At 52.7% G+C, this 104821-nt stretch overlaps 1 protein-coding gene across 2 annotated transcripts; it reads left to right on the forward strand.

Moving 5' to 3' along the window:
• The first annotated feature begins 27202 nt into the window (after positions 1-27202).
• PGBD5 (piggyBac transposable element derived 5) lies at positions 27203-99095 on the forward strand. 2 transcript variants are annotated; one of them, XM_053913286.2, is made up of 8 exons: positions 27203-27861; positions 75039-75466; positions 80666-80800; positions 89477-89657; positions 92481-92678; positions 97099-97204; positions 97900-98114; positions 98241-99095. In XM_053913286.2, the coding sequence occupies exons 1-7, from the start codon at positions 27525-27527 to the stop codon at positions 98093-98095; spliced, it is 1581 nt and encodes a 526-aa protein (XP_053769261.1). In that variant the 5' UTR covers positions 27203-27524; the 3' UTR covers positions 98096-98114; positions 98241-99095. The 2 variants fall into 2 exon arrangements, with proteins under 2 accessions (XP_053769261.1, XP_053769260.1); XM_053913285.2 differs by having other exon boundaries at positions 97900-99095.
• The last annotated feature ends 5726 nt before the right edge of the window (positions 99096-104821 follow it).

Genomic DNA, 104821 nt, shown 5'->3' on the forward strand with positions numbered 1-104821 from the left:
CCTGCATGAGACGGGGCCCCCAATGGGCTGTAGTTTTTAGTGTGAGGATGGACTTGAAATGAACCCAATGTGCAGAAGGTAAAGCAAGGACACTTGCCCGGCTAGGCCTGGTGCTTGGGAAGAGAAAAAACACTTCCCTGAGAATGCATAACGGTGCGGTCCCAGGTTGGTAGTACCTTCAGGCTACTGAGAAAGAAGCAAATGTAAACCCTCTTTGAATGAACTCAGCATTAGCCCAGGACTCAAAGAATTTCCAGACCTAATGGTCCAAGGAAATAAGCTCTTCATAGCACAAGTCACAGAACCCACAGGGAACCAGGAGCCATGTGAGAATCAGCAGAATCAACAGACAGAAGAAACGAATCCTCAGAAACACCCGACAACATGAGGTAGGAGCAATAGATCACGTACAAGGATGATGAAGATATTTTTTAAAAACAATTACAGTTAAGCAGCAATAAATAAAATGAAAACTCAGTGGATGGATTAACCAGCAGATAAGATATGGCTAAAAATAAATTTAGTGAACTTGGAGACAGGTCAGCAATGTCTTCCAGAGTGCAGCTTAGGGAGACAAAGAGAAACAACGTGAAAGAGGAGACAGGGAACAGACAGGCTACAGTAACAGAGTACAGTACGTCTTCACAAGGCATCACCGTGAGCTGCGGAGGAGAAGCCATGTTTTAAAAGACGATGGACGAAAACTTTTCCACAACTGTGGAAGGACACCGATTACAGATCCAAGGAACCTGGTGCATTCCGCAACGACAGCAGATGGAAGGCCTGTTCAAAAAGAAAAAAAATAGTAAGCAAAGAAATGGGTGAATATGTAGGTAAACCTAATATTCATTTGCAAAATTGTACAAATAGTATTTGATTGAGAGCTCAAAACAGGGCAATGTTAAAATTCTGGACAACGTAAAATGGAAGTTGGAAAGGTGTCGGTTAACATTAAAGATTTTGGAAGTCTTTGTATTGTGTAAGAGGAGGTTAGAGAGACTGTTTAATTTTAGTCTTTATAAGCTACTTAAATGTATCTGAAGATCTAGGGCAGCTGTCAGAGGACTAGAGATGACTCTAAAAGGTAGAAATGGTAAATGGCTATTTATTTCAGTACTATGTGTAACAGCAACAGACTAAAAACCACTGTATGCTAATCGGTCAGCGACAGGTTGACTAAGCTATGATACATCTTTGCAGTGACGTTCTCTAAAAAAGAAAGAAAATATAATTCTGGAAACCAAGTGGACAGGAAAAAACGAAATGAGGGGGTAGGAAACCATGAATCAGTCCAAAAGAAGGCAAAAAAGGAGGGGGAAATTTAAGCATCCTATAAAATTATAGCAATGAATCCAAATCCAGCGTAATGGTAACTGTAATAAATGTGAATAACAACCCTGCAGTTAGGAGGGGAGAGTGTGAGACTGAGCTGATAGAATCCGTGTACATGCCGATTACATGAGGTATACCTGAAACATGATTCTTAAATGGTTGAAAATTAATGAATGGAAAAATACGTCCCAGGTGAATATCAACCTCCCAAAGGCTGATAAATAAGCTCTAAAGAAAATAAATTTTGCTATGGGTTTACTAGAGATAAAGGTAATGATGGAAGTCCTTTTTACTTTGTTTTTGTTTAGATTTTATTTATTTATTTTTAGAGAGGGGGGAAGAGAGAGAGGGAAAGAAACATCAGTGTGTGATTGCCTCTCACCTGCCCCCTACTGGGGACCTGGCCCACAACCCAGGCATGTGCCCTGAGCGGGAATCGAACCAATGACCCTTTGGTTCGCAGGCCAGCACTCAATCCACTGAGCCACTGAGTCTTAATGGTTAAGAATGAATTTGTAAGAAATTATTGTAATATTTAACTTCAAAGTACCTAAATCAACAATTGACTTATCTGAAAGAAGAAATATAAATACTCATCTTGTAGTGGGAGATTTAAATAATCTCTTTGTAGGTGACTGCAGGTGACAAAATACATTGATAAATCAAGCAACTCAAATATTAGTAAGTACATAGATGATATCTATAGCATTGCAGGTTAGAATGAGAGAGAACACATCCTTTTCCAGCACAGGAGGAAATCTGTCCATCTTCTAAGGTATAAAGCCGCCTGCATCAGACTCACCAGGCTGCCATTATACTGGAAATGACCACAGAGCAGTTATGCTAGAGAATATTCACAACAGCAACAGCAAGAACATGGAGAAAATCACACATTTCAACGTTAAAAATAAACTTCGAAACTGCTCATTGGCCCCAGAAGAATTATAATGAGGATGGAAAAATATTTAGACCTAAAAGGAATAACAGTATTGCATATCAAACTTGCAGGCAGCCAAAACAGCAGTCTATTAGCTTAGGTATTAACCTTGGAAAAAATGAACGTGTGGAAGGTAATGAGGTAAGCATCCAATTTAACTTGAAGAACACAGTGGCATTAATCCGGAGACAAAGGATTGACAAAGCAGAAGGTAATAGTAAAGTTACTCACTCGCCGGGTCCTCACCCCCTGCTGTACAGCCTGGTCCCTAACAGGCCTGGGACCATTAGGGGTCTGTGGCCCCGGGGAGGGGGGCGGTGGAGGACCCTTGTGCTAGAACGAGCAGTAGGCAAGAAAAAGAAAACATAGAATACATTAAAGGAGAAGTAAAACTGTCATTATTTGCTGATGATGTGATTGTATAAGTAGAAAATTTCAAAGAAGCCACTGATAAGTTATTTTAATTAATAAGAGAATTTAACGAGATTGCTGTATAAAAATCAATACACAAAATTCCTCAGGGGAGGGGGATTTTACAAAACATAACAAAATATGCACTTACCCTTTGATGATGCGGTCCTGTGTCTATGGCTATGTCTCAAAGGTAACATAAAGAGAGGAAGTATGGGCGGGAGCATTCACGGAGGCCCTCTTTGTAGTGGTAAAAGAATGGAAATAACTCTTTTGTCCTCGAGCAAGAAGCCCGTGGTGGGGTTGAATGAACTGGCTGTGCCTGATATATCCGCAGTTAAAAAAGGAATGAGGCTCGCCTCTACGTCCTGCTGTGGAGTGTGTCTGCACTCTGCAAAAAGCAGGATGGAGTAGAAAGTGTGTGTTATGTCAACATTGGGTACATACGAATATACGGATGTGTCAGTTTATATAAAAGATAGAGCAAGAAGGGATAACTTCAAAAACTACAGTAGAACAGTTATCCCCAAGAAGGAAGGAAGAGGGTGAAAAAGAGGAAAGATAAAAGCTCCACCTCTTGGAATATCAGTGGCTTTGTAGAGTTACATTTAACAATATGTAGATGTTTTACATAGTTATGAAGCAAAATTACATGTTAATCCCTAAACATCAAAACCAAAATAAAACCAAATAACTGTATATGGGGTTGCCGGCATCACCCCCTAGAGAAAATTATTCTAATTAACTTTAAAACATAGTAATTTGATGATGCATTTCTAGGGAAATATATTCAAGAACTGTAAAATATGTAATCACATTGTTAGTAATAATATTTCTACTGGTATCCTGGAAGTAATATAGGCAGGAGGGGTGTGGAGAAGAAGCAAAGAAATAATTATGTCAATGTAGTGAGGAACTAAGATTTCAATGTCAAATATAAAATCAAAGAAGTTTATATACTCATAATTTACTTAATAGTTCATATTTTTAAAATGCGTATTTCTTAACTCTGTCTCCTGAAGAGCCTTGAACCAAGGGCAAACCCACTAGTACCAGATTAAGGACCTTAAATGTCGTTGCTTATTACCAGGAAGCAGGGCTTCTTGGAGAAAGGACTGAATCCAGGAAGTATATATACACGATGTGACCACACCGGACAGCAAGCTGCCAGATGGCTGGGTTGTATAAAGTGGACTCAGAAGCCTGTTGATGAGACACTCAGCACCCAAAGGTGGGGCAGATGGAGCATTACTAAAAATAGTAACAGCACATCACATATCTTTAAGTCCAGGAATTACTGATGATAAAAACAAACAAACATTAAAAAATCTCTTCATTGGTCACCTTTACGGGAACTAGGAAACTAACCCAATATTTTAAAAAATAATGACTAAATAAAAGGACTCACGAGTTTATATTATCTTTTTTTGTATGAACCGTTCCTCAAAGCAAACAAATAATTGATGAGGAAAAAAAAGGTCTATTTATTACTGCTTTAAAATGAAGGAATAATACAATTAGAATATCATGTGCTTTGGACAGAGCAATTTTAGGCTTATAGAAAGATTGACCAGAAAGTAGAGGGTCCCCATATAGTATCTCACTTACCGCGCCCCCCAACAGTTTCCCATATTATTAACATCTTGCCTTGGTGTGATACGTTGGTTACAACTGATGAGCTACTGTTAATACATTATTAACTAAAGTCCATCAGTTACATTAGGGAACTCTGCTTGTGTAGTACGTTCTATAGTTTTTGTGTGGACGTAAGGATCCAACTTATTGGGTAAATACAAAGGAGGCAATGGCTGGATCGTATGGTGAGCGTGTTTAGTTGTGTAAGAAACTGCCAAACCCTCTTCCAAAGTGGCCGCACCATTCCTAGCAGCAGCGAATGAAAGGTTGCGAGGTGGTCCACCGTCTGGACAGCATTTGGTGTTGGAGGTGTGGAGTGGTATCTCACTGTTGTTTTAATTCGCATTTTCCTAATGACGTGTAATACTGAGCATCATTTCAAAAGCTTATTTGCCACCAGGATATCTTCTTTGATGAAATGTCTGTTCAGATCCTTTGCTTATTTTTAGGTTTGGCTGTTTGCTGTCTTATTACTGAGTTGGTATGTTTTGGATGCTACTTCTTTTCAGATACGTGTTTTGTACATATTTTTCCCCACTCTGTAGCTTGCCTTCCATTTGCTTAACTATCTTTCACAGAGCAGGAGTTTTTAATTTTGACCAAGTACAATTTACCAATTTTTTCTTTCACTGGGCTTTTCATTTAAAAGCTACTGCGAAGCCCGAGGTCACCTAGATTTCACCCTGTTATCTTCTGTGAGTTCTGTAGTTCTGTGTCTGTGCTGAGTTAATTTTGTGGAGGTGTGAGATATCTGTTTAAATTCATTTATTTGCACAGACATATTCAGTTGCACCGGCACCGTTACTTAAAAAGATGATCCTTTCTCCATTGAATTATCTGTGTTCCTTTGTCAAAGATCAGTTGATGGTCCCTGTATAGGTCTATTTCTGTGCCCTTTTTTCTGTTCCGTTGGTCTATTCGTGTGTTCTTTTTCCAGTAGCACGCCATCTTGATTATTGTAGCTCAGAGTAAGTCTTGAAGTCATATAGCATCAGTCCTCCAACTTTGTTCAAATCGTGTCGGCTGTTCTAGGTCTCTGCTTTTCTTATAAACTTTACACTTTCAAATCAGCTTGTTGATATCCACAGAATAACTTGTTGGAATTTTGATTGAATTCAAATCTACAGGTCAATTTGAAAAAAAAAAAACCCAAAACCCTGACACCTTGACATGTGAGACTTCCTACCCACACTCATGGAATCTCTCTCCATTTATTTAGTTGTTTAATTTCTTTCATCGGAACTCTGTAGCTTTCCTCTTACATATCATGTACATATTTTGTTAGATTTATGCCTAGGTGGGTTTTGGGGTTTTTTTTTTTTTTTGGTGCTAAGGAAAGAAGATTTTTAAAAGTATTTAAAAAAAATAAAATTAGAAAGCTTGGCAATTACAGAGAAGCAAAAGAGAAACGCTCCAGCTGCAATTCAAGGCACAGCTCCAAATGCAAAACACTGAGAGAACATAATGTACTTCGCTAAGGACATAAGAAAACCCCAAAGTCTTCCTTAGTGAGTCAAAACGGAGAAGACAAGCTGAGATTCACGAGGAGAGCTCAAAACACAGGTCAAGGTGGAGGTGGCTTTCTGCAGAGCCGAGTGCACCTGGCCAGCAGGCCTTCCTCTGTCCCGCTCCCACCCCTACCCCCCCTCACCCCCTGCCCAGGACAACTAGGACAAGAGGTACCGTTTGCCAAATGCCGTTTATCACGTCCTAGTGCTGTGAAACTTCCCCTGGAGAGGAAACAGTCTTTAGGGGTGAGCTGAATCGCTCACAGAGATCAGATCCTGAAATCAGGAGTTTAAAGAAAACAAGGAAACAACTAGAACAAGCTGCTTGGGGGAGAAGTACACAGGAATCTGGGGGTGGGAAGAATGCTGAGAGCAGATCTAGGAGAGAGAGAGGGAGGGTAGCCAGAGGATGACCGAGCAGGAGGGTGTGGTCAGAAGGACTAGTTTCCGATGTGGAGTGTCCGATTGCCTGGCGTTTGGGGGCCATGGCAGGCCTTTTGGGTGCTTAGCACACAAATCGCTCACTTCCTCATCTTCCCAGCTCGTCAGTTATGTCTGCCGTACCTGACTGCTTCGTGTGAAATCAAGACTTGGGGTGGGAATCAAAGTAAGGGACTGAATTCCACGCCGGGGTCAGCACAGACCAGACAGGAAAGATCCAACCTCGGCCCTCTGACGGGTCCTGAGGAAGGAGCCAGCCACTGGCTGATGGGACCAGGACCATAGCAATTGCAGGGACTGTGCAGACGTCGTGAAGAAAATGTAGACGGTGACGATCAAATGCTGAACTCGGTCCCCTAAAAAACCAAAAAAGTCTCCTTTTAAAAACTGTTTCATTCTTCATGCCAAGCAATTTATGAGCATTATCTCCTTTGACCCTATAATTCTATAAGGTTAGGACTCTTACCATTATCTTCCCTTGCAGATAGGAAAATTAAGACCTAGAGCGGGTTAGAACCTGCCCAAGGGCACTCGGTAAGTGACCTAGCCAGGTTCTGAGGCCAGACTGCCTGACTGCAGAGCCCACAGCTCCCCCACAATGGTTTTCAGCCCCCCTAGTTTTTCATCCCCTGGCAAGAATGACTCAGAGCTAATGCAGAGGCCTTACGAGTCACTGAAACTCTTTTTGTGGAACCATCTCCCCTTCTGCAAAATCCAATGAGCTAACTTCTGGGTCTCAAAAGAAGAAAACCCAGCGTCTTTAAAAAACAAACAATAGCTCCTATTAATTGTGCATAAGCCAGATGTTTGATCCCCCTGCCTTGGAACTTCACTTTTCTCCCCAGTACTTACCCCCATGTGACAGTTTATATGTAACTTGTTTATCTGTCTATTGTGTTCTCATCCACAGCAGAGGTTCCTGTTCTACATTATTTACCGCCCGCTCCCCGTTACTCAGAATGGTATCCGGGAACGATGGTGCAGACAGCTATTTGCCAAGTGAGCCTTAATATTCGACCGAGAGCACACCAATTTGGAGACAGGTGGGTAGTTCTTTGCAAAGTGAAACAGGCATTGCCTCTGTGAGCCAGCAATTCCAATTCTAGGTATTTGCCTAAAAGAAGTGAAAACATATGTCTAAAAATAAATAAAAGAGTCCTGTACAAGAGTGTTTATAACAACCTTACTCCTAATAGCCCCAAACTGGAAACAACCCAAACGTCCATCAACAGGAACACAGACAAATAAATTACGGTGCGGCCCTTACGTGGAATAGTACTCAGCGATGAAAAGGAACAAAGTACAGCTGATACAAAAAGCAGTATACATGAATCTAGAAAGCTTATGTGTGTGAAAGAAGCCAGACACAAAAAGAGAGGCAATGGAATGCGTGAATTCACTTTATGTGACTTTGCAGATTCTACACGGCAAAGCGACTCTACGTTGACAGGACAGGGCAGTGCTTACCCGGGGTACACTGGCCTTGACCAGCGGTAGGCGGACGGAGTGGGGGCTTCCTTGGGCTATGGAAGTGTGCGCTCTGTCTAGTTTTGGGCGGCGGTTACAGAACTGTAAAACGAGTGCCAAAACTCATCAAGTGCATCACTTAAAATGTATATCTCGTGGCATATAGATTATTCCTCAATTCTGAAAAAAACTTGTTTTTTAAATATTAGCCAAAAAGATTCTGGAGAATTGTTTTTTTCTCTTGGGCGGCAGTAGTATCTAGTGAGACAGAATGCCATTTACCAGCTGGGAGGCCTCAGGTGCTAGGAGGAATGCTTGCCTGATAGAATTTTTGTCAGGATTTAGTGAGATAAGGAATATAATATGCTCAGCAACTTAGTATCTGGCGCAAAAGAGCGTTTCAGAAAATGCTAACTATCTGCATGGCTATGGAAAATAAAAGACAATTTTCCGTCCTGACTGCATTTATCCAGCGCATTCAAGGTCTGGGCGCTCTCTCCTGCCCACTGGCATTTTTCTGAGCAAGCCTCTGTTCTTTAGAAATTGAACAACTCACTCCATAAGACCACAAGTGCTTTTGACCTTGACACCAAGCAAAACTGGGTCAAACTGAATCAGTTTAGATAATGGCAAGGTTAAAGGTCACTTCTGAAGTCTGTTTCCTCAACTTCAAAGGTGTCTCTTTTGTTTTTTAAACAGTGGACGATAGAACTGCTCATTGACAAAAGCCTTTAACAGCTGTCACTTTCATTCTCAAAGTAAACGCCTACGGAGGGTTATGAATTTGGCTGGTGTGTCATTTTAGCACCATAGAAAATGAGGGCGATTGTTGGTTAATTTGCACTATTGGCCTGCCCAATGACATAGCTTTGAAGTTGGATCTGAGTTTGCTCCCTGGAGTGACTCTGTGGGATCATAAATCTTTGATGTGGCTCCTTTAACCCATTTCCCTGAAGTCAGGCTGGGAGAACAAGCCCCTTCTTCCTGCAGGGACTGCAAAGAGGCCGTGGAGCCCTAGAAGTCTGTGGGTGGCAGGCACGTGTGTGCCAGAAGTGGGGGGATCAGTGTCAATTTGGAATCTGATCACCCAGGCTGACCAGAAGCGTTCTAATAACTTGGCTTCGGAGGGCACGTGGTGACAGACACAGCTCCACCCTCAGAGATTCTGACCATCTATCTCTGCAAGTCCCTGCTCATCTCCCTGAGGGTGACCGTCCTCCTGGGACAGCTCGATGTCCCCTTTACTTTGGGTAGCCAGGCTGGGAGCAGACTGTGTGTTTCTGGGAACAACGAGAAGTAGCTAACATTAAACGTCACCCCTACCCTAGTTTTGATGGCTGGCGTCCCCTTCCACGTACATCAGCAGGCCCAGGAAACTTGGCCAGCTACATCCCCAGGGTCTGCCGCTACCTTTAGATCTGCCTTGTGGCCTGACTCGGTGGGATCTCATTGGAATTAAAGAACAGCAGTGTGGGACCCTGCTCCGTCTCCATCCCGTCAGCGCTACACGGAGGATTTTAAGTTTTCTCTTCTGTATAATGGGGGTAACAATACTGACCACACAGGGCTGTCCTGGGGCCTGGAGGAAGGAACGGACCTAGTTCCTGGCACACTGCCTCCAGAGTAAGTCCTCCATAAATGTAACTGTTGTTGTGAGCAACTATTTTTATAATAGCCTCCCACAACCAAACTCTCTCCTACCGAGGGTCCCCGTTAGTGCCTCGTCCAGGCTTCACTGTGTTGTTGGGTGTCTCAGTCACGTTGGTCCCCCCAGGGCATTGTGCCCCGACTCTTCCGAACCCATCATATCAGAGAATCTCACCTTTTCTCGGGTCTCATCTCCCTTCCAAAGAGATGAAAGAAGGGGGACCAATAAGATAGGATGCTTAGAGAATTCCTCTGAGATCCCGAAAAGGCCCGCTCCTGGGACTCAGTTATGGGAACTTACAGGTTAACATTAATAAAGTCTTTGGATGTCATCTGGCAGAAACAGTCCAAGGCAGCCCATGCAAGGTGTTTCATGCTTTTCCACTTTTGCAGATAGGTTTATTATTCCTTACACAGGATGAAAGCTATAGAATGATGACCTCTTATTGGGGAGGGTCCATGGAGATTGTCTGGCCTCCGGTGCCCAGACCGAGGTCCAGGGAAGACATGCAAGCGGAGGCTGGGACCTTCTGAAACGGTGCCTGACCGTTTACGTACATGCGTTTTTTTGGAGAGAGGTGCACTGCTCTCGTAGATTTGGTGTCCCAACCCCCCGATTTTACACCTGAAGAGGCAAAGGCCTGAAAGACAACAAGTCTGGCTTTTCCAAACTGATGTAAACCTGGCCCTGTCTGAAGGTCATTGTTAACAAGAGTCGTGGGACAGCTGCTTTGTTGTGTCGCTGTCCCTGTTCACCCCCCTTTCAGGCAGGCCTCTCAGAATCCAGGGGACTGGCCAGGAATTTCCACAGCCACCTTCCGCCCATACATCGCACCCTGCTTGGGAGCTGGGGTTGCCAGATTTACAAAGAACAACAGCAACAAACAAATCGGAAAACCACAACCACCACAGTATGCTTAGTCAAACTGAGCAGAAACAACAAATAGTTCTTCAGTGCATAAATAAATATACCCGTACCTGAAATCGACATTTCGCCAGGCAATTCTCTATGGAGATGACAAAGCCAATACGCCATGCTCTTGGTCCGTAGAACAGTTAATGAATGTTCTCATGTAATTGCTAACTAAGAATAGAGTCTTCCGGGAATGGAGACCGGGGCCTCCAACTTGGCCTAGAAGTCACGGGGAGCCCCAAGAGAAGCACATAAATCCATGGCCCAAGGGTTGAGCAGTAATTTTCTAGCTTATAGGGGCTCAGAAAAACCTCTCCAATCTGAGAAAAACTGAAACGAGGGGTCAGAATACAGTCTCCTCTGGACCCAGAGGCAGTAAGCGGTGCAGTGAGGGTCCCCTGTCCTGTGAAGGTCACAGTATCTAAGCAGCTGGCAGTGGTCACCCAGGATACGAGGCTGCTCTGGGCCCGGGACACCTCACAGGGAATTAGAAGTGACTCTTCCAAGTAAACATCTGTAATTACTAAATTATTTGTTTCTCAATAATAATAATTACCAAAATAAAGTCAATCTGCATAGAGTTTGCAAATTCAATTAGTATCGAATATAAAATTATAGGAGATGAAAAATTTATAAGTCATTAGAAGCTCAAGGTCACCAGACTACAAAATAATTTCACTCAACACCTCGCTTTCACGGGGACATTGCCACGCTAATTTCATTGCTTCTTTGGCCCAATTTCTTGTTTTCTGCAGAAATCATTGTTAGATTTGACTACCTTTCTTATGACATTTTAGGTCTGAAGTCTTTAAAAATAAGTAATGTTACCATGAAAGCAAGACGGTGAGTGTAATTATTTTATAGTCTGGTAACCTTGACTTTCTAATTATTGTATATTCAATAACTCTATTCAATTGTCCCGATTGGGGCTCATGATGGGAAGCATGTAGCTGCTGGCCTGTTGGTGTCTTTTTTGAAATTTTTTTTTAGTGAGGGGAAGGGAGGGAGAGAGGGAGAGAAACATCAATGTGTGTTTGCCTCTTGCATGCCCCCCACTGGGGATAGGGGACCTGGCCCGCAACCCAGGCATATGCCCCAGACTGGGAATCGAACCAGCAACCCTTTGGTTTACAGGTTGGCACTCAATCCACTGAGCCACACCAGCCAAGGCGGCCTCTTGGTCTCTTAAGTGGGGTCTGAGGAAGCAACGGTAGACTGTATCTATGCAGATGTCCTGAAATGGACGCTTATGTTGTGCTGATGTGAGGGGATATTCTCATTTGTAAGAAATACATACTGCAGTATTCAGGAGTGATGATCATCCAGATTGTGAATGAACTCTCAAAGGGTTTAGGAAAAAATTTCCTCATTAGCTGAGTTTTTGATTGTTTCAAAATAAAAATTAATATTGTACAGAAGAAGGAATGTAGAAGATCCCAGAGTAGGTTTTAACGATCTTTCTTTAATCTACTGTGTTTTCTATACGTGTTTGCGGCATAGGTGTATTCCCAACTTGTTATTTTTTTTACTAGATTCAATCTTTATGTTTGGTAGTGTTTTAACTTAGAATTTGTAAAATTTTAATGTAATGTTGCCAACAAAATGTCCATATCATGAATTAGTGGACCATTTTGTAGTAATTTATAACTCAGTTCTATGTAATACTTTGTGGCTCTTTAATGATAAATTAGTATTAGGTATTAAAATGATTTGTGTTACAATGAATGTACTTGTAGATTTAAACTGGAAATTCGAAATACCATTGTTTTTAGCAAACAGATCTGACAAGATAGAAGCAACAAATCAGCTTCAAGAGACATGAGAGAGAGACATTAGTGGGTTGGCTCTAATATGCACCCTGAGCGGGGGACCAGGCCTGCAACCCAGGCATGTGCCCTGACTTGGAATCGAACTGGCGACCCTTTCGTTTTGTGGGACAATGCGTGACCACTGGTCCGGGATCAATGGTGTATTGGAAATTAGGCAAAAAAGGTCTTTATCCAACGCACTTTTACTCCATAATTGATGCAGAAGAATACACGGACTTCTCCCACTTAACCTGAGGTGATCCATTCTTGAATCTCAGATGTTCTCAACAACAGAGAGTAGTCTTTCCCCTGTTATTTTCAGTGGGAAAGTGTATTATACATCATATGTCAACAGAAAGTCCCTAACCAACTTACTAAGACATTTACAACGGAGTGAACAGCCCATGTGTAAGTAGCAAACTCACAAAGGGATATAAAATGCTTAAAACGTTGCTTCCTGCTCACCCAGCAATTAATATGCTGTTAAGCAACCCTTGTTCTGTATTCCACAACACGTAGGGTTTTCATATTGCATTGACAATATAACACAGCAAATAACACAGCAATAAATGGATCTAGCGGAGAAAATGCAGACAGACGTTTTCAATAAATTAAGGCAATTTTCTGCAATTACACTCAGTGAAAGAGGTAGACACGTGGAGCTGACAAAACTTGAGATTCTGCTGCTGTAGACGCTTCTGGCTCCTGATGAATCTTCAGAGGCGGTGGGTGAAACCCCCGGGTGGAAGGGCTGCCTGGGTGAGCTCTGCTTAGGCTCTTGGTGTTTACCTGTGTCATTTCCTTTGTAGGATGCTATGGGACTGTTTTTAAAAGCAAGCCTTTCTTCCCAGGCCATGTGGTTCAGTTGGTTGGAGCATTGTCCCATACACCAAAGGTTAAGGGTTCGATCCCCGGTCAGGGCTCATACCTAGGTTATGGATTTGATCCCTGGTCCCCCAGTCGGGGCATATTCAACTGATGGGTGTTTCCCTCTCACATTGATGGTTCTCTTTCTCTCCTTAAAATCAATAAACATATCCTTGAGTCAGAATTTTAAAAAAAAGTAAGACTTCCTATGCTGTGGCTCACGTTAAGAAAAGGACAGCGCTGCTTACGTGTTTTTAAATGAGGGATGTGATCTGATGTTCTCCCGTCTTCACCATAGTCTCGCTCCAGTTCAGTGGTCCATGATCCCACCACAGGGACTTTTGGGGGCTCCCAGCACTTTGTTCCTTACCCCTTCCAAGCCAGCTGCCTCTGCAAGAGTCACCGCTCGACCTGCGGAGCCTCGCAACCAGCCCCGCGTTGCAGGGTTAATTTCATTTCTTCCACAAGCACGCATTGGTTGCAGGAAAACCCTATGTTGTGCCTTGTCAATGATAGCGGAGGTTGTATTGCGGCCTGGATCGGGTTTGGGAGCGGTTTCCCTATGAACACTGGCAAAGTCTTTGTATTGGGAAATACCTATATCTTAGAGATGTTGGGCCCTATTGCAAAACCAGTACATAGGGAGTGATAGGGACTGATGCTGCTGAGAGAGGCATATTATTCTCATGTTTTAGAACATTGTTTTAACATGCCCTGGCTGGGGGGCTCAGTTGATTGGAACGGCGGCCTGCACACCAAAAGTCTGTGAGTTCAATCCCCAGTTGGGGTGTGTACGGGAGGCAACTGATAGAGGTCTCTCTCTCTCTCTTTCTCTGAGCCTCTCCTTTCCCCTCTCTCTAAAATCATTAAACATAGACTTAGGTGAGAGTTTAAAAAAAAAAGAAAGAAAATTGTTATAAGATACTGATTTCAATAAAAAAGACATTTTATGCCAACTACCTAACATTGTCATAATAAGCAACAAATCGTCCATCCTTGGAGTCAACAAATTAATAATATATACATTTCTAATTTTGAAAATAATAAAGACGGCTGTAATGTTAAGGGCATCGCGTTGGCAGTGGGGATGTGCAACCTGAACCTGGCAGCTGGCAGTCCAATTTGCTCGTCCGCGCACCTGCCCCCCATCAGCAGAGCGCCTTGCAGGTGAGATGCCGACAGGATGGCAGGAGGGTGACTTGGGAGCCCCTCCCTACCTTTTTCAGGTGTCCAGACATCCACCTAACCTACCACATCAACTCATTGCCAGGCTTACAGCAGAGAAGGGCATTTTCTCCTCCTCTCCGCAGGAGCACCGGAGCGCGGGAGCACAGCTACCTAGACGTCCTGTTGCTGCCCCACTCCCGTGCTCGGTCCAGGCCTCCTGCAAGGCTCTCCTCTCCACCGAGGGGCGGGGGCCGGGCGGGGGTTGCTGGGTCACATTCTCAACCTCAGCCAGTTTTTTTTGCCAGTTTTGGTTCCGGACATCTGTTTGTTTTTCTCTCTACCGGAAGCCCTCTGTATGACCAACAGCTCTCGAAAATGCATCTTGTTGTCCTAAGCTGGGATTCTGCAACCTCCCAGTGAAGGCAAGTCATGTGGTTGTCCCTAAGGGCTGGTTTATTGGCTTTGTTTTGTTAACCTGGAAGGAGCCCGCAAACATCTACTTTGATTTTTTGGAGCTCTAATGGCTAAGAGCATTTTGTGAAGGTATTGATTGAAGTGAAATCTGATGTTGAAGTTCTGGGCTGGCGAGTCTGGGGGGAGAGGTCTGGGCTGAGAGGTTGAGAGGTCTGGTGGTGGGTGGGGGGCACTGCAGCTTCAGACCCCGGCTACTGCTGGGGTCGCAGACCAGGAACTGACTGGCTCTGTCTTCGAAAACCGTGCTAATGTTTTCCCCCACGAACCATCTCCATTTTCCCACTTTGCAAATTAACCCTGGGAGTTAATGGTTAGAAATCAGAGTGCCGTATCTATCTTTCCAAAGACAATATTAGAGGTTTTATTTCTATTTGATTTTCAGGTCATCTTCTTAAATGTTTTTTTGAATGTCATTTATAATGAACATAACACCGTATTTTGCCATGAATATTGAGCACCTACGTTTTGGGGCCCAAACTTTCAGGAAAAGAATCTTTCTTTTGTTTTAATTTTTAATTCAATGTCTTATTTATTTATATTTAGATACTTATTTTTTGTATTGTAAAGGAATTTTAGCATTTATTTTTGAACATATTATGGTACAAGAAATTTTGTGTGACAAATAATTACAAAACACAAGAGCAGCTACCAGCTGTTTCAGGCACTACCCATGTATAATGTGCACCTTTATTTTTCCCTCAAAAATTTGGGCAAAACAAGTGCACATGATACATGGCAAAATATGGTAATTTAGTGCAGGGGACAGGTCTATATTTATAAATAATATGCATGCAGAAACACACATGCTCACATGGTGATATGTTCTCGAAACTATTTTTTCTTTGGACAGAGAAGTACAAATGACAAATGTTTGAGGTCACTCTTCCAAGGGCCCGGCTATTTCCCCAGGTCCCATTTCCCTCTGTCCCTTCTGTGAGCATCAGCTCCCTTTACCCCGCATCTGCTCCCTGAAATGCGCCCTACACAGTGGATCCCATCCCTACCCCAGGCCATTGCTGCAGGCCGCGCTGGGGTTACCTTAGGGGGAGAGGGGGGCTCGTGTAGCCCATGTTTGCAAACTCGGGCTCTGGAATCAAAGTGGATGTAGACACCAGCTGGCCTCTCAGTAGCGATGTGGGCTTGGGAGAGTCACGTGACTCCATAGCAAGACTTAGTGGTCGTCTGTAACGTGGGGATAAAAATAGTGCGACCCTCAGTGGGCTGCAGTGTGGATCGTGAGATAAGGAGGCTCCAGTGCTCAGCAGTACCTGGCACACAGTAGGTCCTCTAAAAATAGAGGTGTTCTGTTGATATTATAGTATTATTAATCATAAAAACAAAACTCATACTTTGAGATGACTTTAAAGCCAAGTCTCCTTGCCTGGATATCCAAGGTTAGCCTGTTTTAGAATGAAATCTGCTTTACTGCGAAGAATGATTCAGCCACCTGCCAGTGGGTTTCTTCTGAATCCTTTCTGAGCTTTTTAGAATCCTTCCTGGAGGAAAGTTTTCAAGTAAGACAAGGTAGAGAAATACCCTCTTTCCGAGGAACGTGGGGAAATGGTTAATTGCGCCAATGAATAGTGCTTTGGACACAGAAGGCGCTCAGTGAAACCTGCTACAGACTGTTTTCTCCCCAAATTTTTATGTTGAAACCTCATGCCCAGGGTGACCGTTTGAGGAAGGGGAGCCTGTGGCAGGTGTTAGATCGTGAGGGTGGAGCCCTCGTGAATGGGATTAGTGCCCTTACAAGAGACCCCAGAGGACTCCTTTGCCCCTTCAGCCAGGTGAGGATGAAGGTGGGCAGCTGTGACCCAGGAAGCAGGCTGACAAACAGACACGGTGTCTCCCAGGCCCCCGATCTGAGATTTCTCAGCTTCCAAACTGTGGGAAATAGATGCTTGTTGTTTACGCCACACGCAGCCTATGGTATTTCTCACACAGCAGCCTGAGCTGCCTATGACAAAGCTTGTCTGTCAAATCTAAAAATCACATACATGGTAATAATAATAAAAAAGGCATATTGGGCCCCATGACAAGTAATTAACATCATCTCCCCTCTATGAAGAGCTTCATTAAGTTTGGACAACTGAGGAGAGTTGATTAAAAACAAACACCAGCAAGATGTCTAAATGTTCAATTCCTCCTCCTTTTGATGTTTTTCTAGAACAAAAGGAGAGCCCTAGGCAGGTTTTTGGATGGCCCAGTTCCAAATTAGGAAGCCTTGGGGTTTGTTTTGACGGTGATGTGTGGAATGATGTACAGGCTCTGCTTGCTCCTTCCAAAGGAGGCTTTACTGTCAGGCTGCAAATACATCTCAGTCCATCGAGAGAGAGGCAGCTGCCAAAGGTGCACAAAAGTGTAATCTGGGTGATTTGAGTTTTCTTAAATGTGTCTACATTTGTTTCAAATTTAGTTTTGCCTGTTGTTATGGGCTCAGTTGTGTACCCCTGGAACCCAGACGTTGAAGTCCTGCCCCCAGTGCTTGAGAATGTGACTGAGTTTGGAGACAGGGCCTTTAAAAAGATCAAGTAAAGTGGAGTCATCAGCGTGGCCCTAATCCCATATGACCGGTGTCCTTACGAGAAAAGGAGATTAGGACACAGACGTCGCAGGCTGAAGGACATCCGCGGGCACGCACAGGGAGAAGACGCCATCTGTGAGCCAAGGAGAGAGGCCTCGGTCGGAACCACCCCTGCCGACACCTTGACCTTGGACTCAGGCTCCAGACTGTGAGAAATGAATGTCTGCTGTCTAAGCCAGCAGTCTGTGTACTTCGTTATGCAGCCCCCACAGACATGTGTGCCTGTGTTTCAGAAATGGGCTCTTTCAACTGGAGATCTTCCCTAGGTTTCGTTTCGGTCTGAGGGGCTTGTGTGATGCTCCTGTGTCAAGGCAGAAGGTTCATGACATTTGCCACCGGGACACTATGGATGACATTCTACACAGTTGTTCCTGGGGCCGGCAACGTAATTCGCAGGGCCAGTGCAAAATGAAAATATGGGGCCCTTTGTTCAAAAAGCATGAAAAAAGCATTGTTAAAGGTACTCAACTCGAAAGCGCCTAGGGTCTCTCTCTTGATTTGTCATGGACGGTGTTTTTTATTTGCTGTTTAATGTCATTCTTTGTAAAAAAAAAAAAAACAAACAAACTTTTAAGTTTAATTATTAGCACGAATTTTACTATTCGTCTCTTGTGTTGTGCAATGCTAGTTTAAACTAATATGTGCATGCACTCACCAAAATCAGACAGTTCGTATTGCACTGCTTGTATTTGCACACGTATTTGGTTCTCACCGGAACAGTGGCCGCCCTGCACAAAGCTAGCTCAACTGTTTTTATTCTACTTGTTGATACATACATATTCTACCAACCCTCTAACGTGCGGCTTACTGATTAACAAGGACTAGCTCAAAGGGTTGCCCCTCTCTTCCCGTCTCCTTCTACATCACTGTTTTCAGCATACGTGGTTTGCTAACCCAGGGAGGTAACAATAGTGTAAAAGGGTGTGGCAGGGTTCTCGGTTGTTCACAAAAGACCATCGCCCTCTCTTTGTGTTCAAGGCAGGTTCTGGTTTGCAGGGAAAATGTGCTCTCATTCACTTCATCCCAGATGTAAAATGCTTCCCTTGAGTCTTGCTGAATCCCACACGCAGTGTGTCCACTTTAACGCTGTGCTCACCAGGCAGAGTGAACGCTGTATAACAAGAGGAGGCCAGGAGTGGTGCCCGTGCATGTGGGACTGTCCCCTCTGCTCAGGCACACGCTCCACTATCCCATCCACTTCCCTCCCAAAACACAAGTTCAAAAATAAAATTGCTCCGAACTTGCAGACAGTGACAGCAGAGCATTACCTTTAGCAATGGGACCTTCTGAGGGCGGGGCCTCGAGGGGGTGGGGCCTTCGGGGGTGGGACCCCTGAGCACCTGCAAAGGTTGCCACCTTGAAGCCCATGTTGCCTGTCCCTCCGTTCTCTCTCTCCGAGGACCTTCATGCTTTGGAGACTAGTGTCAAAACTGAAGGAATACGTCCACTTGCTTTAGGGCAGGAATGGAATGGTGTTTCTTCCACATTGATTGGGGTTTTTTTTCTTTTTTTTTCAACCCCTTTCTAATCCCAAGCTTTCCCTATAATTCAGTACAAGGCTGGCCTTTCCATTGGGTTGGACGGTTTGCTGAGTCTCTGCAAACACTCACTGCTCAGGAGGTGGGTGCTGCATCTTGACATAAAAACAAGTCTGTGTCAACTCTATTTACATGTTATATTTACATCTATACCTTCATCTCTATGTTTACATGTAGAAATAAAATTGAAGTATTATTTGAAATAGGATTTGCATGCAAGAGGCTTCCCTTGGCTCCATGACAACAATTAGACATTCCCTTAATTAACAGTCACAACATTCACAAAAGAGGATCAATGATGCCCCATTACTCACCTAAGGTCGTATACCCAGTTTGTGACCTCGTGCCTGAGGCTAGTGGCCCAAATGTGGGGATGGGCTGAATCTCTTCGCCAGGGAGACAAAACCGGAAGTTGGAAGAATGAGAATTCTTGACTGGCCTCTCTTCTTGGTCCAAACAAAGGGGTCTAGAAAGAGTCCTGTAGCTCGCAGGAGGAGGCAGCCAGTTGGACGTGGCTGGGCAAGGCTCTGGGAGAAGGAAGCAATGCCCAAGCTGTGGAGGGCCGTGGGCACTCCCGGGAAACCCTTGGTCTGCTGTGGGCACTGGCTTCTCCTTTCTACCAACGTGTCGTCTCCCTCCCGCTGACACCTTCCTGCCCCCTGGCCACTCTTCCTCTTATGATGACGTTCTCGGAAAGGGCCTGATAAATCACATTCAAACTGCAGAATTATAGCAAACGGGGTAACATGCGGACCCATCCCGGGAGCTTCTGATTATTAGGAGGGGCCAAGTAATCTTCGAGAACCTACGACACGACTGGAAGGGTAACAGAGGGCTGGTGCTCATTATTGGTCCAGAAATATTTCGGGGCATCCCTCTCGGCAGCCCCTCATCATTCTTCCTTGTCTCCAAGTGAATGCTCTTTAGGTGTTCTGAAAGAAATACGGATGACCGTGTGGACTGCGTGCAACCCCAGCTTAACTCCTCTGCACTTCACAGCGCCGATGGTCTGAAGGATGGACACTTCACTGTGCAGGGGAAAATGCTGAAGGAGGACATGCGAGGTGGCGCTTCCACCCTGGAAATCCATAGTGACAGCCAGTAGTCACCCCTCAGCACAGCCACTGTGGTGTAGGCATTGCTGATTGTCCCTCAGTGGGAGCGGTGTGCGGAGAGGGTGACAGTGGAAAAACTACAGGTGTCTGCCTTTCAGAGTTCAGCCTGGGGCAAGACTGCCTGGGTTCTAATTCTAAGCGTCCATTTTAGCACCCACATAATGAGGATAATGGGAATGCTGAGCTCACAGTGTTTGCTGGGAGGAGCCGATCAGATTCTCCAGGTAGACCATTTAGCACAGTTCCTGGAATCGGGAGGGCATCCATAAAAGGTGATTACCATTTTTATTGACCTTCATGTTAGCCTTCTAGAAAGAACCAAATGGTATCTCGGAAAAATATCCGCTACTTGGAATGTGATGGAGAAGCAATATCTGGGCTGACCTAGTTAGAATAAAGTGAAAAATCCTTTTTGTTTCAACCTTGTGGAAGTGTTTCAAACCTGTTGGCTCTTCTGCTTTGAAAATTTAGGAGAAATGTCAGAGGCCAGCGTTTTGCTGATTGAGTGGCTCATTGTAACTAGGCCATTATTGATCCCGACGTGAGTGCTTATTTAAAAAAAATACTGCAGGTGGCGATAGAGGGGTGGTCGGGGGTTACGGTGAATTTGATGGGAGTCCCAACAAGAGTGTTTCCTTTCGTGACTCTCTCCTCTTTCTACCGCACTGAGAGTGCAGATGACACTCTACTCAGGTGACTGACTGTTCAAATGTGCTACTTGGGTTGTTGTCACTGTAAGAAACCTGAGGGACAGGTGTGGCTTGTACAGTGAATCTATAACAACGTATCAGTTGAATAATCTAGATAGAATTGGACCCAGGAACTCGAATGTATACTTTAAGTTATGTCAGAGCCAGCTGCAAGTTTGTAAGTTTAGGGACGCTGAAAAAGTCTCCTCTTTAGCAGGCAGCCCCTCTCCCTGTTTCTCAGAATACCTGAGTTTCTACCACTGAGCAATTCATTATTTTGTGTTAAATGCCTGCAGTTCTTCCTTTAAAGGAGAGTGAACGTTAGGTATGGTCCTCACATTGGATCCCTTTTTTTTTGTTGGAGAACCAGTGGATTGGGGGTTGGGTGTGCTAAGGGGGTAGGGAAAGGACACAAGACGGACGTACACAGTTGTGGGTCAGGCCTGGAATCAGCCTTGACCCCATAAACAATCCCATTTCCTTAGAAAGTTAAAAGCTAAGTTCCAATATGGTTTTTTTCCCCTCATTCTAAATGTATCAAAATGTTCACTCGTTGGAAAAAAAAATTGATTTCAAACCCTGGGAATAACAGGTAGGTTGCAACACTAATCAGAGTTGTTTGTGCCGCTTTGCAGGGTTCCAGTTGCACCAAATTATTTCATGGAGATACTGATTATCTAAACTACTCAGATGAGAAAAAAAATTCTGAGATAAGAAGCCATTTACTTACTTCCTTATAGTGTCTCTTAATCCTTTACTCAGATTCTTGTCTGCTTCCTTAGCTGGCATAGAATCCTGGTCCATCACTGTAATCACTCTCCTCCCCCTTCATACACACCTGGCAAAATCCCCTTCCGGTAAACTTCATCCCTCTGTGGACTCCGCATCTGCCCCGGGCAGTGAACATAGTTGGAGGAAAGCACGACCCAGCTGGCAGGTTTCACATTAAGTGCTTGACCGTGAACCCAAATGTTTCTTCAGTTGGCTCAGTCCCTCCCTCCTAGAGAACTGTTTTGACTCTTTCACACTCTTTATTGAACCACCTGATAGCCTTTAAAACACACCCATGCCCAGGCCCCACCCCAAAGACAGTCTGATTTAACTTGAGTGAAACAGGGTCTGCATAGGAGTCTAGTTCTGAAATTCTCCAGGTGATTCTGACCTAACAGCCGGGATGAGAACTGAACTTCAGATGCAGCGGATGGTCTCTCTGGCGATTTCACTGAGAAAGATGAACGAATGAGGAAAGAAAACCCAGAGGCTCCCCGTGAGCCCACTGAATGGGGCCTCCCCCACTTCTGAGCGGGAGAGCTGTGCATTGCAGACCCTCTGCTGTGCATTGCAGACCATCCGGGCAACCAAGGCCCTTGTTTTAGTAATGTTCCCTCTCCCCAGCGTCTCTCCTGTATCCTTCTACTGCATGTTTCCCACAACCGTTCAACTATCTCCCGATGTTAAGACATCCCTTGCCCATCCCCCAAACCAGATCAAGCATCTACCTCCCTTTTCTTTCCTCCCTTTGCAGCAAAAACTCCTCAAAATTCATCTTTACTCAATACCCTCGGTTCTTCTCCATTCTCTGAAATCCACTCCAATCAGTTTCACCCCCCCCCCACACCCCACACCCCCCCGCCAACAGGCTAATGCTCAGCCCTCATCTCAGCCCTCACCTTTGACACAGCTACTGCCTCCTTTACATGCTTCCTCAGCCTCTACAACTCTACTTTGTCTCCGTCCTCCAACTTTCTCAGTCTCCTTGGGTGGTTTCTTCCCATTTTCCTGACCCCTAAAAATAAGAGCGTGCTCCAGGGCTGGTCATCAGACCTCCCCCATCTATATTCAATCCCTGGACGATTTCATCCAATATCTACCATCTGCCTGCTGAGGAGTCCAACGATTTTAACTCAGTCCAGCCCCGGTCCTTGAACTCTAGATCCTTCTCTTCAGCTGCCTGCTTTCCAGACCCACCTGGATGTGTTAAGGCCATGTTCAACATCAAGCATTTGTTCTTCCCCTCTGACCCCACTGCACTTGCAGTAGCCTGAGCAAAAACCTGTGGGGTCATTCTTGACTCCTCTCTTCCTCTCACGACTCACATTTAATCCTTCAGTAAAATATATTCTGACTCTGGCTAGTTCTTGTCACCTTCATCACTACCACTCTGGCCCCCACACCCTCCTCTGTGGCCCGGACCACTGCCGTCGGATTCTAACTCATCTTCTGGATTCCACCTGTGCTCTTCTCTGGTCTATTTTCCACTCAGCAGCTCAACTGATCCACTTAAAGTATAAGCCAGATCTTGTTACTTCTCTGCTCTAAGCTGTCCAGTGGCTCGCCATTTCACTCAGAATAAAAGCCAGTCTTACAAGATTTAACACTCAGCTTTTTCTTGGATTACATCTCTTACCACTTCACTCAGCTCTCTCAGCCTCGGCGACACCAGCTCCGTGGTGGCTGAGCAGGCCCTTTTGTCCTGCTCCTGAATGCACTCAGCTTAACCCATTCCAGGAGCTGCCCAAATGTCTTCTCATCATGGTGCCCTCCCCCCACCGTGAGCACACACACACACACACACACACACACGCCCGTAATCTCTGACCTCTACTTTTACCCCTCTTCAGTAACTGACATATTACACTTACTTGATTGTTTATCTTTTCTCTCCTCTCTACTTGAAGGTAAGTGCTACAAAAATAGGATCTTTTTTTCCTGATGTATTCTCATTGCTGAGGAGAGAGCTTGGCACATAATAGGTGCTCAATACCTATTTGTTGAATTAATGAATACATGAATGAATGAGTGAATGAATGAGTCAGTCAATCAATGGAAATGTCAAAGCATCTCAATCCCAGCCAAAGGGATTTTTTCCCAAGAGTTTCTCTATTTCTTCTCTCTCTGCCTTTCTGGGTTGGCTCCCAGATAAATTCATCAGATAACAGCATTTTGAGCAAGGTGGATCCTTAGGTCCCTATGTCAGATATGATCCCAAATGCCACACTGTGCCCTGTACGTTTGCCTCCAACCTCCTTTCCCACATGTTGGCCACGATTCAGTAACTATGACTCCTTCTTCTCCCCTCCCCTTCATTTCCAGGAATGTCTCCTTGGCTCTAGCCCCCATCTTTTGGGTGATGGAGGCAACGTGGGGAGAATCAGCAGCTGCTTGCCTCTACCTCTGCCTCCTCCATCCATGGTGACCCATCAACATGTGGACTTCCCCAGCCTGACCTGGCCCTTGCACTCCAGGGCTGGCCAGGTCTACCTGTGCTACCTTAGGACGTTTGTTCCCTGCAGCAGCTTGGCCGTTTGCAAAAGCAAAGATTATAAAACTAGAGACAGGAAGAAATATACCTTGTTTTGTTGATTCTAAGATGCTCCTGCCTGCTTCCCCCCCTGCCCCCCAATTTTACATCTCCAACATCAGGAATTGTCTTACTGTTAGTGTTGAGCTGGCAGAAGTCCCCGAAGAGGTTACTATACCCTGGGCCCGTGCCAGCGTGGTTACTTTACCATTCCTAGGGCATGCTTGGTCGTCTTCACCCTTCGGCACTCCAGGCCATAGGCCTTTGAAGACCATTTGAAGAAGGAAATAAACCTGGTCATTGTATAGAAATCTTGGGTAAGGGAAAAAGAAGCAAAACCCACCAACATCAAGCCATGCAGAATGGAGGGGCAGCAACTTGGATGGCCTCTGAGCACTTTTATAAGAAATGTGGCATGATGGAGGCGCTGGTGGCTCAGAAGAACATATTGTGGGCAAAACCTCGGCATCCAAAACTCTCTGTTAGAAAGTACAAAAGGCCCCGGGCAGGGGGCTCTGGTAGTTGGAGCATCATCCCCAGACACCAAAAGATGTCCTGTTGGATCCCTGGAAGCAACCAATCGATGTTTCTCTCTCCCTTTCTCCCTCTCTCTCTCTCCCTCTCTCTCTCTCCCCCCTCTTCTCTCTCTCTAAAATCAATAAGCATATCCTTTGGTGAGGATTTTTTTTTTAAAGTGCATAAGAATAGTGAGATTCTGAATGATGTTTTAGGAAGACATTACCAATTATTTCTAACTTATATTTTTATTTTTATGTATGCTTTAGAGTAATACATGACACAAATCTGTCTACATAATTATCAAAGAGCTTTTGTAAGAAATTTAAATTAAAATTATTAGTGAAAAGAAAACATTGTATCATAAAGTTTAAACGGTAGTATTTTTCTTTCTTTTGATACACAAAACAATGGTGGGCCATAGCATGAGAGGGGGCCCAGGAAAAATGAACTGTGACTCTCTTAGCCTCAGTTACATTAAAGCAGAAACCCCTGGTTTAACAAAACCTAAGGAATCTACAATACAAATGGATTGCTTTTTTACTACCTGGAGCTCTTTGGGAAGACTATAAACAAAAATCTCAATGTTAATCTTAACTTATTCAATCATATTACCAAGTCATATTACTTGGAAGATGTTTTCAAATGACTCAAAATTAAAAGATGTCCGTGTAATATTGGTTCTATAATTACCCTCGCAGATAATGCTACTTATAAAAGTTAATGATGTAGAATCATACTGGTAACAAGTAGGAGGTTGCCAGGCAGATGGAAAGTTTTCAGCTTTGTTTTCTCTGTTTTCCCTTTCTCCTTCCACAATGAGAGGCAGCCACCTGTCTGCTGGAATATTTTTGGTTGGAATATTTTTACTTTTCTTGGTTGGAAACACTTGCTTAAACAAAGTAACATGTAAAAGACTGGATTCTAAGCTACAGTAATCATCTAAATTTTATATGACAAGCTTTGGAGTATCCATTTGATTTCTCAGTCTGTTTCTTTTGTGACCATATAATCCTCTTTCCAATGTTGCATGCAGTGTGAGCTACAAAGGGCCCCACATTATACAAATGTAAATTAGGGACAAAGGAAGATTGTGTCCACTCTTGCAACTGTTATTGCTCTGGTTTGTGCTTCCTATAGGTAGCAAAGCAATCCCTTGTTTTAAAAACACACACTCACTTTAGCTACTGACTTTTCAATTGGCTACTTGGAGAAGAGAAGAAGGAATTATTTCTCCTAAATTCTATCTCTTCTGGATCATTCAATTATTTTTAATAGATGTAACACGAAATCTTACAAGAGTCTCACATAATTCCTAATTGCAGAATTTGTACTTGAACTATGGAGTCTTATTTTGCTCCTTACACCTTCAATCTATGCTTTGTGGTTAATCTGAGGACCTGTATGTACCCTCTTCAAAATCTGTGGCTGATGAACACAGCATGTGTGTGTGTGTGTGTGTGTGTGTGTGTGTGGCGGAAAGCAGTTTTTTTTTCTATGCGTGTGTGGCATAATTTTTTCAAGAGAGCTGAAATGCTTTGCAAACAGTTTCTCATCTAGCAGCCAATCCATATAGTGAGCAATGTTAAGTGAATCCCTTCCTTTTTATGTATTGTCTTTCAGTGATTATCATGAACTCATGCCTGGACAGTGACCCTAGTTTGGTGGGAAGGAGACCCAGGGGTTGGGGAGGAGAGGCGAAGAGCAGAAGCTGCCCGCCTGACCGTAGAATCCAAATGACTTCCGTGGCAGAAGGGTCTCAATGCCTCCATCCTTTATGAACGTCTAGAAATAGCAACATGCCTTTCTGTTTTGTGTGTTTCTTTAGTAGTACCCAGTAGAATTTGTAAGCCCTTCACATCTCTGTGGATCTACTTCAGAGCGACAGTGACTTTATGGTCCAATTTCCATCCATGTGACAAATTGTACTATTTGTGGGAGGGAGAGGAGAGCAAGAGGACAAGACAGACTGATCACACGTACTGCCATCAACAGGAGGACCGCCACACAGTCCTGACCAAGGAACGGGTGGAGGGAACCTTTTGGTTTTGTTGTTTGTCAGAGCGCTGACGCCTGAGAGATTGTTCTGTATTTTAGTAGAGGAGTTTGTTAAATATATGGCCGTAGGAGATGTCGAAATAGTGCTGTTAAGAGTAATCTGCATTTTGTAGGTAATACATATTTTTAGTTTAAAAGATGTCAAATGGCAAAGACAATGAGGAATGACTATTTGCCTGACTCCAGACGCTGCCACCCTAGAATTACAAGGGTATTGAAGCGAGACTGAGTTAAGCATCTGGCCCCAGAAATGGACCGGCCAGGCGGGGGCTCATTAGAGCCCTGTGTTTATAGGAGCACGCTGCGCAGCTGGCTGAGACCTCCGGGAGGCGGCCGCAGCAGCCGCGGGGCCCCCGCCTACCTGGAGCGTTTCGGCAGCGGTGGGTTCAGAACCACTGGGGAGGACAGCTCCCCGGGTTCCACCTGGCGCAGGGCGCGCACTGCGGAGGGGACCCTGAGCGCGGAGGGTCAGAGCAGGCCCGCGGGTTCGGGCGGCAGAAAGAACTCGCTGAGTCCTCTACACACCCGCCCTAAGGGGCAGCACCGGGCTTGCGGATGGTCGTCCCGGGCGACAAGTCCCTGCAGGCGAGGGGACTGGCCAGAGCAGCCGCAGCCCTCCCCCTCCCGCCCGCACTGCCGCTCGCCCCGCCCCGCCCGGGTGAGGAGGGTGGGGCGCCCCGGCTCAGAGCCCGCCCACCCCGCCCGGCCTGGCTCCCCATTGGCCCGAGGGCTGGAGGTGCGAGGGGGCGGGGCCCGCCCCTGGCATCTCGCGCCTCGGAAGGTCGGCAGGCGAGCGCTGGGTGCCGCGGGCAGGGCGTGGGGACGCGGCGGGCGCGGGGGAGACGCAGCGGCAGCAGGATCCGCGGCGCCGGGTCCCAGTCGCAAACCCTGCCTCCCGCCGCGGCCAGCAGCCGGCGGCGCGCGAGCTCTGAGGGCGCTTCCCCGGGCGAGAGGCCCGAGGCGGCCAAGACGGCGGGCCGGCCGGGCGCGGGGCGGCGGGCGCTGTGCTGCGGGCTGCGCTGGTGGGGGGCCGCGGGCCGCGGCGCGGGCCCGGGGCCCGGCGCGTGCGGCTGGGAGGCGCTGTGGGGGACCGGCGCGCGGGCGGCGGCCGGGGCCATGGCCGAGGGCGGCGGGGGCGCGCGGAGGAGGGCCCCGGCGCTGCTCGAGGCGGCCCGCGCGCGGTACGAGAGCCTGCACATCTCGGACGACGTGTTCGGCGAGTCGGGCCCAGACAGCGGCGGGAACCCCTTCTACAGCACTTCGGCCGCCTCGCGCTCCTCCTCCGCCGCCTCCTCGGACGACGAGCACGAGCGCCCCGGGCCCCCGCGGGCCCCGGGTGCCCCGCCGCCGCCCTGTGACCCCGCGGCGCAGGAGCTGGAGGAGGACGAGACAGGCGCCGGCTGGAGCGCCGCGCTGCGGGACCGCCCGCCCCCGCGCTTCGAGGACACCGGCGGTAAGGCGCGGCTCGTGGGGCGGGTGGCAACCGGTACCCCGGCCGAGGAAGGCGTGACTGCTGGGGCGGGAGAATACCAGATGCTCCTTGGGCCGCCTTGGTCGAAGGCAGCTAGCTGTGCGTTTCAGGAAACACATGAGGCTGCGGGAGCGGGGATTTAAAGTGCGAGAATCAGTCTGACTGCGTGAGGTGGCGGGGGCGGGGGGGGGGGGCTGCAACTTCCTCGTGGGTGGAGGGGATGAGGCAGAGGCCGGGGCCAGCATTTTGTAATGGCCAGGACGCGTGGGTGGCGAGCTTCCAGCACTTGCTACGAGTGTCCCCGTGTCCTACAGCAGAGGCGAGTCACACCTGTGGGCTTGCACCTCAGGGGTGAGTTAGTAGAGTAGGCTGGCCTAGTTGAGGGGATTCTGAGTATCCGACATGGCTTGGGGTGGGGGCAGTCATTTTGTAGTGATTGCTCCGGGCAAGGCCTGCCCAGGTGCCAGGGGTCGGGCAGGTAGCTGTTGGAGCGAGGCCCAGCAGCATCTGAACGAGCACCCACCCATCGTGTCTTCAGCAGGTTTTAGTTTTCTCCAGTTAATCTGAGAAACTTTTGCTGTCCATGCCATTTAGGATCTCTTGCTAAGCACAGGAGAGAGAGAAAGGCCCAGTTCAGCAGCGTTAAGGTGAACGCTCTTGCAGCGGAAGGCGCTGTCTCGGGTGCTCTGCCCACCACATTGGCCACAGACTGGCGCCTGGTACCCGGAGAAGGCCGCAGGGGTGCTGGCAGAGAGGTGACTTCTTGAGGGTCTTTTTACTGCCTGCTTTTGCAGGAGTTGAGCTTTTAAATATCACTACTTACCCAGCAGAGGCCCAGCAGCCTCTGCCCTCTCTGAGAGGTGGAGACCAGCCCTTTCCAGCTGGCCTCTGATGCTTCCGTTCCTAGCTCTGTGACCTGCTGTGGCAGGCCCTGACTCTGCACACCGTTGTCGTGGGTGGAAGTGTGTGCAGCCCGTGTTGTTGAGGGCCAGGGAGTGGCCACACGGAGCACGATGAGGCTGACGTGATGTGGCTCTTCTGTGGCGCTCCTTGACTATTGTTCAGTCAGACAGGAATCCAGCATGCGGGAGGCAGGCCCAAGGGACCCTTGGCTGGTGCTGGCCTTGGATGTGGGCATGAGGCTGCAGCCTGCTGGTAGGCCGGGAGGGTAGGCTGGACTCTCTCAGCAGGGAGTGGTCTGCAAACCTCGGGCAGGCAGGCTGCCGTGTAGATGTGCTGAGCTGCATCTGAGCTCATAAAGTCCACCTTAGCTGGGCAGTGCCTGGGGGTGGCTAAATGTAAAAGCGTGCTCTCATTTGGGCTTTAGCTGAGTTTTGGAATTTTCAAAGTCACTCTGCATACTGATTTTCCAACCCCTACATTTTTTATAATGTCACTAGGTCTTCCAGTCCTGGATAGCTGTTTTCTGTATTGGCTCTTTCAGAATTGCAGAACCCTGGCCCTGCAGACACGATGCTAGGAGTGTCTGGGATCCAGCTTTTGATCTTGGAATACTTGAGATGTGTGTGCACCTGGGCAAGAACACAGCAAGTCTCTCTGTATCTCGGGGGGAAGTAGTGGCATTGTGTTAGGTTACGTCCAGTTAGGAAGAAGATTGATGAGTGCGCTGGTGTGAGAGGATGAACACACTAGAATACATTTTAAGCAATATTGTATTTCCTAGTAACCTATAAAGGGGAGAAATTCTGCAACGGAGCAATGTAATCCGGCCACTGCAGCACTTAAATGGACACAAAGAGCAGTATTAGGTGTCATTTGGCATTAGGTTCAAGTTCTGCTTCCTTCAGGTGTCCACAGAATCCACGCCCGAACCTGAGATCACAGCCAGGCACTTGAAGCGAAGGCATGAGTGGTTACCTGATGGTGGTTGTACCCAATTTTGTTTTCCTGTCGTGTGTGGGAGTTTACTTTTAAAATCCAGCTCTAGTGAAGAATTTCTTTTCCTCCATGTACTAACACCCTTGTCCCTAAGGAAAATTTGGGGTGGGGGTGGGGGTGGAGGGATGAGGTCGATGGCTTATTAAGCATAAATTCAGATGCTCTGAAACAACGCAGTATGATTGATGGGGGCTGAAAATAGATACAGAAATACATGGCCGCTCAGAGAAAATCCTCGTGCCTGGTGGTGTGGAGAGAGATGGATGTTTTTATGAAGAGGCGGTGAGCTGCTGCTCCCTGGCTGCTCTGAGAGCAAAGGGGTTCAGCCTGTTAGGTTTATCAAAGTGCAGTGTCTACGACTCTGGAGGAGTGCGCGCCCCCTTTCAAGGAAGGCAGGCTGGCTCTCTCTTCCATCTTTGTCCCCCACTTTGTTAACAGATCTCCCTGGGCTGGTAGAGTAGGGTGGGGAGCGAGAAGAGGGTGGCGTTTTGATCTGTAATCAACCTTCCTACTAGAAAATTGGTAACAGAAATCGATGTTGCTGATAGAATCAGATGAGGAAAGCAAAGGATTCTGGTCTATGGAACAGGCTTCCTGCCTGCCTTCTGTTCTACATACATGTGTACATGTATGTGCCACTGTGTCTTATGTGTGACTGCATTGCTTGTGTTGGTTTGCGCCAAGTAGGGTTTCTTCAATCAGAAAGAGGTTGTGACTGCTGTTTGGCAGCTCTCTGATGACCTAGAACCTTTTTTGGAGAATCCCTGGGCATGAGGAAGGGGTAGGCACTGGGTAAACGGGGTGCCTTTGATCTGCATTCAGAAAGGGGTGGGAGACATTTGGTGCCCAGCTGAGAGGAGGAGGGGAAGGAAGAGGTAAGCGTCTCTGTGGTTAAGGTGGAGACTCCTTACTGCTCTCCAGGCTGTTCCAGCCTTCCAAGACTCTTCCTTTTTTTTTTTTTTTTTTTTTTTTTGTTTGCTTTTCAGTGTACTGAGCTTCCTGGATTAAGGCTCTCCAGAAGTGCAGCCAACAATTATGGGTGGAGGGGGTCCTCTCCCTCACCCTTCTCTCTCCTTCCCCAGGTTCTGGCTCTGCTTTGCGGTGTGGGGTCCCTAGGGATGATTTAAATACAAAGACTGTGCCTGAAGGGCTGGCTGACAGGCTTTTAACCCTGTATAGATGGAGGGTCAGCCTGGGAGCTGGAGCTGCTTAATGGGAGCTCAGGGCCTGACCCTCTTCCCACCAGACTTTGCAGCGAATCCCCTAAAGTAACCCCCACAAGCTGTCCGCCTCTCTGCCCACTCTGCAAATAACCAAGACAGTGTGCAAGCACATTCTTTGAAAACTGCATGAGATTCAGGCCTGGCTGCTTTCTGGGCTCCTGCCCTTTTGGTTTTTATTTTTTTTATTTTTTTTTTATTCTGAGCAGTCTTGTGATTTGTTCTCTCTGAGGAGGCAGAGGAACAGGCAGACGCACAGATGCTCGGGGCTGCTGTCTGTTCTGCATCCCGGTGCTCTGTCGCGCGGGCTGGGATCTGAGCTGTTTGCTCTTTCTATTAGAGGTTCGACTTCACAGGGGTTTCGTTCCCCGTGTTCCCTGTCAGCAGCCCTCTGTAATCATTCAGTGAGGGGGTATGACCTTGAGAAGCTGGAGAGGAATACATGGCTTTGAAAATTAACACCGTTAAATGTTTTATCTTTAGAGTTCTTGTTGGTTCATTTGGCTTAAAGTCTTTTTGACTAACAAGCAAGAAGAGAAAAATCTTTCTCTTAAAACGAGAAGTCACCGAGACCCTCTACAGCACTGGGATTTCTGAGCAGAGCCACCTGGACCCCCATCTGGGGTGTAAGGTGTGTCTTGCCTTAGCTCTGCGGCTCCAGGAACTTGAATCTTAAATCTTGGTCGCTACAAGACCAATCTCACGGAGTGCTCCACAGTAATCAAGCACGCGCCAGGCCACAGAGCCAAAGGGAGCTTCCTGGGGGAGATGTTTGCTCCCCCCCCCTCCCCAGGAGTCTGCTCATGTGGGAGGGGAAACCTGAGCTCCCGGGGAGGGTAAGGACCCCAGCTGGAGTCTGCACCAGGCTTTCCCAGCCCTCCGTGGTCGGGAAGTTGTCTCCACTTTATGGAGAACAGCAGGTGGGTCTTTTCAGGTGGAGTCTGGAGCTGATGAGATGACTGGGGTAACGGTCACCATCCCCCTAGTCAGACTGGATTATTCAGGAAAGGTGCCCCCCTCACCCACCCCATGCTTTTATAACACCTAGAACTTTTCACTCAAAACTATTTTCCCACTCAAAAATACCCATTTTCATATTTCTGCATGGACTTACTTTTAGCTTTTTTGGGGGAACGTGATGTCTAGTTCTGTGAGGTCAAACCACATGTGGGTTTGTGTAACCTGCCCCGCCAACAGGATGTGGAACAGCAGACAGAATTCGGCCCAGCTCCTGACCGACTCCCTGCTACGCTGAGCTGGGTCACTGGGCTGGGGCCTGACCGACTCCCTGCTACATACACTGAGCTGGGTCACTGGGCTGGGGCCTGACCGACTCCCTGCTACATACACTGAGCTGGGTCGCTGGGCGGGGAGGCTCGAGCTTTTCTGCAGGGGCAGGGCTTTGAATACCCCAGCATCCTGGGCGTCGCGTGAGGTCTCCTGCTCAGGTTTAAAGTCTAAAACTCACCTTATTGTATATATTTTCCTCTTATTAACATATGATATGTGTTTGTTTTCCAAAAACGCAGAAAGTAAAATGATAAAATGTTAAGAATTCCCGTAATCTCCCGTGACCCAGAGGTGATCACAGAGGTTAACATACTGAGTTCACCCTTCCTGTAGCTTAGATTACATATTGGTGGGTGGCCTGTTTTTTAATTCTAATTAATACATTGTAAACATTTTCCACTTAAATGTTAACATGTCATTTCAATGAATCCATAGTACTGTACAGCTCCCTTCGGGTGGATGTGGAGTTTATAGCCCCGCCCCCATTTATTCACATATTTATTTATGTTTATTTTGCGACGGTAAGTGTTCTTGAAGCTTAAGTTTACGTGCACATCCTTAACATAGTCCTTAGCATACAATGATCAAAACAGAACTGAATTAAGGAGTTTGCCCGTGTTAAGGTTGTTGACACGAGCTGGGAAGTAGCCTTCCGGAAACGCCCCTACGTACACCCCGCTGGCAGCAGCGTCCCTGCTGGTGAGGCAGCAGGCCGAATGCAGGGTTCCCGCTGGTAGGGTGTCACCGGACAGCGTGCCGTGCAGTGTGACTCTCCGACAGCGCCCGCGTCTCAGTGCACAGCACACGGCTGTGACACCGCCCAGATCCAGTGCCTGTGGGTGCCCCGTGGCCCCTTCCCGGCCACCGCCTCCCGCCTACAGGGGAACTCCTGCCTGGATTGCGGTCACCTGGTCCTTTTATTCCTCGTCACATCTGCATGATTCATTCACGTCATTGCACGTAGCAGTCTTTATTTTTATTTTTTTATTTATTAATATCATTATTTTGTAATCCTCACCCAAGGACATGATCACTGATTTGGAGAGAGAGGGAGGGAGAGAGAAAGAGACAAAGGTCAATGTGAGAGAGAAACATCACTTGGTTGCCTCCAGCATCTGCCCTGACAGTAAGGAGTGGGTCCCTACCAAACCCACTCCTTAGGTATGTGCCCTGACCGGGAATCGAACCTGCAACCCTTTGGTGTACAGGATGATGCTCAAAACAACTGAGCCTCCTGGCCAGGGCTATTTTCCTATTGCTGTGCAAAGACTCCACTATCCTATCATTGGACTTTTGGATTGTTTCCAGATTGGGGCTGTTATGAATAAAGCTGCTACATACATCCTTGCGTGTTTCTGATGGACACACATATCATTTCTCTTGGGCACATGCCTAGGACATGACTGCCGGGTCATGATGCATGGTCCAGCCCGGGTACCGGTATGCACTGAGTAAGCCTTTGCTGCAGGCCTGCCTTGCACATTGCAGTATGTTGCCTTGTACTCCTGGCCTCTGCCCACTGAATGCCGGGAGCACCCTTCCTGTGGCTGTGGCAGTACCCCCCCTCCAGGCCTTGCTCCTCCCATGTAGATACCCGCCAGCAACGTGGGATGTGCCCGGTATTGTCAGCAAGCATGTGGAACCCTGCTGGGATAAAAGGATAAGTAAGACATGTCCCCTGGGGTCCAGCCGCAGAGACAAAGTGATGGGAAAGAGAGATGGCTGCCTGGTGGATGCCATGATCAAGGGAAACACGGATTTAGATGGGCTTCTGGAGGGGCGTCCCCTAACCCAGCCACGCCGGGGAAGAGCCTCTGGCAGAGGTGGCCCCTAAAATGCGTGTGAAGGACAAATAAGAACTAGACGAGGAAGGAAAAGGGCACCTCCAACCAGGGAGCAACCTGGGCAAGGCCTGGAGGGGGAGGGGAGGTTTGCCACCTCGGCCTGTGGGCAGCCCCTCCCGCCCCTACACTGAGCGTCCTTATCTGAGGCCTTCTTAATGCAGATGTCTTGAAATTTGACATCTGTCATTGTCACCATTGCAACTAACTGCAGCTGGGACGGGAACTCCAAGTTCAGGCCTGGAATTAACCTAGCAGATGCTCGAGCCCAGGGGGAGGGGAATTTGGCAGGCTGAGAAGTAAGTGCTTCCAGAGGGTGGAATCCACGGAGAAGCGCAGGGGTCTTTCCTTTGAGGAGGGAAGAGGGGAAGTGACAACCACAGGTAATGCGTCCAGGCCTTTAGTGGCCAAAGGAAGTGCGTGCAGTACTGCCTGGGGGAGGCTGTTGCACCGGAAGAATAATAGAATACCGGAAATACCCGAAAACGTGAAGGGGGGCTCTGCCTGCACTGGCACGCGAATACAAAGAGCCTCTTCCCCCTTGCTTGTGAGTTCCAGGAAAAATTATTACAGGAGCGTAAATATCTGGCCACATTTAGGTATGTGTTTAATAAATCACTTTATTAATAAGTTTAAAACCATAAATACGTCCACCTCTTGTAATGTGCCATTGCTACCCACTTAACATGCTGGCATCACCGCGTGGCTATGGAACCTTCATCCACTCGGATTCCCAGCCTCCAGCCTCGTCGGCTCTCCCACCCCCGCCCGCCCCACCCTGTCTCTCTAACCATTTGCTGTGGGAGAGCATCTTTTTACAAATAAAAGCTCATCCACCAACTTCTCTGCTTAAAACCTTTCGATGGCTCCCAATTCAAGTCAAAGGGAATTCCGGGGTCGTTCTCGAGGCCTCCAAGGCCCACAGGTCACCCCAGCTTTCCTCTCCAGTGTCACCTCTGCTCACCTGTGCTACTGTCAACACTCTTTTAGCCACATGATCGACCTCAGAGCCTTTGTGCCTGTTCAGCCCTCACCTGCAATGTTCCCGATGCTCGAATGGGTACCTTTGCTCTTTGTTCTGGTCTTAGTTCAAATGTCACTGTCTCCAAGAATCTAAAACCACCAACTTCCCTCCGGTCCCTTTGTGCAAGTGTACCCGCTAACTCATTTCTCAGGTGGGCTGAGACCTTGGGCGCCTTGGTGAGTGCTCGAGCTTTGTTGAAGGAGTGAATGAACAGAGCAATAGGCGGACACAGGGGTAGATGTCAGGGATGGGATTTGGCACTCCTGAAGAAACGTTTGCAAGGAGCCGAGCCTTTCTAACATCCAGAATAATGGGAGAGTGGGTGGTGTGTCTCATAAGGGAGTGAATTCCTTACCAGGAAGGCACTGGGCACTTCGGGGTGTGTTTCACGGGGATTTGTGCCCTGGGTAGCAGACTGTGTTTGTTGGCCTCGGGGAAACTCTCCAACCCTTGGGCTTCTGCAACCTGCCTGCTTGCTAATAGCTAGAGACCCCAAGACAGGGGTCTATTAGGAATTTGCAGGGGAGCCAGCTCCTTGTACCCTTTGTTTAACAACAAATATATATATGCACATATATCACATGCTATGTGCCCGATAGTTTTCTAAGAACTTTCTATCCTATACAATCCTCATAACAACCTTACAAGGTAAGTACTATTATTATCCCTATTATAAAAAAATTTTTTATCCTCACCCAAGGACATTTTTTCATTGCTCTGGGGGAAAGGGAGGGAGGGAGAAAGGCAGACAGACAGACAGACAGACATCGATGTGAGAGAGAAATGTTGATTGGTTTCCTTCTCATATGCACCCCAACCGGGGTACACACCCCGACTGGGAATCAAACCCGCAGCCTGGGTATGTGCCCCGGCCAGGAATCGAATGATGCTCCAACCAGCTGAGCCACGCCAGCCAGGGCCGTTATCCCTGTTTTTACCATGAGGAACACAGTCATCCAGGGGTTAAGTGACGTGGAGTAGACTGGTCCCCTGATTAGGGGACCAGGAAGCATCTATCACACTTACAGCGTGAGTGTGGGACATGGTATATTCTGGTCGGATCACCTGATAATATGTCTCATGCCAGAGGCTCCAGTGTTGTTCTCCAAATCCATTCACTGCTGCCTGTCACTGCAGCGGTGGCTGCATGACCTTTCCTGGCCCCCTTGCAGGAGATGGAGCCGCTGCCTGGGTTCTGGGCAGTAAAAAGTGAACAGGAGTGTGGAGCCCTCTCCCAGCCCTGGCCCTGGGGCGGGCAGCTCTGAGCCACAGGTGGAGGAGGTGTTAGGGCCACCAGATGAAAGGACCTTGTGCCCGAATCACTGTTAGGAGCAAAGCCACTCGTGAGTCAGGCCTGTTTGTCGTGGACTAAATTTACGTGGGCAAGAAGTGAACTTCACTCCTGTTGTCGCCTGTCTGGCGGGAGGTTGTCAGGCACCGGCACCGGCCCTGAAGCAAAGAGGGAGGAGAGGTGGCTGGGGAAGCAAACTCCAATCACTGGGCCATTTGCTGACTCACAGGCAAGGATTCACGAGGGGAAGTGACGGCAAAGAGCCTGGAGAATAGGATAAATAATTTGCCCCTAACTTGGGAAGTGAGGTAACGCAGGTAAGCCGCGGCACAGGATGGCAGTTTGATTGCACAGGGATGTTTGGAAGCTATAGGTGTTCAAAGGGGCAGCGGTTAGTCTGTGGCTGGGGAGTGGGTGGGCCCAGCTGCGCGCTTGCACGGAGCGCCTGCGCAGGTGGCCTGTGGCGCTGTCCCCTGTGTGGTGAGCACGTTCCTTCCTGGAGCTGTGAACTCCACTCAGCTCCAACAACACTCGGAAGGTGTGTGGGGAAGCACAGGGCCGGTGCCCCATCACAGGGAGCTGCAGCCTTTCCTTTAAATGGCTTTTTCCCCGCGTTGCCAAAGTGGCCATGAAGCATATTGTGCTATTTAGGATGTTTTTAAGCTTTTTAGCAATAAGGAACCCTGGAGAGGAGAACGCAGGATACATATAAACCAATGGAAATCAGGTGGCTCTCTGAATCTTCAGTGGGAGGCCCCCAAGTACCCCTTGGCCTCCCCCACCCTCCCCTGCTGCTCTCAGGGGCACCCCATGAACCTGCCACACTCCCATCTGTCAGGGGCCTTCAGCTGGGACCCAGGTCAGAAGGGAGAGAGACCCACAGACACGTGACAGACCTCAGTGGGAATCCGTCACCACCCTCGCCTGTGTTTGGTCCCACCCTCTCTCAGAAGGTGATGAGGAAACCTGTGGTTGAGTGCAGTCCCGATGTTCCAGGGCCTCCAGACAGCTTCCATGGTGGAAGCAATTAAAAATGGAATCAGCGTAGAAGTAAGCAGAGCTAGAGCAGACCAGCTTTCTCGGGTTTAGGAAACGGACTTACGCAGAGAGTATATGGGATCAGGGTAAAGCATGATTTTCTTAGAAACCGTGAACAGGTAGACTCTTTGGGAGGCTGGTGAGCGAGCATCTTGCTGCTTTGAGTGCCTTCTGCATTGGGGGACGGCGGAGAGTCGGCCACCTCTTCAGGGAGTTTTCCTGGGAGCCTGGAGAGGGGCCCCTGGGGGCTCTGCTCAGGTGGGCATGTGGACAGCTCTGCCCGAGAGCTGACCTGAAGCCCCTGCCCTAAGTCCCGTTTCCCTGCAGGGGCACAACTCAGGTCTCCACACTTAGAGCTCCGTGCCCCACGCTCACACCCGTGACTGGGAAAGCCAAAGGAGTCCTGCTTTCTTGGTAATTTTGTTTACAGGCGTTAATATCAGACATGGTTTTTAACTCCTCCTTTTACCCTTTTCTTGTTGGAGCGCTCCTCCCCTCTGCCTTTGCCCCTGCCTCTGTCCCTGTAATCCACACTGACCACGTGGCGCTCGTACACAAGCAGACACACGCACGTATAGGGGGTTTGGTCCTCTGTAACAAATAAAGGCTTGCTTACGTGCCTTTCTGTCACGCTCCATTCATTCACTCATCCTTCACGGAGAACATCCTTCGATTCCTATCTCGCTTCATCTTTGTAAGGAAGGGCTGCTGAACTTTTGTCAAAGGCCTCTACTTTTATCAAAATGCTTTCGTTGCGATGGCCTCCTAGTTTTTTTCCCATTTAATCTAGGGCCGAAGTAAATATTATTGGTTTCCTGGTATTGTGCTCCCCTTCAGCCCGGACTCACTCCAGGAGTGTGTCTCCCTACGTATCTGTGGTCCACGGCCCGCTCTTGTTGTTTGCTAACATCCATTCAGACTTTCTGTAACTGAGCCATCGTAACCGGATTGGTTAATAGTTTCTCCCGTCATCTCATCTCTCACGTTTGGGTATGAAATTTATGCTTGGTTTCCTAAAATGAATCGGCTTATTATTTTTAAATCACCGTCGCCATTTAACAGTAGAATTACGGGTTAGATACAACTCCGCTCTGAACTTGGCCGGTTGTGGTACTTTTTCTGAACGTTCCGTTTCTCGACTCATTTGGATGATTTAAGTTTCCTAGGAAATCGTCTAACTCTTCTAGGATTTCAAATTTGTTAACAGAAAATTCCATCCGCGGTTTAAGAACGATTCTTTTGTTGGCTTTTATTTCTCTGCTTTCAATCCTAGTCTTCTGTCTTCATTCTCTCTCCCTTAACCCTCCTTTCCCCTCTTCCATCCTGCCCCCAACTTCTGTCTTATCCTTAATTGGGCGTGTGAAGTGTTGTTCTATTTTATTAGTTTCTTTTGATTTATTGAGCTGTCTTTTTCTAATTGGTTAAGTTGAATACAACATTTCTGTTTATTTAGAAAAAAATCTTTTAACAGTGAAGGCATCTGATACTCAAGTATCCTCAGAGTATAACTACTAGCACATTATACAGTTTGGTATGAAATGTTCTCTTTTCCATTGCTTTCAAGATTTCCTCCAATCCCCCTTTTGGTTTCCTCTTTGATCTAGGAGTATATCTTCATTTCTAAATGGTTAAGATTTTTTGCTTACCTGACTATTTAATTCTAATTTTATGGATTGTAATCAAATTAAATCTTTAATTTGAAAGGTTTGCAAAGGTTTTCATTGTTGCCAAATGTGGAATTAATTTTTATAATTGTGGCTTAGGTGTAAGCCACACCTAAGGTAGGTGTAAGGGAAAATGTATGCTTTATAGTTGGAGGGGGTAAGGATGTCCATCTCTCCATCTTCTGAGTCTTTATTTTCTCTCTCTCCCCCTAGTAGACATTCACATTTGAAGAGCTGCATTTTTACCACGTTCTTGCCTTTTTAAGAATGCTTAGCTGCTGTGTTGTTGGGTGCGCACTTTTATATCTCCCCCCAAACTGTGCTTACGGTAGTGTCCTTTTCCATCTCGCTGACAACCTTTAACCCTAAATCCAGCTTGTCTTCTATTAATTCTGTCTCTGCTTTCTCTGACACACCTCAATAGGCACTTTAATTTAGTTGGGGAAATCAATATGTATAAAGTAATGACACACAGGCATGGTTTTATTCCTTCCTTCTTACTTTATTTGGCTTTTGGACTTTCTCTTCCCTCCGTTTTGATGTTTTGATCTAATTGTTCTTTCTTTTTCTACTTGGTAGATATGGAAGTTCTTTCCGTTTTAGGGGTGCCAGCTTTGTTTAGACGTGATTCGCGTGCTATCCAATCCACCCGTTTCATGCGTGCGATGTGGTGGCTTTTAGTACATTCACAGTTAGTGCAGTCATCTGCCAAATCAATTGTAGGAGTTTTCATCACCCCGAAAAGAAACCTTTAGCCGCCATCCCTAGCCCGAGGCAACCACTGGTCTAATCTTTGTCTCCGTTGATTGGCCTATTCTGAGAACTTCATATAGATGACATCATGTAATACGTGGTCCTTGGTGACTGGCTTCTTTCAGTCTGCGTACATTTTTAAGGTTCGTCCCTGTGGTTGTATGTGTCAAAACTTCCATTCCTTTTTAAGGCTGAATAGTATTCCGTTACGTTGATACAACACTTTTTTGCTTATGTCTGGAAGCGGGCGGCCTTTGTGGCCTCTCCTTCCTCTCTGTCCTCTTGTCCCTGGATGTAGCCTGTGAGTCTGACATCTCGTCCTTCGTGTTTCCCATCTCTTCGTGCTCTGCTCTCTGTGTACTCGTTTCTTGGGCTTGGCCTTCTACGTCGGTGGTTCGAGGATCACATGGGACCACTTCACCTTCTCTTTGAAGAGCTATGTAGTTAGGAAATCATATATTTTAGTTACAGGGAATCTTTTTTCTTTTTCCTTGTGTGTGTTGCAACTAAATCTCTTTGAATGCCATTATTAATTTTAATTAAAATTCAAGCGCTGCCTGCATCTTCCAGTAACTGTGTCTTCCCGGGCATGTGTTCTGTTTCTTCTGACCCGTCTTCGCCGTGAGACCCTTGAAGGGGGTTAGCTTGCTTTGCAGGCCCCCGGGGCCCAAGGGGCTGCCTGGCCTGTGTGTGGGGAAAAGGCAGCCCTTCTCGTGTCCGCAGCTGACACCGCGTCATCTCAGGCCAGTGCTGGGGCCACTCCCACATCCTCTAGTGTCTTCAGGCCTCCTGGTCCTGGGCTCCTGGGCCAGTCCCTCCAGCTTGAGGCAGAAAAGCCCGTGGCCTCTGCCATAACCCATAGTGTGTGCACCCAACCACCACCGGGGGTTCTTTGTGCAGAGTGGGGACAGAAATGGGGGGAAGGGCAGTATCGGGGTCACACCATCTTCTTTCAGAGAGAAACGTAAAAGACTTTATCTCAGGGAAAAGAATAAAGATTTAGTGGGCAGACTTTACTAAAATTATTTTATGTCACACATAGATAAGTGTTGTCACCCCATTATACAGCAGAAACAGACTTGGGGAGGCGAAGTGATCTGGCCAGTCAGAAATTGCGGTGGCACCCCAGGTGGACCAGCCGCCCCGCCGGCGTGCCTTCTCAGCTCCCGTGTCTCTTTCTGAGAGGGGAGGCCAGAGCAGTGAGCACTTGGATGCCGGCTGATCTTGCTCTGCGTCCTTACAATCCCAAAGCTGTGGGTGCTTCGGGGAAAATGTGGAGGGGTGGTTTACTCTTCCCGTGGGACTGATGGTCAGAGAGAGCATTCTCAAACTTTCTAACAAAGACTTGGGCTGGTTATTGCGTGGATGAAGGCAGGAAGCCGTGAAGGGCAGACACCCCTCTGAAGATTCAGTGACCGTGTAAACAGTTGCTTGAAGCTGCCATTGTCAGGGGGTTAACGTGCACTCTGCTAGGCTAAATATTACCTAATTGGGACGTGCTGGTACTAAAATGCTGCTATTGCTACCATAAGAGGCTTTTCGTTTTGGTCTTTCAGGATAGCTTAAAATTGTTCTGACCTATTTCCTCCTCTTTCAACCTGGAGCTTAAAAGGCCAGATCCTCAGAGCCAGAGGGTGGCCACGATTTCCAGGTCTGGTCTCTGCGGGGTCCCCTGACCTTCCGCCAGCCCGTGCATCAGCTTGTTGGGCACTGGGTCCAAGGGGGTCTGGGCAGTTTCGGATGCCATGTTGGGTGAAGTGTGAGAGTGTAAAGCGCGTGGACTTTTGAGTCAAACATCCCGAGTCTGCTTTGATACCAGCCGCATCCTTGAATTCGCAGGCCTCCCAGCCTCTGCAGTTCCCTCGGCAAAGAAACTTACCCTGAGTCTCAATTTTCTAATCTGTAACGTGACTTACTCATGCCTCACAGCCTCAGTGGGAGGGGTCACACGCGTGTAAAGAATCCGTAATGTCTAACCGTTAGTAAACCCACTGTAAATGCTATTCCCTTTCCCTCCTCCCTGTCTGCCCCCCGACTCTCCCTGGACCTCCCCTAAGGGCAAAGAGGGGAGGTGCTGGGCCCCACGGACGGTTTGTACAGGGCTTGTCAGCGAGCGCGCCCCCGGCTCACCGCTGCCTTTGGGCCGATCACTTGTGAATGCATGTGGATGTCGGTGTCGTTTGGGATCAATGCATGTGGCACGCGTTGCTCATGAGAAGTTTGCTTGTAGAATAAGCTTAGTAATGTTTGGTATGGTCATTTCTACTCTCCAGGAAAGACTGGGAAAATCTGAGAATGCAACGGGTTTGGCTGGTCCCTCCCTTCCACCGGCCATCACTGCCAGTAGGGGCTCCAGTGGCTGGTCCTGCCCCCCGCCAGTGCCAGGCAGTCTGGGAGCCCTTGGTGTCCCGCTCCAGCCCCTGCTCGTCACGTTTCTGTCCACGTCGCCCCTCCCATTTTGTTTGGGGTCGTTCAGTGTTAGTGCCACTTGCTGCCTGGGCACCACCGGATGTGTGGGGTGGGTGGGTGGGAAGGTGAAGCCTTGCACGCAGGACCAGGGCACAGATGAGCCCACCCACAGGGCGGAGGTCAAATGCCACTGACTAGAGGGCAAGAGATGTGGCCAGAGGCCCGAGGCCTCCGGTTTGGGAGGCACCAGGCAGCAGCAGCCCTAGGTTAGGAGGTGAGGAGGTGGGCAACCTGATTACTTTCCAAACCAAATGTGTTCTCAGTGTCGCTTTAACGCTCTGGAAGTCAGAGGGGAGTGACAATGTCATACAAAGTTTTTTTCCCTCTGGGACTGGCTGCCACCTCACCTGCAGCAGAATACCTGCTGCTGGAGCCTCGGGCTCATCGATCTTGACCCCTGGGGAGCCCCAGCCCGACTGTGGCAGGGACTGCAGCGAGCACCTCAGCCCCTCTCTGCCCTTTGAACTCGGCACGGGACCAGGGTTTCTCCAGGTTTTCTCTAAGTGCTCCTCAGTGCCCTTTCCTGTCCACCTTTCTCTGTTGCCCTGAGCAATGGGCAGTGGGTCCTGAGGTCCTCCATGGGACAGGTCAGGAGTGCCCTGTGAGAGGAGCCCTTTCGGTGGCCCTTCCCGAGCAGTCGTTGAGCTGTCCCTGCAGGACAGGACCGTTATGCGTGCTCACACACCGCACTGGCTGTGAGTGTGCCCGTGTCGAGTGTGCCTGGTCGGCGCCCAGCATGAACCAAACAGACCCGATCCTGCATTAGTGTCCACCCCAGGGGGAGGACAGACAGACAGCTGGTTAGAAAAGAAGCGTTAGGGAGACACAGTGGACAGGATTAGGGGGTTTGGGAGTGGTGGGACAGGGGAAGGGAGTCAGCTATAGAATTAAGTGGGACAGACAAGACAGGCCCCATTGAGAAGAGAGATCTGAGCCCCGGCTTATGGGAGGGGAGGAGTTGGCCAAGTGGCCATCTGGGAGGCGGATAGCCTTCTGCTCAGGTAGGGAATGGCCAGGGTGGGCCCAGGTGGGAGTGCGCCTGGGGAGCCTGTGCCAGCGGGCGCAAGTGACGGGCAGGGGGAAGGAGGTCAGGAGGTCCTGGGGGCAGGTGGATCATAGAGGGACTTAGAGGCCATCGCAAGGGTGTGGCTTTTACTCTGAGTGCAGCGGGGAGTCTGGGGAGTGTTTTTGGCCAAGCGTCACGGGGCCCAGTGTGACTTCTAAAGCGAGACTCTGGGCACTGGGTTGAGCACAGACCGCAGGAGGGTCTGGCCCTGCCATGATCCAACAAGCGGGGGAGGATGGAGGCCGGGAGGTGTTTGGTTCCGGGGATGTCTTGAAATTAGCACCAGCCACGTGCCCGAGGGCCTGAATGATTCAACTGTGGACCTGAGGGTTGGAGGTCCTGAGTAACGACGACAGAAGAAATACGGTCCTTTTGCCGAAAGTTTGATTTGACGTTTAAAGGGATCTTCCTGACACCCTTCCGTCATCTTACCCTCTGACTGCCGCAGATTATCACTGATCACCATCATTGCCAGCGATGGTGGCGGCAGCACTGGGAACAGCTAAATGAGGACCAGGCTGGAAGGCCTGGTGCATGTTGCCCATTAGGGCTGAGTCCCTAGGCACCAAGGGGTGGGCGTCTCCCAATAGGATGAGCATGCCACGCCCCTGGTCCAGTGTGAGGGGCTCTGTCAGAGGGGCCGGGTGAGGGGTTAGCTCCTCTCCCCAGGGTCCCCAGGCAGGACTTCCTGTTCTCCGAGTAGTTGGCTCTCTGAGAAGATGCCAAGTGGGTGTCAGCAAGGCTGGCAGGCCTGTTCTTTCCGAGTACAGTTGTCAGAACATAGGGCGTCAGTTCAGTTGGAATGTCAGATAAACAGTATTTTAGTGTGAATTTACCCCCAACATCGCACGGGGCAAAAATGAAAGAATTATTTGTCGTTTGTCTGAAATTCAGTCAAATGCGGCGGCCTGGGTTTTCAGTTGCTCACCCTGGCTACCCTCTCCCGCTGCGTTCCTGCCGATGGACGAGCAGCACCTGAGACTTAGCCTACGCCTTAGTAACCTGTCGGGGTTGCCAAGTAACAGGACTCGATTGTGAAAGAGCTGGGTAATTTCGTGGAAAGGGTTTTGCCGAGGTCCTGGGTCATCCTTCTCTCTTTGTCAGAGCGGAGAGTCAGGGCCGAGCTCTAACTGAGCACCCTCTGCACCCTGCCCTCCCTCTTCGGTTTCCCCCAGGTGGGTTGCTCCATGGGACCAACTGCAAGCCGATTGCTGCGTTTTAAGTCCTACTGGCTAAAGCAGTGCAGGCCCCAAGGGGAGAGGTTGCTAATGACTGAGGCTCAAGGTCTTGGAAACCCAGGACTGGGAGCTGCGGGGTGGAGTCGGGGCAGGAGCGCAGAGGCCTGGGGCTGGCTCTGCCCTCTAAGGCCTTACAGCCTGCCTGCTGGGGGGACCTCTAGATGCTCTGCTTCCGAGCATCTACTCTGCTAGATAATCACCTCCCATTTGTTATGGGCTAGTGTGTTCCCCCAAAATTCGTCTGTTGAAGTCCTAGTACCTTTCAATGTGACTGTGTTTGGAGATGAGGTCTTTAAAGAGGCGAGTTAACGTGAGGTTATGATGTTGGGTCCTGATCCAACATGACTGGTGTCCTTATAATAATAGGTCAGGACACAGATAGATACCGAAGGATGGCTATGTGAGGACACGGGAAGAAGACAGCCATCCACAAGGCAAGGAGAGTGTCGCACGAGAAACCACCCCTGCCCACACCTTGACCTTGGATGTCCAGCCTCCAGAACGGAGGGGCAGTCACTTCCTGTCATTAAGTCCCCCAGTCTGTGCTGCTGTGTTGCCACAGCTCCAGCAGACCGACGGACCATCCTACCAGAGAGAGACCGAGGAGCAAGCAAGGCAGGGAGGCGGGACTCCCGGGCTGAGATGAGGTGGCCCCAGCTGTGTGTGCCACTCAGCCCTTTGCCAGCTGGGCCTGTGCCCAGCCTGCGGGTGTTCTTGGGACCAGATGCACCCTTTCAGGTGTGAAGGTCACCCATGGGAGGCGGAGGACCTTTTCCCTGGTGTGCAGCCCCTGGCCTGGGAAGGGCTCTTGGGCAGTGACTGTTGCTGACCAGAGCTGCCTGGGGCCTGCGCTGGAGATGCTGCCAGCCCCACGCTGTCATGTGCTCCCAGCTTCAGAGCTGGGTCCTTCCCAGCAGCGTTAAGCTCTGCAGAAGGCAAGTCCCATAGGAAAACGTCATCCGCGCAGAAGCTGTGAGACCATTGATCTTCCTGAGGAGGTCTAACTTCTTTACATGTGTGACACACCTGCAGAAGAACACACAGTCCTAAGTCACAGCCCAATGCATTTGTACACGTGTGTGCACACTCACATTTCCTGGAGGAGGTTTTGAAACACTGTGTTATTCTAGAGCTATTTTTCTGGCAATGACATCTTTAGGAATTTAAAATTATTTTTATGTCATCGTTCTTAGCAATGAATTTGATAAATATTCTTAAATCCCTTGTGTGGCTTGGTTTAGTTAGCCATTAAAGATTTGTCTTCCTTCCTAGAATTGTCGCCTCCCAGCCCTGGCTGAGCAGCTCATTCGGTTAGAGCGTCATCCTGAAACGCCGAGGCTGCATGAGGCGTTCGATCCCCGGTCAGGGCACATGCAAGCAGCAGCCAATGAATGTGTAAATAGGTGGAACAACACTTCGATGTATGTCTCTCTCTCCAAGATTAAAAAATAAGTTACCTCCAAAACCACCTGGGCCCCAGGGAGATGCCTCCTCTTTTCTGCGCTCTAGGCCCAGCCCATAGTGGACGCTGGGATTGGGCTGCAGCCTCTGGGAGCAGAGACGTGTTGCCCTAAAGTGGGGACTTGCAGACGGGTTGATTTGAGGGAGTAAGAGCAAAACTGGATTGCAGAGGATTGGTTTTGTTATGCTTTGGTACTTCCAGTTATAAAATTTTTACTTTTTCCTTCTGAATGCTATTGGCCATTTTTGCCCTAGATTCCCGGATTCCCTGAGAGAAGGCAGCTGGTGAGGCCAGCGAGGCCCGGGGGCAGCTCTCAGCGCAGCAGTGAAGCTCGAAGCCTGGGCTTCCTGCCCTCCCCGATTCCTCAGCTGGGGCGATGACAGGGGACCTCATCTGCAGTGGCCAGGCCGAAGGTGCTGTGTGAGTGTGCAGGTGTGTGTGTGTGAGCACCTGGTGGCCTGTCCCGGAGTGCAGAGGGCTCCCCCTCTGGAACCGCTGAGCCGCCAGGCCGTCTCTCGCCCTGTCCCTTGCTGCTGCTGCTGCTGCAGACCCTGACTAACCCCTGTGGGATCTGGTGCCTTGTCCCCAGGCCTCCTGTCTGCCTGGCCATGGGGCTCACATCATGGGGGGTTCCCATGGATCAGAGCCCAAGCAGGAGTGTGGTCAAGGGACACACGCTGGAGCCATCAGGCCCTGGGGACACACAGGTCACTTGGACACGTGGGCTGTGTGGGCCCAGGCAGAGCTGAGGACTGCAGGGGCCATGGAGCAAAGGCTCGGTGGTAGGCAATCCAGACGCTACTCTGCCGAAGGGCAGGTTTTCAAGGAGCTCTGAGAAGAGGATGGACCGGGGATGAAAGGGTGGAGCAGACCCGGAGCTCTGAAGGCTCCGGGCCGCCAGGGGCTCCATGCCCTCTAGGCTCCGGTGAGTGCGAGAGAAAATGACAAAGCCCTTTGTAACTGAACTTTGGAGGGGAAAGAGCTGCCTGGAATTAAACCTTTTGAAGCTTTAATTTAAAACGGGTTCAGCCCTGGCGGGTGTGGTTCAGTGGCTTGAGTGCCAACCTGCAAACTGAAAGGTTGCCGGTTCAATTCCCAGTCAGGACACATGCCTGGGTTGCAGGCCAGGCCCCCAGTTGGGGGTGTGTGAGAGGCAACCCATCAGGTGTCTCACACACCGATGCTTCTCTCCCTCTCTTTCTCCTTCCCTTCCCCACTCTCTAAAAATAAATAAATGAAAATCTTTTTAAAAAATACAAAATAAATAAGACGGGCTCAGATGGAGCTGTTCTCAAAGCCTTTTGCCTTCTCAGTGGGCTCTGGGCTCCAAAGTCACCCCAGCCAGAGGGCCCGGCTGGGTGGCGGCAGGCCACAGGCACCCTGAAACCCTGGAGGGCTTCCACGTGGGGCTGGTCTCCCAGTGACTCCTGGCCCTGCTATACCTGTCAGCCCAGCCCCATACAGAATAGGCACCAGGAGGCACTGCAGCCAATAGGAGCTGGTGCCCAAGACCAAGGCCAAGGTTCATTTCTCCTTTCTGTCGAGACTGTTTCCGTCTTGCTGTAGTTAGCAGGTGCCACAGCTGCGGGCTTCTCAGGAGGCCTTCAGCCCTTTGACAGGAGGTCCGTGTAGGACCGTAAGTGGCGACTGCCTTCTGTCTGCTCGAGCTTTCTCATTCAAGGGCGCGTGAGGGGAGGCGGGACGCAGACGCAGAGACTGTGTCTGATGCTGATGGGATGTGGCCCCTCTTGTGCTGAAGCCATCTGTCGGCTGGCCCCACCTAGAGACCCCACGCAGAGGGGAGCACGGCCGATTTGGGTACATCCAGGGGAAGGGGAGCTTTTAGTCATGCGCAGGCTGGGAATGGGTGTCCAGCGTTCGCCATATTAAAGGTGGAGGGATCCACCTCGTTGTACAGACAAGGGAGTGGAGGCTCAGGGGCGTTAAGCTTCCAGAGCAAAGCTGGGGCTGAGTCCGCAGCTCCTGCAGGGCCAGCGTGTGGGTGTGCCCACACTGCCCAGAGGCCACCCAGGCTAGCAAGAAGGGGGTCCCGTTGCTTACTCTGGGGCTTCCCAAGTGTCAGCTTGCAAACCACTGTTGGTCCATGGTGAAAAGAGGAAAACTAAGGACCCTGGGATGACAGCCTCATAAAGCTACATGTGTCCTGAGATCCTCTCCGCTCGACTTCTTTTTATGTTAAAATGAATAAATTGGGGCTGAGGGTTTGTGTGTGTGGGAGGGTATGACAAAATAAACTTTGGAACTCTACGAGTTCCTTTTTCTTTTTAAAATTGTTATTTATGTTTCCTGGCTGGGTGGCTCAGCTGGTTGGAGCATCGTCCTGCACACCAAAAGGCTGTGGGTTCAATCCCCCATCATGGCACATACCTAGGTTGCCGGTTCGATCCCCAGTTGGGGCACATACGGGAGGCAATAGATCAATATTTCTCTCTCTCTAAAAAATTAATAAGCATGTCCTTGGGTGAAGATTTTTTAAAAATTGTTATTGGTGTGTGGAATTGAAAAGCCTGTGAACATGGAAACTTTTAGCAACCCCCTTCCTTCTGTCGATCAAGAAAGGTTCTCACTGGGCCCAGACTCTGGAGCGTGCTCACCCACTAGCTCCTGCTGGCCTAGCTCCTCCTGGTCCCAATTCGCGGGGGCCGCACTGCAGCCTGGGGAGGGCCGGCTGTTCTTCTGGGATCAGCACTGGGGAAGCTCAGTCACACACTTTGAAAAAATTCAAAGGAAGGAAGATTTTCATTTGGGTTTGAGATCTTGCTAGTGAAGCTTCACAGTCCCGGTAAGCATCCATCCGGCCTTTTCCTGTAAAAAGTTCGTTTCATCTTCTCCTTTTTAACCACATCATTAATCGAGCAGAGGCCCAGCAGGACACCTGCGTCTGGCTGCCTGTGTCCCCCTCCTCTGGGGCAGGCCAGGCCTCCGCTGAGCAAGGAAGAAAGGCGTGTGCCTTACAGCTTCGTTTTTGTCTCCCGGTATAAGGGAGATGCGCTTGGGGCCTCTGAGTAACTGTGAGGCCCATGTTATTTACTGCCTATTCGACATGGTGAGGGCGAGGTTTATTTCTGTTGGAAATAGCACATTCTCTCAGCTGCACTAAGAATACTGCAGGAGCTGTGTTGTACGGATGACCAAGTGCCATTCTTTGTCCCCAGTGCTTCAGTCTGGTGCTGAGCGCTGCCCCAGTATAAGGAGCAGAAGCACGCTCAGTGTGGCCGCTCGGCGCTGACGGGGAGGTCAGGGACCCGACCTTACCTTCCTGTCTTGGCGTGTTACACTTTCGCTGATACCGGTGTCGCACACGAGCGGCACCTTAGGAGCGTACGTCTTTGTGTGACGCGCAAAGTTCTCTGTCTGTAAAACCTCTGTAACGTTCCCCCTGGCGAAGGAGAGAGTAGACATTTTTCTCCAGGGGAGAAAATGAGGGGGCGAAATTGGAAAATTGCTGAACTGCAGTACCACGAGCAGTTTCTGCATCCTTCCTAAGTGTTTGGATAACTGAATCAGAGAGTGAGTCAGCACCCTGCCTGGGACCCCCGCGGGGAGCTGTTGCGATTAGCCCCATGTGCTCTGTCCCACCCAGATGTCTGCTGTCAGTGACCATGACAGGCTGGCCGCCCCACCCCACCCCCATGCACTCAGACAAGCTCTGCCCCTGGCTTTCCTGGTGGCTGAGACCAGTCAGTGTGGAACGGAGGCGGAGAAGTTGGCACCGAGCCCCCGCTAACACCGCTCTCAGTGACGCTGAGCCACGGGGCAGCTGGGCTCCTGGGGTGCGCAGGAGGGGTGTCTAGAGTTTGAACCGCTTCCCCCCTCTGACTGAGACCCCCAGCCTTGGACTTGGTTTGCCTTTGCTCTTGCCAATGCCCACCAGAAAGACAGGCAGGGACACACCTTTGTCAAAGAAACGCTGCAGGGAGAGAGAGCACACCGGACTATGGACACTTGGTCAGAGCGGCTGGGCCAAGCTCGGTGCAGGGGCTGGTTCTGTGCCGGCTGATGCTGAAGAGGGTTTGAGGAAGCGGAGGCTGGCCCTGGACTGGGGGAAGTCCGGGTAGCAGAGTGTCTCGGTCGTTGTCACCTAGAAGGTAGGTAGAGGGTGGGCGTGGCGCTGGATTGGCAGTGTAACACAGCAGTGGCCACTCCGGATGGAGGGAGCGAGGGGTGCTTGTTTATTCTTCTCCCTGTGTGTCCCGCCACGTCGGGGAGCAGCCTTGTGCGAAGACCCTTTCAGCGGGTTTGTGTTCAGTTGGGAATATCCCAGCCTGCTGTCAGCCGCTACCTGTGGGCATGGGCCTTGCTTTCTCACCTTCCCACCTCCTCCGACCCTCGTTATAAAAGGGGGTGGTGCCAGCCCTGGCTGGGTAGCTCAGTTGGTTAGATTGTCCTCCCAATTCACTAAGAGTGTGGGTTTGATCCCTGGTCAGGGCACATATGAGAATCAACCAATGAATGTGTAAACAAGTGGAACAACAAATTGATGTCAGTCTGTCTGTCTCTCTCTCTCCACAGCTCCCCTCTTTAGAATCAATCAATCAATAAAATGGGGGTGGTGCCTTCCCTGCCCTGGGCTCAGACAGTGTGGGGAGGATGCCCAGCTAGAGGGCCAGGCCCACTCAGCCTCAGCTCCCTGCAGCTGCAGCCCAGGCCTCAGGCCAGTGTCCCCCAGCCTCCCCAGGGCAGTGGGGCGGGGGTGGGCGTAGGAGAGGGCTGGGCGCAGCAAGGGCCAGGCCGCCTCACACCTGCCTTTTCCAGTCTCGGGCCCCAGAGGCCCCTCTTTCCCACTTGCTGACCTGACTCAACCGAAGCCCACGGCGGGGGCAGCTCCTCTTCGCTTTTCCCTTGTGGGGCGATGGCAGTCGGCATGAGAGGTGGCCTCGGCAGCCCACGTATTGTGTTTAAATGAGAGTCAGTGGTTTGGGGTGTTGTAAATGACTGATTTTCAAGGGCCTTTTCTCGACTGTGTGTCAGATTCCTGAAGCACCGACGGAGGGTCTGGTGACCACTGGGGACACAGTTGTACGTGATTTTGTTCTGTCTGTGGCGTGGCCTTCTCCCATCTCATAGATCTCCCCGGACTGTCTGTCACCCCCCGGCGAAGCCCCTGGAAATCGTCCCACCTGAAATTGGGTTATTGGGAGTTAGTCATCTCAGTTCCCAAACCCGAGTCCCTCCTCTTCTGAATAAAATTGGGAAAATATTTCGTCAATCTTTCATCATTTTTAGGCTTCTGAGTAGAAGTGATTTATGGGGAAGAAGACCCCTGCTCCCGAATCTGCAGCCTGGCAACTCCAGGTGCCCTGGCCACCACCGGGCGCGGGTTAGAAGTGTGGCCTAGGTGCCACCCGCAGCCCTGAGCAGCAGCAGAGCTGGGCCCAGAGGGTGCGTGCCGCTCAGGCAGGGGCTCTTCACATGTGTGTGCGTTCAGCGCGGCGCATGGGTCTGGGGCGCAGGAGCAGTGTGGGGAGGAGGCGCTCGCGGTGCCACTTGACGATAGGAGAGCGCACTTAGTAAACTGATGGAGAGGCCCACCAGCCATTCCGCTTGCAGCCGGGGGGGGGGGGGGGAGGGGGAACAGCCCTGTGACATGGGGGGTGGGTGGGGGTTGCATAGGGTTGTCTCGGCGGGGCCCAGCCTCTTACAGGTGAGACATGTCTTCTCCCTCCTCCTCTCTCCTGACTAAAGCTTCTCTTGGCACTTCAGAAAGCTCTGGTAGAGTTAGTAAGCCAGCCCAGTGGTTAATGCTTATGATTTGTGTGTCTTCCTGAGCATTGGAAGTGCTTTAATTTGGGGGCAGACACCAGGGTCTTGCACCAAAGGAGTGAAATCCTGATGATGAGATTTCATGGATTTCCACTAGTGGGGCGCTCCCCGTAGTGGAGGGAAGAGCTGTGAGTGCCAGGCCCGCAGTTGACCAACTGGACTGAACAGCCACACTGGGGATGGCCAGGTGGTCCAGGTACACGCGTCTCAGGGAGTTGGTTCCTTCACTCCCTGTCTCAAGGGTGACAGGGTGACAGGGTGACCAGTTCTCCAGGGGTTCACAAGACTAAGGGGTTTCTGGGGACCTGGGACTTTCGGTGCTAGCGCTAGGACCTTCCTGAGCAAGCTGGTGCACCTGGTCACCCAAGGGTGAGAGGAGATGTGTCTGTAAGGAAAGCAGGTGCAAGGTGTTCCGTTTTCTTCACTGCAAGGGTGCCAGCCCTCCACTTAGATTGGAGGTGGGTGGGAGCCATCTGGCCGATTGCTCTGTGCCACCTCTCTGTCTCTTGAGAGCCTCGATGCCTGGGTTGACAATAACAGGGAGACAGCCCCTGGCACCAGCAGGTCCCTGGAGCCGGAGCTCTGTGGGGTTTCAGAGCCTCGCCGCCCAGAGCTGGGCAGACGCGCAGCCTCGGGCTGTCAGCTGGCTTCCCAGACCACACGTGTTCCAGTGGGAGCACGCTGTGTCCTGTGCCCTTGGGCAGAGAAGGCTGCATGGCTGCCAGGGTGGGCGGCGAAGGGAGCGGAGCCCAGGGGTGTGGGAAGCCAAGGTGAGGAGGGCAGATCAGGCTCAGTCCCCTGGGACATCACAGAGAACTTGGCCAACAGCAGCGTAACTGTCTATTCCAAGTGAAAATACCTTTGTGTCTAGTCAAGCAGCTGGAAAGCTTCTTGACTCTAGTTGGTTTGCTGTAGGGGCAGAGAAATTCCTGATTTCTTTGGGGAAAGCTTTTAGGGGAGTAGAAATGACAGTGGAATAAGTACTGGAGCCTGTATTTCAACCATTTATATTCAGTTTAAGGTTCTTACTGAATAAACATCATGTTAATAAAAACAGGAAACCAAAGCGGTAGAGAGATGGAATCTGTGCTGGTATTTTTTAACATTTTGACCTTGGAAGTTTGGAGTATGTTTCACAAATGGGGAGGGTTTGGGGAGGGAGAGGACTTCAAGGGGTGTGTGTTTTGGAAGCTTGGTCAGGTGGATATAGCACAATGCAGTGAGACTGTGTGCAGGGTCTCTGGGGGGAGAAGGACCCAGGTTCAAATCCTGTCTCTGGCCCATAGGACGGGGCCCTTGGGCCAAGTCTCAACCCTCCTCGTGGTGCTCCCCATCTGCCGCACGCCCACCGTGTGCGGGGCGCTCTGCTAGAAAATTGCCATCTGTGCCCTCAATTCAGCTTCCCGAGTCTGGGAGGTAGTTTCATTTTCCTCCCTTTACAAATAAAGACATGGACACTGGGTAGAAGTTACCCATCCAGGTCACACGGCTGGTAAGGGCAGAGCAAGCCTCGCAGGGCTGCTGGATTCTCACTTAATGCCAGGCTGCCTCTTCACCTCAGTTTGCTCACCTGTAAAATGGGCATTCTTTTGTGATTCTAGGATATTGTGTTTTCCTGTTCTTGACACAGTTCTCTGTGGCCTGAGGGACTTAGCTAATTGTTAGTCCCCTCTCCCTCCCTTCCCCCTTAAGTGCTTCCCCATTGCTCTAAAAGCTGCTTCCAGAAATACCGGCCTTGCCCATGGACTTGCTTGGGGTCCTGGGTACTCACTCTCTCCTGAGCTGCAGTGAGGACTCTGGTTAAAGGACCATCCTGGTAAATATGTTTTTTTAATCACTCAACTCAGTGTTGCTCTTTGCGAAGATGACAGTTAAAATTGCTGCCTTTTATTTTGCCTGTCAGCCTAGCATTCCGAATGAAAGAGGCTTTCCTTTCTTTTTTCTTAAATCACTGTCTCCTACACACAGGACGGCACTGGGGCCTGGGGCGTGGGCCCCCGTCGCTCACTCTGCCCTCTCGGTTGCTGAGTCACAGCGTCTTCTGGCCGTGGGGCCTTGACTTGGAATTGAGAGACAGATGCTGGATAATTACAAGGTTTCCTTCCTACAGCAGGGGATTGGCGAGTAATTGCCTTGGTTTTTTAGGGGAGCATTTAAGCAGTGTTTGAACGAGCTAGACCTACAGCTTTTATGTGCCAGGAAATATGAAATGAATTTTAAAATGCCGCCCTTCTTGATGCAAAAGGGATTTTGGAGAAGGCAGCTGAGCTGAGGCTGTGTCGAAGTGACAGCAGGATGAGAAAGGCCAGAGCATTGTCCAGGCCGTCTCGATGGGCACCGTGTGTGGTGGGTGTGCCCATCACAGCCGGTGTCTGCCACCCCAGCCTTTAGAGTGCAAGGGGATGACCTTATTCTTTGTGGGAATGTGAGAAAGCACAAATCAGCAGAAAGAAAAATACATAAAATTGCCACCACTCTGAGCGTTTTGCTGACTAACTTTCCAGATACCTGGAGTACGTGTGTCTGTGAGTGTGTGTGCGTGTTTAATTGAAAGATGACCATATGCTGGTTTTTGTAACCTGACTTCTCCCCAGTGCCACATCACGTAGTAATGTGACTGTACACGTATGTCCCTGCTACTCACGGTGTGGTCCCTGGGGTGCAGCAGCAGCACCCCAGAGCTTGTTGGAAATGCATGTTCTCAGGCCCGGGGCTCAACATTTTTTCACGAGATTCCCAGTGATTTTTTTTGCCTACTTGAGCGTTGAAGGAATGCCGAACTGCCTCGTTTTAAATGGCTGCCCAACATTCCATTTTAGCAATGTGTTATAGTTCAGGTAACCGGTCTCTTATTACCTGAATACGTGGGTTTTATACAAATTTTCACTTCTGTAATCAGACTGTGATGAGCATCCTTATACCAAATGTCCTCGTCTCCCTGTCTGTCTGTCTGGGTTGTGTGCATGGAAGGGGTGCCCCCTGGAGACCACTGCTGAAAGTCGCTCCCATCAGAAGTGAGTGCCTGTGGCCCTTGCCCATTCCGGCAGATACCCCTTTTCAGCGTTTGATGGTTGGATGAAAGCAAACGGCACCTCATCATTAGCGGTTAATCTGATCGTGTGGTTACACATGACCTTGTTTCCTGAGTGGCCTTTGGTTTGATTGTGTCAGCTGCTCAGGGTTTTTGTTGGTTTTTCCTCTGCAGTGGCTGTCATTTTTCTCCCGATTTAGTAAGGACTCCTTATGCATGTAGGTTAATTATCTCTTTGAAATGTATTGCAAATATAGTCCGTGGTGTTTGGTCCATTGGTTTCCGTTCCGAGGGCAGAAGGGATTTGGGGACAGGAAGTCTAACTCGGGGGACTATGTTCAGCCTAACTCCAGAGCCTTTCCTTGTTAAACCAGCATAAACTTCATTGCCGGTGAAGGAATTCCAGGGTTCCGGCTGCACAGCTAACCCTAAGCCAGGATGTTCTGTTCCTGCTCCCTGAGGGGCTCCGAAGAACCTTGGCGAACTTTGGAAAGAAGCTTTTCTCCTATTTTTTTTTTTTGATGCTGGAATTTTTAGAACGTGGAATTGGAAGAACTTTTAATTTTTTAACTACACATATAGCACTACCTAGCAGACAGGTAGTAATAATCTGTGTGCCTTTAAAGTATGCATTTATATACAAATTTAAAATTTCTGAGACATGGGCCCCCCAAAATGCACGTTAAAGATGTTCGTGTTCCGAAATGACCTTACTTGTAACCTCATTTCCAGGATTCATTATGTCTGAGCCAACAATAAATTAGCCTTGCGCAAAGCCCCGTTCTCTCTTGACCCTGATTCGGTAGCTTATTACGGAGCCAGAGCGGTTTAGATTCAGAATTAGAAGAGACGACACAACAGGCAGAATGCAGCATGGCCCCGAATGGCCCGTGGACTCTGGGGAAGAACCTCTCACTTCCCTGCGCCTCAGGAGACGTGACTGGGCCACTGTGTGTGCACCTGGCCTCCAGACAGCCGGGCCAGGTGCTCGCTGGGCCCCGGTCAGGCGGCTGAAGCAGGGGCTGGGGGGAGAAAGAGGCTCACCTTCTTCTTGGCAGGAAAGGAGCCAGTGCCGGGTCTGCCCCCGGCAGTATTTTCCGTCTGTTTGGGGACACTGACAGGCTGTGAGGGAACTAGGCTTCCAGCGCCTTCTTGAGCAACCAGAGGGTAATTCTGCCCCGAAACACGCAGGGCTGCCACCGAGCATTACCCTGTGACAGCTGAGGGCTCGCCAGGAAGAGTTGGGCAGGACCGAAGCTGGCACTGTTGAAGTCAGTACAGTAGCCGCGGAGGAAAGCTAAAATCTGCATGGGAAAGATACAGAGTGCCAGAGAGGCAAGAGAAAGATAGCTTTTTAAAGAGGAGGACAGTGAGAAAAGTCTCAGGAAAAAGGTCTCAGTGAGCTAGATTTGCAAGCTCTGTAGGGTAGGAGAAGGGCATGGCCTGGACTTGCAGGGAAAGTGGGTCGTAGAGGAGAGGTGGGAAATGAGGTGGTCCAGTGGGTGGTGGATGTGGGGTTCTGGGGAGTGGGGGGCTCTGGGGGGCGCTGGGTTTGAAGGGTGGCTGGGATGTGGATCAGCGCAGGAGGGCCCCCTGCTCATGCCGCCGGCATTCGCCAGGTTACAGTCGGGGCGCTCCAGCGCAGAGCGGAGCGTGCCTGAGGCTCGACACCCTCTGCGCAGTGCTTTACCGCAGGCTCCGTCTGGCCAGCGGGCAGTGTGCTCGGGCAGTGCTGGGCCAGCCCCGGCGGCCAGGGGCCTGGACTTTGATCCAGCTGCGGGTACACAGTCCGTCCACTGTGGCTGGGGTCCAGCACCTGTGTACCGCCCACTGCGGTGGCCGTCCAGGAAGGTGGCCGTGCCCTCACCAGCACCGGGAGAGGTGGCGGGGATTAGGGTCGCTGCAGGATTCAGGCCGGGCAGCACACCCGTCCCGGGGGACTCCCAGAGGGGCGGCCGGGGGCATCTGCCCGAGAACCTGGTGTGCTGTGAGCACTGAGAAGCAGGATTGTCCTGTGGCTGACCGTAGTCACAGCCTAACGGGTGGGGGCAGGTCAAGAAAGGACACGCTCTGGTCTTGGAGACAGAAAACCTGGCGTTCACTTAGCCCTGTGCAGGCAGGGGTGATCCTGGGGCTCTTTCTGACTTGTCCCACTTCCTGCCTCGGTTGCTTTGACCCAGCTCTCCCTTGGGTGCTCCTACCTTTATTGCACTTGAGCTCTTGCTTCCTCTTAACAGCTGACCCTCCTGCACAGCAGAGGTCGTGCCCCAGGATCTGGGGCGTGGATGTGGGTGCTGAGCGGCATTTCTTACAGAATTGTCCCGAGCAGCCCTCCAGCCCTCCCCCATGCCGGGCGTGGGCAGCATATCACCTCTCCTTTCTCCTTTCTGCTGGTGCATGGATTCTGGGCAGCAGGAGTGAGGGGATCTTACACGTGCTGCCCTGGAGGGGAGAGAGCGGGGGGAGCCAGGTGGAATTCTGCAAGGAGGGTGGGTGATGCGTGTCCTCCATGAATGACCAGCCTTCGGGGGTGGGGGCTCCCCGAGGGGCACTGTGGGATACAGGCCTGGCCCCGGTGTGCCCAGCCCTTGGGGGCTCTGAGGTCCCAGCACAGGGAGGCGGAGCTCCTGGCCTCTGCCAGTGTCGCCGATTTGGCATCTGAATTCGGAACTGGCAGCAGGGTTAATTTCTCTCTGTAATTAAGTGAAGGAAAATGGCATGAAAGTAATGCTTGTCTCTGCCGCATGGCATGTTCCCGCTGGGGCTTTGTTTTCTGCTGCGAGTACAAGGGAGGACCATTTGGTTCAGTGAACCTGGGGAGACACGCACACCCGCCTGTGTGGTGCTGGCCTCCTATGTGCCCCGGGACCAGCGCTCCCTGGGCTCTGGGTCCGCAACATAAACGGTACGTGCCCTTGCCCTGCGGGACCGTCCAGTCCACACAGCAGATGAACTCGAAATCAATAATTACAATCAAGTGTAATGGGTAGTAATTAAGAACTGAGGTGTGCGAGCCAGACTTCCAGGGTTCAAGTCCAGCCACTTGGGCAAGTCACTGAATCTCTGGCTTCTGCTGGGGACAATATAAGATCTTACAGGGCAGGGTGAAGATCAAATGAGCCTGGAGGGCGCCTGGCACTATTGAGGACACGCTGTGCAACTGCCTTTTTATCACGAGAGGAGGGAGGGGCTGGCAGAGGGCGGAGGGGCTGAGTCGCGGTGCTGAGTGGCTGGCTGGGCTGGGCGTGGAAGGATCAGGAGGAGCAGGGGCAGGCTGGGAGGTGAGCTGCGTGGGAGCCGGGAGGCCTGAAATCCGTGCATGTAGAACGCAAGCAGTTAGTGCGGTGAGCCCCTGGGACAATAGGTCCGTGAAGCGGACTCGGGAGGCCCGGCTCCCCAGCTGGTGGAACAGTCCTGCAGAGCCTTCTAGATGAAGACTTTGACCTTTACGCCCTAGGCAGTGGGGCGCCAGGGGGCATCTGAGCTGGCCTGTGGCATGGTGGGGGTTGTGTTATTAAAAATTAACGCTGGTCATGGGGAAGGTGGAGGTGGGAGACTGGTTAACAGGCCGTGAGCCTGGGCCTGTGGCACCTGGCGGGCTGGGCAGACAGGACTTAGAGGGAGCCATTCAGGATGTCCGCTGAAGGGCCTGCTGACAGATCAGATGCAGAGGCTGGGGGAGAAGCAGGGGTTGAAAGGAGGGCTCCAGGGTGTGCCTCGAGGGACAGAGTGAATGGGGGGGGGTTGCCATTCACTAACAGGGAGACCAGGGAGAGGCGCACCCTGCCCTGGAGGTGGACGTGAGCTGGGGCGGGAGTCAGAAGTCCTGGAGCGGAGCCCCGGCTGGTGGTGAGGCGCCGTGTGAGTGCCCTCAGGGCCCCGCTGGCCCTGGGGAGGCTTCACATCCGGTGCACTGCATCCCCGAGGAACCTCAGACAGCGGCTCTCTCTAGGTGAACTCTTGGCGGCGTTCTTTCCTATGAAGACAGACGAGATCGGCACTGTTCTCACCGTTACTGGGGAGATGGAAGGAGCAAGGGTCTGTGAGTGGGCTCCTCCTTCCCATGGTATCACGGTGTTTGCTTGGCTCTGGGGACCTGTCAGCCATGGCGAGATCTGATGGGCCTTGGTGAGATCTGATGGGCCGAGGAGGAAGCCTCTGCGCTCGGGGTCTGCGAGGTCTGCGCAGAGCACACAGGGAGTGGGTGGGTGTTCCAAATGGAGGCGAAGGGAGAGGAAGCCCCTTCACACGGAGAACCACACACCCCAGGAGGGACCCCAGCTCCGCTAACTCCAGGCCATTCCCAGTGCCGTTGCTTCCCAACTCAGGCACGTCTGGGGCATGCGGGTGAGCGCATATGAACCAGCCACGAGGCTCCGGGGGTGTTTTTAATGCACAAAGAAAGGGACGGCAGGGATGACCACAGCGATGGGGCGACAGTGTCTTAGTTCCTCAGCGTCAGCTTGACGGCAGACTTTAGTAACGAAAGATCCGCCAGATGGCCCTGTTACTGGAACCCCTGCCAAGGAGCCAATGTGACTCCTCACTGCAGTGTTAGGCCCTGACTCTACAGAGGGGCGACGGGACACGGGAGCAGCAGCCTTGCACACCGGTCCCCGCGTGGTGGTTTGAAGTCATAACCAGAGAGGGAGGTGCGTGAATGTGTCCCCAGGTCACTGCTGTCACTCTCGACTCCTAAACTGAAAGTGTGCTTGGTGGTTGTCTGTAAACCTGTGATGTGTTCTCTTGCTGAGTATCCTCTGCTACCTGAACTTGGACTTGGGAAGAGGAGCCAGAAAGCGATCTCAGTGAGGAGTCTACATTTTTATCATTAGTCTACAAACGCGTCTTCTCTCCTCTGCAGTTGCCGAGTCAAGGCCGGGGTGCATCCTGATTCGGCCTTGCCGGTCTTTAGGAAAGAGCCTTAAGTCTCGTTGCCATGCCTGCGTGGAGAGGCACGCGCCCAGCGGCAGCCTTGCCGACGGCCCTGAGAACGCTAGCTGGTGCTATTTCCACGTTCGGTGTGCACCGGACACTGTGCTGTGCTGTCTGCGCAGCATTTCATGTTACTCTCACGACTGCTCCTTGAAGTCGGCACGCCCCTCACCCCGTTTTACAGATGGGGACGCTAGGCTTCGGGGGGTTCTGCACCTCGCCCACCAGCTGTTTGACAGGTCAGGTCTGCGTGCCGAGGCAGCGGTGCCCTCCTCGGGCATGGCACCCTCGCAGACTGTGCGGTCCTGTGGGCCATTCCCACTCGCGTCTCTGGGTGGCGGCATCACCACTAGTTTCTCCTTACCCTGTGCCAGTTTTTCTCACGGGTTACCGTTTCTTTTTTGTATCACTGCTGCACCGCGGTCGGTCACCACTTGCCTCTGATTCTGCATGCCCAGCCGCACATGGCGCCAGAATCCAGCCCAAGTCGTCTGCAGGACGCTTGTCCCTCTTTCATTGACAGAAATTACCATTCCCCCATCTCAAGGAGTTTGCTTCAAGGGGACCGAAACCCAGCACCGTGCCGTGTGTGTGTAGGGTCTCAGCCCCGTGTGTCCTTTTGGGGAGGCAGGGGCCGGCCCTGGCCCTGCGGACTGACCTCACAGCAGAGGCAGGGCAGCTCTCGGCCTCGCTGCTCACGCGAGCTCCCCTGGACCCGGGCTCTTCCTGCAGGAGCCGGCCCCCTTACGTCTGGTTGTAATGTGGCTGCAGTTTACCGAGCGCCTGGTCTGTGCCAGGCATCTGTGAGTGCCTGTGAGTGGGAGAGGTTGGCCTCTCTTACCGGAGCAGGAGCCACAAACCCAGGGCCTGCATCTCGGCTGTGGACAGCAACTGTGTTTTCTGAAGGGCCAGAAAGAACCATGGATGGTCTGCAGTCTCGCCACTCATGCATGGTGGAGCCGGACTGGAGCCTGTCCTCTCCATCTGCCGTCCCCTCCTTTCTGCTCTGCCCCCAGGGTCTGAGCACCCACCTCCGGTGCCCATCTAGCCAGCGGGGGGAGTACGAGGTCCTGGCCCTACAGTGTGGGTTTAAAGTGACCCTGGGGTTTGAATGAGCATTCTGAGCGAGGGTGACATGAACAGACTACTAAATGATGCAAGTGGCAGCCCCAGGAGCAGCTCTGCAGAGGGCAAAGGCTATCCAAGGGGACAGCAGGGTCCAGTTTGTCCGCTTGCAAATGGGGCTGCAGGTTAGTGTGGTCGTTGTATTTTCGGCAGCTGTCCCTGACCTCACGGTGTGGGAGTCCTAGAGCGGGCGTGGAGCAGGTGAGGCGGCCGAGTCCCAACTGGCTCCAGGCACGGTGGGCGGCGGGGAGCACGTCCAGGGCGGGTGGGCAGTCTCTTCTCCCTGCAGTGCGCTCACAGAATCCCATAGCGTCTGCCCTCCGAAGTGCGCCTTTGGAGCTGTGCCCACAGAGAAGGGAAGGGGTCTGTGTGTTCCAGCTTGGATGTCATGGCGCTGTGCCCACACTCTGCTCTCTGTTGGTTCCGCGTCCAACACAGAGACTGTGGGATGACAATGAGAATGATGTACCAGCAAGCGCATGAGCACTGACCCGCAGTTCCTGAGCGCATCCTGATTGGTCCCGGCTCCCGTAACCCTCACAGCAGCTCCGAGGGGCAGGGAGCCTGGGGCACACTGAGGAAGCCTGTGGCCCAGGGTCACAGAGCGAACAAGAGGCAGGTTCCCACCCAGGCCGGTGGTGCCAGAATCGGCTTCTCACACACTACTTCCGTGGGAGGATTTTTTTTTTTTTTTAAATCTCATGCAGAAGTGCCCATGACAGCTCCTGGGAGAGGGAAGAGAGAAACTCCTTGCTGTCTGCCCACGTCCTCCTGGACATTTTGCTATTTCATTCTTAGGTTCTTCCATGCATTAAAAAAGAGAGAGGCAAGCACTGATGAGCTGTCTTCGAAAACTCCGTCTGGCCTTCCACTCATTTTTCTTACATCTAAGGGATTGGGAGGATGGACAGTTACTTTCCTTGGTGCGTCAAGGTATCCAGTATGGAAATTTCAGGCTGCCAACCTGATTCTGGGTTTGGCACCAACTCACAGCTGATGGGAAGGGGGAGCTCCCCGCATCCTTGACATTTAGCTGCCCCTCCCCGACTCATTCCTGCACTCCCCCCGCCCCCAGCGGGCTCTTGCCTGCATCTTGGCAGCATCTGCTCTGGGCTGCTTTTCCTTCCCCAGGAATATTTATAACCCATGGAAAGAACAAACAAGTATTTGATACCATATTAACATTTATGGGGTTCTTTTATTTTTCTCCAATCTCATTAAAAATTCATCCCCTGAGGTCTGGGCTGTTCTCAGTGCCCTAAGTTTGGGCCTTTGGGCTTGTCTGGTCTTACTCCTCCTTAGAAACTTAGGTCGGGGGAGGGGCAAGTCCCGAAGAAGACAGCAAGGCTTGAAGCCTTTGGAAATCTCTCCAGACAGCTGCCCCTCACCCCCCAGGGGGGAGGCAGCAGGCTCTCTGGGCAAGGGGGCTGCAGGAAGAGGGCCCAGGACACAAGCACACTCCTGTCCTGCGTTCCCCTAATGGGCTCCGTGTCCTCCAGTTTAAAGAGGAGAGCTGGGTGCCTGAGGCAGATTGGCCACGATGCATGATACACAGAACACCAAGGCTAGACAGGACTCTCGACTACTGGTTCCTAATCCCTCTCTGGGTTCTTCAAATGGAAGAGGCACTTGACCTTAAAGGAAGGTTAGAAGAACCTCAGGACTTCAAGTTCACTGTTCTTTAAAATCCCACGTGCTGTCCTTTTCCCATTTCTAAGGCCTATGTATTTAATTATATCCCTTATTTCCAGAAATCACATTCAGAAAAGCGTAAAGAAAATGGTAGAAAGCACTTACGATCCTCCCGCTTACAGACGACCTTGCCAAACCTTGGCCTTCTCTCTGAGTCTTGAGTCATTTTGAGTTCACAGGCACACTTCGAAAATTTTAGCTTTGGACCATACTGTTCCTACTGCTTTTGTAATCTTTAAAGACGTTCTCGTGACAGTTTTCTTATACTCTGAAATATTCCTCCAGAACCTTCCTTGTTAATGTACGGAGAATTCCGTGTCGTGGACGTTTCCTGTTTGGGGACATTTAGTTTATTTGTACCGTTTTTCTATTACAAAACACACACATCTCTGAGTGTTTCCTTAGAATAACTTCAGAGCTCATAAACACTTCTTTTTTCATCCTCACCCCCTCCGGGATATATTTACTGATTTTAGAGAGAGAGAAAGCGGGGAGGAGGAGAGAGAGAGCAACATCAGTCAGTTGCCTCCCATGTTCCCTGACTGGGGATCAAACCTGCAACCCAGGTGTGTGCCCTGGCTGGGAATTGAACCCGCAGCCTTTTGCTGTATGGATGATGCTCCAACCAGCTGAGCCACCCGGCCAGGGCATATGAATACTTTGTTAGGACACATTGGGGAGAAACGGTATGTTCCTGTTTTGCCCTTCCCCACCAGGCACAGCAGACATGTGGCCCCTTGCACCCTGGCCACCTTTGCTCACAGAACCCTGCCCTGCCCTTCTCCTGGCCTCAGGGCTGCAGACTTCTCCTCAACCTGTGTGCTGACAGCTACTACCTGTTAGAATTGACACAAGAGCCAAGACCTATTTGCCATCTGGGGATCAAGGATCGGCACCCATTCTGAAGTGGTGTTCTAGGTCCTGTTTTATTCATTCTCAGAAAAATGAGTGTGTTGTGTGTGGGGGGGGGAGGTGGCACCAGCACAGGTTGGTTTTGGAAACACCCTGAGTGATGTTTCTGTAGGCATCTGAGCAAGACCAAAATCTACAAAGCTCAGCCCCACTCCCTGTCATCCTCTGTACCCAGCAGCCCCTCCGTTCCCACTCTGCCGCTGCAGCGATTTAGAAGGTGGAAGCCTTGGGTGTTCGCCGAAGCCGTCATTAAAGTGAAAACTCCCCAGGGAAGGGCCTGCTGCAGGCAGCAGCCCCTGGTACTTCCGTTCTCCATCAACATCCTGCCTGTGCCGCCGAGTTTGACTAACAGGTGGCAGACAGAGAGTGGACCACAGAGAAAGGCTGGGCCAGCAGGAGGGCCAAAGCCACCCGCTCCAGGGCCCTGAAACAGCCTTGTCGGCCCTGTGATTGACCACGGAGCTCTGGAAGGGACTCGTGTATCATGTCAGGCAATCGACTTTCCTCCAGCAAAGGAGTCCCCTGGCCACGATGGGGGTGAGTGGCAAGTAACTCCGTCTCCACCACCGTTTATCCGGCGGAGGCCACTGCAGAGAACGTCTCTTCTGAGGCAGATGTGTGATAATTGGGGTTTGTGTGGGAGCATAACAGCCTTTCCTTCTGCATCCACTGACGGGGAGGGTTTTGGTTGCAGAGGTGCATTCTGTGTTGTTAGCATTGTGGGGGGTAGGGTACTCTCCAGGAGCCAGTTCCTTACCCCATAAGAGAGTGCTGGTGGGACCGCGGTGGGGAAGGTGTTTGGGGAAGCTTTGCATTTGCTGGATGTGGTTCATAGCGTCTGCGTCTCCTATGGCTTTCACCTTTGATTATTCACTCCAGGTGTTTTGGTCTTTATGCATGAAGATAAAGAGTGGTTGTGTGTGGCTTTGCAATGGACCTTTCTAGCCCGGGGTCACCTTTAACAGGAAGGGACTCTAGAAAAAGCCAGTAGCTGTGGAACTGCTGTCTAAACGTGGTCACAGCCCAATTTCACCTGGGTAATTCAATTTGTCAGAAGGTGAGCGCCGGGCTGCCGAGCACTCCGCGTTTGCAATCGTGAACCCCTTCAGCGTGCTCTTTCCCGGCCTTACAGCATCGGTGATGCAGTTGCCTCGGCGCCACCGTGGGCAGCTCTCCGAGTGCTGCCTACCTGACCCACTTGCTGTCACTGACTCTCTGATGAGACCCGTGGTTGGGCAGGGCTGCCTCAGAGTGGGAGGAACCTTTCACTCGTACTCCCCTCCCCCTCCCCACTCAGCCTCAGCATCCCCAGGGCTCAGGTAGGCGGCTCAGCTTTGACTGATGCTTCGAGCTCTGCCCTGGGCGACCTGCTTCCATCCTCGGCACATGGATGCACAGTGCATGGGAAGGAGGCAACTTGGGTTCCCGCGCAGGTGCGGACCTTGAATGGTTGGTCCTAGCTCTGTGCCCGTTTCCTCGTGCGCCAAACTTTCCTTAGACATCAGGTGTCAACGTGTGTAAACTCTAGTGGAGCTCCGGGCACATCAGATCTAGATTAAGGTGAGTGTCCCCTCCTGTCACTGGACACCTCGTGGAATTACAGAAGGGACAGCCTGACGTGAGCAGATCTACTAGGTACCAAACAACTCGCTCTGGGTTTCTGCTCAGTTCTTTGAAGCTGTGGGCAGGGACCTGGAGGTGGTCACCTTCGTGCCTTCAGTCCTTCGAGAGTAGGTGTCACGTAAACACCCCTGGTTAGTCAGAGCCCAGGTCCCTGCTGGCTGTCCCTGCTGCCAGAAGCCGGCTCCCGGGATGGGCTCAGCAGCCTGCCTGCGCCTCCCGCCCTGGGCTGGCCCCACCCAAGGGTGTCTCATCCTGTAGACGCCTACGTTTTTGTGAGACGCCCATCCTGCAGCTGCAAAATGTATCAGGCTTAGCAAAAAAGGGCACTGCCACGAGGCGGGCCATCAGAATGGCCTGTGGTGTCACCACAAACTGCCCGGGAGAGGCACGCAGACCGCAGTCAGCCAGCCAGAAGTCCCAGTGACCGGAGGGCTGGACGGCTGAAACCCACCTCCCTTCTGAAGCGAGCAGGGGCCCTGACTGGGACGGGCTCTGTGAGTGCCCAGCCCCAAACGCAGAGGGAAAGGGGGTCCTGAGGACTCCCCGGGAAAGGCGCCTGCTCCGTGTAAAGTAAATGCAGTAAGTCCCCGCACTGTGGGGCTCACCTTCCAGCTGACGCTCGGGCCCGGTGCACAGAGGGGCAGCTGTGCAGGGCGCCCGTGAGTGGGGGCTCCTGGCCCTCTCTGCCCCGTTTCCACAGAGGCGGCCATCGGCGTGGACCACGTGTGTTGGGGCTGTGAGGTCGTTTTACCGGCAGCAGTTGAACTGGGAGAATCTTCCAGTAAGATGGGCTGCCGTGTGGTGGTGAGGGGCGTGGACTCCACCTGGGGCCCTGGGGGTGCCTCTGGTGCCACCCTTACTAGTTGTGTGCCATCGGGCAAGTCCCATAGCCTCCCTGTGACTCAGTTTCCCCATTGGCTCGGTGGGGAAAACAATAGAGCAGATCTCTCAGAGCTGTCATCAGACAAGTGAATCGGCTAGTTATTGCTAAAGCCAACAGAACACAAGCCTACATGTAAAAACATAAGCACTATCTATGTGCCTGCGAATAAAATAAACATGCTCCGTTTATAGTTACCAACGGATAAAATATTCCCCTTGGCAACACCTGGCGCAGGTGGGCTCTGGCCACGTGACCCTGAGAAAGGAAAGGCAACCAGGAAGAGGCGGGCAGTGGGAGCCTGGAGGCTGGAGTCCCCCCCCCCCCCCCCCCGCCCCTGCCCTAACTGTGGACCTTCTCTAGTTCTTGTTTCCTATTTGGAAAAAGGGGCTGAGGCTGCCGTTTGTCCTGGAGGCCACAGAGTGGCAGTGGGGCACGGGTCCACCTCCCTGCCCACAGCACCCTGAATGCAGGGGCATGCGGGGCTTTGGCCACCAGTGTGGCTCGGTCGGGCCCCCTCGTGCCCCTCTGCAGCTCTGTCCCCACTGGGCCCGCTGCTTCTGCAGAGGCCCCTGGCTGACATCCCCTCGCCTTTCATTTTAAGACGAGGGAGCTGCCCGTTTTATCTCGCTGTGGGCACATGGAGCCAGGTACTTTTCCTCTCTTCCCGTCATGCTGGCCTCTGATTCTCGACCCCCGCTACCCTGTCTTCTCTTCCTTCCTCTCTGGGCTGCCCTCTCCCGTCAGCGTGTGGGTGCTGGGTACCCAGGGGGCCAGCAGGGCGGCACTGGTCTCCAGGGATTAGCACCTCCAGCCTGCCTTCGGTTTTTCTGAGCTGGCTGTGCTGAGATGGGGCCAGGTGCCATCTGTCTGTCCATGGGCTGCCACGGATGTCCCAGGGGGAGGTGAGAGGGGACAAGGACCCCCCAGCCCCTCCCCTCGTGCTCTCCCTACTCCCTCCCGCCGCAGCAATGCTGCAGTGCACACGGCTCCCAGCTCCCGGCACGTGGACACCCAGAGCAAACCCAGAGGGCCTGGCGGCAGAAGGGGAGGAGCGCGGCATGCGGGGTCACAGGCCTGGGCTGTGGGCTGTGTCACTTCAGCAGGTAACTGGCAGGCCTGCCAAAGGACGTGGTGGATGGCACCAGGGATTCTAAACCGGGCGAGTGTGTGTGTGTTTGGGGGGGGGGGGGGTCTGCCTAAGACGATCAGCTGGGGAGGGCAGCCACCGTGTTCTAACAGGTCCTTCTAGGGAGGGAGTCAGGCACCGTTAACCCCCCTTCCCCCCCAGCACACTCGTGGACAAGACAGAGCCAGCTGCCACGCTGGGACTGCAGGGCGAGCAGAGGACGATTTCACGGTTTCCTTTGACATCATATTCATCGCGGGCCTAACGAGGTCACGTCGACACGTGCCTCTGCTGCTGTCTGCCGCCTGGGCTCAGGCTGCGGTGTGACTTCTGCCTTCTCTTTGGGTTGGAAGGAGCCAGACCCTTATCCTTCAGGGCCGCACGCGGCCCTCTGGCTTCTCCGCGGACTCTCGTCCTCTCAGGCCTGTGGCCAAGGCCCTCCAGAGGTCAAGAGGGACCCTGTGTCACTGCCTTTGGTTTGCATGCTTCGCTGGGTTCCCGGTGTTCCCTATGTGCTAAGACAGGATTGCAAAAATGGCACCGTTCCCAGGCCCAGCCCCGTCTGTGTGTCCACAGCTGGGCGTTTATTCTGGTTTGCAGGTACGCACGGAGGGCTAAGTCCAGGGTCATGAGGAGTGGGAGGCCTGGGCAGAGTGGGTCCCACCAAGCCTCACCGTTCCAGGCACACCGCACCGTGTGGTCCTGCCTGGGCCGCAGGCCCCTAGAGGGGTCCGAGCTCCAGACCCAGCCCGGCCTGTCCGACCTGTCCTCTGCCTTCTCCTCTGTCTCACCATTTTCTTTGGAGCACCTCAGTGCTTTGGACCTTCTCACTCACTCATTCATTCACTCACTCACTCATTCACTCACTCATTCATTCACTCACTCACTCATTCAATCACTCTCACTCACTTATCCACTCACTTATTCACTCACTCACTCATTCACTCACTCACTCACTCATTCAATCACTCACTCACTCATTTATTCAACTTCTGTTGACTCTGTTCTAAGCAGAAGATATAACAAGGAGCAAAAGAGACAAATCCCTGCCCTAGGGGACCTTACTGCACCCTCCGGTAACCTCTCTTCAGGGGATCACCAGAAACGACAGAGCCCCCACCGACTCCCTCTGGAATTACCCAAGACTGCCCTGGTGCCCCTCGGTAGCCGGGAGCCTGGTCCCTGCTCCCCCGAGCCCTACCGTCCTCACTAGCTCTCCCAGCAGGGTCCTTCTGCCTCAGCACACCTTTCCTTCTAAGTATTTGGTCAAGACAAAAACAACTTCCAAGCTCATGTATATTTAAATAGTTAGCTTGCAGCTTTTTTCCTGTCTCCCCAAAGCCTTCTCTCCTCCCTCCAATGCCTTCCGCTCAGCCTCCGCCTCACACCGCCCTCAGGGCCAGACCTCCATCACAGGAGGGTCAGAAGCGGTGGCGGAGCCAGACAGTGCCCAGGTGTGCATGCAGCCTGGCCAAGGGCAGCCACTGTCCAGCTTCATGCACCAGCTCTGCGACCTTGGGCTTGTTCTCCATGAGCCTGCGCTCCCACAGCGGTGAAGTGAGCATCCCCGTCCCTCTTCCGTTGGCTGTGGCAAGAGTGAAATCTAGCCACGTAAATGCTCATGGTCACGCTTGATGCAGAGAAGACCCTCCACTGGGCACGTCAGTCTTCTGTTCGGTCAAGTGCATCCTTGGAACACCCTTCTGGAAGGCCAGGATGACCACACACCCTTTTCATTGCTCAGATTCCCCACAAATGGCCCCTTTCTCTGTTACCTTTCTTGGAGGAAGCACTAGGGTGTCCTGGGGAACTTGCCAGGGCCGGCAGCAAGTTGAGGACATCCCAAGGAGCCGGAGGAAGAACCAGTATCCCAGGAGGTCCGGCATGGGCCTGACGTGTTGGGGGAAGAACTCCAGGGGTGTGGTTGGAGCGCTGGCGGGCAAGTGGGAAAAGCAGTGACACTGAGGAGGAAGTCAGCAAATTTCCTGGGTGGCCCAAACACTCTGGTCCCTGCGCCTGAAGCAGACCTGCTGAGGTGGGCAAGCCTCAGACAGCTGCTCAGGGCTTCTCACTACGCACCCCACCCCCATCACGTCCCACCAGAGTGGGGAATCATGTCTGCTGTCCTTCCTCTACCCACGTGGAGGCTTCAAAAACACAGCTTCTTGGGAAAAATAGGCACAATGTCAAAATGAAACAAGAACTGCGGTCGTGAGGGCTGCTGTTTTGATAACAGCCGTCTGGTAAGTCAGCTCCAGGAAGTGGGGGACAGAGCCTGGGAGGAGGGGTAGGCGGACATGGTGGGGCGTGTGACTAGGTCATTACTGGGCACCCACCCGAGCTCAGGCACTGGGCATCGGCCCATGCGGTCCTCACCCCAACTCTGTGAATTTCATACTATCACCTCCTATTGATCAGCGGGGAGACTGCCGTTCACAGGGTGCTACAGACCGAATGTTTCTATCCCCCTCTCCCCCAAAATCATATGCTGAAACCTAAGTCCCAGAGATGGTGTTAGCAGGTGGGGCCTCTGGGAAGCCCAGGTCAGGAGGGCGGAGCCCTCGTTTTGGGATGTGTGTCTTAGAAAGAAGACCCCGGAGATCGCCCCCCATCCCCTGCAATGTGGGAACGCAGTGAGAAGACAGCCATCTGTGAACGAGGAAGCAGCCTTCACCACTCCCAAATCTGCCTGTACCTTCATCTGGGACCCCTGGGCCCCGGCGCTGGGAGAAATGCGTGTCTGCTGTTTAAGCCGCCAGCCAGTGCTGTGCTGTTAGAGCAGGCCGCACGGGCCCAGCAGGACAGAGAGCGTTAGTCACTCGCTCCATGTTGCCGCCACATGACTCATGGAGCCGGAACCCATCCAGGGCCTCACTGTGGCTGGACAGCAAGTATTTCGGAGTCATAATCTGAGGCTCTGAGTTTTATATAATTGTTTACATTCCTCAGAGTACTCACATTGTTGTCTGATCGCTGCGTCAGTCTTGGAAGGGAGACGAGGCAAGTTACCAGTGGAAAGCAGACCCAGAAAAATGGAAGCTTTGCAGAGGTCCGTTTATACAATAAAAGGACCAGGGAAGGGGCCAGCTCTCGCCCACCCCCAACCCCAGGTGCAGGAGCCGTCGTCCCCTGTGTCCACTGGGGGAACGTTCCAAGACCCCCAGTGGATGCCTGAGAACACGGGAGGTACTGTGCCCGGGGTGTGGTGCTGTTTTCCTACTCTTGCTGGCTCCGCGTGGGTGCGTCCGCACTCCCAGTATCACTGGTCATGCCCTTTGGGGCAACGGTGAAGTGAAGTAACGGTGGACACAAGCACAGCCGTGCGGCCATAAGCCTGAAACCAAGATGGCTCCCGCGTGATTGACAGACAGGGAGCGCCTGCACCGTGGATGCGATGGACAAAGGGCTAGCTCCCGACCCGGGTGGGACAGAGCAGGGTGGTGGGACGTTGCACCGGGCTCCTCAGAACAGCGCACAGTTTGAAACTCATGAATTGTTTATATCTGGAGTTTTCCATGTAGTATTTCAGACCCCAGAAAGTGGAACTGCGTAAGGGGAGGTGCCGTAACTGTTACTCCACCTCTCATCCTTGACAGACACCTCTCCTGGTCTGTTTTAGCGGAGTGCTCAGGAACAGTGAGACCTTCAGTTTGGGTGGGAAAGTGTCTGAGTGGACGAGGCTGGTCCGGGGTGCAGGGGCGAGTGTTTTTAAAGGTGACTGCCTTTGCAACTTTTGTTGTGTGTGTCACCCCTTCATGTACACCAGCCTTTGTCATGTGACATCTAGGCGCGGTGACAGATTTCACGTCTGTATCAGCCAACAAATCACTCTGTGGTCCTCGTTTCCTGTAAACAACGTCAACTCAGGGCCTGATCCAAAATTATTGGATTGCCAACGACTGTGTTGCATTAGCTTGAGGAAGACCACACACGTGCACACGCGTGCACACACGTGCACACGCGCGCACGGAGTTTACCCTGACGCATTCCTAAGAAGCAAGCCCTGCAGCCGCTGCTGCACTGTGTAGCTGACACTATGCTCGGGATCCCTGGCCGGCTTTCTGCATACTTCCTAAGTGCTCCAGAGAGAGGCTGTGTTGGAAGGTACCATTTAGAGCAGCGGTCCCCAACCCTTTTTGGCACCGGGGACCGGTTCTGCGGAAGACAATTTTTCCACCGGGTGGCAGCGGGGGACGAGGCAGAACTCAGGCAGTAATGCCAGCGAAGCCCGCTCCTCACCTCCTGCCGTGTGGCCTGGTTCCTCACAGGCCGCGGACCTGTGCCAAGTGGGGGCCCCAGATTTTGAGAACTAACCGTAGTCTGGACCCAGTTTTGGTATGTTACCTGATGGGCAACCTTGACGCCGCCCGCAGCTGCCCAGTGAGATGGTGTGAGTTGTCCCAGCCGACCACACAGATGACCACACGGCTGGGCCCGAGGGGTGTTGGGAGCACAACCAGGACTCGCCCTCGGCTCCTTGACCGGCTGCAGATGGAGTCGGTTACCAGCCGCTTAGCTGGAGGGGAGAGGTTAAACGAGGAAAACATGATTGGAGCTCTTCGGTGGCCGAGGGGCTGATTCTACAACTGAGAGCGGGACCCCAGGTGTTTGTCCCGCAGATGTGCTTGTTCTGCACATCGGCCCCTGGAAGAAGGAAGAAAAGCATGTGGGAGAAATGATTAGTTTAGTGGAAGGCACAGGCCAGCTGCAGCTGGCACAGAGAATAATGGTTCAGCCATTTTCCTTATCACCCTTTTGTGGAACGTAATTTTTGATGCCTCAAATGCGAGGAATATTTTTGTGGTGATGCAGGACATTCCTTTTACATATTTAGACCTATTTGATTTAGCCTGAAGATAAGGTATTTCATAATTTTAAACCTTTAATTCAAAATATTAAATGGTTCACAGCTCTGTCACAAAACTGCTGATGATTTGGACCAAAAAATGCCAATGTAGGCTCAAAATGCCGTTTTCATCTCAAAAGGAATGTCTCCATCTCTAACAGGTGGACTTCGGGGAGCACACAAAGCCACCCTATTCTTCCCAGAAGGGTGGCAGTCGGGGTCCATACCACATGTGGGTGCCCCTGCCTCCGGGCCTATGGTCGTGAAGCGGGTGGGGTGGAAGGGGCGGCTCTCGCAGGAGCTGACACCCAAGTGGGCCGCAGGACAGGCTGTCTCCAGTGTGCCACCACCTGTGTGTGAGGTCCCCTCCCTCTGTGGAGACCCTTCCTTCTATGTGGTAGGAGAGGCTGCAGGGCCTGCCCAGGGTCACACAGCCAGCCGCTGTGTGCAGGGGGGAACAGAAGCATAGACGAGAGAAAGGGCCAAGAGGCGGTCCCAGGGAGTTGCCACCAGCTCAGAAAGGGAAGGGTGGAGGAAACTGGACAAAAGAAGATCCAGACCCCGCTCACCCAAGCCTGGGTGCGGTGGTCTGGGAGGTGCCCTCCTCCATGGCCCACCCATTCTTCAAGTGGTCTGAATTCACTGGCAGTCCCCACCCCAGCACTCAGCATGCCCACCCTGCTTGGCTTTGCAGACGCCCTTCCCTCGCATCTCCCCCTTCGAAACACAACTTCCGCTCTTCTGGTCACTGCTGGAAAGGGGGTGTGTTTCCTAGCTTGGGGCGGGGGATCTTTGGCGAGATCTGAACACTATCCAACCACTCTCCACGCCACCCTGGGCCTGGGGGAGTGGGTGGCCCTTTCCTCCCCTTCCATGACGCGCCCCCCCCCCCCCATGGTATGGCTGATGTTTGTAAATCAAAACTAGACAGATAACGGGGAGCCAGGTACTTTCCCTCTTTCTTCATTAAGCAGTTGGCCAGGCCAGAGTTTGATGGGGGAATTCATTTTGAAATGGCCTGGGAGGCAAAATTACTTTGAAAATAACTTTTGGAAGAGAAAATTTCATTCTGCTCCCTCAGTACAACGTAGCAACCGAGATGCTGGTTTTCTTCCTCTTGGGGAGCTACCCCTGAGTAACTTATGGCTTCGCCCACCTGAGGCTGCCAGGCTTTGCTGAAACGAAATGACTTTCACGAAGGGTGGGTGTGGAGTTTCAGGCTGTCCTTGCTTGCGGGGTGCCTCTCTTCCTGCCAGGGACACTGAGACCAGCTGGTGCCGGCGGTGCCAGGGCAGCCTGGTGCCCTTCCCAACAATGACTGATGGAAGAGAACACGATGATGACTTCTCTCTCTGGGCCTCAGTTTCTTGTTCTGCAAAATGGGGGCGATCAGAGCATCTGACACCCACAGCCCAGCTGTCTGTGGGCTTCTGTAACGTCTCAGGAAAAGTTCCCAGGTTCCATGTACCTGCCCAGGACCGGCACTCTGCTGGCTGCACCCACGTGTCCCCCATTCATGCTGCCCCACACACAGCCTTGCGAAGCAGGTGATACAGTGCCGGTTTTACAGTAGAGACAGGAAGAACTTGTCTAAGACTGCAGTTAGCTAGAAGTGAATCGAGGCTTTCCACTCTCCAAATCCGTGTCTGGATCTAAAACCTTGGTGTCTTGTATGCATTGTTGGTCTTTTACATTTTTGAAAAAATTTTCAATCACAGTTGACCTTTAATATTCTATTAGCGCCAGGGGCATGGCATAGTGGTCAGACATTTATATACCTACAGAGCCTCCCCGGAAGTCTAGTACCCACCTGGCACCGTACACAGTTATTACAGTATTATTGACTATGTCCCCTGTGCTGAGCTTTACCTCCCTGGTTGTCCGTCTTCATTTTGCTGCGGGAAGCTGGATTTTCCGAGGCTGCCTCTACCAGTAGCAGAGGGAGGCCGGGGGAAGCGGACTTCTGAAGAACGTGCCCAGCTTTTAGTGGACATCACTGCACAGCTGCAGTAGAAGCCAAGCTTGTCTCCCACAGGTCTCTGCATGCTGCCAGCCGGCTTAAGTCACTCCGTGGCATAAAAAGCCATAGCTCTTAAGACTATATTTATGGCCCTGGCCAGGTAGCTCAGTTGGTTGGAGCATCATCCCAATTCACCAAGGTTGCGGGGTTAATTCCCAGTCAGGGCACGTACAAGGATCAATGAATGAATGCATGCCTGAGTGGAACAACAATCGGTGATTGTCTCTCTCTCCCTTCCTCCCTCTCTCTAAAATTGGCTTTGTAGAAAGGACTATATAAATGAATGTAAATATATATATATACACACAAATGTTGTTAATGTGTGTGTATACATATATATCTGTGCGTGTTTCTAAAGACTGCCCCTGCATTAGTTAAAGATTGTGAGGTTTTTACTGCATTGACGCAATTGTCTAAACTGGTCCCTTTGGGTTTCTTCGCTAACAGATTCAAAGTTACCACGCGCAGAATGCCTGATAAAGACCGCAGTCTCACCTGGATGGAACGTTTTTGGCCCCAAGTGGTGGGAGAATTCTTATTTACAGTTACCTCCACTCACAAGAAAACAAATGCAGGGGCCACGGCCAGGTTCCTTTTTAAGAATTCCATAGGCTTTGTGTCTCTAATAGGCCCTCTCCCCGACTACACACTGTTCCTTACTCTTTGGGTCAGCTTTTCTGAATGGGCCAGATTTGTAAGAAAAGGGTGTGTGCAGAATGAAGAGGGGCCCCGGGTGGTGTGTGAGGACCCAGGGGACTGGGAACTGGGGAGCAGGGGAGCTTCGGGGTGGGGTGTATGAGCCCCCCGCCCCGCCAAGGGTGTCGGGAATGGCGGAAAGTGGGCAGAGAGGCAGCGATGGGAGCGCGTCCCCATCCTGGATGGAGTGTGACTTTATAGCAATAAGCACTTGGCCTGTCTTTGTTTCAGGCCCCACCCGAAAGATGCCCCCCAGCGCCAGCGCCATGGACTTCTTCCAGCTCTTCGTCCCCGACAACGCCCTCAAGAACATGGTGGTGCAGACGAACATGTATGCCAAGAAGTTCCAGGAGCGCTTCGGCAGCGACGGCGCCTGGACGGAGGTGACGCTGGCAGAGATGAAGGCCTTCCTGGGCTACATGATCTCCACCAGCATCTCCCACTGCGAGTCGGTCCTCAGCATCTGGAGCGGAGGCTTCTACAGCAACAGGAGCCTCGCGCTCGTCATGAGCCAGGCCCGCTTCGAGAAGATCCTCAAGTACTTCCACGTGGTGGCCTTCCGCTCCAGCCAGACCACGCACGGCCTCTACAAGGTCCAGCCCTTCCTCGACTCCCTGCAGAGCGGCTTTGACTCGGCCTTCAGGCCATCCCAAACCCAGGTGAGGCTGGCGCCAGGAGAGGCCTGCAGAGGTCCCCTGCAGCATCCTTGCCTGGCCTGGTGGCAACAGAAGGCAGGATGGAGGGGTGATCTTGAGCATCCTCCCTTCCCTGCCTCGACTCTGAGGTCATTTCAAGGTTATCCCTGCTATTCTCCCATCCCACTGACCCCTCTAACTCAAGGGAAATTGTACCACAGACAAGTCCAAGTTCAGTGTTTTGCTCTGAGATGCCCTTCCCCTCCTCTTTTCTCCCCATCCTTCCTCTGCTTTAATGACATTTTCATTCCAACTTATGTTTGCTCAAGCTAATGGGAGTTTCCTTGTCCTGTTCTCCGAGTCTGTGCTCGTCCTGTGGTGGTGGGAAGGGCAGGAGGCCTTCTAGGTGGCGAACGGCATGAGCCTGGGGTTGCAGCCGTTCTCAGCAGCCAGGAGTTGCCGCTGCTCTGGGGTCCATGTGGCCCACGCGGCGGGCGTGCGAGCCCAGGGGGGAGGTCTGATGGAGCCCCACGCCTAACCGTTGTGGCCCCAACACCTCCCTGCTTCCCTAACCAGTTCTAGAAGTCTCCGCTTGGTCTCTGCTGAGTCCCTGGTGCCGACCTGTGACGTGCCTTTGGCTGTGGTGGCAGGTGACAGTTCCAGAATTGTCCTCCTCGTTGCTCTCTGAGTCTCATACACTGAGGAGGCGGCTCATTGCTACAGGCTCTGCAACTGAAACTTCAGGAATTTCTCGGCCTGTGTGACCTCCTTTCCCTTTGACCTGTTCTATGTAGAGGCAACAATTTACTTCAGTCTTATTTCTGCGTTCGGCCACCCATCGCTCTGCCTTCTCTTCCGGTGCCTATTCTTTAAGGGCCTTCCCAACCTCATGTTCTCTTTGATTTTCTCTTGGAGCTCCTTTCCCCAACTCCGTACCTTGCCCGTAGGTGAAAACCGCAGGGGTTTGGTGGGGAAGATCCGCCCAGTCCAGGTCTACGGGAGCCGTGAATGGTCCCTGCGTGTCCTCTGCTGTTCTGTGAACCTGTTGGGCTCACAGTCCTTTCCAGGCGTTTGCGACGCTCTGACACCTGGGAGACTCCCCTCCTCTCTCTGCCTGTGCAGACACACCCGGTCTCGGCTCAGGGTAAGGTCCATCCCCACGTTCCTGTTCTCCTGACCGCCACCCACCCCCTTCATTTACAGCCAAACATCATTTTGGCTTGTCTCCTAATTGTGTCGCTTGCCTTCCCACCTGGAGGTGGGGGCTTTTGGGGTTGCAAGCCCACCCTTGTAACGGGCCCCACAGGGCCCAGGGCAGATGGCCCATTATTGTTTGTTTCCCAGAGTATTCAGTTGATTGAACGTGAATCAAACCAGAGACCTATTGGCTGGATGAAGGGAAAAAAAATCCAGTATTCTGGCCACGTTTGGGGTCAGACACCCGTGGGCTCCTCGAAGAGCTGCCGGAGAAGGCTGTGGGCTCGCTGTGCCTCCGAGTCTCTTAAGAATGAAACAACTAGCCATTTGGGTGACCGATGCTTTGCAGCCTGGAGATGAGGTGGCTCGGCTCCAAGGCGAGGGAGGACTCGCCCTCACGGACTCATGTTCACTGTGCCCGCTGTGTGCCAGCCGCCTGTGATCTGTGCCTTGGGAGACCTAAATCCCCAGCCACTGCCCCATCTGTGTGTCCCCAGCACTCGGGGGGAGCTCTCAGGGACACTAGCAAAGTCTGAGAATTGTGCGCTCTCCCCCGCCTACCCCCAGGCCGGGTGCCCTGAGGGGCCCGGCAGCCGTCCTAAGCCCCGGGAGGGGTGCCTGCCTGCGGGCAGGTGTCTTAGGAGGCAGCGCAGTCCCCTCCATGGTACACTCAGACAGGAGACCGGCAGTGTGCTGGGGGAGGGGTGACAGGGAGACCCTGGTCACTTTCTTCTGGCTGCGAACCTCTTTGCCTCCAGCTGCTGAGGCTCCGTGTGGGGCGGGGCTCCCTGGCCACATCAGTTGGTCGTTTCCTCCTTGTCTTTTTTTTCCCACTTTATACTTAGCTTTTACCTTTGTGTCTGTAAAGTTATGTTTTCTCTTTGCTGCCACTTCCCACCCCATGCCCTGCTGTCGGCCAGGGTCCCTCAGGAAACAGTGATCTAGAAAGAAGACGGGAGAGGGTCGGAGGTGGGCAGGGGTGTGGGCAGGGGTGTGGCCAGAGCCCAGGGTGTGACCAGGGTGGTGGAACAGCCCCGGCCACCGGGAAGGGGCAGTGACGGCCACAGCCTGGGGACAGGCCAGAGGACGTGGGCAGGGTGGGAATGGCTCTCCCGTCTCTCGCTCATGCCTCCCACTGAGCCACGCAGACACAGGGTGCACTTTGTAAGAGGTTGGCCTCCAGGCCACAGCACGGGGTAGGAAGGGAGAGAAGTGGGTCCGTCTGGTGGCAAATAAACACCCAGCACACCCCGCCCTCCTGACAGGTGGGAATGGGAGGCATAGGGAAAGTCAAGGTGACCGAGTCCCGTTGTCAGATGGAATTTCCTCTTCTTCCTTCCTCCCCTGGGCCAGCAGAGTGGCTGCAGGGGCTTTTCCCTTCCGCCTCCAGTGCCTTGGTTTCTGCGTTTATTCTCCTCCAAGACAAGGAGGAGGGGTCCTCTTCTGATGCTGGAGAAGCTGGGTGCACGAAAGCTTTCCAGGTTTCCCGGCTTTGCCCCTGCTGGGTCCCGGACCATTCAGTTCAAAGAGAAGGGGATCCAGGAGTGAGTTTGGTTGCAGGCTGCCGCCTGCCGCCTGCAGCATCCGGGCTCCCTGGCAGGGCCTTCCTGCCCCCTGGAGAGGTCCTCTGGTTCACCTGCTCCCCATGCCTCATCAGCTGGGGGGTGGACTTGCTCTGCATGCTTTCCCTGACACTCACGTCACCGCGAGCGCACGGCACACTCGCCTCGCAGACTCCACGTGCCCTCTGCCCTGTAACGCCTGGGGCCTTTCGACCCCAGCAAACGTGACCCTTTGGGATGAGTCACAACTTTCACAGTCTTCAGAAATTAACAGCTCCCAGAATCCAACGTAACCCAAGCAGCTCTGTGTGCGTGTGCATTCCTGCACGCATGTGCTCACACACACATGTGCTTACACACACATGCAGAACGGGGAGACACCGAGTTTACTCAAAATCGGGGGGCAGGTTAGTTAGAATATCGGCAACAGGGATTACACAAGTACATAAAGGGGTACTTTGTCTCTTCCCTACTCAACCCACCGCCACACCCCAAAGTGAGCTTGTCCGACACAGAGGTACTCAGGACACACAGCTGCTGATGGACATGCCGACCGTCTGTGGCCTGGCGGAGGCGGAGGCAGAGTTTGGGGGCTGTGGTGGGCACGCTTCTCTGGGCTGCATTTAGTAATGGCTCATTCGGAATTCACTTACTGCCGATGGAAAACAGGGAAACCGCGGCGGGGCCCAGAAATCCTCGCTGGCCCTTCTGCGCTGGTGAGCATGTGGTTTGCAACTGATTACACGTTAAGTGCGGGTAGAGCGGAGGCGTGTTGGCTTTCTGAGGATGGGAGAGGGCAGAAAAGCACACCTCTGCGTCTCTCCTTCCCCTTGGCTGCGCTTCCCCACCAAGTCAGGTACTCCACCATTTTGCTAGAGGGGTTCCCAATGGGGCTTCAATGGTTAATGAGCCACGCAGAGCTGGAGAGTTCAGGCCGCAGGCACGAGGCCCCGGTGGCCCCTCACCAGGCCTGCCCCCCACGACGGGGAGACAGCCGGGCTTGTTCCCTGTTCCAGCAGCGGGAAAGCCGAGGGGACCAGTGCACACCACCCAGCCCGAACGCTGCAGGCTGTTGCGGTTGTTTTAATGGACTCCAGGTGGCATTAATGAAAGAATGGAAGGGTGTGGTAAGTACTACCCTCCATTCTGCTCCCAGCCCAGTGTGTTCTGACGCCTCCTGGGAGCTGGCTGGAAAGGCAGACACGTGGGCCCTGCCCCACACTTACTGAATCAGACTCTGCATTTTAGTAAGTTCCCTGGGTGACCCGTTTCTTCGTTCCGAGGTTCTGAAGGTCCTGGTGGAGAGCAGGGGTTGGGACACTCTTTCTGCCGTGGCCAGGTGGTAAAATTTTTGACTTTGTGAGCCATCAGGTCGCTGTTGGAACTCGTCAGGTCTGCCATTGTAGCCCCAAAGCTGCCGTCTACGGGGCGGAAGGGAATGAGTGTGCCAGGTTCCAATGAAACTGTGTGCAATAGGCAGAGAGAGGGCCAGACCTCGTCTGACCCCTCATCTGGGGCACTTTGTAGAGTTCTTGGAAGCCCGTGATTTCCTACACTCTTCATTTCAGTGAACTTCATCCATACACACCGAGTCATAGTGAAGCTTGAGTTAGGATTGGGGAGGGAAGAGGAGCAGGGTCCTAAAGTTTACCCAAAAGTCTCCCCCAAAAGTTCACCTTGAAGAGACAAAACTTTGGCCACCCCTTGGAGCCTCTTTTTCAGACGCTATTTCTTTTTACTTTATCGTCTTGTCACTGAAAATGTCTTTTAACTATGTTACCAAGAAGCTCAATTATAAAAATGATTTTTGAAATCGCCTTGGGGTCCTATGTTGAAAGAACATGGTTGACCTGGGGCAGAGCCCGAGGCCGAGTCGTGGCAGCAGGGGAGCTGGGTCATTTCAGGAACTGGGAAAAGCAGGTGGTAGGCCAGCCTGCGAGCTGTCTCGGATCTCGAATAGCTAAACTAATAGTATGTGGGGGTTTTATTTGTTTGTTTGTTTGTTTCTTACAGGACAGAAGTCAGAGCAACAGGTTTGAGTTAAATGCTGAGTGAATTTTGAGTGAGGGAGAGAACTTGGTAGCATTTGAAGCTGTCATCCATGAGTGGAAAAGTCTTTCTTGGGGAGAAGGGGTGCCTGCCACCAGGCATGACCAGAGAGAGGTCGGGGCCTGCTGATCCCTCTACCAAGTGACCATTTTCCATTTACTGAACACCTGTCATATGTCAGGGCCTGTGCTAAGTGCTTGGCATCCAGTTTCTTACTTACTCCTCCCCGGAACACTGGTGTAGATATTGGTGTTGCTCTGTTGTAGAGGACAAGAGTCAGGATCAGAGAGGTAGAGTAACTCAGCCGAGGTCACACAGCTGGTCAAAGGCGGAGACAAGGTTTGAGCCCACATCTGATGACCCCCTGAGCTCATACGGCTTTCCATGAGAGCCTCTGCTTCCGCTTTCCCGGCAGGTGCTACACGAACCCTTGATTGACGAAGACCCTGTGTTCATTGCCACATGCACGGAGCGGGAACTGCGAAAGAGGAAAAAGCGGAAATTCAGCCTGTGGGTCCGGCAGTGCTCTTCCACTGGCTTCATCATCCAGGTGAGCCCTGGGCTGGGCCCGGGGGCCGAGGGAGAGTCAGGCACCTTGGCCCATTGGGTAACTGATGAGCTGCCCGCCCACCCTTTCACGGTGCATCACCCGGACGTTCCAGCCGAGGCTGGAGCTGGGCCGCTCCCCTCCACCCTGGGGCCCTGGGGTAGCTGGCTCTGCCCCCTGCATGTTCTTCCTACCCAGCCCAGCCCCTCGATGAAATAGCCACAGCAAACACTGATCAAGACTCTGGCCCTTATGGGGTCAGCCCTCTTCACCAAAACAATGGGGCAGAACAGGTGACCGCCATCTCCCCTGAGAGCACACTTGTGGTGGGTGCAGGAGGCCCCAGCTTGCTGGGTCCCGGTCCTGCCCTCCGTACAGGCCAGCCCCGGCCCCCGGGCTAAAGCAGCCCATCAGGAGTGGGGCCCTCCGAGCCCTGCTCCGGTCACTCCCCGTGGACGCAGGCGTGCGTTTTCTGAGAAGTGGCCTGGCTGTGCTCCAGGAACCGAGTTAGGGTCTGAGCTAACTGGAGTGCAGGGCTCGGAAGGAGAAGGGGGCGGTGACAACCAGAGGTGGCACGACATGAGGGCTCCTGGCCTGGGCTGGCTTCTCCTGTCCTGCTGCCCAGCACCTGCCCCACCGGTCACAGCTGAGCCCGCCTTGGCACCCTTGCTGGGCTGCAGCTCCAGGCCCAAGGCACAGGGGTTTGGCATTCCCTTCCCTCGGAGCTGGACGCCGATCCCCATGAAGACTTGGCCAAGCAGGTCCGCACCACGTTCGCTCAGAGCCACAGCAAGCAAGTGCGCATTCCAGGTAGGTGTCTCTGCTCCGAGGCACCGTCCCGCCTGCCGCCTGTGGTCCTGGTGGCCTGGTGGCCTGCAGTTTGGGCTGGGCCAGGGCCTCCCACCGGACCCTGGCCTGAGGCAGCTTGTGCACAGGCATCTGGCAGTTGCCAGAGCGGACCTATCTCAGAGCTGATTCACTCTGAGCTTCCAGTGACCCCTGCCACCGCTGTAGCGTCCTTCACAGGGACACTCCATGGGGATGGGAGTCGGGTTCACTTCACATAACCCCTCCTGAGGAACAGGCACTCTGAGTAACCACTTCGGAGTACCTGTCACCTGCGGCACTGTGCCAGGCAACACTGCGTAGCTTTTGAGTCCGTGTTCGAGTGTGGGTTCTGTGTGCACCCAGCACCCTTTCCTTCGTGCCAGAAACTTGACGAGTAGCTAGAAGTCATGCCCCCTGGCTGGGGCGGAACTCAGCGGTGGAGTGCCGGGTGCGAAGTCTGTCCTTTACCCAGCCAGGCCCCACATCTGTCTCTCAGTGCGGGCTCTTCCCGAGGTCTACAAAATCTATAAAATCCTACGTACAAAATAAAAAGTTTGGATCGGCACCTCCAAGTTTCCCTTCATTTCTGAAACGCTGTGATTCTGGGAGGCTTGCAGCAACGTGGGAGTTTGTACTGCGGGGCCAGAAGCGAAGCCGGCAGACCCCAGTCGGAAGCAGTCTGGCTCTCTGCTGTGGCCGGGGGCCACAGTCACGCACCTGTGCACAGGTGCAGGCTGTCCCACAACGGGAGCGGGGTGGGGTCCCCCTGCCTCCAGTTCACCTCTTTGCTCCTGGGCCCAGCTAAAGGTGCCAATGGCGGGCAGCCAAGCAGGGAGGGACACTGGTGCCTGTGAGGAGCCAGGAGACACTAAGAAGGAGCAGTGTGGCCTGGGGACAGTTGTCTTTTCAGTGGCACATCCCTCTGGGCTCTCCAGGCCCTAATCCTGGTTTGAAAGGGAGCAGCCTGGGCAAGGACAGGGGGCACAAGACACAGGATGGGGTTGTCACACCTGTCTTTTCTGTCAGCCTGTGAGGGACACTCTCCTGGATGAGGTGGCTCAGGCTTGCACAGGTGATGCTGCTTCCATCCTGTGACCCCAGGTCACCCCTTCCCTTCCCAGTCCTGTGCAAACGTAGCCGGTCCCCAGAAGTGCCCTGGGTCGCCTGTCCTTACCTGCAGCCTGGAGGGGTGGGGTAAACGCGTCAGGGAGGCCCCTTCGATCGCCAGGGTCTGCTGTCCTCCGCTTCGTCAATGCTACACATGGGTTGTGTACGCACGAGTACCTTCTTCGTTTTAGTTCGTCAAATCCATTCTTCTTCTCAATGACTTCTCACTGGAGAAGCCCGGTTGCTAAGCCGCAGAGGGACCGTGGCCAGCCCTTCCTGTGCTGTGCCTGCTCCGCTTCACTCCCCGCCAGCCCAGACTTTCTGGCTTTACCCCCTGCCATCAGGCCTCAGAGGGTGTGCTAGCTCACTTCGGGTGTGCGTTTGGCTGGGCCACGGTACCTAGATATGTGGTCAACCACTATTCTGGATGTTTCTGTGAAGGTATTGTTTTAGGGGAGATTTACATGTAAATCAGTGGACTTTGAGTACAGCAGGGACCCTCCAGAATGGTGGGGGGGAGGATCGTCTCATCCAATCAGTTGAAGTCTCAGCGGAAGAAGGCTTGAGGTCCCTGAGGAAGAGGGACTTCTGCCAGCAGGCGGCCTTTGGGTTTGAACTGTAACTGCCCAGGGCCTCCAGCCTGCTGGCCTGCCCTGCAGGTTTTGGAATTACCAGCCTCCTTAGTCATGTGAGCCTTTCCTTAAAACAAATGTCTCACCATAGACAGAAAGGTCGGTCGGTCGATCTCAATATATCTCCATCCCGTTGGTTCTACTGCAGAGGGATTGCCTGGCACCCGCCTGGCCTGCGTGGCCTGGCTGTTTCTCAGGCTCACGGCCAGAGACTGCCCTGGATTCTAGACTAGAGGGGGGGACGGCGGCGTCTTCAGCTTCCTCTTTCTAGAGCTCTGTTTTGGTGGGGGTTCTATTTTTTAAAAAAATTGAAGTCTAAGATGGGTTCCTGTTATTGAGGAGTTTACAAAATAGATGGGAGGGTAAGAGCTCTGCAAACAAAACCCTAAGTATAGGTTGTTTTTATCCACACTGTCATGGTGTTAGCATCGTCCTTGGCCTCAAAGACCCAGAGGTAAACGGAGCCCCCGCTGCCTGGCTGGTAGGAGAGACGGAGGGACTGAACATACTCACGGTGTGGCAGAACCAGAGCTGTGTGTGGAGTGTCGTGGGCTGAAGGGGGGCACCTGTGGGCTGGGGAAAGCCCCCCGAGGTGCACAGGACAGACCATGCGATGTGCCAGGGAAGGGGGTGACCTGTGACTGCAGTGTCACAGGGTTGGAGGGACAGGATGGGAGCCAGTGTCACTCACTGCAGGCCAGACATGGTGGGCACGTCCACACTGAACACAATGCAGCCTTTGAGGAGTGTCTTGCTGTCCCTCCTTTGCACATGGGGAGATGGGAGCTCCCAGAGTTTACGTCATTTACCCCAAGTCTCAAGGCTGACAGGTGGTCGAGCAGAAATCAGAGCCAAAGGGCTGCCAGCCCTGCCCCCCGGGGCCCCTCCGTGAGGGAGGAAGAGACACACAGCCACCAGCTCAGAAGCGGGCAGGTTGGAGTGCATTCTCTTATTTCAAGCACGGATGTCCACGTGGCCAGTATTCTGCGAGCCACCTCTGAAGGCCCACTTCCGGAGGGTCGGGTGGTCTGTGGGGTGTTTCTGTCCACACTGGAAATCATCAGGCCTAACAGAGGCGCCCTTTCCCTCCGTTGGGCCCACGCCTGGGCGTGCACTTCAGCCATCTCGCGGAGGGTCTTTCGGCTGTGACTCTGGGTTTTAATAGCAGTGGAATCACAGGCTGGGGGTCGCTTACAAAGTGAGGCTCTGAAACTCCCAAGATGTTCTTGCTTCTCGGGCGCAAAGGGGTGGGGTAGGTGCTGCCTGACACTGCAGCTGGCGCCTTCTTTTCCTGGCGTGACCACTGTGCCCTTTCCAGGTCAGGTGTGTGCGGTGCACTCGAGACTTCCTGTTCTATGTCGCAGGCCTGCCAGGGACTGACCCCCACCACAGCACACCCTCCAGCCCTGTTTGCAGAGGGTGTCTGAGGAGAACTAGCCCGGGCCCTCGCCTGTCCCGTCCTCTGCAGCCTCCCTTGGTCGCCGAGGAGGGGGGAAAGGAGAGACTCACGCAGGAGATGAACTTCTGGTCCACGGGGAAAGCTGAGGGGTTGGGAGGATGGAACTCCTTCATCCGAGGTGCTGAGGTTGCACTTCTTGGAAACCCTGTGGCCTTTCTGTGGGGTCGCAAGGAGTCTGTCATCTGGAGGGACCGTTGTTCTGTCTGCACAAAGTGTCAAAGAGATTGAGAGTCCAGTGGGAACAAATTAGCCACAGTTCAGTTCGTGTATCGATGCCTGGTGACCCTGTGGAGCCCTGAGAGTCTTTGGGAGCAAAGAAAAGGGTCCGTTAATTTAAACAGTGACAACAAAACCGGTGCAGGCAAGAAGGGCAGGTTCCTCCCGCTTGACTGTGCTGAACGGGCCGCCTGCCTCCAGGGATCCCAGCCGGGGAGGGATGCTGGCAGACAGAGCGGAGCTCAGAGAAGGTGGGGGGCAGGGGAGCAGGTGCCGGGCGGGTGCCCCGTGCATGAGCTGTAAGGGACATGGGGATGCTCTGCTGGAGAAAGACAGACAGGGCCCAGAGGGTCGAGTGGCCGTCGTGTTGTGCAGGGCAGAACCATGCTACATGGCCACTGTTGTTTCTTGCTCAGTGAGGCGACATACTCGAGGGGGTTGGGCTTCAGCAGCCAGGATTCAAACAGGCACTCCCAAGTGCTCCTACCCCGGTGCACATGCTCGGCCAGTGCAGCAGCGCCCAGGCGGGCCTCCGTGAGCAGCGCTCTGAACGAGGTCCCTGCCCCGTGGTGCTGGGCCAGCTGATCTGGAAGCTCCCGTCCTCCCTTGATTCTCATCTGTGAATCTCCAACAGCTTCTGGGGTTCAGAAAGGGATGGTTTCCGGCGATGGGGTGCCTGCCTCCCTCTGTACATTATTCATTTTTACAACGCCGTTATGAGCGAGCCGTGTTCTGCTTCTGTTTCATAGGAGGAAACTGAGGCCCAGAAAGATCGGCTACTTTGCCTGAAGTCTCGGCCATAAAGTGATAGGCGATTTGACCCAGGCTTTCTGACCCCAGGGCCTTAACCAATAGGCCATGTTCTCCCCCAGGGAGAGAATTTTTCTCACTTGAGACGAGATCCGGTGTCTGGCTCTCATCCAGGCCGGCTGTTGTTTGTTGGTGGTCTTGGCATCAGCTGTCACTGATCTCCCTTATTGTGAGACACGCTTTTTATGTTGCAAGGGCTCAAGGAATGTGCACTGAAGCTTTTTTTTATTTGACGTTGAACCTTTTATTATACACTATGTGAAAGAAATCTTTTGCTCCTGATCTGGAACTAACTGGATAGCTTGAAAAGTAAGGATCAGAGTGGAGTTCACAAACTAGAGTGAATTTTGCTTGCGGAATTGCATGCCAGGCAGGGCAGGGCACGTGTTCGTCCATCTGCTCAGCTGTGCAGTGGCCAGGGTGCCAGCTCTAATCCTGTCCAGGTTGAACGTGGGTGTGTCACAGGATGGAACCGGCTGGGGTACAGGACATCTGTCACGGGCTTCCCTCAGTGCCCTTGAGGAGGGAGCTGAGAACTGATCTCTTCCTCAGTCTTTCGAGTGGGGTAATTTGTCCATAATTTACCATATAGGGGTCCAGAGACGACAGTCGAGAATTATTAAGCGCCCATAGAAGTGAGGCAGGAAGTGACTGGCTGAGATTAAACCCTGGCCCTCGCCCCAAGGACCTAGAATCCGTGACCGCCCTGATGTGGGTGGGTGCGTGGAGCTCATAGGAAGATAGACCCCCTCGCCCCCGCCAGCCTGTCATTTTGAAAGACAGCCTCCCCGGGACTTGCACTTCAGGATGGAAGGAAAGCAGAGTTCTTGACCGGTCGTTAATGCTGAAGGAGCAGCTGGAGAAGGGAGGGCAGAGAACAGTCCGCGCGCACGAGCCCTGCCTGGCCGCGGTCGTGGTGAGAGGAACCAGCGGTGAGCGTCGTCGTGAGGTGGTGGCTTGGGGACCGGGCTGGAAAGCCAGGCTGACGGGCCCTGGAAGGGGCAGAGCTGTGCCGTCCCACAGAGCTGAAGGGGACAGACGCCCTGTGTCTGTATGCTGCACCATGGCAGCCGACGGCCACGGCGACTGTCGAGTACTTGGAATGTGATGAGTGTGACTGAGGAATTGGGTTTTTCAGTGTGCTCAGTGTTAGTTAATTCACACTGAACTGGCCACGTGTGTCTCATCCAGTCTGGAGCTTCGCCATTAAAAAGCCACTTCTCCGTGTACAACTTCCACTTAAAGTCACTGGCCTTGCCAGATGCATGGTGTTATCATCCTTACAAATCCGAAAACTAGCGCTCAGAGCCATTGGGTAACTCGCCCCAAACCACTCAGGCTGGTGAATGACAGCGCCGTGCCCACCGGCTCCAGCGCTCACCCCCCGCCGCTGTCTCCTTGTGGGGGACTCAAGTCCTCTCGCCGTAAGTGAGCACCATTTAAATTTTACGGTTCTTGTGAGTGGCCCCCAAATGTCCCAGGCCACAGCCTCACACGCCTGCATTAGCTCGTTCTACGTCATTTCAGAGAGACGGTCACTCTTGCACTGTCCCTCCTGGCTGGGGTACCCTTCCACCTGCTCCCTGCACAGCAAGCAGGCGAAAAGTTCAAGCCAAGGATGACAGTCCCTAATGAGTGACTTGCCCATCCCCAGATGCTCCTGAAGCTGGATTCTCTTCTGTTCTGGAAGAACAGGTTTTCCCCGGAGACAGGGGGCACCAAAGCCCCAGTGACAGTGTAGTGGAAGTGTCAGCTGGCACATCATGAGGACTTCTGAGCCCAATGGTATCGCAACTGTCGCCAGTGTTTACTGACAAGCTGGGGTGGGGTGAGGGAGACGGAGCCAGGCCCCACTCTTGAGGTCTTGGGGCACTTGAGAAGTAGGGCTGGGATAGCAGCTGCGTGTGACTTGTGTCCCCCAGGCATTGCTACGGTGGTCCATGTTTCCTAAGATTCTGTCTGTGAGGATGTCGATACAAAATACACGCCATTAGGGATCACCTCCTGGCTCGAAGTGTGATCTCATACTGATAACTTCTCTCCCCTCACAGTCTACATCTAGGTGTCTAAAAGTTAATAACTCGTACGTAGCCCGTAGAACTGGTTTTAGGAAAAGTGAAAAGCTTGGCAACTGAAAGACACGACTTTCTGCCCTGAAGACACTGGTCAAAGCAGCTCGTGGCTTATGCATCTACGGCAAATTCCCGTACCCAGGGATGGACGGTTTTAGCGCCATGCTGCTCTCTCTAGATGTGCGGAGCAGGGGAGAGGACTTTCTGCAAAGCAGGCCAGCCAGCAACCACGCAGTTAAGTGAAGGGCATCTCCTCCAGCGGTGCTCCTGGGAGTTCTGATAGAACACGTCCACCCCGAGTGTGTCTGAGTGTGTGTGCGTGTGCAGGGATGCAGCCTTGTCCACATCACGGAACGGCTTTCCACTCTGCACGCAGCTGTTTGCGCATCCTCAGCAGCTGTAGCAGTTCGGATACGATTCCGTCGGGACCAGCTGAAGTCACTCGGTCAGAGTGGAGGCAGAGCAGTGGGATGTTGGGCGAGGGGCCGCCAGGCCAAGCCCGGTTTGCACAGCCTGTGAACACTTCCTTCCGAATTGTGCCCCTTGGCTGGGACTTTTGAGGTTACTAGGTTTTTATGTTACCTATGTCATGCAGATCTTATTCCATATTCACTGGGAAAAGAAACTCACTATTGGAGAGTTTGAGTGTCGCCAGTTGGGACCCACTCTGGACTCATGGCTGCTGCTGTTGACCTCAGCCTTCCTCCAGATTTCCCAGTAGGAACGGGGGAGCTCTGAGTCCCTCTGGCCCCTGTCTGTGACGGGAGGGGACTGGCTGGAATCTGGGCAAGTGCCAGCGTTCAGACGCGCTCCCGTGGACAAGCTAAGATAGCCCTGCAGCGGGACTACATGCCATTGGCTTTGGGGGAGCTTGTTCTTCCCAGGAGAGCGAGGGGCTGGCCGTGCCTCCGAGAGGCGCTGTTCCCTCCAGGTGGGTGCTCGACACGGTGTGTACTAACAGTGACTGCCTTAGAACGTGCCCGTCTCAGATGCCACAAGTTCCAGACACACCCACACAGAGTTGTGGCTAATAAGTGGGCGTCGTTTCAGCCTCTTAAGTGTGTGGTCATTTCTTACGCAGCAAAAAACTGACACACGCCCAGTATTTCTGACTGTGAGCGTGGGTTTCTGTACAGAAACAGCAAACACCAGCAGGGCCACGAGGTGGGTGCGGAGAAGACAGCCGTGTGTGTTAATGTAGCAATTACTGGTTACACTGGATTTCACGGAGGATCGTCCTCAGGAACAGGGTTTGTTTCCGTTCTGCCCCGGTCATGTGACCCCGACTAAAGTACCAGATCCGGCCACCGTTCCTCTGCCAGGCTGTTGGACCTTCTTGACTCTTTCCTCCTTCCTGACAGTTTAACCCCATTTCCTTCTCTCTTCTGGCTCCTCCTACCTCCCTGACATTTCTCTGTGGGCCCCTCCTCTGTGGCCCACACCCCTCAAAGCCAGGGACCCCAGGAGTCCAGCTCGGAGTAGGACACAGACAAGCACAGAGGAAGGATGGGAGCCACGCCGGGAGCTCGCTGACTGCCATGTGTTTCTGTTATAGATCTACGTCCACCTGAAGGAAGGCGGGGGCCCCGATGGGCTGGACGCGCTGAAGAACAAGCCCCAGCTCCACAGCATGGTGGCCAGGAGCCTGTGCCGGAACGCTGCCGGCAAGAACTACATCATCTTCACGGGGCCCAGCATCACCAGCCTGACCCTGTTCGAAGAGTTCGAAAAGCAAGGTTGGTCGGTGGCCAGCTGCTGCGAGCCTGGCCCCCTGCCCTGGAAGGTGGCGGGAGGGGTCGGGGTGCCGGACTGTGGTGTCCAGCACAGGCCAGAGCAAGAAGAAGTTTCCCGAGGGAACAGGTCACCCCAGCCTGCCGTGGGCACCGAGACGCTGCACCCCAGGGACCCGGCCACCGGCTCTCGGTCTGGGGGACGTGTCAGCGCAGAGCTCTGCCCAGGCTTCAGGGCACGTTTGGGGCCTTTGGTGTAAGGCGGTGGAAGGAGTTCTGTTCGTGTCCTAGGCCACTCGAGCTGCTGGCACGAACTACCATAGAGCGGACATTTATGTCACACCGTTCTGGAGGCCCGAGTCCAGGACCAGGGTGCCAGCGCGGTCGCACCCTGAGGGGCCTGTTCCTGGCCGTAGGGGGCGCCATCTCTGTCCTCACGTGGTGGAAAGGCAGGGGAGGGGCGCCAGTCCCGTCCTGCAGGGTGGCACACTCATGGCCGAAGCACCTCTCAAACGCCCCACTTCCTAATGTCCTTACACCTCGTTGGGCATTAGGTTTTCGGCACAGGAATTTGGGGGTGGGGGGCACAAACACTCAGCCTGTAGCGTGGGGCACAGCTCCTGCCAGGGTGCTAGGGAGTCTGAGCTCAGCCCCATCTGTAACGGGGCCCGTGCGGTTGGCACATGGGTAGATGCTGCAGAGAATCGTGTGTATCGACGCAGGTACGGCACAGCGGGCCTCGGGAAGGTCTCCCCTGTGTGCTGAAATGCCTGGTCCGTTTGTGACAAAGATGGGCCACCTTCTGCGGCTCTGGCAGAAACAGGAGCTGGAGTGACAGGTCTGGGCCAAGTCAGGCAGCCTGATGGTGGCGTTTGCCTTTGCCTTGTCCTACACGTGGGGATGTCTCTCTGGCCTGCTCAGGAGAAACACGAAAAACCCCCACTTGGCTCTGGGAGCCGCCGAACTGCAGACCTGTTGCTTAGCCCCAGGTCAGACATCTGGCCTCAAAACAAAAGCTGCGCTAGTAGTGGGGAGCCGACGGCTCTGGGGTCAGGCAGCCGAGGTGAGCAGCAGCCCCGGACTGTGCGTTCCTGCCAGCTGGGGCATGTGTGCCGGGGCGGGGCCGGTGTGGTGCGGCTGAGGATGCCACAGGACTGCCATGGGCCATCTGTGGTTCTGGGGGGAAGGGGTCGCCTGCCAGCTCAGGAGACTGGGGAAGGTTGGAGGGGAGTCTTCTAGTGCGAAAACAGACGTGGAAGTTGAGGTTTTCTAAGAGTGGGCAAAGATTTCATTGCCTGTGTTTTAGAAGCACCTAAAGCTGTGGGCCCTTCCCATGGGCCTCATGGGCCTCACCTGCAATGTGAGCACCTGGGGTGGTGGTCCTCCATCGGCAGTGGCCACGCTGATGGCCGCCCCCACCGCTGGGAGGCTGGCCTCGTTGGTCTGCGGTTTCCCCAAGTCCATATTGAATGGGGAGCCCTACTGGAGCTTCCAGCGGCCCCTCCTTGGGCACAAATGGTTTATAGCCAGTGAAAATGTTTATAAAATAATTGCTGTTTCCACAAAGGGACAGATTCAGGACGACTTGGCTGCTGCTTGGGCTTTCTTCTTCCCCCCGTGGGAAGAGGCAGCTTGTGCACCCCGAGTCCGGATAGGCGATGCAGAACACCCTCGGCCTGGTGCAGCTAGCTAGTCTTCCTCCCTGTTTTGAAAACACGTTCGTCTTTTTAAATCTTTGGAGCAGAGCAGTTTGGGTAGTTCTGTCTGTAGAGGACTAAGCAGCAGGGTGCCCTCTCCCTGTGGGACCCCGACCACCAGGGGTCTTCCCCCATCACTGCTGCTGTTCAGGGAGGAAAGGAATGCCCCCAGCCTTCCGGCCTGGCGTGGGAGTCGGTGACAGGCTCTGATGGGGATGACACCGTGTCGGCCTCCAGTGGGCTGAGAGGAGAGTAAAGGATGAGACCATCCCCAGGTCTTCACTCAGAGTGTCACCTCCAGGCACCCAGACAGGCCACAGGCTTCGGGGAGGGGGGACTTCCCCACGGCCCTCTGTGGCTGCCTGGCCCACCGGGCCCCTGAGCAGGGGGACCCAGAAGGGCCTGGAGCCCAGGGTGGAACTCAGAGGCCTCCTGTTCCTAGTGGTCTCTGCTCACAGTCCCGCCCCCACCGAACCTTCTGGGGCTTGGGGGCCACGCTCCCAAGGCCATTCTCCCTCAGGAAGCTCTTCCTCCCACTCACTCTGTGATTTCGGCTCAACAGCGGGCGCTGGCTTAGTGTGCATTGTTTGGGGACTCTTTCCTCTGCTGGGTTTAACCTCTCTCCCAAGGGGGTGGGGCCCCTGGGTGCTGTGCAGACAGGACAGGGCTGGGTCCTCGGCCGGTTGAGTCTTGGTGACAGTGTTAGGGTGACTTAACTGTGGCCGGGTTTGGAGCTCGGCATTGCCCTCCAGCCATGGGGCTGCAGTTCCTCTTCTGTGGTGTGGAGTGACAACGGGAGTCCAGAAGTTTCTAGAAGCAGAAGGGCTGACAGGTGCACCTGTGTAGTTGGCGCTGTAACAGTGAGAGCTCCTGCGTTACTGTTGCGTCCCTGCGTACATGATAGGCCTACACGTAACCTCACGTAGACTGTGGACGTTCTGGAGAGACACCGCGTCTGGGAGAAGAGTCCCCAGACTTCAGCAGTCTCTCCTAGAGACTTCTACAGGGCCCGTTGCCTGTGCCCCAGCCTCAGACAGGCAGTCCCCTCCTGCCCCTGAGCATTCCCATGGCCAGGGGGGGCTCCAGGGCCTCTGATGACATCCATGCGGTTTTGTGTCCCTGTCCTCACCAGGGATTTACTGCTGCGGCCTGCTGAGCTCCAGGAAAAGCGACTGCACTGGCCTGCCCCTGTCCATGCTGACCAACCCGGCCACGCCCCCTGCCCGGGGCCAGCACCGCATCAAGACGAAGGGCAACATGTCTCTGATCTGCTGGTACAACAAGGGGCACTTCCGCTTCCTCACCAACGCCTACTCGCCGGTGCAGCAAGGTGGGGGCTCCGCTGCGTGCGTGGGGAGTTGGGTGAGCTTGAGCGAGACGTGTGGAGGGTGAGTTTGAGGTCCTGTCCACCTGCAGCGCTGAGTCCCGCCCACCCCGTCCCACGTGGTGGCCAGGCCGAAGGCTGTAGCTTGTGCCCTGCACCAGCTGCCTAGAGAAGCAGCGATGGTGGGACCTGCAGGGGCCTGAGGCAGCCTCCCTCCCACAGGTCCCCCGGTGGACGTGGGGTCCGACGCCTGGCTGTGTTCTGATGGCCTTTACGTCATCACTCTACCGTCCAGCATTCTGTCAAAATCTGCTCTGGTGGAGAGGGATAGTCCGCTGTTCTTCTCTTTTCATGTCCGCCTTAGACATTAACCACTTGCTTGGAATTGGGGGGGTTTCAGTGGACCTTGTCACGTAATGTTCCTTGTGACGTACAGTCCATCGCTAATGGGGGATTTATTTAGCAAGGGGTCTCCATTTAAAGTAACCACAGCTAAGGCATCACTAAACTGCTGAAAAGGCAATTGAAATGACAAAGGGACACTTCTCAAAAATATTTACAGCCGTGGAGTGTACTTGAAAGGTGCCCGTGCTCCTTTATACCAGGGCCTTTCCTCATCACTTCTGAAGGGGCACGGCCAAGGAGCTCAGTTGTGTGTGCAGGCCCCTGTGTGGTGTATGTGGTGTGGATTTGGCGTGTGCGTGTATGCAGGATGTGTATGTGGTGTGTGCATTGTGTGGTGTGTATGCATGTGGGGTGTGTGTGCACAGGTGTGGTATATGTGGCATATGTATGTGATGTGTGTGTATGTAGGGGGGGGTTATTGTCTGTTGTCATTTTTTCCCACCCCTCACCCCCCCCCCCCCGGTCACACACACAGAAGTGACCACACAATTAAGGGACTGAAGCCCATGGGCGTCTCTGTCTCCCGCAGGGTTAGAGGGATGGGGAGCCGCCACTCGTGAGCTCCATCAAGGGCACTTAGAGGAGCATTTCCCTTCCCAAAGGGCTCGTGAATCCTACGCCCCTAAACCTACAGTGTGCCCACAGCATCACTGCACTCACCCACACCTCCCGGCCCTGGACGTGGCTGGGGGAGTGTGGGCACCTGTGATCCCGGAGCAGGGGGGAGACTCCCCAGAGAGGGCTGAGGGGCCCGCTGCTCCTCCCCCTGGAAACCCCGCCCCCCTCCGCAGTGCAGAGGCTTTTGGCTAAGGCAACGGAGCGTTCTCCTTTCTGTGTACAACAAAATCACGATGTTTTAACCCCCCTAGCGTTCCTCTCCAATTGTCATAGTTTCTTTTTCTCGCCCCTATCAGTGATTAATTTTTTACAGCAGGAACAGTGATGGGGTGGGCACCTGCTTCATAAAACTTTGGGTGCTTCTTCGATCACTTCCTCGAGTCTGCAGGTGGGGTGTCTGGGCCGCAGGGCCTGAGCGCGTTGACAGCTTTGGTGAGGAGACAAAGGCCGTGCGTGCCACTGGGACAGACCACAGGGACCCAACTGTCCTTTCTTTGTCTTCTTCACATTTTTCTTGTGAGGTCTTGTCTTATTGACCTGGAAGCAAATTTCAGGCCTATAGCAAATATTTTCCTGTATTTGTTTTCCTTGTTATTTATGGTTAGTATTTTTAACATAAAAAAGTTTTTCATTTCTGAGTAGGCAAGTCTGTTCATCTTGTTCTTTGCTCTCAAACTTTAGGTGTCTCTGCTCTGTCCCAAGGTGGGTGTGGGTGTACATGGTGTGTGTGTGGACAGGTGGGTGTGAGTGGACATGGTGTGTGTGTGGACAGGCAGGTGTGAGTGTTTGTGTGGTATGTGTGTGGACAGGCAGGTGTGAGTGTATGTGTGTGGTGTGTGTCTGGACAGGCAGGTGTGAGTTCACCTGCTCGCTTTATATTCCGCTTTGTGCCCTGCAGAGAATCCACTTTAAATTCACCTGGGTGCTTGGCTTCAGCGGGACTTCCGTACAGCTTTTATTAAGTACAACGGCCGGTTGACTGAGTGCCCCACCTCTGGGCCCAAACTGTTGATTGAATAAACTCTCCTCTCCCTGCTTACTTTAAATGTCACCCAGCTGGTAAGGGCTCGAACTCTAAAGGCTGCTTCTCAGATTTATTCTGCGGCCACACACTCTCCTCTGCAATGTAACAAAATTTCCGGTTTTCGAAAATATGTAGCTAGTTAGGAACATTTTTGGAATCAGTTTACTGTTCTTTCGAGTCTAAGGAAACATTACAGAGTCTTTCGGAGAGTGTAAGCAGGTGCACAGGCGTTTTACGGCTTACGCTTTGTCACCTGTCTGGGGACAGCCCCATCAAGACTAAGTCCTTTCACTTTTCTCCTGAAACTCATTTTGATTGCCCGAGCAGAGCCCCCGCCCACTTTGGGCTCAGACACCAGGAGACAGAGGCGCCCCCTGAAACACCTGACCCGGACCCCGCATCGGCTCGTGACTCCTTCAGACTTAGGGAAGGGTGGCGGGGGTGTCGGCCAAGCCACAGAAAGCCCTTGGGGGCAGTGGACAGACCTGCTGGGATGTCGAAGGCACGGGGTCCCCTGTGGGCCCCGTGCGTGTCTCTCCCGGGCATGAGCCAGCAGACGGGGTAGCAGACAACCCCTTGCCAGCGTTTGCACTGTCTAAAGATCTTCGTGCCTCAGCAAAGGTGACTATGGGACAGTAACCTCACCCTTTCCACATGGAATAGTCTCCCAAAATGCCAGGTGTCGCCACGGAGGAGGGTGACCTGGGTTATAAACCGGGGGACTGCTCGGGGAGATGGGTGCACACCAGGGTTTTGAAGCCGCTCTCCTGAGATTCCAAGCTGAACTCCTCGGTGTTGAGTTAAAGGGAACGAGAGCCATAGGAAGGCAGTCTCTGTGGCTGGGCACGTGGGGACGGTGGCCGTCCAGATCTGTCGCCCTGGCTGTGTTGAAGCCAGGAGGCTGAAGCTGCAGTTCCGGGGAGTCCCAGGGACTCAGCTGCTCTGGGGTCTGTCCTGGGAGAGGAAGCCTGACCCCCAGGAAGTACAGAGCAAACAGAGAGTTTGTTTGTTTATAGGGGTGGCCTCACCTGCTCACAGCCAAATGGACTTGGGGGCTCGGAAGTGGCCTTGGTAGCCCCAGAAGATGCTAGAATTGCATGTCAGACAAGCTAAAATGGAGCTGGGATGGGGAACCTGCCAGGCCTCGGTCTCGAGGATGAGGCTGGGATGTTTCCCCCCAGGTCTTGGCAGGAGTGGGGACAGGGTGGCTGAGAGGAGGGACGGGGGACAGGTGTCCTCAGGAAGAGTGCTAGAGAGAGACAGCCCTTCTTGGAGGCTGCAGGACACCCCGCCACCTCCCACCCTGCCCAGGTAGCTGGTGAGCTCAGCCTCAGGAATGCCCTTGAGGCCCGATTGCCCGAAGACAGAGCCCCTTTGAGCGGAGAGGAGCCCAGAGCCCTCTGGCCAGGAGGAGGCCTCTGGTCTGGGCACAGCTGACCCTCAGTGGAACGCACCGCCAGCCCTGCCCCGGGCCTTGGAGGCCAGGCTGCCACTGGTGGGGCCCAGGCGGCTCCATGCCTGACCTGCTCTCCGGGGGTTTCTTTAGTGTGAAAAACCAGTGTGTATTTGCAGGCAGGGGTCAAAATGGAAAAGAAAAGAAAAGAAAGCCCTCCGCCCAGGACTCGGCCTGTGCAGAGATCTGCACCACTCTCTCAGTGAGGCTGGGGCGGGGGGCACCCCGATAAAGCCCCTTGTGCTGCGAGAGACGTGCCGTGTTCCCTTCAGGGGAGCCCATTCCAGTGGGGCTACAGGTTCACAGTCCCTTGAGCTGATCCCTTAAAGAGTACTGGCCTCACGAGCGCGTCACGCTGGCGGAGGCTGGGCAGCGAACCGCCTGGGAGTCCCGGCCACACGCGCGCACTGGCCGCACTGGAAAACAGCCCCTGCAGCGGGTGGCCTGGGCTTCCCGCCCCTGGCAGCGGGACTTAGGACCCTCGCCAGGAGCTGGGCTCGGCAGTACCCCTGGGATTCTGTCCCCTTTCTGTGTAGTGGCAGGAAAGGCGTGGATGGCGTGTGTGTGAGTGGAGTTTCAGGAGCTACAAAGGATACTTTCCATCCCTTAGGCCACAGGGGCCCCAGAAGTCCCAGGGGGCATGCCAGGGCTGATCCTGGGGGCCAAGGTACCTCTTTGTTCTTCGGAGCCTCGAATTTCTCCTTTGGCAGAGGCAGGTAGAGCGGGCGGCTGGGACGTCCCGTGCACCCTGACCTCAGCCTCCGCTGCCTCCTCCTCCCCCCACCTCTTTCCTCTGCCCTCCTCCTCCGTTCTCTGCTTCACGTCGGACACCCACGCTGGGTGGACACAGGCACATCTGTAAGTCTCATGACAGGCGCTCCTGGAGGAGGCGGGTCGGAAGGGGACTGACCCTCTCTCCCCCGCAGGGGTGATCATCAAGAGGAAGAGGGGGGAGATCCCCTGCCCCCTGGCCGTGGAGGCGTTTGCCGCTCACCTCAGCTACATCTGCAAGTACGACGACAAGTACAGCAAGTAGGTGGCCCTGCCGTCCGGCACCCCGGGGGCGGGTACTGGGGATGGGTCCTGCAGTGGCACCATCATAGAACACAGAAGTTGGCGGGTGGTCCGTAGTGACCCCACTTTCAGGATTAAAAACATAAAGAGCCAGTGAGATAAATCCCGAGTCCGCATCCTGGCCTCCCAGGCTCAGCCCAGGCAGCCCCGCCCCTCGGGGTACCTGCCCTTCTCCATGCCCTCCCCAGCCCCTGCCCCCCAGTGGTTGGCCCAGACCCTACACCCTCTGTGTCCCGCTGGCCCAGGCTCCCCTCCTCCTGGTCCATGCCCTTGGCCTTGCCACTCTGAGCCGCCCATCTGCCAGCATGGGGACTCAGTCCAACTCTCAGTGCCCGCACTAGGTGCAGTCCACACAGTGCAGACAGCATGCACGTGGTCATCTCGTGCACACCCCGTGCCGTCTCCCTGACGGGCGTCAGTCTGTCTGTAACAGGAGCTCAGAAATGATTGCTTTTGGACCTCGGCATACATGCCACTAAGTCTCTGGTACTGGGCCTCATACCCTCATACCCAAGGAAAGCTCTCCGTGACAGAGCCTGGTTCCTCCCCCAGCTCCCCTGCTGACCCGGAGGAGGCCTTGGGGGACCCTCAGTCCTGAACTGGGTGCCCAGCGGCTACCTGGGTCGGCCTTGCTGACCCCCCCGTCCCTGCAGGTATTTCATTTCTCACAAACCCAACAAGACCTGGCAGCAGGTGTTCTGGTTTGCCGTCAGCATCGCTGTCAACAACGCCTACATCCTGTACAAGATGTCGGACGCCTACCACGTGAAGAGGTACAGCCGGGCGCAGTTTGGCGAGAGACTCGTGAGGGAGCTGCTGGGCCTGGAGGACACCTCTCCGACCCACTGATGCCGGGGCCTGGGCCTAGGTAAGGGCCAGGAGGGAGGGAGGGGACGAGGAAGGAGAGAGCCCGCCACTCCAACCTGCCCACCCAGAGCCCAGGAGACACGCTTCTGTGGCCACAGCCTGGGAGGGGTGTCCGTGACCTCTGCAGGCACCCGACAGACCTGGTCAGGGGACGGCGGCTGTCCCGGATGCTGTGCAAGGATGGGGCGCCACACCCGACTCCACGTGCCACACACCGCCAGGGCTGCCACCAGTCCTGTCCTGCCCAGCGGGGCGCCCGCGGGGCCTGCAGGAGAGCTCAGCTCTGAGCACCGGGGACCTGGCCAGGCCTTGCCACCAAAGGTGCCAGGGACAGGATGAGCTGTAGCACGTCCTGCTAGAAATGCCGCTTTGTAAAGATGTCAAGACATTTGGGACACGGTTCACTTTTATGCCGCGCCTGCCGGTGACCGGAAGCAAGCAAAGCTCGGCTCAGGGCCGCTAGGATTTTCAGGTGCACCCAGGAGAGCGGAGGGCTCTCCTGACTTTGCCTCTGCGAGCAGTTCAGAGCGGGTCTCGCAGAAGAAGTAACAACAGGGTGCCCTTAAAACGGGGTGACGGATGGGGGAGGGGCCCCAGTGCTGGTGAATGAACGAGGCCTTCCTGGTCCTGTTACCTGTTTGGCGGGTGGACGGGGAAACGGGAAAACGCCAACGATCGCAGTGAAGTGTGATGCTATTTTTTATTTTTAAATATATCTTCAGGTTATTTTCTTACTGTTGCTTAAGATCTTCTGTAAAAGAAAACTGTCTCCCTCCTTTCCGGCTCCCTCTCCCTGCCTCCCCCGTCTCACCCAGTCGTGGCTCCTTGCATGATCTTGGTTCTGTGGTCTGAGCCGTGTGCCCGTGCCGGGGCCAGAAGGGGCGGCTCGCTGCCAGAACAGACGTGTTGCACCCACCAAGGACCCCAGGGGGCCTGTGGGCCTTCAGCTTTGTCACCTACCTTGTCATTGGCAGAATTACTTGTTTAGGAAAACATGTAGCATTGCTGAAACGAACAGGAAAATGTCTCCAGGGATGACCACTCGCTAAATCTCTTCCCCGAGCGTGTGCAGTGAGTAACCCGGCACTGTTTGCCCGTCTCAGGTCGCACCCTGGGGACAGTGAGGCTGACGCTGCAGACCCCACAGGGCACGGGCTGCTCCCCGCAGAACGGAAAGGGTTACCTGACAAGCACCTGGCAGCCAGGGCCCCAAGTATTCCCCAGGACATGCGGGGCTCTTTCTGAACCCAGGTTCCTGTGTCTCCCCCTCAGCCAGAGTGGCCGACTATCTGGCTGTCCCCGCAGACAAGAAACAAGTCATTTCTGGAGTTCCCTGATGCCCGGCAGCCCACTTCACGCCGCCCCCTCACTTTTACAAGCGTGGAATCTACTCTACTCAGGCTTTGGGACTTTCTCCCGTGGTCACACTCAGTGCGTGAGCCGTGTTGCCGGCAGCATGCCCCCAGCTCCATGTCACCCGTGTCCTCGGTGCGTGACGGCCACCTTCGTCCTTGGTGTTCATTCAGTGCCACGGATTGCAGGCCAAATTTTAAATTGCATTTCAAAACACCGTTGCCATGTCCTTTCCTTGGATTGAAAGCACTTTTACCACGTGGAGAAATATATTTTTAATTTGTGATGCTTTTCTACAAGGTCCACTATTTCTGAGTTTAATGTGTTTCCAACACTTTAGGGAGACCAATGAAAGCTGATGAGTTTTCTTTTCTGTCCAAATAAGTAAAAGAAAAAATAAAAGTCTATTTAGATGTTGATTCTTTGTTAACATATGTGACCTTGTTAAAAGGCCACCTGGTGTGGTGCTGCCCCCACCCTCCTCAGCATTCTGCCATGAGGGGGTCTCGGAGCTGAGCTGGGGCATCTGTGCGGGAGGACATCGGGCAGACGTGCCCGTCATCGGTGAGCAGCATGAGGAATCTCCAGCTCCGTCCCTTCTCCTCTGGTGGGTGTTCAATGGCAAAAATATTTCCCCACAGGCCCAGCAGCTGGCGCCCTGCGCTGTCCCGCAGCTGCTGTTTGGGAGGCGTGGCAACCAAGGTCAACAGGCAGGACCCACTTCCACTGGGCTCAGAGTCACCCACCCACCAGCTCCTTTCATTGGGACCCCGGAGGAGGTAGGCATGGCCTGTCATTGCCCCAGGTGACAGGAGAGATCAGACAGCCTGCCCGGAGATGCTGCTAACTCCACGCAGGCTGGCCTAACACTGCAGGCCAAGGAGTGTCCTCAGGGCCCAGGCCACTGCCACCCTGTGGGTGAGGGGCCAGAGTAACCATCCTCCAAAATGCCACAGTCAGATACCAGGTCGTTCCTGGTTCTGTCCCCACAGCACTGGTCAACCGTCCAGGGTGGAAAGCATAGCCTTCCCTGGCGGGTACCAAAGGAAAGGGAATCCCCCACAAGACCACAATGCACCCACCCAGGGAAGTGGGGGCAGCGCCCCAGCCCCCCACCCCAGCAGCCACAGCCGGCTCTGGGAAAAGCTCTGTCTCTGAAGCCCCTGCTGCTCTGGCCCCCATCTGCAGCCTGATTGTCCCCAGATCACTTCTGTCTTTACTGGGAATGCTGAGAGCTCCACTTTGGGCCCCATCATTTTTCATCCTGTGGCTTCTCGGTGTGTCCATCTTTGAAAGTAGGTCTAAACCTTCTTTCCAAGGATGCCATTCCCTCTCAGCAGGAAACAAAAAAGGGTGCCAGGCGCCAGCGTGGTGCCCGGAGCTGTTGCTGTAAACCGTCTGCAGGAAGTGAGGGTGCGTCAGCTGTTTGCAGCGCCCACCCTGTAGCCGCTGGTGTGTGTGCACGCGTCCCTCCGGGTGCTGGCCCACACCCCGTTTCTCCACCATCCAGGGGCGTTCTTGGCTCTGACCTCTGCTGGCGGCCACCTGGCAGCTTCTTTTTAGGGCACAGGCTGCTGGCGTTGGTGGTGGCTCTGTTTGAATCCTTCCCACGCCCGTGGGGGCGAGGGGTATCCATGCTTCAATGCACAGCCGTGGGTAGGTTTTCTTCTGAAAGAGGCACCTGTAGGCGTTTCCGTACATTCTCCTCCCCATGAGCTCGGCACGCTACTTCCTTTGTGCCCACATTTGGGACGCTGTCTTCTGTAAAAGACCTGCAGGGAAACGGAATACAACAGCCAGCTTGCGTTCAGGTGTGAGGGCCCACGCTTCCTTCAGGTGAGGAGGTATCTGTGGCCCAGGGATGCAGTGAGAACTGGCGGCTTCTGTCTCTGCCGAGGGGCACCGCGTGGGCAGTGCCCCTCCCTGGTTGATGCGTCTGTTGGGTCTTTCCCATTCGTCCTCTTACTCGTCCCTGTGACAAGTCCTGACCAAAGCGTGGCCATGTGGAAAGGACGGGTAATGGGTGCTCATGGTCCAGACTTGGCTGCAGGCTCTCTGCCTGGTCATCTCATGTCGTCCTCAGGGTTGCCCTGTGAGCTAACAACCCACTTGGGGACTGGGGAAAGTGATGCTTTGGGGTGGGGGGAAGGACTCAAGGGGGTGGAGCTTGGGCGAAGCTCAGTGCCTTTGCTGGTCTGTCTCAGCCACCTGACTCGGAACTGCTACCACCTAGCACAATGCTGCGAGCCGGGCACAGGGTGACACACGAAACTGGCACAGGAAGCCCGGTTGGTCCCCTGGAGGGGGCTATGGGGCAGTCTGTGCAGGCGGCTCTGGGCAGAGAACCCAGCTGCTGGAGGGGGAGGTTTCAGCCAGGAGGGGACCCCCCACATGGCAGAGGGAGAAGTCAATCTTGCTGCTGGATCCAACATGCACCCCACCTCTGAAATTTGGGGTGCTTTGCCTTGTCAGGCACCAGACACGCCTGGTTTAGCATATCCCCTAAAGACGAACGTGCTCCCTCAGATGGCTGGAAGTAGCCGGCACCCAACCAGGACTTGCCAGTTTGCCTGGAGGCCAGTGATGGGTCTTGGCACCGCATGTGAGCAACAGGTCAAAGGTGGTCCTTGCTGTTCTAGAGGTTTCAGCCCAGCCACGGAGAGGGTCTGTCTCATACACGCATCAGGCGGTTAGGAAGCTGTTTTCTCCTGGGAAATAAGGAACCAACTTCTCTCTCCAGGCTGACAATGGACCTGAGGGGTTGCTGGTCCCCAGGTGCCTTCTTGTGTCCCACCTGCCTCCACCAGGAGGGGCCACCGCTTTGGCAAAAACAGTGACAGAAGACAGTCATTAACTGGGCAGAGAAGGTTGAGCTTTTTTGAATCAGCTCTTCCCCTAGCTTTGCGGTCCCTTCAAAAATGCCCCTCGCTTCGCACCTGAGAGCTCCCCCCCAGCGGCAGCGCCTGGGAATGAACAGGAGGGGAAGGCAGGGTTGGGGTTTCTATCTCAATAGGTTGAAAAGATGGACCCAGAATGGCTGTAGACATTTTGTTAGGAGTGGGTGAAGATCTGGAATGGTGGGTTGTGGGGTTTTGATCAAGGCATTTTTGGGGTCACTCTTATCCATTTCAATATAATACCACAGGGCTTCTGGCCAAGATGGAGGCGTAGGTAGACACACTGTGCCTCCTCGCACAACCAAAAGGACAACAACAATTTAAAAACAAAAAACAACCAGAACTGACAGAAAATCGAACTGCATGGAAGTCCAACAACCAAGGAGATAAAGAAGAAACATTCACCCAGACTGGTAGGAGGGGCGGAGACAGGCAGCCAGGTGGAGAGGACTCGTGGCAACACGGTGGATGGCAGACCCAGCAAGGTGGTGGATTGTGGAACGGGGCAGGCAGTGCGACCGCTAGCCTGCTAGCAGACCCTGCAGCCCCACATTCGCACATAGATAAACCGGGAGGAACGGCGGGGGATCGAAACAGACCACGCAACCCAGGGCTCCAGCAACCTAGGGCTCCAGCTCGGGGAAATAAAGCCTCAAACCTCTGAGTGAAAATACCTGTGGGGGTTGAGGCAGCAGCAGGAGAAACTCCCAGCCTCACAGGAGAGGTCGTTGGAGAGACCCACAGGGGCCTAGAATATGCACAAGTCCACCCACTCGGGAATCAGCACCAGAGGGGCCCAATTTGATTGTGGGTAGTGGAGGGAGTGACTGAAATCCAGCAGAGAGCGAGCAGGCGCCATTGCTCCCTCTCGGCCCCTCCCCCACCTACAGCATCACAGCGCAGCAACCAGCTTTACCCCGACCCGGGGAACACCTAAGGCTCCGCCCCTTTACATAACAGGTGCGCCAAGACAAAAAAAAATGGCCCAAATGAAAGAACAGATCAAAGCTCCAGAAATAATACAACTAAGCAAGGAAGAGATAGCCAACCTATCAGATGCACAGTTCAAAACACTGGTAATCAGGAAGCTCGCAGAATTGGTTGAATTTGGTTGCAAATTAGATGAAAAAATGAGGAGAACCAAGATGGCGGCGTAGGTAGACACACTGCGCCTCCTTGCACAACCAGAACTGACAGAAAATCGAACGGCAAGGAAGTCCAATACCAAGTAGATAAAAAGGAAACATACATCCAGACCGGTAGGAGGGGCGGAGACGGGCACCGGGGTGGAGAGGACTTGCGTGGCCGTGGCGGGACTGAGACTGGCGGAGTGTGGGACAAACGGGGCAGGCAGTCTGATCACTAGCAGATCCTGCGGCCCCGCATTCACGCACAGATAAACTGAGAGGGCCGGACTCAGAGTGGCGGAGAACGGGGCAGGCAGAGCAGCAGGTAGTACCCCACGGCCCCACATTTGCCCACAGATAAACCGGACACACGGTGGGGAGTGAAGCAGACTGCGCAACCCAGGCAAACCTCTGATTGAAAACGCCCGTGGGGGTTAGGGTGGCAGCAGGAGAGACTCCCAGCCTCACAGGAGAGGTCGTTGGAGAGACCCACAGGGGCCTAGAGTGTGCACAAGCCCACCTACTCGGGAACCAGCACCAGAGGGGCCCAGTTTGATTGTGGGTAGCGGAGTGAAAGATTGCGATCTGGTGGAGAGTGGAGTGGGCGCCATTGCTCCCTCTCGGCCCCTCCCCCACGTATAGCGTCACAGCGCAGCGACCAGCATTACCCCGCCCCGGTGAACACCTAAGGCTCCGCCCCTTTAAGTAACAGACACGCCAAGACCAAAAAAAAAAAAAGGCCCAAATGACAGAACACTTCAAAGCTCCAGAAAAAATACAACTAAGCGACGAAGAGATAGCCAACCTATTGGATGCACAGTTCAAAACACTGGTTATCAAGATGCTCACAGAATTGGTTGAATGTGTTCGAAAACCAGATGAAAAAAATGAAGCCTATGCTAAGAGAAACAAAGGAAAATGTACAGGGAACCAATAGTGATGCAAAGGAAACTGGGACTCAAATCAACGGTGTGGACCAGAAGGAAGAAAGAAACATCCAACCAGAAAAGAATGAAGAAACAAGAATTTGGAAAAATGAGGAGAGGCTTAGGAACCTCCAGGACATCTTGAAACATTCCAACATCTGAATTATAGGGGTGCCAGAAGGAGAAGAGGAAGAACAAAAAAAATGAAAACTTATTTGAACAAATAATGAAGGAGAACTTCCCCAGTCTGGCAAAGGAAATAGACTTCCAGGAAGTCCAGGAAGCTCAGAGAGTCCCAAAGAAGCTGGACCCAAGGAGGAACACACCAAGGCACATCATAATTACATTACCCAAGATTAAAGAGAAGGAGAGAATCTTAGAAGCAGCAAGAGAAAAGGACACAGT

This window comes from Desmodus rotundus, chromosome 10 (assembly GCF_022682495.2).
Source record: "Desmodus rotundus isolate HL8 chromosome 10, HLdesRot8A.1, whole genome shotgun sequence".
Classification (NCBI taxonomy): Eukaryota; Metazoa; Chordata; class Mammalia; order Chiroptera; family Phyllostomidae; genus Desmodus; species Desmodus rotundus.

Bases quoted from the DNA above. Each gene is read 5' to 3' on its own strand.
- PGBD5 (XM_053913285.2), top strand. From the start codon at position 27,525: ATGGCCGAGGGCGGCGGGGGCGCGCGGAGGAGGGCCCCGGCGCTGCTC. The intron at 75,467-80,665 runs GTGAGGCTGGCG...CTTTCCCGGCAG, and splicing joins TCAGGCCATCCCAAACCCAG to GTGCTACACGAACCCTTGAT. The intron at 97,205-97,899 runs GTAGGTGGCCCT...CCGTCCCTGCAG, and splicing joins TACGACGACAAGTACAGCAA to GTATTTCATTTCTCACAAAC.